The 144,179-nt window shown below is 40.6% G+C and overlaps 2 protein-coding genes across 8 annotated transcripts; one reads left to right on the top strand and one right to left on the bottom strand.

Moving 5' to 3' along the window:
* Positions 1–23,850: 23,850 nt before the first annotated feature.
* SFT2D3 (SFT2 domain containing 3) lies at positions 23,851–25,318 on the top strand. Its single transcript, XM_069576869.1, has one exon. The coding sequence runs from the start codon at positions 24,107–24,109 to the stop codon at positions 24,959–24,961; it is 855 nt and encodes a 284-aa protein (XP_069432970.1). The 5' UTR covers positions 23,851–24,106; the 3' UTR covers positions 24,962–25,318.
* A 3,834-nt stretch (positions 25,319–29,152) lies between these two features.
* On the bottom strand, positions 29,153–142,393 carry WDR33 (WD repeat domain 33). 7 transcript variants are annotated; one of them, XM_069576863.1, is made up of 22 exons: positions 142,188–142,393; positions 90,566–90,793; positions 89,376–89,444; positions 88,726–88,830; positions 86,395–86,490; positions 86,113–86,264; positions 84,319–84,416; positions 48,776–48,902; positions 47,536–47,690; positions 47,369–47,447; positions 46,837–46,947; positions 46,401–46,495; positions 46,113–46,199; positions 45,744–45,883; positions 44,945–45,097; positions 43,231–44,319; positions 40,372–40,480; positions 37,070–37,508; positions 32,881–33,044; positions 32,685–32,777; positions 31,586–31,801; positions 29,153–29,796 (listed from the first exon to the last, which is right to left on the bottom strand). In XM_069576863.1, the coding sequence occupies exons 2-22, from the start codon at positions 90,767–90,769 to the stop codon at positions 29,567–29,569; spliced, it is 4,011 nt and encodes a 1,336-aa protein (XP_069432964.1). In that variant the 5' UTR covers positions 90,770–90,793; positions 142,188–142,393; the 3' UTR covers positions 29,153–29,566. The 7 variants fall into 7 exon arrangements, 6 of the variants coding, with proteins under 6 accessions (XP_069432964.1, XP_069432965.1, XP_069432967.1 ...); XM_069576864.1 differs by lacking the exon at positions 37,070–37,508; XR_011254451.1 differs by lacking the exons at positions 29,153–29,796; positions 31,586–31,801; positions 32,685–32,777; ... (10 more) ...; positions 47,536–47,690; positions 48,776–48,902 and adding exons at positions 66,402–66,929; positions 77,608–77,774 and having other exon boundaries at positions 142,188–142,385.
* Between the last annotated feature and the right edge of the window lie 1,786 nt (positions 142,394–144,179).

The following is a 144,179-nucleotide window of genomic DNA, read 5'->3' as shown; positions in this document are numbered from 1 at the left end:
TCTACTGCATAAGATATAACAAATTAAAACTTTAACACTATGGAAGACAAAATGTGCTGGATAATTAAAGAGATGATTCTATTCAGCCTTTTGCAGTAAGGAAAAGGGTTCATTAATGAGGAACATCTCAACAAAGTAGAAGGGGGTCTGGGACTTTACAGAGGCAGATAAACAAGAGAGTCATGAGATAGGGTTGGGGGGGATCCAGCCTGCAAGCACAGGGTGGTCCTTCATAGTTACCTGACTCCTGGAACACTAGAGGGTCAGAAATTTCTCAATCATCACTGCTCTCCAGGAGGACAGATTTCAGATAAAGTTCAATATGGCTATTCCCTCAAATGTCAGAGGCAATCATAAACCTCCTGTGTAGGTGAAGAGGGGCCCAAGTGATTGTATCTCAGGCATTTGCTGGTGTCATTTTGTAAAACCAGTTGAACCATCTGTTGGAAGCTGGTGGCAAAGGTCAATTGTTTTGGGGTCCTAGAGATCAGACATCTTAAAAGAGGGAAGCCTAAATGCAAAAGGGGAATATTAATACAGAAACTGTATTAAAGAGATGCAAGTTGAACCTGAAAGTATCTAGTACAGTGGATTCCAAAAAAATCAGTGGAAGAAAATCTTTCAGCTATGCAGCAGCCCAGCTTATTGAGTTTCTTAAAATCCCCTTACTAGATGTCAATGTTCTTGGTGATGGTGTTGACAATCTTGGTTGCCTCCATGTAGGACATGTGTGACAGAAGCCTTTTGCCCACCTGTCCTGGGAAGTCCAGCTCATGAAGGGTCTCCTGCAGTGGTGAGTCCTTCCAGATTTGTAACATGTCATCAGGCTTCAGTGCACAGGATCTTTCCAGAACCTGGGGAGATGGTCAGGTGACCCAGAGATCCAACAGAGATCTGGCTGTTCAGGTTTTAGCATTGGTGATGTTAAGTCAGGCAGAAAAGAGGAAAACTGGAAACATTCGTTTGGAAGGTTGTGGCCAGATATTCATGCAAACTGAGAACACTGAAAATGTAGTAAGGTTTGACAGTTTGGGGAAGGAAGCAGGATCCAGTTCAGTGTGCAGGTAGGTGCCAAAACTGATTCTTTACAGTGTTGAGGTCAGTTAAATCTCTACCAGGTGAGGCCAGGTTGCACCTCCATCAGTTACCTGCAATTTACAAAGGAGGTGCAAAGTGGCTCAGAGCCAATGATCAGGGCTAGAATCTGAATACCTGGAAGAATGCACTGTGCATAGGTTTCTACTGATGCACATTTTTTTTCCATTCAGTCTCCAGTCTCAAAGATAGACTAATTTTGCCCGTGAAATAAGTCTAGTCTCATTAGATCTGGCCTGGTGTTTTCACAGGTGCAGCAAGACTGGTCACCTACCATAAGCCTTCCTAGGTTTATTGGAAGTTTTTGTACAGAATCTCAGATTACACTTTCAGGCCTTCTCTGGTCATGGTGAGCAGAGGCTTATGATGCATGGGTCCTGGCTGAGGTGGCTCCTCTTGCTGTGGAGCACGGCTCTAGGCACATGGGCGTCAGCAGATGTGCACACGTGCTTGGTAGCTGCCCACAGGCTCTACAGCACGGACTCAGTAGTTGTGGTGCGTGGGTTTCAGTTGCTCTGTGCCATGCGTCATCTTCAAGGACCAGAGATCGAACTTGTGTCCCCTGCACTGGCAGGTGGGTTCTCATCCATTGTGCCACCAGGACTGCACTTTTAAAAGCCTCTTGGGGCTAGAAATCCAAGCGAAGAATTTGCCACCTCACCTGCAGTACCTATAGACTTGGGTGAGTTCCTCTCTTCTCAAGGCTCCCAAGATATCTTTAAGTTTTCTGAGCCTTCCAGAAAGTGACCTTCCTTACTCACTGGTAAAGCTAGGGGACCTGTAAGCCAGGAACCAGCCTGGTGTTTCAAAGGTTTTATAAGTATTGGTTCCATAAAGTCAACCTTAGCTTCTTAAAAGTGTCTCATCATATCTGGTTAAATGATCATCATTCTCAAACATGATATTTCAAGCAACACTTTGGTTCTATAACCAATATTTCCAGCTATTTTGTATGAGGAAGACAGAATCTTATTGAATTTATAATAACTCACATTGCTATTAAAATAAGAGAACTCAGTAAGAGTTTCTGAATTCTGGAGGGGTCAGGTAGGAAGAATAAGATTATCATTTTATAAATTACATGTTTCTGCTTATTAAATAATAGTCCACTATACTGTTGTGAGTTACAGATAACTTAGAAGAACAGAGGAAGTAGTTCCTTATATATCAGATAATTTTCAAAAGTTAAAGACTGGATGAGAGTTCATTACCAGAACAGTGCAACTGACAAGGAAATCTGATAATTTCTGCAGCAACCAAAACAAGATAATTAAGTAAACTCCCCCCCCCCAATTTAGATAAAATAATTATACATATTATTAACTCTATTTCCGAAGAAGAATAAACAAAAACAAATGATTTGTGATTTTCCAGGTATCCTTGGAGAAATTCAAAGACAATTTTAGGTGTAAAAGATATCTTGAAGGAATGTCATTCTCAAATACAACATTCTCGGTGAGATCTTGGAATTTTGTAATTTTTATTTCATTATACATTTAGGATTCAATATTGAGAACATAAAACTCAAAGTTGTCAGATTTGAACACTTACGATAGGAATCAATCATGGGTGCCTGAGAAACAATGTTTGGCCATTCATTTCAAAGGTTTTATAAGTAAGACAAAAAAATAAACATAGATGGCAATATGATTGCAAAGAATCTTGCTCATGCTCAGTTGTGAAAGTGTCTCGACACTCTGTGACCCCATGGACTGTATAGTCCGCCAGATTCCTCTGTCCATGGGATTTTCCAGACAAGAATACTGGAGAGGGTTGCCATGTCCCCATCCAGGGGATGCTTCTGACCCAGGAATAGAATCTGCATCTCTTGTGTCTCCTGCCTTGGCAGGTGAATTCTTCACCTGGGAAGCCCTGCAAAGAATCTTAACCCATTCTTAAATGAGGAACTTTGGCTTCTAATTAATCAAAGACATGATAAATCAATACAAACCAAAGAGGGCTATTCTGGTAAGATACAGAATTTTTGTTGTTTAGATTAAATGACAGAATAAGTCATCCTTTAAGTTTTAGGTGAAGGTAATCAACAGTAAACTAAGGAAACAAGCCCATGAAATTGAGAAAGCTAAAATTTTAACTTTCTGGTATTATAAATCAAGGCAAATAAAATTCATTTCCAAACTTTTTCTTTCACTGAACTCTGATATTCTGGGACAAACGGGCTCTATACTCTAGACCGATCTCAAGATGTCCTAGCCCATTCAGGCTGCTATTACAAAATATCACAGACTTCATCACTTACCAACAACAGGAATGTATTTCTCACAGTTCTAGAGGCTGGAAATCCAAGATTTAAGTGCCAGTGTTGTGGGATGAGGACCTTTTTCCAGGCAGCAGACTTCTTATACATGTACGTAACTGAAGGGGGTCGGGAGATCCCTTGAGCCTCATTTTTCAAACAAATATTTATTTATTTGACCCCACTGGGTCTTAATTGCAGCACACAGGATCTTTAGTTGCAACATGCAGGATCCAATTCTATGACCAGGCATCTTACCCAGGTCCCCTGCACTGAGAATGCAGAGTCTTAGCCCCTGAACCAAGAAGGAAGTCCCTGAGTCCCTTTTATAAGAGCACTAATCAAAAGCCCTACCTGCTAACACCATCATCTCTAGAAGACAGGATTTCAACATATGTATTTTAGGGGTTGGATTTTCAGACCACAACACTGGGTATTCACATGGTCAGAACTAATTTCATAACATCACTAAGATATCATTAATGCGCAGTGTGTTCACTGCTGCTATCGTCAAATGAATCAATGAGTAAGCCTGTCAACATTTTTTCAATTTCCAAAACAGGAAATGTCAGTAGTTACAAGCACAGAGAAAGGTTTTGGGGTCCTCAATAGGCTTGAAAAGTGCAGAAAGGGGATGGAGACTTAAAAAAAAAAGACACAAATACTTCTTTAGGATAAAACTACTGTTTTCCTTGAAAAATAGATGTATGTACTCAGATGAGTTTCTCCAACTTGGTCTAAACTACATATTAATGATAGCTTTTACCAAAGCAACTAATTTCAGTTCAGAGATAGTACGGGGACAACTGTACACTGTCTGAGGCACACCAGCTGTCGCAGACAAGCAGAGCCCGCGAGGACACACAGCACAGCTCGTTGTGAGAGATGAGCGTGTGTGAGCACACTCACTACAGACACAAAGATAGCCCTCCGCAGTAAAGAGAAGCGAGAAGCAAAAGAATGGAAGATCTAGGCAGTTCCCTCTCAGTCCAGTGGTTAAGACACGGCTCTTTCCCCACTGGGGCCTGGGTTCAGTCTCTGCCCCAGGAACTAAGATCCTGCAAGCTGTGAGAGAAGGAAGGATGAGAGGAGTAGGCAATTTAAATTATGCTTAGTAACAATGTTTCAGTATGCTCTTATTAAGTGGTGATCTAGGTATTTTTGCTTAACTAATACAATATACTCTAAGTCCAAGGATTTAAGTCACCTAAACACCTTGGCAATTATCTTCAAGAAAAATAATTACTGTTGAAATAAAGTTTGTCAGTGTAATGATTTGGTTAAATACAAAAATGTGTTTTATAATCTTAAACAGTTAACATAAGTAATGCTAGCTTATTTGATCACTAAACTTATATAAATTTAAGAAATATATACCCAAGTAGAATAAAAACGTAAGCACTTAATGGTCAGAGAAGACACAGCTGTTTTTATTAAACCAAAAATATTAAACTAGTCTCATTGTCTAAATAGTGTGAACTTATTCTTAAAACATTTGAGTTAATTTCAGCAAGAATGCATTCTGCTCTTTGAAAGTATTAGAAGTTCAGTTTCCTTAACTTCTGGGAATTTTAAGAATATTGCATCTATAAGGTGCTTATTTATTTCCAAGTCAATCAAACTAGAGCTCCTTTAATTTAAGCAATTTCATTATATAACTTGGCAATACCACCCAGACAGGAAAACATTACACACAATGAGAATTCACAGCCTTTCTGAATGACAGACAGAGACTGAGAGCTTAGAGCTCTAACATCTCAGCCCTGGGCACCAATCATTACAGACTAACAGGAATCACCAGTCCACACCAAAGAGCTGTTCCCTTCCCAGCGGATATAAAACTTTAACTGATAAGCTCAAAGCAGATGAACAGAAAAGAGTAACAGACAAGACTCCCTGCCACCCTTCACCCAACAGAGACAAGATCTCCATATCCCAAACGGCCAGACCAGGCAATCAAATGAATCCAGCACCAGGAACCCGGTGAGCACTCAAAAAGAATCAGAATGGAAACCTCCCTGTGCTGGGGACGGACCCGAGTCCAGAGCACAGGAGCAGAAGGCAGACCCACGCTGATCCCAGATCTACAGTCAGGAGTGAAGAGGCTCCTCGTGACGGCGGAGGAAGCAGGGATCTGAACACAGGCTCGGCTCCTGAACAAGTCATGGCACCCAAACTCTCAAAGACAAAATGCACTGACATCTAAGGAGGTAGTTTTACTTGGGCTGTTGTGCTGGGGTAACTGTTCATTAATGAGGAACGTCTCAAAGAGGAAGGGGTCTGGGGTATTATAGAGGCAAGTGGTGGAGGAGGGGTCAATGGGGATGAGGGGTAGAGGGGCCTGTGTCTCAGACACAAAGACTGGATGTGAGACCTGGGTGCCAGGACCCAGCACGGGAGATCCCACTCATGACAAGGTCATGCGGAAGAGACCTGATGGGCAAGCTGGATCAGGACTCGAGGGACCCCCTGGACCTGCTCGAGCATCTGCCCCCAAAACCAGAACCTGTCTGTCCTACTATTTTATGCCTTTCACCAACTCTCCTGACATTAACGGGGGGCTATCCCCGACCACCTTTCTCCGAAGAAAATCACTTAGGGCTCTAGTTAATAAGTCTCCTGAGCATGAAAAGAGTGTCTCAACTCAAGCCTCTTTGCTGGCAGTCTAGCCTGCGTGGCAGGTTTGTCCATATTCTTGTGAACTAGCACACATGATTGTTTACAACTTTTCAACCATAAAAAGCACAGAGAGTTTAGAACATTCTGAAAGTCCTAGTTAACATAGAGGCTTTCTAAGGATAAAAAATTATAGTGGTGAAGGGTTTTATTGTTGAGTTAATGATTGCCACCAGGCCTCCATATCCTTTATCTTTTAGGCACCTGGGAATATATTAATCAATGCAGTTGGTATGTAGAGAAAGAAATATAGTAGCCTTGATATTAGCAATATTAGACTTTTGAGTTAATGAATTCTTTCTTTGTTATAAATCACTGTGCCCTTGCTATGTAAAAATCTAACTTTATCATTTTCTTAGGACAAAACAGATTTCAGAAAAAACATTTTAAGGGAAAACAAGTTTTCTGGTTGACTAACCTTTATCATGACCAACCTAGATAGCATATTCAAAAGCAGGGACATTACTTTGCCGACTAAGGTCCGTCTAGTCAAGGCTATGGCTTTTCCTGTGGTCATGTATGGATGTGAGAGTTGGACTGTGAAGAAGGCTGGGCACCAAAGAATTGATGCTTTTGAACTGTGGTGTTGGAGAAGACTCTTGAGAGTCCCTTGGACTTCAAGGAGATCCAACCAGTCCATTCTGAAGGAGATCAACCCTGGGATTTCTTTGGAAGGAATGATGCTGAAGCTGAAACTCCAGTACTTTGGCCACCTCACGCGAAGAGTTGACTCATTGGCAAAGACTCTGATGCTGGGAGGGATTGGGGGCAGGAGGAGAAGGGGCCGACAGAGGATGAGATGGCTGGATGGCATAACGGACTTGATGGACATGAGTCTGAGTGAACTCCGGGAGATGGTGATGAACAGGGAGGCCTGGCGTGCTGCGATTCATGGGGTCGCAAAGAGTCGGACACAACTGAGCAACTGAACTGAACTGAACTGAACCTTTATCAATATGGGGTCATAAAATGTTAACAGGCCTCTTGGCCAGAAGATGATGTAAATCACCTAAGACCTGTGTATACAGATAGGTATGCAGAAGGAAAGCCTGGTCTCGATAAGGGTCAAGGACTGCTGACCCTGCATGACTCTGCATCTTCCATTACTCTCTATGTACAACTTAAGGTATAAAAGCTCTCTGTGAAAATAAAGTTGTGGGCCTTGCTCACTGAAGCTTGGTCTCCCCGTGTCATTCTTTTCTTCCTTCTCTCGCTCTCCTTTTCTCTCGTTTTCTCTCCTTTTCAGGTTGATCCCCTGGAGCACAGAGGCCCTCTGAGTTCACTTTCCTGCCCAGGCTTCTAAGACCTTCTCAAGAAGGTGCTCTGCGCCTTTGCCACATCGAGGGGTGCCTGAGGCCTTCGTAAACAGAGCAAGTCCCATGTAGGGGCTTTATTGGCTTTCTGTGTAAACCAGGGGATATCAACCTCTTTTCTTTTTTCTCTCTCTCACTTCTCTGACACTGACACTGTTCATCTTGAGGGTATCCCTGGATCCTGCAGGGGCTGGACCCCGGTACCTGGGGATTTCTCAACCGTCACTGCTTCCAGGAGCACAGGGCCAAGACAACACTCAAACATTTTTAAAGCTGACTTCCCTTTTGGTTCAGTGGTTCTACCTGCCAGGATCCTCTATGACCCACCTCCCAGAGTAATGGAAATAAAAGCAAAAATAAACAAATGGGACCTAATTAAACTTAAAAGCTTTTGCACAACAAAGGAAACTCTAAGCAAGGTGAAAAAGCAGCCTTAAGAATGGAGACAAAAATAGCAAATGAAGCAACTGACCAAGAACTAATCTCAAAAATATACAAGCAGCTCATGCAGTTCAATACCAGAAAAATAAATGACCCAATCAAAAAAATAGGCCAAAGAACTAAGCAGACATTTCTCCAAAACAGACATACAGATGGCTATGGAGAACAGTGTGGTGATTCCTTAAAAAACTGGAAATAGAACTGCCATATGACCCAGCAATCCCACTGCTCAGCATACACACCGAGGAAACCAGAATTGAAAGAGACATGTGTACCCCAATGTTCATCACAGCACTGTTAATAATAGCCAGGACATGGATGCAACCTAGATGTCCATCAGGAGATGAATGGATAAGAAAGCTGTGGTACATATACACAGTGGAGTATTAGCCATTAAAAAGAATATACTTGAATCAGTTCTTATGAGGTGGATGAAACTGGAGCCTATTACACAGAGCGACGTAAGTCAGAAAGAAAAACACCAATACAGTATTATTAATGCATATATACAGAATTTAGAAAGATGGTAACAATGGCCCTATATGTGAGACAGCAAAAGAGACAAAGAAGCAAAGAACAGACTTTTGGACTCTGTGGGAAAGGGCGAGGGTGGGATGATTTGAGAGAATAGCACTGAAACATGTATATTATCATATGTGAAATAGATCACCGGTGCAGGTTCAATGCATGAGACAGGGTGCTCAGGGCTGGTGCACTGGGATGACCCAGAGGGATGGGATGGGGAGGGAGGTGGGAGGGGGGTTCAGGATGGGGAACACATGCACACCCATGGCTGATTCATGTCAGTGTGTGGCAAAAACAATACAATGTTGCAAAGTAATTAGCCTCCAATTAAAATGAATTTAAAAAAAAGAATCTGCTTGCCAATGCAGGAGACATGTGTTTGATTCCTAGTCCAGGAGGATCCCACATTCTTTGGAGCAACTAGGTCAGGATGCCACTACTGAGACTGTGCTCTAGAGCCCGTGAGCCACAACTGCTGAGTCCATGTGCTCCAACTACTGAAGCCTGCACACGCTAGAGCCTGTGCTCCACAGCAAGAGAAGCACCGCAATGAGAGGCCTACCCCGCAACTGCAGAGCAGCCCCTGCTTGCCACAGCTTGACAAAAGCCTGCACAGCAATGACGACCCAGCATGGCCAAAAATAAATAAAATTATTTTCTAAAAAATATTGCAAAATTAGTAAACAATTGGTAGGTGCTTGTTTTTTCTTTCCACTTAAGTTCAAGGGAAACATCGGGATTTCACAGACTGTTAAGTGGAAAATAATGAGATACAGAGACTGTGGCTGGTGTACCAGAAGAGACTCAGGAAGAGCGCAGCACGAATCCTGAGACAGAGCGCAGCACGGGTCCTGGGGCAGACAGAGCGCAGCGCAGGTCCTGGGACAGAGCGCACCTCCTGAGACAAACCGAGTCAACTGCCCTAAAGTCATACATTCACACATCAAAGTGCTCACCTTAGAAAATCCTAGAACACACACAAACGTCCCCTTTCCATGAGCCCCTTTCCTGGGAGATCTCCTGCGGTCCAGCAGCCTGCACCCTCCCCGGCCCCTGGCCCAGTCACTGGGTGCTCCACTGCTGCTGGCTGGGCCACACCTCGTCTGTCTCTGGGCCCTGGGCCTGTACCAGCCAGGCCACCCTGAGGCATGCTTGTCACCTCTTCAGCTCCCTCATCCTGTCAGTGGGGGTGACATTCTTGGTCCCTGGCACCCTATGCTCTCAGGTCCTGACACAGATCACCCTGCTTCCTCTGCACCCACCGGGTCTGAGGCGGGGGTGGGGGGGTGGGGGGGAGCTGTGGCCCCTTCCAGGGGTTCTGAGTGAGGAAGTAGCCAAGGTCTAGCTTGGGGATCAGTAGGTGGAGGGAGAAGTGAGAGGTGAGTCAGCACCCTGACCACCACCCCTCTGACCCCTCTGCTAGACTGCAGTCACACCAAGCTGCAAGTGACAAGTCGGAGGGCCTGAGAATCTTTTAACGACAAGAATTTGGCACACAAAGTCCGCACTGTCACGGTGTGGCCACAGAAGGGCATCAGTGCCCAGGGTGGCTGCCCAAGGCAGCAGCACGGGGATGTCTCAGGTTAAGCAAGCTGGACATACAAAGCCCTGCCCAATAGTGAGACACCCTATGATGGGCCCTCGTGCTGTATAGGAGCTCCTGTGTAAGTCCACCTGACCACCCAGGAAGCTTGAGGAGACAGCCCAGGGAAAGCACCCCAACTCGGGCAGCCCAGTGCTGGAGCAGCAGCGAGGTCTGCAGAGTCGAGCTGAGGAACCACGGTGTCCTCAGATCAGACTGCTCCACCAGAGCCCCCAGAGACGATCAGCCAACCCGGTCAAGACACCTGGGCTTTTATAAGTGCCTGACCCGACAGGCACCACGGAGCAAAGTGACTGGTGTCCCTGCTCATGTACACACACAAGTGCTGTGTGTGCGCTAAGTCCCTTCAGTTGTGTCTGACTCTTTGGGACGCTATGGACTATAGGCCACCAGGCTCTGTCCATGGGACTCTCCAGATAAGAATACTGCAGTGGGTTGCCATGCCCTCATTCACGGGGTCTTCCTGACCCAGGGATCAAACCCACATCTCATTACTACTAGCACCATCTGGGAAGCACCCCTCATCATGATGATACCAAATGCCCATGTTTCTAACATGCTCCAAGCACTCCAATATAGCAGCCATTGGCCACATGTGGCTCTCATGAATACGATTATATCAGTTCAGTTCAGTCGCTCAGCCATGTCTGACTCTTTGCGACCCCATGAATTGCAGCACGCCAGGCCTCCCTGTCCATCACCAACTCCCAGAGTTCACTCAAACTCACATCCATCAAGTCGGTGATGTCATCCAGCCATCTCATCCTCAGTCGTCCCCTTCTCCTCCCGCCCCCAATCCCTCCCAGCATCAGAGTCTTTTCCAATGAGTCAACTCTTCGCATGAGGTGGCCAAAGTACTGGAGTTTCAGCTTTAGCATCATTCCTTCCAAAGAAATCCCAGGGCTGATCTCCGATCTCCTTAAAATGGACTGGTTAGATCTCCTTGCAGTCCATGGGACTCTCAAGAATCTTCTCCAATACCACAGTTCAAAAGCATCAGTTCTTCGGCACTCAGCCTTCTTCACAGTCCAACTCTCACATCCATCCATACATGACCATAGCCTTGACTAGACGGACCTTTGTTGGCAGAGTAACGTCTCTGCTTTTGAATATGCTATCTAGGTTGGTCATAACTTTCTTTCCAAGGAGTAAGCATCTTTTAATTTTATGGCTGTAATCACCATCTGCAGTGATATGGAGCCCAAAGAAATAAAGTCTGACACTGTTTCCACTGTTTCCCTATCTGTTTCCCATGAAGTGATGGGACCAGATGCCATGATCTTAGTTTCCTGAATGTTGAGCTTTAAGCCAACTTTTTCACTCTCCTCTTTCACTTTCATCAAGAGGCTTTTTAGTTCCTCTTCACTTTCTGCCATAAGGGTGGTGTCATCTGCATATCTGAGGTTATTGATATTTCTCCCGGCAATCTTGATTCCAGCTTGTGCTTCTTTCAGCCCTGTGTTTCTCACGATGTACTCCGTATATAAGTTAAATAAGCAGGGTGACAATATACAGCCTTGACGTACTCCTTTTCCTCTTTGGAACCAATCTGTTATTCCATGTCCAGTTCTAACTGTTGCTTCTTGACCTGCATGTAGGTTTCTCAAGAGGCAGGTCAGGTAGTCTGGTATTCCCATCTCGTTCAGAATTTTCCACAGTTTGTTGTGATCCACATAGTCAAAGGCTTTGGCATAGTCAATAAAGCAGAAATAGATGTTTTTCTGGAACTCTCTTGCTTTTTCTGTGATCCAACATATGTTGGCAGTTTGATCTCTGGTTCCTCTGCCTTTTCTAAAACCAGCTTGAACATCAGGAAGTTCATAGTTCATGTACTGTTGAAGCCTGGCTTGGAGAATTTTGAGCATTTGCTAGCGTGTGAGATGAGTGCAATTGTGCAGTAGTTTGAGCATTCTTTGGCATTGCCTTTCTTTGGGATTGGAATGAAAACTGACCTTTTCCAGTCCTGTGGCCACTGCTGAGTTTTCCAAATTTGCTGGCATATTGAGTGCAGCACTTTCACAGCATCATCTTTCAGGATTTGAAACAGCTCAACTGGAATTCCATCCCCTCCACTAGCTTTGTTCGTAGTGATGCTTTCTAAGGCCCACCTGACTTCACATTCCAGGATGTCTGGCTCTAGATGAGTGATCACACCATCGTGATTATCTGGGTCGTGAAGATCTTTTTTGTACAGTTCTTCTGTGTATTCTTGCCACCTCTTCTTAATATCTTCTGCTTCTGTTAGGTCCATACCATTTCTGTCCTTTATCGAGCCCATCTTTGCATGAAATGTTCCCTTGGTATCTCTAATTTTCTTGAAGAGATCTCTAGTCTTTCCCATTCTGTTGTTTTCCTCTATTTCTTTGCATTGATCGCTGAAGAAGGCTTTCTTATCTCTTCTTGCTATTCTTGCCATTCTTTGGAACTCTGCATTCAGATGCTTATATCTTTCCTTTCCTCCTTTGCTTTTCACTTCTCTTCTTTTCACAGCTATTTGTAAGGCCTCCCCAGACAGCCATTTTGCTTTTTTGCATTTCTTTTCCATGGGGATGGTCTTGATCCCTGTCTCCTGTACAATGTCATGAACCTCCGTCCATAGTTCACTAGGCACTCTATCTATCAGATCTAGGCCCTTAAATCTATTTCTCACTTTCACTGTATAATCATAAGGGATTTGATTTAGGTCATACCTGAATGGTCTAGTGGTTTTCCCTACTTTCTTCAATTTAAGTCTGAATTTGGCAATAAGGAGTTCATGATCTGTGCCATAGTCAGCTCCCGGTCTTGTTTTTGCTGACTGTATAGAGCTTCTCCATCTTTTGCTGCAAAGAATACAATCAATATGAGTTCAGTGTTGACCATCTGGTGAAGTCCATGTGTAGAGTCTTCTCTTGTGTTGTTGGAAGAGGGTGTTTGGTATGACCAGTGTGTTCTCTTGGCAAAACTCAGCCTTTGCCCTACTTCATTCTGTATTCCAAGGCCAAATTTGCCCATTACTCCAGGTGTTTCTTGACCTTATATATGATTATATAATGATGTTATATAATAAATTATATTTTAAATATTATGTATGATAATATGTGTAAATTTTAGTATATTATAAATGCAATTCATTACAAATAATAACTTAATTAAAATTTTAAATGAGGTTCTTCTATCTCACCAGCCACCTGTCAGGCTATTCACAGCTACATGTGGCTAGTGGCTCCAGAACTGAACATTCACCAAGAATCTCTCCCCATTTTCAAGCCAGTGAACTTATTGCTGGACTCTGACTAGACTCCCTGCCCTATGCACTCCTTGCCCACAAATACAGCCCAAACCTAAAACGGACTCCCCTGTAGCTGCTACAGTTTGATTTTCCCCAAATGCAATTCCTCTGCTGTTCCTGAATAAGCTCAATTCCTAGTAATTTGAGCTTGCCTCAGTTTACCTCTTTATTTATATTAACACAAGTGAGATAACAAATTGCAATGTATTTTGAAAAAGCATACTGAAATGAAGCAAGATCTTTCCTGAAACAGACTTCCCCATGTCTCCTAGCTCTTATCTGTAGAAAAGCTTCAGGTGTTCCCCAAGTTTCAAAGAGCAAATATAATCAGAGAAATAAAAAAATGCAGAAACAAAGGAAAGGAATCAAGCAAGACAAAATAACAAATTTAACCATTAAAGAAGGTTGAGAACCTTTAGTTCTTCCTCAAGGGCTGTAGACAATACTCTGAGCCATATCCTTGAGTTGTTTTGCAAATACTAAGACCCCTACCAGGTGGAAGAAGTTAGCTGCATGCTCACCACCACCAAGACGACCCCAAACCAGTAGGAACCAGAAGGCTAACGAACCAGAAGTTACCAACATAAGAAAAAAAAGAAACAAAATACCACAATGTGAGAGCTGTAAGTTTTATTTGGGGCAAAGTAAGGACTACAGCCCGGGAAAAGTTTCTCAGAGGTATTGGATCTCAGAACTCTGAGGATCATTTATCTAGATAATCTCTAATTCCTGAGACTGGCAGGCTTGGGCAGCGGGGGGAGAGAGACATAGAAAAATCTTTCCAAGAGTTCTGGTCTCAAGGCACAGGAAGAGAAAATCAAGTTTTCCTGGTAGGACTTGTTTCCTCAGGGTCATCATTCTTAAGTTTTTTTCCTTCAAGCTAGCTTTCCCTACCATTTGGGAATTAAACGGAAGTTGGTTAACCTTCCACTGACATTGCGTACTTAATTGGTGCAACTGAAGGTTCATAATTTTCATAGATAAACCTTTTCCTTTCTTTTAAAAATTTTTTTATTCATTTATTTTTGGCTGCTCTGGGTCTTTGTTGCTGCGTGTGGGCTTTTTTGGGTTGAAAAAACATATTCCAAATGTTATTTACAACTAGTGAATTTACACTAGTGTTATTCACAACTAGTGAATTCACTAGTGTTATTTACAACTAGTGAATTCACTAGTGTTATTTACAACTAGTGAATTTACAACTAGTGTAAACATTGTGATATGTGATTCACAACAAACTTTAGAAAATGAGGCTATGAGAGCTCTCCTTGTGTTTGTCTATATGTTTATCTATGCATTCCTGGAGAAGGAAATGGCAACCCACTCCAGTATTCTTGCCTGGAGAATCCCATGGATGGAGGAGCCTGGTGGGCTACAGTCCACGGGGTTGCAAAGAGTCAGACATGACTGAGTGACTTCACTTTTACCTATGCATTATCTTTGCTTCCACTTGTGCATGGGATTATCAAAATTAATTCACAAGTGAGCTCTATTTAACTGGATTAAAGGAAATTAAGGGCTTATATAAATTCTAAAAAAAATAAATAACAGAGGAAATAACTGGCCACAATTAGCTTCAGGTTCACATAAACTGGGAAATATCCAGCATTAAATTAATACCTGGAATACAGACATGACTTTAGAGTCATCAACATTAAGTATAGTACTTTTATTGCACCTAGATGTAAGTTACATAGTCTTGTAATATCCATAGCAAATGTGCCAAGCAAAGAATGTAACTTGATGTGAAGAAACTTTTAAAGAAAGAAAATGTGAGATAACAGCTTTTAGATACTCTATTAAGAATAATTATTCTTTAGAAATGTTTAACTAATACAGTCTTTCCAGATTCTGGTGACTTGAAATTCTAGAGATGTGCTAAAATAAGTTAACTGATGGAAGCTTACTGAATATCCTAATGACTGATAGAGGCTTACATCATTTCCAAATAAAAGATACTGAAACATTGGTTACTGAATACTGGCTTCCTTTTACATAAAAACAAAAAGTATTTAGGACTATTAATGAGTATGTCTGGTGCCATGTTCTGTATAAGAAAGCAAATGTGTTTAGACATTATTGCTGGTATTTATGTTCTCAAAACTATAGAATGCTAATATAAATATCAGTTCATAGTTGCCTACTTCTTAGTTTTCACAAGAAATTGAGGTTTTTAGAGCTGAGGATTCTACCATAAGACCCAGCAATCCCACTACGGGGCATATACCCTGATAAAACCACAATTCCAAAGGACACCTGTACCCCCACTGTTCACTGCAGCGCTACTTACAATAGCCAGGACATGGAAGCAACCTAGACATCCAATGGCAGATGCATGGATACAGACGTGGTACATACACAATGGAGTAATACTCAGACACTGAAACAGACAAGAGCCATCATCTGCAGAGATGTGGATGGACCTAGAGTCTGTCTCAGAGTGAAGACAGGAATCCAAGTATCCTATATTAATGCATATGTGTGGAATCTAGAAAAGTGATACAGATGAACCTATTTTCCTGGCAAGAACAGAGACACAGAATAGAGAATGGACATGCGGACATGGGGTAGGAGGAAGAGGGGGGCGGGACAAATTGAGAGATGGGGACTGACGTATATACACTACCATGAGTAAATCAGCTGGCAGGAAGCTGCTATAAAGAACAGGGAGCTCAGCTCAGTGGTCTGTGATGACCTAGGTAGGTGGGATAGGGGTGGGGTGGGAGGAGGTCTAAGAGGTAATATAGATCAACACAGTAATAAACTTCACTGTACAGCAGAAACTAACACAACATTTTAAAGGAATTATATTCCAATCTAAGAAGAAAAAAAAAAAAGCGGAGGATTCTAATTTTGAAATGTAATTAAAGCTAATAGAAAAAATACTTTTGTATACAGTAGCAAAGTACAATGTATATTTTCAGTAAAGAAGGCATGAGGAATGAAATTGCATTTATTAAGGGACAAGTAAGTAGGTCTTAGAGCTGGCTGTTTCTGAATGGAAAAATAAAGTGATAGGTACAGAAAGCTTTATGGAATGCGGACCCCATGCAAAGAGTTCTGTGTATGGTCAGGACTAAGGTATAAATTCATTTGAGTAAATAAACTTCAAAACTGGGTGCTAAACTTGAATTTGGCTTAGCTTTTCTCTCTTGTTAAGAGGACAAGTTTTCTTAAGATGTTGAACTGCCTTGGATAATAGATTTTAAGCTTCTTTACCTTTTAAGTGATTTGTATTTGCCTTTGAAGTCTTTCGTTATTAATACTTTGGGAACTAAAAAGCCTCTTGATGAAAGTGAAAGTGGAGTGAAAAAGTTGGCTTAAAGCTCAACATTCAGAAAACAAACATCATAGGCATCTGGTCCCATCACTTCATGGGAAATAGATGGGGAAACAGTGTCAGACTTGATTTCTTTGGGCTCCAAAATCACTGCAGATGGTGATTGCAGCCATGAAATTAAAAGATGCTTACTCCTCGGAAGAAAAGTTATGACCAACCTAGAGAGCATATTCAAAAGCAGAGACACTTACTTTGCCAACAAAGGTCCATCTAGACAAGGCTATGGTTTTTCCAGTGGTCATGTATAGATGAGAGTTGGACTGTGAAAAAAGCTGAACACCGAAGAATTGATGCTTTTGAACTGTGGTGTTGGAGAAGACTCTTGAGAGTCCCTTGGACTGCAAGGAGATCCAACCAGTCCATTCTGAAGATCAGCCCCGGGATTTCTTTGGAAGGAATGATGCTAAAGCTAAAACTCCAGTACTTTGGCCACCTCACGTGAAGAGGACTCATTGGAGAAGACTCTGATGCTGGGAGGGATTGGTGGCAGGAGGAAAAGGGGACGACAGAGGATGAGATGGCTGATCCATCGAGTCGTCCATCACCGACTTGATGGACGTGAGTTTGGGTGAACTCTGGGAGATGGTGATGGACAGTGAGGCCTGGTGTGCTGCGATTCATGGGGTCGCAAAGTGTTGGACATGACTGAGAGACTGAAATGAACTGAACTGAATAACTATTGTTTCACAGTGAACTATGATCCTATCTGAGTGTTCTAAACCTTTTTGATATAGTTTTTTTTTTTGACCAAACTTTCTAAATCAAAGTTAAATGAAGTCCTTTGATCTCTAGCTAACTGTGGGATGCTTCAAAGGGCCCCTAACACATCCCAAAGAGATATATTAAACAGTTTCATTTAGTGTGCTAAATTACATAGGAAGCATTGTCAAATGCTTAATAAATCTTCTTATAGTGTATGGTGAATATTAATATAGGTATTCTAGAAACTATATGAATTCCTAAAATTGATATGTCCTATAAAATGTTGTTATAAATCTAGTTACTATCTTTAAGTGATGTATGTTACAACAGTAACCAATTTAGTCAATTGGACTGCATTGTAATCAGATTTTAAACATGTCTTAAACCTTCTGTCATAGACAGTTATGGTTTTATTCTGTTGCCTCTGCAAAAATGCTTCCTCCTCAGGAACATTTATAGAAAGGATTTTTGGATAAATAAAAGCTTCTGACTTTCAGACCATAATGCTGAACTTCATAAGAAATTAAAGAGTTTCAGTGAAAAATCTGATGGCTTCATAAAAAGTTAACAAAAGCACTGGGTGAATTGGTGAATAGGGTTATAATTTTTATGGTTTCTATCTGAAAAACTACAGGCTGGAATCTGTGTTTTCCAAGTGTAAAGAAAGCCTTCCCCTTTAATTATGACTTACAGTAATTTGGTAAATTATATCTTTGCAAGAAGAATTGAAACATTTAACTTATCTGATCCCTCCAGAGATTAGAAACTCTTAGGTTCCCAGCAGCTTTATCAAATAAATGAGGAAGGCTACCTCTCGAACAGTTACAGAAACCTCAAGGTATTTTGGGATCCTTGAAAAGGGAGGAATTCACCCAAATCTGGTAGGTGAAATCTGTGACAAGCCCTTGGTGTGACTTTCCTAACCCTAAGACGTCTTTTAAAAAGTTCAGTCCAAGAGTCCTTATAAAAGTTTCAGCAATCAAAATGTCTATCTGATCAAGCATTCTTATGTAAATCAGGCCAAGTTTACTGAGACCAGACTTATTTGGCAAACTAGCCTTAATTTGGTAAAAATGAGGGTAATTTTAGAGAGAAAGAGAGTATGTTTCAATGAATATTAAATTCCAATTTTGTTAATGGGGATCTATATTTACTAGACACACCTCCCAGATAGTTCCTTGCTGTTAAGTTATACTGATATAAAGTTAAATTGAATTATTAAAAGGACACCTTAAGTTTGTTACTAAAGCTTATCTCAATAATCTACCTTTGGATGAAGATCAGATGCCCCTGCAACCAGGGGATTATATACATTGGCAGATATATCATTTAAAGGATTCACTACAAGCCAGGTGGGAAGGTTCTTACCAGGCATTCAATTAGCTCATGTGCAGCAAAACGAAAGGGAACGGACTCTCGGATTCATATTTTTCACTTAAAAAGGGGCTCCACATTGGACTGGTCTATAGAGAGGACTGCTGACCTCAAGCTCACTTTAAAACAATATTCAAACAGAGGACAAACTACACTCATACCAAGACAAGAAGAGGACATCAGCAGATAGCTTACCCAAGACGCTGGACCTGATTCATATAACCATTTATGTCTTAACTTCTTGAACCTTTACATACAAATCAAATGTCTTCCTATCATGGGCATGATCCTATGCTAGTTTTCAAAATCAATCCAATTTGGGGGTTTGTTGCCAATTACCTGTGTCTAGTACTTCTTGGTTACCTTGGTGGATTTCTCACTTCCAAGGTGCTGACTGGCCAGCCCTTAGGAAATTGATTTTAGAAGAAAGTAAGCTCAGTCCTGCTCAGGCTCCTCTTGATATTACTAGATAGGATCCTCTCACCTGGCCAGTTAATAATACCTGCTCTGACCCTGGCCATATATATGAATTTTCTTTCAGGGTCACTCAAGCTCAGTCAGAACAACAAGCTAAGTTTCAATTAAAAGTTGTAACTTCCCATTTATTAGAAGGAAACCTCCCACAATTATGGGATTGATTTTTGTAGTTAACACTATGGCTATGGTCATTTAGTTTGAAAGTTCCTCTCTGGTGGGAGGATGATCATCCTTGTAACAGGAAATTTGGGTGGGTGCCTTATGAACAATGCCTACGTATTACTGCCCTTAGAGATGGTGACTGGTATGGAACCAAATGGGTCAGATGACCAGGGATTCACTGGGTTGTGCCTAATTGGATCTGTGATACTAGTCCATGGGCTTCCACTGGGATGGACAGGAAGATGAACACTAGGATTTCCTTGGACTCAGGGTCATATACGTAACAATTTAGAAATGACCCCAGCCGACCTACCATTAGCACTAGCCCAATAACAACCAATCTACCATTGGTATGAGCCTGATAAGTCAAGAAATCTGTATTTCACTGGTATGATTATATAGCAGCTATTTTTGTGCCTTCAGTATGTTACATGCTTCAACAGCACTGGAGAATGTAATCAGCCATACCAAAGCCTTAGTAAAACTCACTCAAGAGATTTTAAATGATAGTAGCCAAGCAAAGAATGTTCACACTGTTTCACAGTTGCACTCATCTCACACACTAGCAAAGTCATGCTCACAATTCTCCAAGCCAGGCTTCAACAGTATATGAACCATGAACTTCCAGATGTTCAAGCTGGATTTAGAAAAGGCAGAGGAACCAGAGACCAAATTGCCAACATCTATTGGATCATAGAAAAAAAGCAAGAGAGTTCCAGGAAAACATCTATTTCTGTTTTATTGACTACATCAAAGCCTCTGACTGTGTGGATCACACCAAACTGTTGAAAATTCTGAAAGAGATGGGAATACCAGACCACCTGACCTGCCTCGTGAGAAATCTGTAGGCAGGTCAAGAAGCGTTAGAACTGGACATGGAACAACAGACTGGTTCCAAATCAGGAAAGGGATACATCAAGGCTGTATACTGTCACGCTGCTTATTTAACTTATATGCAGAGTACATCATGAGAAACGCTGGGCTGGATGAAGCACAGGCTGGAATCAAGATTGCCAGAAGGAATATCAGTAACCTCAGATATGCAGATGACGCCACCCTTACGGCAGAAAGCGAAGAACTGAAGAGCCTCTTGATGAAAGTGAAAGAGGAGAGTGAAGTTGGCTTAAAGCTCAACATTCAGAAAACGAAGATCATGGTATCCAGTACCATCACTTCATGGCAAATAAATGGGGTAACAATGGAAATGGTGACAGACTTTATTTTTTGGGGGGGGAGGCTCCAAAATCACCACCGTGGTGACTACAGCCATGAAATTAGAAGACGCTTGCTCCTTGGAAAAAAAGCTATGACCAACCTAGACAGCATATTAAAAAGCAGAGACATTACTTTGCAAACAAAGGTCTGTCTAGTCAAAGCGATGGTTTTTCCAGTAGCCATGTGTGGATGTGAGAGTTGAACTATAAAGAAAGCTGAGTGGTGAAGAACTGATGCTTCTGAATGGTGATTTTGGATAAGACTCTTGAGAGTCCCTTGGACTGCAAGGAGATCAAACCAGTCCATCCTAAAAGAAATCAGTCCTGAATATTCATTGGAGGGACTCATGCTGAAGCTGAAACTCCAATGCCTTGGCCACCTGATGCAAAGAACTGACTCACTGGACGAGACCCTGATGCTAGGAAAGATTGAAGGCAGGAGCAGAAGGGGACGAAAGAGGATGAGATGGTTGGATGGCATCACCGACTCAATAGACATGACTTTAATTAAGCTCTGGGTTTGGTGATGGACAGGGAAGCCTGGTGTGCTGCAGTCCATGGCGCTGCAGAGTCAGACACGACTGAGTGACCAAACTGAAATGAACTGAACCAGGCTATTAGCCTACCGAATTCTGAGGTCTCTATGATGAGGAAAGTGCTAGAAAACCACATGACACTTGACATCCTTCAGCAGCTCAGGGAGGCACTTGTGCCGTAACTCAAACTGAACCCTGTACCTGACGAATCCTCTAACACATTTAATGAATGTGAGAAATCACATTTCTGCCTTAAGTGACCCACTTCCTAGTCTTGACAATCTCTTCAAAAACTGATTTGGCATGGGAAGCTCTTGGCTTAAATATTTACTTATAATTCTAATTAATGTATTAGCTATATTATTTGTATTTTGCCTATTTTACAAGATTATTGTTCCTTATATTACCAACTGTGTGACTGAGCTTCCAACAAATATAATGATGACTAGGCAACTTGAAGCAACTGATCAAATATATGGTTCTATATGAGATCAATTACTGTAATAGTGTGATTCTTGATACAGGAAGATGCTAAGAGGGAATTTTTTCCTGGACTATAACAGACTAGCCAGACAGATGGTCCAACATCACCTTTAGCTATTGTTTATAAGACCTAGTCCAGTAATAGCATATTGAATGGCCTTTCAGCAAAAGCTCTGCCGGACCTAGGAATAAGCCTTCCTAGCACTAGTGGACAAAATGGTCATAAAATGCCTCTCAAAGCATGAACAAATTTATTACCATGAGGGGGCCCTAACTACAAACTGGCACCTAACATTGGCACTTGCCATCCACCTCTACAAGGATTAAAGCAGGTGCTGCTGCAGCTGCTGATTTCCAACACTCCCTGAAAGGAGTTCAGGGTGGAGAGTAGAAATGAGGCAGGCTATTGCAGGACTGATGTTGAAGCTGAAACTCCAATACTTTGGCCACCTGATGTGGAGAGCTGACTCATTTGAAAAGACCCTGATGCTGGGAGGGATTGGGGGCAGGAGGAGAAGGGGCGACAGAGGATGAGATGGTTGGACGGCATCACCAACTCGATGGACATGGGTTTGGGTGAACTCCAGGAGTTGGTGATGGACAGGAAGGCCTGGCACGCTGCAGTCCATGGGGTCACAAAGAGTTGGACACGACTGAGCGAATGCACTGAACTGACGCTCTGGGAAAAACTGGCAGAACAGGTCTTCAGGTAGATATTTTCAGGAGCCAATTTTATGAGCCCAATTCTTGTGTCCTCTCATATCCAGAAAAGCACTCAAATAGTGACAACTGCTCATGACTAGCGGAAACCTTTTACAAAAAAAAAAATATATATATATGCTTATTTCCGTATTTCCCCTTCAGCAAAATCACATATATACTGACCTTCACCCTACCTCTTTGGAAGTTTCTCAGAGCTATCTGAGATACTCTCTTCCAGGCTATAGTCCTCACATTTCGCCCCAAATAAAACTTCATTCACAACTCTCACATTGTGTACTTTTTTTAAGTTGGCAGTTGAGATTCCCATATCACCCAGTTACCTCACCATCAACTAATCAACAATAATTGTGCATGAGCTCACCATGCACCCTGTGACTAGCTCCAGAAACCTGCCCCGGAAAGCCATTGGGGAGTTCAGGTCATGTGAGTAAGGTGCTTGGCACCCTACAATAAACACAATACTTTCCTCCACCACAATCCAGGGTCAGCAGATTGGCTTTGCTGCACATCGGGCAAGAGGAACCAAGTTTGCATGTTCAGTAACAACAGTCAGGATCCAACCAGGAAAACAAAGTATTAAAGGGAATAATTTAATGGGGGAAAACTGGTTACACAGGTAACAAGAAAACTGAAAAGTCAGACATGACAAGAGCAGGAACTCATTAATACTGATCTTGTCATAAAGGACTAAGGAGGCTCACCAGTCATCAGCTGGAGTTGTGCAGGGGAAGCCAGGACCAAGGGAGTGAGGGGAGCTAGTACAGACAAAAGAAACAGACACAGGGAGATACCCTCTCTTCTCCTGCAGTGCCTCCAAAGTCAGCGACAGAAGACAGCCTACCGCGCTCAGCCCTGCCTCCCATTCCCAGCGCTTCTGGGGCAAGTAAATCAAAGACCTGTACAAGAATACACTGCACTAGTACCTAACTGGGTTGCACTCTACATCCCAAACAGACTTCCATGCCATCGTATTTAAATTCACAAAAGACACTTTAAAAATGGGTTTTTCAACCGAAGGCTTCAACTTCTACAAAGGCTTTCAAGCACCTTTACTGCACTCAAATCCGACAGCTGTGTGAATCAGGTTAACGTCCGTTTGAGTGACTTTGCTGTAGCCTTCCAGGTCCAAAGAAAAGGAAGATGAGAGAGAACTTGTCCTCAAGCTGCTGGCACTGCCTTGAACAAACTTTCACAATTGGGATAGATAAGAACTCTGAGAAAGTGCACCTCAGTGAGAGATGTAAACAAGAGGTGCAGCTTACTCTGAATGTCTGAGAACAGGAATTAGCCAAGCAGAAACCAGAGAGCAGGGAAACCAGAAGTCCTAGCAGGCACCCAGATGGCTGTGACCTACATAACAAGCCAAGGAACTTCAAGGAGGTTCTGAAAAGAGAAAGATCAGAAATTAACCGAGCCGTGAACAAGCGCTTCAGAATTATCTGATGGGTCAGGAAACCTGTACCCAGAGGTGCATCAGGAGCACGACAATGTGGGCCAAAAATATACATATATGACCTGGGGCTTGAAACAATATTGCCAGACCTATGCTGAAACGGGTAAGAGAAGAGAAGCTCATCAGTGGGAATAGGCGGCTAACTCTGCTTCAGCTCTGTAGCATTACCAAAGAAACCACTTATGACCTGCAGCGTGAGCTTCTTAAAAAATTAAATTAAAAATTAAATTATAGATTAGCGTAGTTTAAGACCGTAAACCCTTTCCCCATTTCCCCTCAATGGCCAAATATTGGAAAACTACAGCACAGAATCACGACACTGATATCCATAAAGTCAAGACACACAAGTTTCTTTCATTTATAGCCACACGAGCACACTCCCCTCAACTAACTTCTAATGAGGTTATAATTCACCCAAACCCTGCCAGCGCCTACAGCGGACACCGAAGAAAGGTATCCTGATGCTACACGCAGGGACACAGCCGCGGTCTCAGCGCAAGTGCCAGTCGAGACCACGAAGGCAGCAGAACCACAAGCCCCGCCCCTTCCGTCCAGGAGGACTGACAGCCGCCCGAGGTCCGAGCAGTTTCCAAAGCCGAGCGAGTAGAGCCGGAAGTGGGCGGCAGCCGCAGGCCCCCCCCGCCGCCACCACTTCGCGGAAGCCTCCATCAAACATGGCGGACCTCAACCGCCAGCTGCAGGAATATCTGGCGCAGGGGAAAGCGGGCGGCCCGGCGGCCGCGGAGCCACTGCTCGCCGCGGGAGAGGCGAAGGAGCCCGCTGCGGAGGCCGGGGCGTGGCTGAGCCGCGCGGGCCTGCGCTGGACGTGGACACAGAGCCCCGCGGAGCCGGCGGCGGGACAGGCGTGCCTGCCCAGCGTGACGCGCACTCAGCGGCTGGCGGCGAGTGGCGTGTGCCTGCTGCTGGCTGCGCTCTGCTTCGGCCTGGCCGCACTCTACGCGCCTGTGCTGCTGCTGCGCGCCCGGAAGTTCGCGCTGCTGTGGTCGCTGGGCTCGGCGCTGGCACTAGCGGGAGGCACACTACTGCGCGGCGGCGCAGCGTGTGGACGCCTGCTGCGCGGCGAGGAGGCGCCCTCGCGGCCCGCGCTGCTCTACGTGGTCGCGCTAGGCGCGACGCTGTACGCCGCGCTGTGTCTGCGGAGTACGTTGCTCACAGCGCTGGGCGCCTGCGCACAAGTGGCCGCACTGCTGGCCGCGTTGCTGGGCGTGCTTCCCCGGGGCGCGGGCACCGCTCTGCGCATCACGCTCGGGCGCTTGGGCCCGGGCGCCGCCCTCGCCAAGGCGCTCCCCGTTTGAGGCCTGCGGCCCGCGCCGTCGGAAGGACGCAGAATCCGTCCCCAGGATGCGCCACCGAGAGGACACGGGCAACCGGCTCTAGGCCCAGAGCCAGCCAAACCAAGGACTGCGCCTGTCCGTTCCCAGACCGCCCTGGGTAGAAGCTGCTCCTTTACTGTGCCAGCGAACTGTAAACTGAGACACGAGCAGTTTGGGAAGCTCCTCGATTTCAGCATTTTGTGCTACACTCGGCAGGAAGTGCTGTGAAAACCAGATTTTGTTTTGAGTTGGTGATAACGCTATGAAACATTAGTGATAAATTGCTTTTGCGTTAACCGTGGTCTTAGATTACACAGTAAAACAAGAAAAAATAGCTTTTCCGTTTTGATTGACTGCCCTTATTTTCCCGGATTTCTTTCGCGTTTTGTCACCTAAGAAAATCCAGGGGTAGATCGCAGTAGCTTAGTGCCAGTAAACGTGCTTTCTTTAGCTCTTGGAAGTTTTTTCCCTTATTCTTCAACGTGAGTATCCACAGGAGTTAGCAGATTAAATGCTGACTTTAGCCACTGGAATTTTTTCAAGTGCTTTAGTTAATACGGTTTATCTCAGTTTTCTTATTTTAGTGAAATTGTTAACATGATGTCTTATAAAATTAAAGGACAGTTGTTTCTGCATTACATAAGGAAACCAGGGACCAAGAAGCATGGTATCCAGTAAGGTGCACGTAAATGCTCAGAGGTCCATGGACAGAACTCAGCTAAGGAAACACCTGGGAGACAGGAAGATAATTCCACATCCAGTTATCTACTGGATGGAAACCATGGATTTCTACAAGGTCTGGTTTTTCATTCCTAATTTTATGATGTGCTTTTGAACCCATAGTTTACACTTTATATTCTGATCTTAATGGAATGTAAGGTGCTTTTCATATCTAATTGCCAAATTTTCTTCTTTTAGATTTAGCACCTTGGTCTAGGACTTACCTTAATTTATTGCCAGAAAGAATGGGCTCAGTATTCTGGTTAAGTCCATAAATAAAACAACGTTTTGTCACTAGCTGCATATTAACTAGGAAGTAAACTGTATTTAGAAAGTTTTAATCCTATGCCAGTGCTTCTTAGTTCACTTGAGAGTTACTTGAGTCAAACTTCAGTTCAGTCAGAATCTCGTGGGTGGGGGGGGGGCGAGATTGGCATCAGTATTTTTTTTTTAAGCTTCCCAAATGATTCCTTTTTCTGCTAAGGTTGAGAACAACTTGAAAGTAATTGTTTCCTGGGACTGGATTAGCATTGCTTAAACAGGTGGTCAGGCAACAGAGTTTTGCCTCTTCCTCCAGCCTCAAAATTTATATTTATAGGTCTTGATCAGTGTCCAACAAGCCTTGCTCCAAGAGGTGGACGCTAAGGTAGACTTACTCCCACCCCGCCTATTTTGAAAGAAGGCTGCTTTTCAACCCTATTGATTACCTACCTCAAGAGGCACGACCACTGAGTGTTTGTAAAAGCAAATCCACTGTTTTGGGGGAGACTTATTTTTTTGACTAGAAAATGTACCACTGGCTGCTTTGTCTACCCCCTAGTTAAATCTGTATTTTAGTTCTAAATTTTAGACTGAAGATCTGACCACATTCAGCCCATTTTTAAATGCTATTTAATGCTATTTTAAAAAATTGTTTTTCCAGCATTTTCCCAAGAATTCACTGTTGGGAAATGTGTTTTTATAAAATTCAAAGCACAATATATTATATGTATTTTGACAGTGATGACTTAAAATGAAGATATATACATTAAGTAATAAATAATGTTGAGTTTTCAGTTTTCTCTAAATGAATTCTCAAAATGCGACCTGATTTTCTGCTTACTGAGGTAGTGTTTTTGAAGTTAAAGCCTTAAAATCTTATGATAAAGTTCTTACCACGAGTCTCAGAAAAAAAAAAGGAGCCTAATCTCTAGAAAAGGCAGAGGAACCAGAGATCAAATTGCCAACATCCATTGGATCATAGAAAAAACAAGGGAATTCCAAAAAAACATATATTTCTGCCTCATTGACTGCACTAAAGCCTTTACTGTGAGGATCACAACAAACCGAAAAACTCTTAAAGAGATGGGACTACCAGACCACCTTACCTGTCTCCTGAGAAACCTGTATGCAGGTCAAGAAGCAAGTTAGAACTGGACATGGAACAACGGACTGATTCAAAACTGAGAAAGGAGTTCATTAAGGCTGTATAGTGTTACCCTGATTATTTAACTTACATGCAGCATAGCATCATGTGAAATGTCAGACTGGTTGAATCACAGGTTGGAATCAAAATTGTCAGAAGAAGTAACAACCTCAGATATGCAGATAATACCACTCCAATAGCAGAAAGTGAAGAGGAGCTAAAGAGCCTCCTGATGTGGGTGAAACAGGAGTGTGAAAACCTGGTTTAAAACATTCAAAAAACACATCATGGCATCTGTCCCATCACTTCATGGCAAACAGATGGGAGAAAATTGGAAACAGTGACAGATTTTATTTTCTTAGGCTCCAAAAAGACACTTGCTGCTTGGAAGGAAGGCTGTGACAAACCCAGACAGTGTATTAAAAAGCTGAGACAGCAGTTTGCTGACAAAGGTCTGTATAGTCAAAGCTATAGTTTTTCCAGTAGTCATGTCTGGATGTGAGAGTTGAACCATAAAGAAGTTGAGTGCTGAAGAATTGATGCTTTTGAGTTGTGGGGCTGGAAAAGATTCTTGAGAGTCCCTTGGACTGCAAGATGAAACCAGTCAATCCTAAAGGAAATCAACCCTGAATTGGAAAAACTAATGCTGAAGCTGCAATACTTCGGCCATGTGATACGAAGAGCCAACGCACTGCACAAGACCCTGATGCTGGGAAAGAGGGCAGGAGGAGAAGCGGGCGACGGAGGATGAGATAACTGGGTGGCATCACTGATACAGTGGACACGAATTTGAACAAATTCCAGGAGACAGTGGAGGGCAGAGGAGCCTGATAAGCTACAGTCCATAGGATGGTAAGCAACTGAACAACGATAAACTATTATGGTTTTGCACTCTGGATCCCTTTTTATCCTCTTAGAATCTGATTACAACTTCTTTTTAAGCTATACCAGTAGAGGGCAAATAAAGAATATCCACAAACCTAAAGCAATCTTGAGCCTCCTAAAGGTGTGTTTAGAGGAAGGTGCTGATAAATAGGATGTTTTAAATTGCAAAGTAAAGAGAAAATCTCTTGAAGCCTCTAGGTTCTAACACCCTAAAAAAGGCAGTGTTTTATGTGTGGTGAACATTTTATCTGCAGAAGTAACTTGGCTTTTTGAGAACCAATTAGGAGTCTTTATATACTCCAACTATGTCAACATCCCTTTCCTAAGCAACTACTGACACTTTCCAGCACCACTAAATTTGTCAAATAAACCTGTCTCCAGTGCCCAACTGAAGTTGTCAAAATAGTGAGGGTGACCACAGGATGTCCTTTGAAGAATAAAAAAGCCTTTTTATAAAAACAAAGGGGTCAATACAGAAAGTATCCTGGGGTTATCTCAAACTGAACTTTTGGCTTCCAATTCAAAGTGGGCCAAATGTCCCATTCATTTAAAACTAAAAGAATCTGTTGTGGATGAGACCTTCCTGGCTTACTTTTAATTGAATAATCCTCCGCCTTAAACACTGGTGTTTCCATAGCTAGTGTGGAAGAGGAAGACATTATTTAAAATTTACAGAACTGTTTTAAGAAAGATTTTGATCCATTCCTTTTCAACTTAAAACCATTTTTGAAATGATTTACAGTATTTAAAAGGTATGTGTAGATGATTTCTAGCTTATGCTCCTCTAATCAGAAAAAAGCAACTCAAGTCTAAGGTGTAATTACTAGAAGATGCAGCCAAGGGAGACCTCTGCTTGGACATGCAGATTTTTTTTTCCTTCGGTGTATAGTTTTCCATTTGCCACAGCATGTCTAACTAATCAGGCTTTGAATCTAACTTCAAACCACATTTTGAAGTATTTTTCACTATGCTACAAAAGTAAGTGTGACAGAATGGCTAGGTAAGAATTTGTTTAAAAACAAAATTCACAGATGAGTTAATTTAGATGACTTAGAGATTCCCATCAAGGATGTTCACAAATGTAAGCAGTAGTTGTACACCCCTCAGCAGACCGGATGTGATGGAAACTAAAGGTTTCCTTAAGGCAAGCACTTGACGACTAGTTTTCTGTTAATTCTTGCGTAAATCACATTCTGTATTCATACAAAAACAACTTAATGTTTTTTCTCTGACAACTGTACATATAGAAACAAATTTTCGATTGGACATGAACTTAAATTTGTGGAGGTGCTCCATGTCGTGTGACACTTAAAAAAAAAAAGATTCCAGCTTTTATCTTCACAAACCCATGTGGGATTTCGGGCAGTGAGGGTGGACAGGACAAAACAAGGCCAGCTACTCTGGGCAGCCAGCAGCAGTCTCTTCATCTTGAAGACCTCAGTAGGGGGCTCCTGGGATTCAGCTGCCCAGAGAGTTCAGGGCTACGCGGCGCAGGTTTCCTTTTCTTTCTCTTGGAAAGTCCACAAGAAGTTCTTAAATACTGTCCAGAGAGGCCTAGGGGTTTTGAGCCCCAACTTCTACCGACCCCTCCCACCCCCCCTCGAAGCTCCTCGCCTTGGTGGGCCAGAGTTCATGTTACTCCCTCTACCCCAGTTACTGCCACTCCGGCCCCCTCTAGAAGGGGTACCACTGCCTGGAGGGCCCCCAAAAGGTTCATCTCTGTGGTATCCATCATGGTGGTCTCCATCCAAGGAGCTGGAACGTCCGGACTTAGGCACTCTCTGAGAAGGTCCTGGGCCCCCTCGGCCTGAAATGAAACAGTGGTTTTACATGTGACTTTTATTTCAACTTTTTAATAACTCCTGGTACAAACGTTTCCTCTATGATGACAGACAGTGGAACATTCCTGGTTTTGTGTGTTTTTAAACAGAGTTCTGAGAACAGTAGCATGGTACTCAGAGCAGGGGAAGCCATGCCTCCACTCTCCCTTTTCTCCTTCCTGTCCCGGCTCGTGGCTGTGCCCCTCAGCATCAGCGAGACACAGCATTCCCCATGGCTGAGATGGAGCCGCTGGGGAGCCCCTGCTGGAGGCCACAGACCGTGCTGGGCTGTGCCTACAGTCTATGACAAGTGTACCTTCACCTTCCTATGCCACCACAGCTGTTCTGGGGGAAGGTTTGAAAAGCACTGACTTAATATTAGAAGCAAGTAAGAAATACAAGCTGCTGATGATGTTAATTACAAGTGCTCTACAGAATAAGTATTTACTATGATTATCCTACAACTATATGGCATTTTTGATTTCTTGTTAAATAGCTAGATAAAATATTCCCTGAAAAACAAAAATACAAAAAGAGAAACACTAGCTTTTAGTGCTTCTCCCAGGGATAGTTTTAGTTGTTCCAGGATTAGACATACAAACCTCTAGGTATCATTACAATTCTAACTTAAAAAATTTTTTCCTGAGATGACAGCGTTTGGTCACATCTCCCATCGTGCACTATCAGAAAACTATTGCCAACTTTGTCTTAAATTTTTGAATGGAATCTGAATCCAGCTAAGACAAGGTGAGGAAAGATAGCCAAAGGAAGTTTGGCTTCTTTTCTTACACAGCTCAGCCTAGGCCCCCTCATGGTAGCCTGGCAGAGATGCTGTCAGTTAAGATGTCACTTCCACACTAGCCATGTGGCCTCAGCCTGGGACCTACAAAGTGTGTCCTGAGTGCCCACCCCAGCCAGCAACAAAATGTGCATGTGGGTGGGGACTTGTGACACGAAGTTATTTCTGAGAGCTTTGTACTTAGAAGAACCAAACTACCAAGAACAAAAGGCAGAACTCTGTAAAGCAGGGATTCAGCAGGAGGCAGGTGAACTGGAGTGGAGCACAGGCTGGGGCGCATGGGCACTCTTTCCAGCAGCCTCCAAGGTACACTGCTTGTCTATCAGCCCAGCCTCACCTGAGCCCACAGCTGTAGTTAGCATTCAATAGCTACCACTCCTGGCTCAAAGTCAGTGCTGCCTCTATAAAATGAAGATCCAGAGTTTCAAGTGGCAGAAATAATCCACTGCCCCCCTGAGAAGAAAACCGCTTCCAGACCATGTTCCCCAAAGTCATTGTGACTCTGGTCACAAGCAGAGCTCCTTCTGGGTCCAAACTAAAAACGAAGGCACAGAACCTGAGAGAAGACAATCCTCCCTGCCGCTGACAACAGCCCCGAGGGCTCAGAGCAGCCACTACCAGAGCACATCTGCCAATCAGAGCAAGAGTCTCACAGATCAGCAGAGAAAGAGCTCGGACGTCTGAAAAAGAGCCGGAGTGGAAAAGTGAACAAACCAGGCACTCCTGGAAGCAAGTGGAGGAGACCTGTGCAGAGACTGAGCTTGCAGCCACCCACTGGCTGTACCACAATTGGGAACACGTACCTCTGCAGTCTAAGCCCTGGAGGGTAAAGGACCCCTAGTAGCCCAGTGGGGGTGCCCCAGTAGGGACAGACACAACAGGCATACACTGGGATGGGGCTTCCGGTAACCCTGAAGCCTTCTTGGCAGGGCTGTAGCACCCGCAGCTCCCAAGCTGTAACCACAAGCCTCATTTACCTTTGCCTCCTCGATCCTCAGAAGGACCTCCTGGGGCATCCATTTCTCTGTGCTCAGAGGTTCCCGGCCCATCATGCCAGGGGCGCTTTCGGGGTGGTAAAGATGCCATGTCCATGCCTTGGAGAGAAGAGGACCGTTCTCTGCTAGCTGGGGAATGACCATCATGAGGGGGATGATCAGGGCGGGGAGCATCACGGAAATGTTCATGTCCTGGCCCTAAAATAGGAAGCACAGATCCACAAGGCTAAGAATCTGACAATCTCATTATATTTAAGTACATTCATGCATGCTCAGCTGCTCAGTCATGTCTCTTTGAGACCCCATGGACTGTAGCCCACCAGGCTCCTCTATCCATGGGATTCTCCAGGCAAGAGTACTGGAGTGGGTAGCCATAACCTTCTCCAGGGAATCTGCCCGACTCAGGGATCAACCCAGATCGCCTGCATTGCAGGTGGATTGTTTACCACTGAGCCACCAGGGAACCCCATATTAAAGTACCATATTAAAGTACAATGTGACCAAAAGAAGACAGAAATTATACTGTTAAGTAGCAACTTGAAAACAAATATTCATTCATGCAAGAAACATTTCCTAAATACCTGCCCTAGGCCAGTGACATCATTGAGTACACAGAAAGGTCAAGATTAGGAATCAACATACCCCCTTAAATAAGAGGAGTTGGAAGGTTCAGAAAAGTGGTTCTCAGATTTTTTAGTTTCAGAATGTCTTCACACTCTTAAAAATTATTGAAGACCCCAAAGAGATTTCATTTATGAGAGTTCTAACATCTGCTGTGTTAGAAATTAAGACTGAGAAAACTTTAGTTCATTTAACTATATTTTCCAAAAACAAAACTGTTCAGTGAAAAGAGTGGCATTTTGACAAATCTCTTTAATATCTGGCTCAGCAGGAGAAAGTCCCCACCTGCTCCTGCATTCAGTTCACACTGTGGGTTGAAGATATGAAGACAACCCAGCCTCCCAGGGAGAGGTGAGTTGCTGAAGAGAGAACCCAGTGGATCCCTGGGAGAGTCCTCAAACCACACTCTGAGAACTGTCGGTCAGAGGACCCTAAGGCACAAGCTGCTCTACTGCCTTACCTGGCTCTCTATTTCCATCCCACGAGTCTGGTTTCCGTCCTCCTTCAAAGCGAGGGAACTCATCAGGAGTGGGAAGCAAACCCTTCCTTCCTCCTACACAATGAATCAAAACACCACACTCACAGACTATTCCAGGTGTGCTCACAACCACCCAACTTCATCCCTGTCCTTCCCAGACCCACAGTTCTCAGCTTACCTCGTGGGGTACCCCGACCTCGACCTCTGAGATCTCTTCCTCGGGCTGTTTCATCAGAAGCATCAAAATTCTCCTCTGGTCCAAAGTCTTCAGGCCCAGGAAAGCCATCTCTTCCTCTGGGGGGAGCACGGCCCTCATGTCTTGGGGGTGCTCCTCTTCGGAAGCTGTTAGGAAAAAAAACCAGGATATCCAGCTAATGGAATACCTTGTAGGTCCAAGTTCATGTTTCAAAAAAGCCTAATTATGTGAGGAAATATGATACAATGTTGACTGAGAGAAAAAACAAAATTACGTATTTTTTAAAGTACCCATTTTATAATATGGCAGGTAAAAACGGGCAAGAGGGAAATGTACTAGAATGTGGGGTTATTTTAATTTTCGTTTAGGCTTTGAGGAATAACAGTGAGCATTTTTAAAGTGCTTATCTCATGCCAAGTGCTTTACAGTGGATTATTTCATTTGTTTTATCCTCACAACCACCTTATGAAAGTGACTCTATTCTACCCATGAGTATTTACACAGGACTCAGACAAGTTAAGTCACATGGTTAAGTGTTGGGATTTGAACTCAGCCAGTCTTGACACTCAGTGCAGGCTCTTTACCTCTGCCTCCCAAATATTCTTCATTTTACCATTCACATTTTTATATATAAACATGACTTACACAATCAGAAAAGAAAGGGGGAGGGACAGAGATCATTAGAGATCATGCCTACTCACTGTACTTGACTTGTTTGGGGGCATCTGTCCTGCCATCTGCCCTGGCCCACCTCTCTACTCAGGGGCAGGCATGGGGCCGTAACCTGCACCAACGGCCCCACCCACACCCGCCTGATGGACAGGAAGGCATCTGGTTTGTGGGTGGCTCACCACTGGCAAGCTGACAATCTCATGCCTGGGCTAGTGGACCATTTCACCACCTCTCAAGAATTCTGGAACTGGGGAACTAAGAGAGCCAGAAGTGCTACTGAAGCAGGGCCATTAATGAGGGGTGCCAGAGCTGCAGAAGCCTGTGAGGGAGCAGGAAGAGGGGCCCGCCGGTAGGAAAGGTGCATGAGCAACCAAGAGAGGCCACGGAAACTGGAGAAAGGGGCAGAGAGGGGCAAGGGCTTAGGGCCCACCAGGACTTCTGCTTTTTCCTGAGTTTCCATTTGTTTATCTTATACTCCAACATTTTGAAAAATTTCATACTGAGCAACAAGTGCCCATACATTCTTCACCACAATTCATTAATCGGTTCTTAAGATTCTGCCACACAAACCTTGTCTTTTCACCATCTATTTACTAATTCACTTTCTAAGCCTTTTCAAAACCAGCTGTGACATAATGCTTCACCTCTTCATCCTTCAGTAGATGTCTTCTAAGGACTTTCTCCTACATAACAACACTACTATCATTCTAAATAACATGGAATAGTATTTAATACACAATCCAATTTTAACTTCTCTGTCCTCAAAATGTCCTTTATGGCTATCTTTATAGTTTTCAATCATACACTGTTATTTAGTGGTCCCATCTCTTTGGTCTGCTTTAATCTAGAACAGTCCCCGTCTTGTGTTTTATCTTTTGTGACCTTGACTTCTTCATTTTTATTGGAATAGACCTTGACATTTTTAAAGGGTCCATACAGGGGTTTTACATAACATCCCACAATTTGAATTCTCCTGATTTTCCCATAATTAGATTCAGGTAAAACGTTTCTGGTAAAACTTCTTAGACCTTCACAGTGATGCCAGTCTGTCTCACTGTTTAGAATGTAAAAGTGATATGGCAACCAAATTTCATTGTTGTAAAGGTCTTCTTTCTCCTTTGCAATTAAGTAATCTGTGGAGTGATACCTGGGCAGTGTGAAAATATACTGATTCTCCACAATCCTTTTATATGATGGCTTTCTGCATCCGCTGAGGATCCTTCCCTGAATTAATTATGACACTGGTTGCCTACAATAAGTGATTTTCTAAGTCCACATCTGTAACTTGCTGTTTTACTGTAAAAAGAGCTTTCCTTGTTTCACTCCACCATCCCAGCTATCTAGGTGCGTTCTTAATACCTGTTCTGTAACTTAATGAGCCATGCTCCTGCAAGCCAAGGAGGGGTGCTCCAGGTGCTGGGAATTAACCACTTAGGGTGGGGGTGCAATTGACAAAGGGAGAGAAGTGGAGCAGGAGTGTCAGCAGAGGGCGCTCCTCCCCCGAGGCAGATTCAGGGAGGCGTCCCCACACAGGGCAGGACTCTTCCCTTGTCCAGGCATCCATTATACAACTGCCCTGACTACCAAAGGACAGAGGGAATCTCATCTGCCCTACTTAGAAAATAGCTCCTGTTACGGACTAAATGTTTTTGTCCCCTCCACAAAATTCACATGCTGAAGCTCCGTCCCCCAAAGTGACTTTGGAAATGGACCTCTGAGAGCTATTTAGGTTAGATGAGGCTCTGCAGGTGGGGCCTCATGATGGGATATATGCTCTAATAAGAACAGATATCACAAAGAGCTTGCTCAGTCCCTTTCCATCATGCAAGGACAAGGGGAGACGGTGCCTGTCTGCAAGCCAGGAAGAAAAATCTCATCAGAAACCTACACTGCTGGGCCTTGATCTGGGACTTCTAGCCTCCAGGACTGTGAGAAAAATCAATTTCTGTTGTTGAAACCCCTCAGTCCTATGTGTTAGCTGAGTAGTTATCTGCTAATGAGCTGACTCCTCTAAAATATATCTCCCTCTATAACAGATTCATGTATTCAACAGTCACTGGGCACCCACAGGGCATCACCACTACTGCGCTAGGCTCTGAGGACCTCCCTTCAGGAATATGCCATGCTTCTGGGAGATAAAAGTGATACACAGATAAATATATCACTTCATGTCGAGGACTGCTAAGTGCTCTGAGGAACATAAAGCAGAGGAAAGGGACAGGAGGAAAGATCCAAGTGCAAACACCTAGGAGACTGTATTCCTGGCAAAGGAAAAAGCAAGCACAACACGCGCAGGACCCGTCTGGCATGTCAGAAGAGGAGTACAAACTGTGGACAGCACGAGTGTCTAGGTGGGGGTCTCTCACTGACAGATGAAATAGAACACAAACTGAAACAGAGTAAACTCTGAAACTTGGCACAGACACAGAGATTCAAGAAGTCAGTGAAAGTTATGTTGGTGCCAAAGCCACTGGAAATGGGGCTCCTGCAGACATAAAAGGCCACTTCAAAGAGTGAATACTTGGATATCATTTAGTGAGCTCTTAAATCTTTTTATTAAAAATTCCCCTCCAAGAGCTGCTTCCCTTGACCCCTCCATTTTCCCCTCCCTGGACGTGTTATCAGCCACTTTTTTCTAACATGCCCCTGAGAATGGAGATTGCCAATCTTTACCTCAATTACCTACTAGCAACAACAACAGCGTGATGAGAAAAGACATGGGAGAGACGACTGTGGCAGGAGGACAGGGGTGCTGGGCAGCACAGCACGGCTCTGCAGCTGGATGGCCAGACCGGGAGCGGCTCTTACACGTACCATCCGTGGAACCTTCCAAAGTCAAGCAACTGCTCTCTCAGTGGCATCCCTCACCTCTACAGGCCGACAGTAACACCTAAGCTCACGACTCACTGCAGCAATTGAATGAACTAACATCTGGCACACAGTAAATGCTCAACTATTATCACTGATTATTTTGAGTCTCACTTGAGATTTCACCAATTATTGTTTTTTACTCCCTACTTCCTCTATTCATTTTTTTTTACCCCAAACAAGTCAAGTGTCCAAGTCTGACCTCAGCCTATTTGAACAGCAAGATTATTCTTCAGCTTGATTGGGTTTTGTTAAGATCTTTAAGCAATTACACAAAAACTATCTACTCAATAATTCCTTTATTTTCTGTCTAGATCTCTGTCTCATATTTCATCATTCTAACCAAGAGAACCTGGAGATTTCTATTCAAATCCAAGAAACTTTATAGTACACAGGCCTACCTATCTGATTAAAAGAACCAAGAAATAAGCAAAAAGGAAAAGATTTCTAAACTGCAGAGATAATAAAGAACCAAATAGACGTGAAAAGACATATTATATTAGGTCTAAACACAAAACCTAGAGAGGGGAGGGCACTCTCCCCCCAGTGAAGGAGGAAAGAGATCCATGTGGACAGAACAGATGGGAAGCTCCAGGGAGGAGGACATGGACCCATACAGTGTCTGGCCCACCTTTCTTCTCTGCGCCCTCGGAACCGCGGGTCCTCAGGGTCCCGGGGGAAGCGGTCGTCTCCAGGTCTGCGGCCTTCCCAGGCCCCTGGGGGGCCCCGGGCTGCACCCCGGGCATCCCCCTCACTGAACTCCCTGTGGTCAGGGGGGAACGGAGGCCCAGGGCCCCCACGCCTCCACTTCTCTTCTTGTGGTAAAGGGCCTCCTCGCCCCTCAAATTCTCGTAACCGGTGGCCAAAGCGCTTGTCGGGGTGGAAGTCGTCTGGTCTGCTGAAGTCGTCAGGGAATTCGGGGTGAGGGCCGCGCCTATCAGGGGGACCCCTGCAGTCCTGGCTGCCCCGGAAAGGCCCCCTCTCGGGACCGTGCTCAGGGCCGCTGCTCTGCTCGTGCCGCCTCTCTGACATTGGGCCCATGTGATGGTTTGGAGGGCCGCGCGAATCACCTAAAGGAAACAAAACTGATGTTTACCTTGTCTTCCAGGAGTCCTGTCAACACAGGTCTGATTTTCAGCATCTTAAAATTTCAGAATGCAGTCTTTTATTGAGAGTGTTTTCCCTCCTTGGTTCCCAGCGTACTTAGGAGACAAATGTCTCTAAGGCATCATATAATGAAAAGAACAAGGGTTTGGGGGTATAGATTTCAACTTCATCAATTCACTGGCTAAGCAACTCAACAGCTGCAGTGCAGGCTCATTTAGAACACAAGAACACCACAGGTGTAAGGATAAGCTCCCCTCCTGCCCCCATTCCTTCAGAGTGTTGCTGGGCCCACTGCTCCACAACTCCAGGGAACTCATGCTGAAGGTCGGCCAGGACGCCAAGTAGCCGGAATTCGTCTCTGCGCTTGTGACAGCCTGCAAAGCCCACCACAGGGCCCCTGGGCCCACGCTGCCCTGCGGTCTTTCCTGTAACTCCTAGTCCATCTAACTTGATTTGTTTACTGATGCTTTGACTCTTAACAAAATCCTCTGTAGCATGTGTGGAGGCATGGGCCTCTCTAATACCTGCTGGGTGACCAAACAGCCCTGCTGTACTTCAGTTTCAGGGTTTATATAAACACTTTTAATGCATTCTTCATCTACAGTATCATCACCATTCTTCACAGACAGTGTTTGGAAATTAAAGATTTTTTAAATAAATATTTTAATATATGCTGTATAGTTACTGAATAAAAATGCAAAGAGACCAATTACACTTAGTTTATCTCCTAACTGTAAAGGGGTTTGTTTTCCTGGCTACTGAATAATGATGACCACAGCCCACTGTAAATGTACCTCTCTTTTCTGTCAACATACAATTTAAATCAAATATTTAAGGTACACAGCAAAAGGGACACCGTTGCTTCTAACTTCTAAAAATGTCACCCCTGCACTTTTCCCAGCAATAAAGACAAACTTCCTTTCCTTACGTCACAGTCAGTCATAGTCCTTACCCTCCCAAAACCTTCCTCTTTCATTTTTATTCATTTCTCTTAGCCATTTCAATTCCTCATCATTCAACATGGGTAAAAAACTTGGAAATTTCAGTATAAAAACACACCATGAGAAGTGTTTTTCTTCTAAAAACACCGTTAGACAAGTCTCCTCTCTTTAGCTTTCTGCATCCCCTCTGCCTTCTTTCCTTCCATTAAGCCAGTCCTCCTATGCTGAGGAAAAGTGTCTTCTAAGCTGCCTTTTTGTTCAAATACCTCAAGGCTCACGTCTTCCTGGTAAACAGCCCCTCACTTCCCAGTGTGATCCTGCAGCTAATGGCTCATTCTCTGATTTCAGGTACTTCAGAGTGGTATGACCTCAGACACTGCAGACCTTTGACCTGAGGAAGCTGAACACATTCCATTTGGACTTACCCATGAATAACAATCCTCCCATTACCTCTACCTGCTTAAAAGTACCCTGGCTGCTCCAAGGAAAGAAACCCACCACTACAAATTAGAAGGGATGTGGCCGCCGGTGACGGGGCGGCAGCGCTGGTTAATCCAGTAGGGGATGGCAGGGCCACTTTCTCGGCTCCCCCTTCTCCCTTTGGTCCCTGGGAGGAGAAAGAGAGGAGGAAGAGGGAGTGGGGCGGGGGTTGGAGGGGAGTGAAGAGAAAAGGGGAAGAACAAGGAGGAAAGGGAAGTAGGTGGAGACAGACACAGGTAGGGGAGAGGGAGAGAGGCAGGCTCTCAGTGTGCTGATGGCTGTACCTTGTGGGTAACAGACTTCTTTTCTCAGGGTCCCCAGATCCAGAGATTGGCTCTTGATGCTTTCTTTTTCCCTGGTGGTCACCACTTCCACATGGTAAGACTAAAAAAAACATTCTCCTAATTCTTTTACCTCTACCTTCCTATTTCTAACAACTCGCATAAATTCACAACTAAGCTTTAAATTCCCAAAGTCCCACGCTGAATATGCTGACAAGGACCTTGCCTAACCTGATCAAATGGGGGCAGAACCCTCACATGTACTAAAAGGTGCTGTGGGCTTAGCCAATTACACCTGAAAAGGGGTCTCGTTCTCTGCAGTGATGCCTCCACGATATTCATGATTCTCTGGTGTGTTCCTCCATGAAAAGGCACACTGAACTCCATCCATCCACGTCCCTCCCAGCCCCACCCTTTAACTGCCTCCAGCCGCCGCCCCTCCCCACTGCACTCCTGCTCTTCCCACACTCCTGGGAGAGCTGAACACCAAACAAGCCGGTGGCTCCTGCACGTGCCCCCTCTTGATACTTAAGGTTGATTCTTAACTTCCACAGAGCCTGCACTGACAGTTCTTAACTCTGTGCTTCTCATAGTATCCGCAACCTGAGACACAACACACTGGAACACAGCTTTCTTCCTTTCAAAGGGTACAGAACAATGCAACCAGGAAACTCTGTACGATACAATTTGAGGGGGAGGTAGGGGGCGGTATTAGAAACACGGCTAGAACGTCTGAATTCTTTATCCCATCAAAAATTCAGAAACAGGTCAGTTTTCTGGCATGGTAAAAAGATACACTTGCATCGGATTAACACAGGAACCACTCCCATTCCCAGGAGGACAAGGCTGGCTTGCAGCACAGGCCCTGCTCCCAGTGGCTGTCCAAGCGGTTTCACCGCCCGCCTCTGGTAGTGAGGAGCGGTGCCCTCTGGACAGCTCAGGCTAACCAAAGCAAGTCGATGAAAACAGCATAAGGCAAAGCTATGACCTGAACTGACTATGCTCTTATTTTTCCTAGAGGTTCAAATGATCACATTCTGTCAATTACTTACCAGTAAAACTACTGAAAAATTTACCCAAAGGAGGTAGAATATAATCTCTTATTCAGCCGAGCAGATATTTACCTTTGTTAGGGCCAGGTCCTTGTCCAGGGTTAAGAGGGGGGATGCGACCTTGTGCTCCCTGCTGCCCTAGTCCTGGTATCAGGGGTGGGGGGCCTGCATTCTGTCCTTCCTGAAAAGATGTGTTTAAAGCAGGGGTGTGAAATCAAAGGCTTATGCTTCATGAACAGCAATTTTATCATAATGTGACAAGATAAAAACACTAGGTTGCCGCAAATCTTCCAGCAATACATAAACAGCTAGCAGAACTGTCCTTATATCAGGGGAAAGAAGATACTTCTCTGACCATAATAAAAGGAAACACATATTTTAAACCTGCTGATAGGTTTATTTAAAGCTAGATCTTTAGTTGTAATCCCAAGCCAAAACCTCAATGGAAAAGTCAGAAATCATAACATAAAAACAACACTCTGCACAGAGATGGAATTTCTGGCAAAAGTAAAGACCTGGAGACCTTCCAGGACAGGTAAACTCTGCTCTTGCATCCATGATCCCTTTCCAGCTACAGAAAATAATTCATCCTCTCAAAAGGTTATGACCAGGTTTTCAGGAGCAGGAGAGTAGGAGGGGCCCCTGCTGAGCAAGGCGCTCACTCACTGCTCTCCTTTCACTGCTTCTCTCCACTGTCTAACTCCCCTGAGCCCAGCACCCACTGCTGGCTCGTGGGCTCGTGGGCTCCGGGTTCTCACAGCTTCTGTCTGACATGTACTTGCTGCTCTGATCCTCATAACCGCCCTGCTCTGCAGCCCCAGAGCTCAACCCTAGCTTGTTCCTAGTCCTAATATTCTGCATTTTTACCTAGCCATTTCTAAATTCTGAATCCCCACACTGTCCAGTCATCTTGGATCTGGACTCCTGACAAACAAATAATCAAATACACATCTAGTCATTCCTTCATATAAAAAATGCATTAGTGACTGAACCTACCATCAACAGCCAAACTGCTTTCCCATTGCAAACTAGCTACAAGAGCAGCCCTGACAGGGCTCATTCACAGCTCTGCACCACGAACTCAGTACCAGGAACGCCCGCACTCCTTTGTTTCCTGTGCCTTTTACTGGAGGGCAGCTCTTTTTAACATCTTCCATGTTATTATCTTAACACTTGAAAGCAATTCCATCCAATTTAACCAATTAGAGTGATTGATTTAAGCAACTGACTGGTCCAAGTGAAGAAAGTCAGATAACAGCATAAGAAATGTAAGCAAAGCTCTTCATCAGACAACTTCTGAGATGTGAAATGCCCTCTAATGTATTAATCCTCCATTTTCACTCCAGTATTTCTACAGGTAAATTAAATTTTAGAGCCATTTTGCTTTTCATGCCTAAAATCTTCTACCATACAATACAATAAAAACATTAAATTGTTCCCACAGACCTGTCCTCTGGAATCCGACATGTTTATATAATTTCAGTCACAAAGTGATAGCTAAAGTTCATCATATTTTTAGCCTACAAAATGAAAACTGTTCATTCACTAACATAAGGTTAGGTAGGTAAATATTATAAATATTTATAATATAAATATAATATAAAAACTCCGGGAGTTGGTGATGGACAGGGAGGCTTGGTGTGCTGCAGTCCATGGGGTCGTAAAGAGTCGGACACGACTGAGCAACTTAACTGAACTGAATATAAAAAACACACACAAATATACACTGTATTAATAAAATATAAAATATTTTTAAGTTTTAGGACAGTTCTGGATGGTAAACTTAGATTTATTAAACATCCTAAGTTCTGAAATGTGCCCAATAAATTCTGGAAATAGAGTCAAATGCCATCAAATTCTTCATTGCTATGCCACTTTTAACTTCTGGAAGATGTGCCGAAGAGGAACATGATCTAGTTTTTAATTCGGTGAATCCACTGGTCACCTTCACATTACAGACACACAGAGGTGGTGTATGTTTTACACACAGCATCCACAGCAGGCCCTCTTCCGCGGGAATCAAGTGCTTTTCAAAAGGTGCAGACTCAGGGAATCAACAGTGGTTCATTCACTCACTTTGGCCCATGACTGACTTCAAGGACACAAACCAAGTTGTTCTTACCCAAATAATTCTTTCAGACTATGAAATTCAGTAAAACATAAAACCCCACAGAGCCAAACAGTGTTCAATCCACTCATGCCCATGCATTCTTCTGTAATTTGGCCCAAGAAAACTGAACTTCCACTACCTCTCAAGCACAGCTAAGCACATGGGTTTAAAAAAACTTGGCTGACAATAACAGAATTCTCTAAAGAGGGCCAAGAAAATTTCTGCAAAAATACTTCTTCTTGAAAATATTCTTATATGTGAACTAAAAACAATTTGAATAGAGTTTCATCCAAAGGGTCACCGTTTGAAAACATGCAATTCTGAACTTGTGTCTCTAAAAGTAGTCAATGAAATGCAAATAGTGAGGACACAGTCTACAGTATCCTCAAGAGGTGAACATCCCAGAGCATCTTAGAAGTAGAGCTGCAGGCACATCACCAAGTGGCTCAGTTGTCTGGAAGCCCATGAAACACCTATGAAGTCAAGGGCCCAGAAAAGGGAGCAGAATAGACCTGGAGCCCTCATGCTCCCTCCTCAGCACCACAGCTCTTTTAGAGCCCTGGGACAAATACGAACTGTATTCAATCGGGCGTCCATCTTTTCTGGAAGAGGCTGAGTAAAGATTCTGTTGCAATATATTTAATGATCTACTTAATTACTCTTATTTCTTTCTTCAGCCATGATGCTATTCTCAAGCCACAGTCGCTACTTGAGATGTCTACACCAGCTGTTCCTTCCTTTCACAGCATTTTGAAGTGCCGCCTCAGTGCGGAGTATATTTTCCCAAAGTGTAACGCCTACAAGTTGGAAATAAGTAATACCTGGTTGAAGGGGGCCCGGGGCCCGTCACCTAGCAGAGCTGTTTTCTGCTGCTGGAAGGGTACTGGCCCTTGAGATGGATGTGGCCCTCTTGCCGGGTTCTGCTGTCCCTGAGGTCCAGGGGGCCCTTGCATGCCACCCTGGGGTGGAGGTCCCAAAGAGCCCTGGGGCGGCCCCTGCTGACCTTGTGAGCCTGGAGGCCCCCTCAATTCCTGGGGAGGGCCCAGCATCGATCCTTGGGGTGGAGGGCCCTGCATGCCTCGCATCTCCTGAGGACCTCGCATCTCCTGAGGGCCATGTCCCAGCAGTCCACTTGGAGGATGAGGTCCTCTCATCTCTTGAGGTGGGTGACCCAGCATCATCCCTTGGGGAGCAGGACCCTGGTTCTCTCGGGGACCTGGAGGACCCTGCATTCCTCTTGGATTCAATCCCATCAGAGGTCCCTGAGACACAGGACCTTGGATCCCTTGAGACCCTGGCCCGCCTTGCATCCCGTGAGGATGGGGAGGTCCTTGCATTCCTCTGGGACCAGGTGGTCCCTGCATACCTTGAGTACCAGGAGGTCCCTGAGGGCCCAAGTGACCCTGGGGACCAGGTGGGCCTTGGGGGCCTATGTGACCTTGTGGGCCAGGTGGGCCCTGAGGACCCATATGACCCTGAGGACCAGCATTACCCTGGGGTCCAGGTGGTCCTTGAGGTCCCAGAGGGCCATGAGGTCCAGGATGCCTTTGTATTCCCTGGGGCCCATGCATGTCCTGAGGCCTTGGCAACCCCTGGGGCGGTCCCTGGGGCCCTTGTGGTCCCATGAATCCTTGCGGCCCCCCACCTCCCTGATGCAGTGGAGGGCCTTGTGGTCCCATTTGTCCCTGTGGTCCAGGGGGTCTAAACTGTCCCTGTGGACCTGGAGGCCCCATTTGAGCCATGTTCATTGACAGCTGCTGAGATGGATGAGGCTGTTGAAAACCTTGAGGAATCTGAGACATTGGACCTTGTCCTGGAAAGGGCTGGGGTCCCAGGAGAGGGGTGCCAGATGAAGGAGGAGGCTGAATCTGCTCAGCCTGTTTCTGTGCAAGTCTTTCAATTTTAAGTTGCTAGAAAGAAAGAGAGAAAAGGCATGCTAATAAATATGACATTATTACTATCACTTATTTTGTTTGGGGAATCTCAAAACAAACATAAGACATTATTGATTGACCTCTTAATACCCCAACAATAACTAGAATCCATATGATATTCAGATGTTCTGAAGGTACTCTGGCTTCCAGACTCTAAAATGCTTCTTTCCAGGTGCTGGGAAACAGCAGCCAGGACTATTTATATCCATCTTGATCACGGAAAGCCCAGCAGTTTACTAGTGTTTTATCATTCTAAGTAGCTGCCAAGGTAGGAAAAATAAGAACAAACCACCTGCTCTAAAGCTAACAGAAAATTCTTTTCATCTACGGATAAATATGTGACTCCAAATTAAAACTGTTGGTTTTACCTTGTCTATTAAAAATGTATGTTCAACTGAGGTCTACTCATTGCTTGACTGGTCTGGTTTTAACAGTCTTAGAAACAGGATTCTGCTAGAAACTAGCTTCCTAATGTAGCAATTACTGCTCTTCTGACCCATGTAAGAGTTCCTTTCCTTCTCCTCAAGAGCAGATCAATAAAAAAAAAAACATTAACCACTACTTTCTTAGACCATCCTGAATTCCCTCAAGGGTCACACACCTCCAAAAGTTGTGGGTTGGTGTACTGTAACGTGGCCATCTCTTGTTCGATTTCTGCTTGTGTTTTTTTCTTCTCTTCCAATTTAATGTCTTCTTTTCTGTCATTCAATACCTCGTTTGGGGCAGGAATTGGAACTTTATTTTGCATCCATGCCTTGGGAATGAAGAGAACATTAAAGTATATCCTAAGTGTGTAAATTATAACAGAATGTAAAAACCATTCTATAATATCACTAGCTCATTCCAACCTGGTGAATACAAGTTCGTGCAGCTGGTGAATTATCTTCATTTCTAACTCTAATTCTCTAATTCTTAGTGACACAGGAATAGAGTTAGGCAAAGCACATTACTAGGTAGAAACTGCCAAGTTGAAAAAGCTGCAAGATTTCACAAGCTATTAAGATGCAAAGCCTGCCCGCCTCTTCAAAAGGGCATGTACACTTCTGCACATTGTGTGAGGGACAAACAGAGAGGAAGACAGAAATAAACATGTTGAAGAGGGTCCACATACTCTTTCCACTCCAAGTCTCTTTTCTTCTTCCAATAGCTTGGATAATAACAAGGGGGTGAGAATGAAAGAATATCCAGAGAAGATTCATGACAAACTCAGCACTAACTGCAAAGCGGCAGATGGAGGCTATGTCTAATAATGCCTGAAATACGTGAAGAAAGCTCCAGAAAGTCTATAGTACAGACAGACATACCTTTGGCAGATGAGATAATACAAGGGAGACTCACCAGTCCCCCAGCGCATGAGGAGGGCACGGGGAGGGGATGAGGGTGCCCTCGGAGTTGCTCACCTGCTGGAACTGAGCAGGGATAGGTTTTGCGTACGGAACCTTCTTCTGAGGCACTTTTTTCTGATCCTTCTGCATCACCTCCTCCATTCCCCAATCTAAACCTGGAATTGTCATTTCAATTTCATTTGATTCATCTTTCCCTGCAACCAAGAAGAGAAGCGGTTAGCCAAGGAAATGAAAGAAAGTGGCCACTTCATCAGTGAATGTATTTTGGAAAGAACAAATTCTAAATATTATACAGTTTATATCACTTTTATCAATGTTTCTCAACATACATCATTTTGACATTTTCAAAATAACAATGTCACAATTACAGGAAATAGGTAAAATTACAGAAAAAGTTAAATTTATAGGTACAACTTCTCTTACCCATCTGTTCTTGTTCCATAGCTAATTTTAGTTGTTCTGGTATTCCCATCCCTGGAATTACTGCCAGACTGTTAGGCTCAAGGTCATCTATAAATAGGAATATGGCCATTGTCAATAGCGATTTCATAAATGTAGTGGGCCATTACAATTAACACTTTATAAAAATCCTTAGACATTCATAAATCAATCAACTATAAAACTAAAATTCATTTTACATAATCTTCTCAATACTTAACACTTTTATTACAGAATATCATACTTCAAAGAACACACATGCGAGAACCTCACCATATTCCACTCCATCTTCAGACATTCCAGGTAATAGGTTGAGGTTGTATCGATCTCGCATTTTATCACCTGGTCGGTTTCGGGTCCAAAATTTGCTGTCAAAATAAAAGTATTTGGAGGGAGGAGGAGAGAAGCAGAGTTTCAGTGTATCTCTGGGCACTTAACAGTAGTACTAAGTAGTCTTCTGGCAAAAACAACAGAGTTTTAAAATGCCTTATTCTAAAAATGTTTAATGTAGAAAGATTCAAATAACAAAGTCATACTCAATACTCAATCTCCTTGTAATATACGTATTTATAAACCACTGCGAACATGTCGTTAAAAGTAAGTTAGAAGATAAATAAATACATTCATGTATGAATGAACTAAATACGCATTTATCTCCAGCTGCTCCATAAACACAGCAATTCCTTGTTACTTTTGATGTAAAGCTTACCTAGTATGGTCATTTGAGCCTGAGCAGAGAATATGTCCAAGGGGATGCCAAGCCAGACTCCAGATCATTCCTTCATGGGCCATCTCCATTCCACCCACTTCTTTCTCTACTCTGTAAGGGCGCCACAGAAAGCAGTCTTTTTCACAAAAGTTATTCAGTTTCTCCTTCGCCAAAGAAGGTACTTTCTTTTAGAGTAATACAAAGCTACCAAACTTGGTAACTTTGAATCTGGTCAATTCCACATGTTTCAGAGGTACCAAGTTGTGATCAGTAACATCTTTCCAAAGAGCAGCTCAGAGGGGAAATGCCTTAGAAATTACCTTATCACAGGAAACAAGGAAGTTGGTCTTCCTCTCCCTTTATGACTTCCACAGCCAGAAAGAGAGGTGCTATGTTTTCTATTCCAAACGGGGTTTACAGATACAGGACATATGAACATTCAGAAAAAAATACACCACACTCTCATTTTTTTCACTTTTGGGTGCAGTCTTCATAAAACTTACAACTTCTTTACGTAGTGAGTGCCACATACCCAACATGCCAAAATAACAAAGAGCCATCAGACCCTCCACTGGCAAAAAGTCCTTCATGAACAGGATGCCAGGCCACAGCTGTAAACAAGAACATAGAGAAAGACAAAATTATTAGGATGTCAGAATTCTACAGTAATGGAATGAGAAGCATATCATAGCCACTGACCTGTAGCTTCTTTCTTATGACCTCGGAAGACTTGAAGCTCTTCTTTCAGATTTCGGATGTCGAAAAGTTTACAGAGGTGGTCACGTGATGCTGTGAGTAGCCAGTTGCCATTGAGATTTAATTTCACTTCCATTACTGTGTTTTTATGGGCATGACTAGAAACAAAGTACCAAGAAAATAATCCTTGGTCAGAATTCAAAACAAGTGTAAACCAATGGTCATTTTTCTTGAAAAGCACATGGTAGTCAAGATGGCAAGAAGTTTGGCCTAGAAGTAATAACGCATGTGACATTACAGGACTACAGTTAAAATATACGTGGAAGAAATAGGTCAAAGACAGAAATAATGTCCATTATCTAAGCAGTTTTTACTGACCAATTTAAAACAGCAGTAGAACTTCAACTGGGTAGAAAACTTTATCTGTGAAGCAAGGAAAGCACTTGGACACATCAATTAATATTCAATAAAGCTCATTAAATTTTATAAATTCGATAAACTGCTCTTATTAAGTCAAACATTTAAAAAGAACCTTGAGACAGTTTGAGGGTTAATTTGAACTAAAGACTCTGCAACTACTGAGGCCAGGACAACACACGTCTCCTAGGAGCACCATTAACAAGGTGTTCTATTTGCTTGTGGCCACTGGAGCTGTGCAACAAGGCAGCCTTGCTGCCAACCAGCTCACTCTGGACATGGCTCAGTTCTCAATCAGAGGGACTAGGAGACAGCTGCTTAGTCAGAAAAAAAAAATCAGCAACATATTAAATGAACTGTGAATATTCACAGATGAGTCAAAGAGAAAATTTTACAATGTGGCTGCATTGTAACTAAACACCTCAGACAAAAAAAAAGAGAACTGATTTAAAAACAGAGGGAAACCTCTCTCTGCGGAGCTGTAGGGAGAAGGAGAAAGGTGGGCTGGCTAACACATGGCACACATACCAGCTCCATACAGTGCCAAGTGCACCAATGTTATGAGTAATCTAGAGTGGTAGCAATAACCACCTCCTCCCTACCCCTCACCCCCCGATACCCAAATTAGATTTACATCAAGCCTCACTTGCTGAGGAATTTAGAGAGAAACCACATTTAATAAACAAAAGGCCTATACATAAGAGTCCATCTACTGTCTACACTACTTTTTCAGGAATACCTGAGAGGAAAGAAGGCTAATAGTTAATAATTCAGTCAGCTATGCTCCCCTTTTTTGAAGGATCAAGGTGGGGTTCCTATCACTTACAGTGTTGCAAGACTCTGCCCAGTCTTGGGATCCCAGAACTTGATTGGCTGTTGACTATCTTTACTTCCTGAAACAACTAACCCTTTTGTTGGATGCCAGTCTACACACTTCACATCAGCACCGTGCCCTGTCGGAAACAAGTTAAGATAAAAACCTAATCAGCACAGATATTTAAAACAGGACTCCATTCTCATTTAAACCAAAGTAGAGAAATCTATTAAACGTCTTGATCCTAGTGCTTAGTCTTCTTAAACTTTAAAATGCAACCTCCCCTTCTATGCCACAATGCACAGGAACCATTTCTCCTCTAGATCTATTCTCACCTACTTGCTGATAGGCCAGTCAAGACTTTGTGGAAGCTTTACCTCTCAGGCCCCTGTATGTAAAGCTTTTCAAACTTTTCATGATCTTCTATGTATTATCCTAAGTATTAGAAACAACTCTTGTTCACTTTAGCTTTCCTACTTTGCAGTAGACCCTACAGATTGAAAGTTATAAATCCAGACATCACTTTCTAGACGTGACAATAAGAAAAGCATTCCATCTCTCTGATACCATTTCGTGAAATATGGAATGAGAAAAATCATCCCTGCTTCACTCACACTTATGTCAGATGAGATGATAATAAAAGCTAGACAATCAAGTGCTCACTGTATGATAGGCAGTGTATGAAGCACTTACAAGTATCACCTCTTTAAATCCTCACAAAATCCTGAGGAAAGCTGTTCTCCTCAACAAGAACAGGAGCTGAAACCTGAACCCAGTCTCCTGGATTAGGGATTGTATTTCTCTTAACCACTGTGGTTACTTCACACGCGTAACAGACTAAGCTTACTAAAAATCACTAAAGCAAAAAACAGAATTTACAAAACTGAAAAAAAAAAGAGCATGATTTTCGAAAACTTGGTTGCTATACAAGAAGAGCCTCAAGAGTATTTTATATAGCAAATGCACTAAGAAGCAAGTGGAGAAAGGTAAATAGCATTTGAAATAGCTCCATCTCTAACCTGGATCAAATCCAGCTTCTATGAAGTGGGAAGGAGGAAGGATACAGAAGAACAGAAAAATCGGGAAGGAAGGAAGAAGAGATGGTTCTAGAGGCACTGGAGAGTGAACATGCACCATGCAGAAAGGGAATTCACATCTCAAATAGGCAAGGACTTAACTAGAGACCATCCCTGTGCTAGTAAGCACTCGGAAGACGCCAACTATCTGGAGAGCAGTTTGGCAATGTGTATGAAAAAGCATGAAAAAAAAAAGAGTCTGTCCTACAACCCAATAACTCCATGTCTCAGAAATGATCATAAGGATATAATGTGTGTCCATAAAATTTGATTTGTGAGGATATTTACTGATATCGTTTATTTTTAAATGCTCTTGAGTAGAAAATATACTACAAATTAAATTTCAGTATGGCATATGTGCTCAATGGAATATGATACATCTATTATAAATGATTTCATAGATAACAGCATGATTAAAATGATCATGATACTAAGTTTATTTTTTAAAAAACTGTGTATAGCGTTCCTGATGCCATCACGGTAGAAGGCAAACAAATTAATAACATGAGGGACTGTGTGCACAGCTACATACAGAAAAAAGGCAAGACGCCTAGATACCAAGCTGTTACAATATTAAACTGAACAGTAATTTCAAGGTAATTATTTCTCTGCCTTCTGCTTTTATATTTCCTATAATAAATATATATTATTTTGTAACCAACAAAGGGAAAGGGGAAAGAGGTTTTGTTGTTCCCTTAATTTTTTTTATTAAGAACTGAGGATGGAAAAATTGGATAGAAATATAAATCAAGCTCCCAGCCCCTTGTTTGCCTTAAGAACTTTAAATGTCATTAATAATTTTATCCTTAAAACATATGGCTATAGAATTTTAAAACTTTATGGGTCACTATCACCTAAAATTATATATTATATAGACATGTATTTTTACCAAATTTGAGTAGAAAGCACGAGAAAGTATTTTTTTTAATGTGATACACTATGCAAAAAAAGTTCATATTCTCAGCAGTCACCTCTACCTCACTTTCTCTGAGACACTTTTACTACATAAAGTAAGTGTATCTGTTTAAAAACATATGTGCAAAAACAACCCCCCCAAAAAAACCCTATCAACCCATAAAAAAGGAACAACAAAGTATATTTTAGTTGCTTTACTTTTGTTTTTGGAAGTTTTCTAAAATATTTAAATAGAATTCAAACAAGTGAGAAATCCCATTATCCCTTTTTGTTAAATGAACTTGAAAAGAAAGTGAAAGTGAAGTCGCTCAGGCATGTCCGACCCTCTGCAACCCCATGGCCTGTAGCCTATCAGGCTTCTCGTTCCGTGGATTTTCCAGGAAAGAATACTGGATTGGGTTACCATTTCCTTCTCCAGGAGATCTTCCCGACCCAGGGATTGAACCCGGGTCTCCCGCATTGTATGCAGACGCTTTACCGTCTGAGCCACCATATTCATATATATATCACTGCTGCTGCTGCTACTAAGTCACTTCAGTCGTGTCCAACTCTGTGCAACCCCATAGACGGCAGCCTACCAGGCTCCCCGAAGTTAAATTGATCTGGATTGAGTCTTGAATATTATTTTATTGGCCACTGTCCCTAATAATAAAAATAATACCACTAGCAAACACATATACTCATGTGTACTACTCTAAGCTGAGTACGTATACTGAGCCATAATTTCACATCTGATTACAAAGCACAGATAGGCTAACTAACTTGCCCAGAATTATACACTTGATATGTGGCAGAGCAGATATATGAATTCAGCAAGCTGGCCCCCGAGCCACTGCTCGTCATCTATTCCCTACTGCCTTATTACACGTGAAAGGTCAGTTTGAGAGTTACAGAGGAAAACAAAAATATGTACCCTCCTATCGAATATTTCCTTTTCTATGCATAAAGACTCACCAAAGGATGGTACATTTCAGACAGGGTACCGGAATACAAGTGGGACTATGCAAATCTTTACATTATTTTATCTTTGAAAAACGTACATATATTATCTACTTAAAAAAATAAATACAAATAATCTAAGAATTTACAAAAAGTACGTGTAGCTTGCTAACCTTTGTGGCTTAAACAGAGAGAGACGCACACACACACACAGAGGACACGTGCATCTGCTCACGAATGCAGACGACGTGTCTGAAAGGACGTGCAAGAATGTGGCAATATTGACTGCCACAAGAGTGAGAGCTGGGCACGGAGAGGGCAAGGGCAAGGACAGCTCACTGCGACTCATTTGGTAACTTTAAAATACTGAAAACAAATGATCTTCAGAGAAAAAACTTCAGTTAAAAATTTAATTTACTTAATGGATTGATTACCTTTCTGAAATCTTTACAAGTAGCATAAATCATTTTCATAATTTTTCAAGAAAAAGAAGAAAATAAATAGATTGAGCGGGCATAGAAGGAAACTAATATGCAACTAATGCCTTCCCCAGGAAAACAAGTTACTGAATTCCCAATGAAGAGACAAAAACTACTTCAAATGATGAAATTCTACCCTCTCCTGTCAATATGACACATTTAGATCCAGAAGAATCAAACAAGTAGAAATTTATCCTAAGAAAACAATTTTAAAGATTTTTAAAACTTATTTTCAAAGCATGGTATTCGAAGCCTTGTTCATAATAGTAAAAAAGTATAAAACAGTTTAGAAGTGGAATGACTGAATCAACTGTGCCACAGTCCAAAACAGAAGAAACACACAGCTACTGCAATGAAGCTTCTGGGAACAAAGAAAAATGCTCATGAAATACAGTGGACTTTTAAAAAGCACACAGTACATGCACAAACCATGCATGTGCCGTAAGGACGATTGTGGAAATGCACATAATTACACAAATGTGCACACAGATAAGCAGGAAAGGAAAATTACAGAAACTGTGAGAATAGAGGTAAGATTTTTCTATCCACGTTTCCTAAAATATTGTGGGTTTAGTCGTAAATAACATGGGTAGATACTGTGTGTATGAACTTTCTGATGTGCTCTAAAAATGAGGAAAAAATGCAAGCTACTTTGCTAGGTAATATCTTATCCATCAAATTGGCAAAAATTAATTTTGGTGACACAGTGTTAAGACAGTTGTTCAGTCACGAAGTTGCGTTCGATTCTTTTGCAATCCCATGGACTAGCTCTCCAGGCTCCTCTGTCCATGGCACTTCCCAGGGAAGAATACGAGTGAGTTGCCATCTCCTTCTCCAAGGGATCTTCCTCACCCAGGGGTCGAACCCATGTCTCCTGCACTGGCAGGCGGATTCTGTTAATGAGTTATAGACATTTTATACACAACTGGTTGAAAAGGAAATTAGGACAACCTTCCGGGGGCTTTCGGCCCGATCAAAATGTTATATGCTTACAGCCTTTAATTCTGTAATCCCTCTGGTCAGAATCTACCATATGATTGCAGCTGTAAAAAGCACACCAAGATTTATATTTAAAGGTATTTATTGGACCTTATTTGAATTCTAAAACTGGAAACAATCTATATCAATAAGGGGCTATTTAGAAAAATTTAGGTACATCAATATAATTGAATACAATACAGCTATTAAAATTGAGGTTGGAACTGAAAGAGGAAATGTTTTGGAGTGATAGACTTTATAACTTAATTATGGTGGTGGTTACAAAAATGAAGCAGTGGGAAGGAACTTTTTGGAGGGACAAAAATGTTATGTATCTTGATTATCATGCATATATTTGTTAAAATTCATAGAACTGTACACCTAAACAGGGTAAATGTTACCATGCTACTGCTAAGTCGCTTCAGTCGTGTCCGACTCTGTGTGGCCCCATAGATGGCAGCCCACCAGGCTCCCCATCCCTGGGATTCCCCAGGCAAGAACAGTGGAGTGGGTTGCCATTTCCTTCTACAATGCATGAAAGTGAAAAGTGAAAGGGAAGTCGCTCAGTCGAGTCCGACTCTTTGTGACCCCATGGACTGCAGCCCACCAGGCTCCTCCATCCATGGGACTTTCCAGGCAAGAGTACTGGAGTGGGGTGCCATCGCCTTCTCCAAAATGTTACCATAAGTAATTTATATCTCAATAAACCTGATTTCTAAAATCTTAAGCAGAAAAGCAAGGTGTAATTTAGCTCCATTTGTAAAGAAGAAAACATAAGCTGTTAACAGTTTAGGGAGAAGAAACAGTATGGGTTTAAGAAGCAATTTACTCTTCTATACTGATTGAAATTTCCAACATGCGCTTTTATTACTATAAAGGCAACTGCCTCTGGTTTCCTTCTAGCCAAACTCAAGGGACTGACTGACACCAGTTAGCACCTGTGTTTGTCAGTACGGAACTAACCAATGCTTAGGGTCCCAGGGAGATACACTTCAGAGCCTCGGTGGGAATGCAAGTTTTCATTGAAAGCTTTTGGACTTGGTATGACTGAATTAAGTTCCAAGATATTAAAGGTCTTGTGACCTGGCATGCCATATATAAAAACTTAACCTTATATAAATTATTATCTCATGGAAAAATGACTTGAGTCCCAAACACATGGCTTATCAATTTCAACCATTATTCCTACAGAACGCCTTTACGATAATTTTTATCATTTCAAAGATACAGAATTTCAAGACAGAATCACTCAAAGTGCTTTGTTATCCGCAAACATGGAGATTTTAAGAATGCAGTATTTTTAATGCTAAAGCAATTAATACATCCACATGACAACTTTTATTGGCCTAGTGACCTAGATATTTTAGTAGTAAAAATACCTTGCTAATGGCTCAAGATTTGAGGACTAAAAACTTTTTGACAATGAAAGACTAAGTATTTTTTAAAGCGACATTTAAATGTTTCAGGTTTAAGCTTATAAAAAATACAAAGATAAAACTCTCAGCACCACCAAACCTGCTCCAGATACTATAAAGGAACAATGTGTAGACCTGTAGGGGACTGAGAGGAGTCTACAGGTAGACTGTAGCAAACACATACAATCATCATTAGGATGGCAGAGCTGTAAGAAGCCAGTGATGCTCTAGGATCCCTGAGAAAGGTAACAAGTATCTCGGTTGTAGTAGCAGTAGTAGGGTTAGTTGCTCAGTCGTATCCACCTTTTTGTGACCACAAAGACCACACACAGACAGAGTAGCCTGCCAGGCTTCTCGGTTCAGGAACTCTCCAGTCAAGAATACTGGAGTGGGTAGCCGTTCCCTCCTCCAGGGTATCTTCCTGATCCAGGGATTGAACTCAGGTCTCCCGCATTATAGGCAGATTCTTTCCTCTCTGAGACACCAAGGAAGCCCAGCTTGGCTGTATTTGACAGCAACTAGAAATGGAGGCTGTGCTTGAAGAAAGATTTCAATATTGATACTTGGAGGTACAACTGCCAAATTCTAATACATCCCAGTTGCAACTCATCAAATGAAAAATAAGACTGTCATGATAAATCTACATGTGAGACTCCCTTTGAATGCTTATAAATACCTACGAATTTAACCTGCACTGTTCAACATAGTAGCTATTAGCCACATGTGCCTATTTAAATGTTTTAATAGGTGCCTCAGTCACACTACCAACATTTCAAGTGCTCAACAGCCCCATGTGACTAATGACTAGCATATTGGAAGCATAAATATAGAATATTTCCATCACCACATGAAGTCCTATTGGACAACACTGATTTAGAGAGTCATTAAAAAAAAAAAAACTTTCTTCTTAAATCTCCATAATCACATTATTTTTATTTACTATCTCAGTTATAAAATGAACAGCAACAACAAAAAATTATCTTCAATCAATACTTGAGCTAGTGAAGACCTGCAAAGTTATAGCCTTGTAAAAGTTTTACAAGAGAAAGCTGAGGCCTATTGGGGTTAGTCTACTGACCACTGGTAGCCAGGACTGCCTCCTTCCCATGTCCAATCTTCCCTTCACCTCACTAAATATAAAACATCCATATAAAAGGGCAAAGAGTTTCTTTTATCAAACTTGCTTGCACAAGTGTAAATGAGAAGGGTGCAGAAGGAAAACTTCTAAGTATCTTTCCATCTTGAAAATATGGAAATAATTTAGGGGTGAAACCTAAACACAAAGATAAGAATTACTTTTACCTGAGAAGTAATCACATTGACCTTGAAGAGCAAGGTCCTGTTAAATGTGGCAACCATGACTCAACTCCACCCAAAGAAACTCCAAATTAATCTAATCATACTGGGTTACTCTCAAAACTTAAGTTTTGAGGGCAGTGAGTTCTGCATTTCTTTGGTAGCTAAACATTCCTTCAGGATCCTCGCTAAATGAATAGTGACAGAATTAGCATCTCTGGGAGACAGGTGGCATTTGCTTTGTGGGTTAACCAGTGTCTGACATCCAGAATTGTTTAGCTTATTACTTCATAATACCTGTTTGCAGAAAGAAGCCATTAATTGCGCATTAGAATTTATACTGAATGGGGAGATTAACAATAATTTTACTTATTCCACCTGATTATTCTTTCACACATTCATCTATCTTTCACTTGTTCACTAATTCAAAATAAAGGTGTTCAACAGTACTTATTGGGCTCCTACTAGAGGTGCTCAGTCTCTAAAGTAGGTGATCAGCAAACGAAACAGAATTGAACTCTGGGGAAGTATCTGTGGAACCACAAAGTCCAGGCACAAAAGCTTTCAAAAGTTAATGCTTAAAAAAGTTTTCTGAATATAGATGGAAATTAAGCCAGCAAAAATTAATACAGGTGATTTAGAGATAGCTGTCCACAAAACAAACAAAAAACCTTTTAAAATAAGTGTTACATAACTATCTTGAAATAAGGTGTAGAATGCAGGAAAAAAAAATTTTCCTAATGATGAAATGTTTAGATCTTATTGTTTTTAAAGGCTATCCTAGAAATAGAATGCAGAGACTCCTTAATAAATCCTAAAATTTTAGGAATAACAGGATAGATGTCCTTAGCTATTTGGTGAACAGCTCTAGGCTTAATTTTTGTAGAAACTGGAGCCTTCCTGTTTATTAATAATTTCCTATCCCAGAATCATAAAGTATAGTGCAGTGAAGGCTAGAAGCCACCAAGGGAACAAGGTCTGTTTTTGGATCTTCCCTTACAGGATGTTCCCTGGCCTCTGTGAAACTGTATGTGAACTTAGTGCCCCTGTGCATTTTTCAAGAACCTCATCTCTCCTTCACAGCCTCACCAGACCCTAAGGGACCTATCAGCCCACATGGGTAAACAGCCCTGCCTTAAGACAGTGCATATGTCCCATGGCTTGGCGAACAGTCTGAAAAGCCAGATACAGAATTTTATTTGAAGGTCAGAAATAGTGTCCATTTCCCCATTTTATTTTTCCTGAATCAGATCATTATGAGAACAAATCTTAAGAAAGTTTTCTTTCATACATAGCTTACGAAACACCAAGATTTTCTAATACAGGAAGGAAAAAAAGCAAACAAAATTCAAGTACCACTTTGCACAATATTGACAGTTGAAGAACTGCATTCAAGAAAGTGTGTCAAACATTAACAACAAACTCAAGCTAGTTTCAGCCACAAGAACAGAAAATATAACAGATCAGTTTAAGGCAAAAGGAATATGTAGTCATGGTCCATAGCCAGACATTTCAGAAGATCAGCAGAATTAAGAATTTTAAAAATTAAGGAACATAAAGTTACTTGTACATTGGTCAATGAATATGCAATTTATTAGCACTTTTACCTTCCTTTTTTGTAGAATGATTTTAAACTTGATCCAACACTGAACATCAATTGGGAGTAATTACTATCTTTGTCATTTAAATCCAGAAAGGTATGTTAGTTAAAAAAAACTATAAAATTGAATGGAAAATACATTTTGGAAAGAGTACACCTCTAGGCAGTGCTTACACAAAGCATCTTCTAAGCAACAACAGTGCCCAGAATCATGGGTGAAGGGTTTCTCTGGTCAAACAGCTGGGCAATGCTGAACTGTGAAGACTGACAAGTTTCTCTCCATGTCTGAGGGCCTTACAAGGCTGTCAATGTATATGACACATCTGTAGGTGAGCAGCTGACCATGAGTCTTTCTTCCTCAGAATACTTCCAAGTCCCTCAAAAGACCAATCTGCAAAATTCTGAAATGCTAGCTGAAAGGATGAATGTAAATTCAGGTCAGCAGACAGTTTTGGAGCAGGAGAGGAACAAGTAAAAGGCCCTTTAACCATATCTGTAATGTGTACTTCTTTTTAAAATTCATAAATATGTAAGACAAAAGGTAAGGGTTTGACAGAGCTGAGAGGTAACACAAAAGTGTTTTTCAGGTTATAAAAAACTGTGGAAGATATAGTGTCAGAAGAGCATAGAGTATACGAACAGAAAAACTCATATGGAATAGAAGTAGATACATCATAAATTCAGAGAAGGCAATGGCACCCCACTCCAGTACTCTTGCCTGGAAAATCCCATGGATGGAGGAGCCTGGTGGGCTGCAGTCCATGGGGTCACTAAGAGTCAGACAGGACCGAGCAACTTCACTTTCACTTTTCACTTTCATGCATTGGAGAAGGAAATGGCAACCCACTCCAGTGTTCTTGCCTGGAGAATTCCAGGGACAGGGGAGCCTGGTGGGCTGTCGTCTCTGGGGTCGCACAGAGTCGGACACGACTGAAGCAACTTAGCAGCAGCACATCATAAATTTGCCAACCTTCTGCTTAACTTACATATTTAATTTGCATATGCAAGGAAAATGGTTTCTGTATGTTTGTACCATGTGTTTGTACCAGTACATAGTACTGACAAAAGCTGACCTAAAAGAAATTGTCAAGTACATTAAAAATTGAAATCAAACATACATAAAATTAATGCCATGTAACTACTTCTGAAAAAATGAAAAAAAAAAAAAGAATATATGACTAAGTGCGTAATTTGAGTCCAATTAAAATTTTGAAGTATTCAAAAAATACAAGGCTATTTTGGAGAATATTTATCAAAGAAGATTAAAGGGAAGGAATGCAACAACCAAATATTCTTTCGGCCTCATTGCTGATATACTCCCCCACTGGTGAATGTTAACAATAAATATTACAAAGCACTTCAGCCATTCATTTGTTTAAGATGGGAGATTACCGGTGTCTCATACAGTGCAAAAACCAGCAGCAAAGTCCTTTATAAGAAAGGGTACACTGGTGTGTTTCTGTGTCTGTGTGTAATTAGCTAGTCAAAGGTTCTCTAGTAAACGTTTCTTACGCACATACATAATTCAACAGTAATATACAGATGGTACAATATTCTTTTAAAGGGTCAAGAAAAACGCATATAGTCATTGCTTGAAAAATTAGAAAAGAAAATGTAAAAGAAAGAAAAAAAACACTTTTTAAAAGAATCAATAGGACTACCAGAAAGAGCAGTCCTGTGCAACATTAATAATAAAGCTATTAGTGCCAGAAGATACCTTGGCCAAGAATGAAGAGAACTCCTAATTGAAGCTCCTAATGAAGAAGAAAAAACAAAACCATTTACAATGATACTTTTGGGTACTTCAAAGGTAAGCTTTCCTTCTGAAAACAGGTGAAAAGTATGATTCACCCAGCTGGACATATAAAAGAGACCATTTTTTTTAAGTTGAAAGTTTAGATAGATAAAAGCAACACATAATACAGGTCAAAGTACAGTTTATTAACCCCAGGGCAATCATAGCCATGCACAGTATCAACTGTACTCTGAATCTCTTGAGTTTTGCCAGAATCTTTTTGGGAATATTTGCACACTTTTGGTAAATGTGGTTCCCTATATAATTCTGCCCATCTACTACTACTCATGCCTTGGAAGAAAGGAAGGTAACAATGGCAAAGTTAAAGAAATTTATCTATGTCAGAACAGAAAGGTTATGTGAACCCCTAAATACTGCTGGGTAAGTGTATATCACATGAGTCCCTGCAGGCTGTGTAATTTCTAACTGTAAGAATTTTTTCTACAAAATAATATTTAGATACAGCTGTACACTCCAATTGGATCTTTGTCATTATTTTCATTTCTATTCCAAAGCAGAAATAGACAATGGAGAAAACCTCAACTGGAAGCTTGGTCATGTTACCTAGTTTCCATCATAATGAAAACATATTCCAATAAAATAAATATCCATTAGTTCATACTGATATAAATAAGAGGAGGAGAGCAGCTGAATCACTCATACATGAACATTCCAAACAACTTAGGTTTACCCTCAAGGATGTGGAGCCTAATTCCCAGTGCTTTAGGTGTGGGCTGTGCTTCATGACTTCCTTTCAGAGAGAACTGTATGGAGAAGGGGGAAAGAAGTCACCTTACACTGGAGAACTCTGACAAACACTGCTCCAACATGGTGATCAAGGTCAACATCAAGTCATGCCGAGAGCATGCACCTCATCTTCTGCTGTGACAGAAGCAGCACTTTACCTCCACGACCTCCCTCCCCGAACTCCAGACCACCACACCAGAGCCAGTCATGAGGAAACACCAGATAAACCCCAACTGAGCGCCGTTCCACAGCTACAATAAAGCTTCCCATCAAAACACTGGCAGCGGAAGACACAGAAACAAAACCTTGCTAGTGCTAAAACGGGGTGGGGGGATAGCTTGGAATCCAGGATTCTGTATCTAGCCAAAGACTCATTATAAATGAAGACATATAACAAATTTTCAGAATTTTACTCATAGATCTCAGAAAAAAAAACAAAACAAAACAAAACACAAAACTATTCCAGAAATGTGGAAACCAAGTAATGCTTATTAGGAAATGTGAACATCCAAAACAGCTCAAATTAAATGTAACATATTATAAAGAACACCATGATTTCCTCATGGGGGTGTTTAAAATTTGCCATCTTCTTGTACTTTGTTGAATGAATGATGAAAAGCCCAGAGTTCAAAAACAAACAAAACAAAACAAACAAAAACAAACAAAAACAAAAGAGTGTTCTTGGGAAAAACAACAGATCAATGTTTCATTTTGCCTCCCTCTCTGAGCAGTGTCAAGAAAGAATCATACAGATTCTCAACTTCACATGCAATAGTGTCAGGAGAGTTTCATTTGGAATCAAGGATATATTAAATATAATTTAATTTATGTAGGTACTATGTTTAGTGTTCATGTGCTATACAATGGTTAATAGTGAAAAGATCTGTAGTAAACCATCTGTTTAAACCTCCGATGTCATTTACCAGTTCTGGCCTTACGTAATTTACATAACCCTTGCTAAACCTTAATATTTTCATGTGTAAAATGGATTACTCAATTACTGGGGGCAGTTTCAAGAATGAAACGAAATGTATGAAGCACTTAGCACCATGCCTAGCACATATTCTGAATAGTCAAATTATAAAAGTTCTTATTTTGATCCAATCTCTGCCTAGAAAAAGCTCCACCACAAGGACAGATTTTCACGTAGAGTTAGTTGTTCAGCAAGAGCTGTCACTACCATGGACAGAGTATGGGAAATCAGAAAATGGTCCATTTGAAAGTACTTCCCAAAAGTCAGACTTCTTAAGATTTTCCTAAATTTCAGTCTTCAAATAACCCATGAGTTCTAATTACCAATACCCAACCTAAATATTAGACTTGATCTAATGCCATTATTCTCTCAGAACTGGAAGACCTACAAAATTGAAGTCATCATTGCTTTTATTATATTATGACTGTATTTTAATTAACTAAGAAAAACAGGTAAGACGTTTGACAACTTAGAATAAGTAAAATGTACACAAGCTCCTTCCTAAATTACTTAAAAAAAATTTACAGCAGATGAACTTATTCCAAGACTGTCACTGACCACAAACTTTATGAAAATTTCAAAAAACTTCAACTTAAATGCTGACATGCTCCAAAAATAGATGGGTTTAGTGATGAATAAACCAGAGCAGAAAATAAAACCCATAATACATAATGGGTTGTTGGCGCCTTAAAAAAAAAAAAAAGAAAAGGCTCTAGGCTCTGGGACAGCTCAGTGGCAAAGGCTGTGCTACTATAATGAGGGTAATTACAGAATTCTCCATAGAGCAACTTGTCCAGGCCTCTCCTCCTGCCTTCCCATTTGTATAGAACAGCTGCATTCAACTAAAGCCAGACAATGGCTTTCTAAACGAAGCAGAAGGTAGTCCAGGAAGAAATCCCAGACAGGACTTCAAGTTGGAGAGGAAAGCACAAAGCTTGTGCCAGCGCCACACTGTGACCCTGGAGAGAGGAAAAAAGAAAGGAGAAGTGAAAAAAGAAAGAAAGCGGAGGGGAGATTAGATAGGAGAGGAGGAGGAAAGCGGAGGGAGAAGAGCGGAGGCCCATCCAACCAAGAGTGAAATCAACTGAGGACTCCATCTCAGAACACAACACTCTTATCTGGCAATTGTGGTAGCTGCCTGTTTACGCCAAGACTGTTCTTCCCCATTCAGCTCACTACCCACAAACATACACCCATGAGTGTGGCGCACACAGTCTATAGTGAGGCCTCCTATGGACAGAGAGTGTTTGGGCAAGTCAACTTACTCAACTGCAAAATAAGTAAGACTGTGACTTATACTAACCAACATAAATTTTCATTTAAATATTTGGCCAACCAAGGATCACTGGACATTTGATAAAAATCAAACAGGAAGAAAGACCAGGAAAAAAAACCAAACTTAAGTGATTCTAGGGAAAACACAGGAAGAACAGACCCAATCAAACTAAACACACATATACACACACCTCAATTACTATGCAAAGAGTTGTAAAGGGTACATGCATTTAAATAAACAGCAAAGCAGACTACCACTAAACATGGAAAGACCAGAGAGCCAGCGGGAGGCCTTGGAAACTGAGCATGCAGTGGACAGAATAAAAGTCTCACCAGAAGTGCTGAGTATCAGACTGGGCAAGAATGAAGACTGTATTCTGGAAGATAAGACAGAAGAAATCCCCCAATTCTTAGAGCAAAGGACAGAAACAGAAAATATGAACGGAAAGGTAATACAAGGCAGATAGCTCCAAGAGGTGAACACTGAGACCCCTAAGACAGCAGAGATAATGGGAAATGATGATCAAAGAAAAGACAAAAACCGTTTGAATGGAACAGATTTGAGATTGCACATCAAAGTGAGCGAAAGAAATGAAATTTAAATTTAAAAAGTCCACAGAGAAAAAGAGATGATTTTAAAAACATTCAGAAGGGAAAGCCAGGTTACATACAAAATAATGAGAACTGGAATAGCATATGACTTCTCATCAGCAGAACTGAGAGAAGGTAGTGGAAGCCTTTAAAATTCTGAGGGAAAAGGATTTCAAATTCACAATTCGAAACCCAAACTATGAGTCAAGTATGATGGCAAATTATAGACCTCTCCAGACATAAGAAATTTGCTATTTACCTCTCAAGCACTGTTTGAAGGTGGTGAGCAGAGTATATCTTTAACCAAGCTGGGAGGCGGGGAATGGACTTAATAAGGAAAGGCAAAGAAATCCCAGTGTGTGCAGTTGCAGGCACAGAAGACGATCAGTCCAACTTAGAGCAAGTCAGAGAAACAGGTGAAAAGTATCTTCAAAAACCAAATATTTACTGTCATCGCAGAATTTAAAAACATCCTATGATAAAGGCTTTTAGTGCCATTAAGAGAGAAATTAGAAATTTTAAGAAAAACTAAATTATGATATTTTAACAGTTTATAAGACAATGGTTAAGATCTCACTTGATCTTGACATTCAAGTACGACAACTCTTAACTGCCCACAGAGTTTATCATAAATCTGATAACACTGTCTGTTTCTGAGATCAGTAGGATCATTCACAGTCACAATTGTACTTACTGGTTTCTTTTTTTAAGAATGTTCAGTAGTTAAAAATCCTTGGGAGTGTTTTTGTGTGTGTGTGTGTGTGTTTATTTTTAAATAAAGACAGATAAAAAGAAAAAAAGACAGACACTGAGGGCATAGATTTCATTAGGTAACAAATGGTGAGTTAAGGCATGTTGTCTAAAGGCGACGGCCCCCCAAAATAAAGAACTAAGAAAATTTAAAGCTATACAAGAAACTATCAAAGCAACCATAATTCATAACAAAGACATGACTGGTGGCGTCAGTACTTGAAATTCTTCACCTTTCATGAGAGCAAGTAAACAGGTACCGTGTCAGGCATTATTACCAAGAAATGCATTATTTTAAATTCTGATGGTAACTACAGGAATAAACAGTTTAAAAGGACTGTCCAAATTCCACCCCTCTATGGTGCTGGAGAAAATTTTACATGTGCATTTTATTTATAGATTTTTAAAATAAGGTTAGGAGTTTCCCTGGTAGTCCCCTGGTTAAGAGTCTGAGTTTGCACTACAGGGCGAGTGAGTTTTATCCTTGGTCAGGGAATGAATTAAGAAACCACCTGTCTCAAGGCACGGTAAAAAAGAACTCCCGAAATAAATGTAAATAAAATAAAATTACATTTTTTAATGGTAGAAATTTTCTAAAATGTTAAGCCTACAGAGTCTATAATTTTTGGCTGGACCATAGTAACATTCTTAACCATTAATGACTCCAAGACGGTGAGGAATCTCAGAAGTATCTTTCAAAAGAAAGTTTGAATTTTCATACTCTGATCCATTAAGTTTACTGTTAGGATTCTATCATAAAGGAAAATTTACATAAGTGGGAACCACCATAAAGGTACAGAAAGCTTGTTGTACAACTATGTGAAAACTTCTTGCAATTCCTAAATGTCTATCAATGTTAATGGTGAAATAAGCTATGATAGATACATGCTATGAAATGTTATAGAGCAGTTACCTGAGAAGACTGGAATAGTAGCAACATGAAAAGATGATCATGATATACTGTGTTGTGAGGAAAGCAAATAGCCAAACAATACATGTAGTATACTCTCATTTTAGTTGGTTTTCTTCAACGTCTTTTTATAAAGGCATAAGAGTTGCAGAAACATTCACACCAAACTATGAATGAAATAGTGACTACCTCTCGAGGAGGGGGAGGACACTGACTTTTTACTTCTAAGTGCTTGAATTTTTTATGAACTTTTATTACCTTTGTAAAAGGTAGAAAATTCTAAAGAAAAGTTTCAAATTAATCCCACCCAATTCTTTCCTTACCTTTCCACCCCTCCCTTCCCCCAACACTGATGTATCATAGATCTCAGCCTTCCATGCAGCACAGGGTGGGAATGTGTGAATCCAGACTTTACAATTCTCTCCAAAGCTCACCTCCATGTGTTACACAGAATATACTTGTTGCCATAAATGACTGATGGAAAAAAAATGCATCTTAATGTTGCATGTGGTCTTCAGCCTGGTTGGTTAGGGAATGGTGCTGCTAACGAAGCCAAGGTTGCAAATGAGATCCACATGAAGGTTCAGTAAGTGTTATGAAGTCAGCCTGAATTTGTATTCATCATTTGTAATCTTTCTGATGACAGGACAAGATGTGGAAAAGTCAACATAAACCCATTTTAACTAGTGACCGACACCTCTTAAAAGGTAAATACTGACAGTGGGCTTCAGTCTCGATTGTATTTTGAACACATTTGTGTATATGCATAACCGCAGTTTATGTATTTCTTTGCCAGTCAACCACACTAAGTTGTGTCATCAGTTGTTTCCCAGAGAGAAAACGTAGGTCAGCCAGGTATTTGCAGCAACACTGCCTGTCTGTGGGACCAGTGTGATGGTGAGGAGTGTGGGACCACGCAGTTCTCAGCTTCTGGTATTTAATTCTCATCTTCAGCCATCACACCAAACACAAATAAAAGTAATGTGGCAGAGTGAAGGTTTCTCAGCCTTACTGTGCTTGAAGAATGATTTTTCATTTACTACTAATTTTCAGAAAAGGCAAAAATAAGAGGAGAAAATCAAAGACTGAAGAAAAATAGAGTAAGGACTTATAATGTGACCACACTGATAGTTATTATTATAATTATCTCTAAAACTGGAGAATGTGATTTTGATCTAAAGTAAAACGTCTGTTTAAAATGCTCAAATAACTCACACCACAGAGATATATCACTTTTTTGGCCTTTATATTTTTTCAAGGTATTATAAACCTAGTAGTAATAAGGTTGAGAAAGAACATTCTGCTGTATCTACGGAATATCTCAGTATATTTTATATATTCACCAAGTATAAATTTACCTAACCAGAACTCAAAAAACCAGCTAGTGATTCGTGCCTGACTCTTTGCAACCCCATGGACTATACAGTCCATGGAATTCTCTAGGCCAGAATACTGGAGTGGGTAGCTGGTCCCTTCTCCAGGAGATCTTCCCAACCCAGGGATAGAACCCAGGTCTCCTGCATTGCAGGAGGATTCTTTACCAGCTGAGCCACCAGAGAAGCCCAAGAATACTGGAGTGGGTGGGTGGCCTATCCCTTTTCCAAGGGATCTTTCTGACACAGGAATCAAACCGGCGTCTCCTGCATTACAGGCGGATTCTTTATCAGCTGAGCTACCAGGGAAGCCTAGTGATTCTCATCAAAGATTCAAATATAGTATCTATTCAAAAGCCAAACAAGCAACCAAAAAAAGGAAAAGAACAGAATTTTGGAGACAGTGCATGGGGAATAATGGAAGTGAACAACTGCCTTAAGGTAGTGCTGTGGTTCTAAGATGACAGTGGAAATAAAGTATGAGGACTTATATAAATAAAGCTTCAAAAAATAAGTCATACTTCCATTTCAGTAGAATGTTATTTATTTAAATATGGCTTACAATACAATTAATTTTATCAATGACACTTCTAAACCTAAGAATCACTACCAAAATAGGATAATCTTATATAACCCATCCCAACTCTTGATCTAGTAATCGCCTCATAAATAAACCCTTTATAATATCTTTCCTAATCAATTTCAACCTCCTCTTAAATCAAATTAACTGTTACGTTCTTTATACCCTCCATGCTTTCCCCATCTTTCCTAGCACATATATGATTAAAGCAACAAACATTTGCTTCAAGCCTACAACATGAGAAGCGCCTCTGTGTGCTTCTGGGACCCTCACAACAACCCTGTGAGGTAGGTGTCATCAGCCCCACTTTACAGAGGAGGAAGCGCATCCAGAAGAGACTGACTTGCCCAGGCGCGGAGCTGGGGTTCAAAGCCAGACCTGCTGCTCTCAAGGGAGTGATGTTTAAGGCACTCTGGAGGAAAAACAAAGACTGCCCACGTAGGAACTGTAACTGTGCCCAGAACTGTGGAACAGCTAGAAGGAGGTTCAGTAACATTAATGATTTCTTCTTCCTTGTCCCTTAACCACTGGAGATAGCAATTACACTATATTCTCCGATATTTTAAAGGTAACAATACACAAAGCAGAGAATTTACCCCTCTGTTTTTTTATAGAAAAAAATGACATTACAAATAAGATTTGCACACATCATTGACTATGAAAAGACATAGTGCACTTGTACTATTCTGGTACTTCTGGTAAGTGGATAGCTACAAAGAAAACATAAATGTACATCTACTGGTTACAGCAAATAACAGAAGAGTCAACTTTGCGGGGATCATGAAAGTGGGATGCTGCCCAGATAAATTATAAAACCTTTAAATCAAGGTTACTTTAAACCAAGAGAACATATCATATAACCTTTGTGCCTAAATTATAAGGAGATATATGCTGGCATCTACATGTAACTTACACACAGATTACAAATGGTACCATAGTAAGTTCCCTATCAATCTTGAAATCTGTGATAACTCTGAAATACTCTTTCCCATGCAAAAATATTTATTGTACTTATTAAATAAAATCTAAATAATAGTTCATTATAGAGTGTTTAAAACCACAATTAAACACTTTTTAAAAATACATTTTTTCATGTTTAATGATCTTTAAAAAAAAACCTTATTTTGAAAAGTTATCATCCTTAGTTTGGTCCAAATCAACCATATTTTTAATGCTACTACTGCTCTACTAAAAGCATCAAGATGTCAAAAGTTTTGCAATCTAAATTCTTTCTTAAAGGTTTTTGGGATTCTCATAAACTTTCAAAGCTAGCATGAAGATTTTAATGACAAAATATGATTATATTCTTTGTATCTATAGGAAAATTCTATACACCAATGGCAGAACTAGTAATATCACATAAAGAGACTAGTTTACCTACAGTGTCTTGCTTGTCTAATGGAGCTAAACATTTTGAATTCTATCATGTGACACTATCCAAATGTGCTCTATGCTTTTAATAAAGTTACAAACCTAACTTTTCCAGTATTAAAACTTACTAAACTGTTATCAAATGATAAAAAGATTCAGTGTTAAGGCAAATACTTAGTTTATTGTTCAAGGTAAAATACAACAGAAAAAGCCTGTTCTGCAGTTTCCTAGGAGGCAAATTTTGTTCTAAAGACCTTCAAATTTTAAAAAGATTATCTCTAGACTTGCATGAGCAGATGTTTTAAAATATCTGATTTTTAAAAGTTACCACTTTTAAAATTACAAACCTGTAAGAACTACCTCATGAATTAGAGTGCTACTTTTTTATGCACTATAATAATGCAGTGCTTACAGGGAACTCAAACAGGGACTCTGCAACAATCTAGAAGTGTATGGGGGGGAGATGGGAGCAAGGTTCAGGACGGAGAGGACACGGGTGTACCTATGGCTGATTCTTGTGGATGTTTAACAGAAAACAATAAAATTCTGTAAAGCAATTATCCTTCAATAAAAAAATATATTTAAAAAAAGACTTGGAAGAGGAAAAAAATAATGCAGTGCTTACTTTAGATTATAAATGAAGATATTAAAATAGATGCTTTTAAACCAAAAATCTCCAGCTATCACTTGTATTGCTCATGAAAACAGAAATGAATAAATGAATAAATATAAATTTCTTTTCAGTGACCTTCGATGAATATGACTAGAGTGGAGTTATGAAAAACATGGTCCTTTTATTTTTGCCTTGAGAGTTCATAAAGAATTTTACAATTATTTTAATTATTAATTGTAAGGTTCCAAACAGTGTTCTTAAGTCTTAAAAACCTTTACAATCCCTTTGATGTATATGGCTATGTATTAACACAGACAATACAGAAAACAGACAGTTGACTCTTCCCAGATGTAAAGAAAGAACTCCTGAAGTACAAAAAGCTAATCCTGAGATGCTAAATTTAGTAGAGTAAACCCTTAGGATTCCCAGAGAGATTAATAAAAGTTTATTCATCTTATTTCTTAAAAAGAACATGTTTTTACCCACTACAGGTAAAAAAAAAAAAGTTCACTTTACACCGCTTCACTTTTATGAAAGACCTACATTAGTACAGGCATACCTCAGAGATGTTGTGGGTTTGATTTTAGAACACCACAATAAAGCAAACTACACGAACCTCTGGTGTCCCAATGCTTATGCTCACACACGCTGTGGCCTATTAAGTGTATAAGAGCAGTGTACCTAAAAACACAGTGTACATACCTTAATTAAAAACTGATGCTGTTGGAAAACGGCATGATAGGGCTTGTGCAACACAGGGTTAGAAACAGACCCTCAACGTGTGAAAAACGCTGACAGAAGGAAATCCAAAGAGGATTTCTGCTTTTACAAAAAAGGCAAAAGCATTCAAGCTTTGCAGCAAAGCCAATATAGAAGAGTGGTGTCCCTGAACAACGCAAGTGGTGCCGTCAAGCTCCTTCCTTAGCAACTACACTCAGCATCTCTGCATCAACAGGGCAGCTGTGCACTGCAACCGTGAGCATCCATGCTTTGTCTCGATTTATCTTGTGCATCTGTTCCTAAGCTGTGTCCTACTTTAGGATAGTGGGGGAAACCTAGAACTACTTATAACCAGCTGAAAACTGGCAAGCTTCCCAGTTGCTGTTTTATAAAAATATCCCTGTCAATATCATCGCAGCTTATTCAATATGTCACTGCTATTAAATCTTGGCCTCCCCCAGCTGGTTCCTACATAATCAAAGGCCACTTGGACTTAAAAGCTTTCAGGGGTGGGGGGCAGGCGGGCAGAGCAGTCACTTCCTCTGAGAACTAATCTGATGCTCACAACTAAGCCTCAATGTCATTACAAACTGATCTGACAATTACAGCTAAACCATTCTGTTCTGTTGGACAATCTCACTAAACATCTATTAAATTAAGTCATTCTGAGATCATGATAAGGTGAGACAAAAATAAGGTCCTGCACAAACCACAAAATACCAAACGTCCCTCTTATGCTAAAAGAATGACAGCCCTCACGTCCTTAAACCCTCGTCCCAATAACCCAGTCCAAAGCCTATAATATGATCTTTACAAGATCCTCTTACTAAGACACCTCAAATTCCCTAAGGCCTATGTTCTTTGCTGTGAAGAGTAATAAATAAACTTGTTAAACTACAGGTATGTTTCTGGTGGTCTCTGACTGCAGGTATACTTGTCAATATTAACTGCAGAATAAAAACAGACTAAGTCTTCTAGGGTTACAAGATGACTCTAAAACATGGGTATTAAACACTCTAAAACATGAGTATTAATACTCATTTCATTATTCATAAGGAAGGCCACTTTGGATGATTTTGGTGTAAGATTTCTTCCATGTTGCTTTTAATGTCAAAACCATGCTAAAATGTGTTGAAGAATTCAGATAAAAAGCATTACTGCTAGTCATACTGAGAAGGCATAGAAGAAACCAGTCTAGCCAAGCTGATTAGCAGAATGAGCAGGAGTTTATCAAGAGTCATTTCAAGTGGAGGCATACCCAAGTGTCTGGGTACATCCAGATTCAAAAGTAGTTTAAAACCTAAGATCCCATGGGAATACACACCAATAATAAAACCAAAGGTATATAAGGAAAAGGTGAAAGAAAATAACTCTTGCTTGCTTTTTTTAAAACAACAGTGCTCACCATAACTACTGGAAAAACCTGGATAACAGGTTAGCTATGAGAAGAAAATGAAGATTTTAATATGTACTTTCAAACTGAAAGGTTTTTTTAAATGTGTGAAAAACTCTCACTTCGCAGCTGAATGTTATTTTCGTAAGAATTAATCTGCCAATTTAGAACAAGCAAGTTTCTATAATAGAAACAAATCTACTACAGACACTAAAATGAGAATTCTGTCAAAAAATATTTTAAAGTTAATCTATTCATAACTGTATGTTTAACACAGAAGTTAAAAACTATTAAGTCTTGAAGAACCTGAGGATAATAATAATAATAAAAAAGAAGTTTCTGAACCAAAGAAAAAAACAGAAAATATCTTTTAATTTGTCAATTATAAAATCTGCTTTTCAAAAAAATAGCCATATATACCGAAACAAACAAAAAAAATCAGGCATTACTTACTTTCCAGATAAAACTGGAAGATTATCATGTCTAGGGTTGGGGACAGAGGTGAGTGCATGTGGTTCCCCAGGCGTCTACTGTGTCCTCCCTGGCAGCAGAAGACGCGCCAGGGACCTCAGTCGTGAGGCCTCAAACACGGAAGTCGCTGTCTGCAAAGGCACGTCATTCCGTAGGGACGTGCACTGTGCAGGCATTCTGATCGAGAAGAAACTCTTTCACCACCACTGCCGCCTATCTGTGTGCCATACACGCTACAATCTGATTCCCCTTGTCAGATTTACTTCTTGCAGGCCATGAAAACTCAGTTACTCGACAAGCAGGACAAGCAATGATTTACACTTATCTGAGGGGATCATGCAGTTAAAAACACAACTTCTATATATCAATAAAAAATGTTCAAAAGCATGTAATGCCAGTGTAACTTACAGTAGGAAAAGGAAGCTTGTGGTCTCCCTTGGTCCACATGGTAAATGAGTCCACAATGTTTAGAGAATATTGGTAAATACTCATGTTACATTTTATTTAGTTTTATATCCTTTCACCAACATTTGTACCAGAGTATTAGAAGTAATCCAAGAAGGCTGACTGTTCCACTAAATCCAATCTCCTCTGTAAATCTCTTCTACATTTCTTTCAAGAAATGTGGATTAATCACCCATTGGATTTTAACACATTTATTCAAATGTGACTGTAAAATGATGATGAAGGAAACATCACGATACTGATTACTATTCTTTTTACAGTCTAGACCTTAACAATAGTGCCAAGCCTTGTCCCTTTCAAGCATTACAGTCCTTGGCGAGCCTCCACCAGGACTAAAATTCTCCTCTAACATAGTGAGTTTGTTAATACCCATCATACCACAGGCTTCAATCTCTAATATCCAATTCCCAAAATCAGAACTGTATCATCGTATTTCCTCACGGTGGGAGGACAGAAAATTTTTCTTTTTAAAAATATGGTCTAAAACATAAAGGGAAAAACTACATTTAAAACACTTAATTGAAAAGGTTAATTAGAGTAACATTTATGTAACATTTAATGATGTTTCTGCTAGAATTTAATAAACCAAATAACTTGCCTAGCATATACTCTTGAATGTTTGTTTTAATAAACATTTTTATTTTTACCCAGAACACCCTTGGTGATTTATATTTGTATGATATATTAAAACATAAAATCTGTAAAACTAAAAATATCCTCAAAAATTAGATTGACAAGCCACTTGAAAACCATGTAAACCAAACAGTTTCCATAAATCTCTGAGAACTAAATAAAATGACCTGATTTGACCATTACAAAAAATATGTAAAATATTAAAAACACCAAACTTTTGGTTGAAGTATTTCAAAACATTCAGGGCCTACTATCCAGCATCAGTGGCTCCGTCACGTCTGACTTATTGCAACCCATTAACTGTAGCCTACCAGACTCCTTGTTCCATGGGATTTTCCAGGCAAGAATACTGGAATGGGTTGCCATTTCCTTCTTCAGGGGATCTTCCCAAACCAGGGATCAAATCAAACTCCCCCAATGCAGACAGACTCTACTGTCTGAGTCACTAGGGAAGGCCCAAAGTACAGGCATTAGCTGGGAGAGAACACTACAGGCAGGGCCTACAGAGAATATTACAAGTGAGCACTGTACAAGTGAGCACCTCAAGAGAGAAGCAGGGTTTACATTCATAAATCATGGAACTTACAATGCTCTTTAACTTCTAATATGTCCTATAACATCATCCTGTTTGCTCACTTTACCAGCTGGGCCCATATCTGCTCTACCTTATGTAAAGATTTAGCTCCTACCCAGCAAACAAGCCTTACCCCAGCCAGTCTGTTGTCACCTGCCAAGTTGGACTGGACAGGAACAGAGCATGATCAGGAAGCCCAAACAGATGATATTAATTTCTGTGTTTAAGTCTTGTCTATTGTGACAAAAAAAAATATGTGGAATATTCCTTCCCCAAGACTTCTAACTTACTGCTGGTGACATTACTCATCAAAGATGACCAAAAAATGACACTTTACTAGGGCTATCACTAGCTCGCCCAACTTTATTACATTGCTAAATGGAGTCTGAAGTTTAAAACTGTGATCAATTTGGTCATTACGTAAAATACCTGTTCTTTCCCCAGAGAAAAATAGATGCTGTCTTGATGAAGCTGTCTAGACACCAATTACCAGTCTACTGCAATGTGATAAACAGTGAAGACTGAATAACTTCAGTTATTTTTCAGTTATTCAGCACTCTGAATTGGTTCACCATGGGACCAGGCCAATTTACAAAATGTCTGAAAAAAATAAAAGAACTAGGGAAATGTTGAAAATGCAGCTTAAGTGTAAAGATCATGACGTGTACCCGCAGAAGAATCAAGCACAGAATCTTGAACAGTGGGCAGTCATTAGACACTCAGTTCATCTACTAGAAACAGAACCTTGAAGTGTTTCCATGTGTTCGTGCTCAGTTGCATCTGACTCTGTGATGCCACAGACTGTACCTCACCAGGCTCCTCTGTCCATGGGATTCTTCTGGAAATAATACTGAAGCGGGAAGATCTCCTCCAGGGGATCTTCCTTGACCCAGGGACTGAACCTGAGTCTTCTGTGTCTCCTTCACTGGCAGGCAGATTCTTTACCACTGAGCCCCCTAGGAACCCCTTGAATGTTTCCATATGAGATCCTGAAAAACCCAATTCTAAGTGCTGAGTTTTTTATACCTGATAACATTGGAAAATCATGACAACTGTGTTTAAACAAGTACGTCTATTTATGGATGACCTGTAAATAAAACCTGTACTACTGAAACACCAATGACAATGCTTGGAAAACATTTAACAAGAAAAGTAAAATACACTTCTGAAACAACCATTTTTGTGCTTAACTAGGCAGAGCTAGGAAAACAGATTCTGAAATTGGCTTTGAAACTGACAGATAGCATTCACTGAACACTTGTTATGGCACTAGTGCTTCTTCTGAATTAACCCATTTAATTCTCACCACTTAGTAAGGTCGGCACTATTATTAATCCCCATTATACACACGAGGATACCAAAGCAATGTGACTCACACAGCTGCTAACAGCGAAAACTGTGACCAACATTTAGATTCCAGAGCCTGTGATTTTGGTAATACATAATACTATCTCTTTATGAACTAAGTTTTGTTATGTAACAGGAAACTAGTAAATGAAAAATCAGTAAAAATGAAAAACTAGTAAAATCAGAAAAAGTAAACAGACATTTTCAAAAGGCTACAGAAACAAAACGAGGAAAAGAAATTAAGAAAGCTTAACACAAGAGAAGGTGAGATGACAGAAACTACAAATCAACAAAATAAAGAACAGTGGGGGAAAAAGAAAAATAATTGAATGAAAATACCTTAGTCTAAACTACTTAATAAAAGGCTTAGGTGGAAAAGAAGCATGAAGGAATCATTAGAATGCTGAAAATACTCTGTACCTTGATCTAAGAGGTAGTTACAGATGAATGTTTAAGTATGTAAAAATACCTCATACTGTAAACTTAAGATCTGTATACTTTATACACGCATGTATAATGATTTAAGAGTATAAATACTTCTAAATATCTCTAAAAACATGAGGTGGTTTTGAGGCTCTATTTACTACTGCAAACAATAGGGCTAATTAAATGATCTACCGTCTTACCAAAAGTATTTTTAGAGCAAAGTGGCAGTATCTCGGCATGGGACTTACCCTACCCATTTTAACCCTTGATAATGAATGTATCTACATGCTTGATTTTCAGGCTTTTGGGTCTGCCTTTAAACAAGAAACTACAGGAAACAGACAATCTAATCCAGGTTAATTATTTTCAAATAGAACCATCCACCTGAAAAAGCAGTGCCTTCTAAAATCTCCCTAACAGCTGGCAAAGCTAAAAATGGCAAAATTTCAGCAAAGGAAAGCCTAATAGTTCACATAATAGCCCATTATCTTATCTTTCTTTTAAAAAAAAAAAAAGCTTCCATAATTAACTCCAAATATGAAGTCCTAGGGCTTCCCAAGTGACACTACTGATTAAAAAACAGCCTGCCAATGCAAGAGATGTAAGAGATCCAAGTTCAATCCCTGGGGTTCGGAAGATTCCCTGGAGGAGGGCATGGCAACCCACTCCAGTATACTTGCCTAGAGAATCCTATGGACAGAGGAGCCTAGAGGGCTGCAAAGCGTCGTTAGGGTTGCAAAGAGTTGGATACTTCTGAAGTGACTTAGTACACATGATGATGTCCTAATTTTTTTCCCTATCTCCTTTATAGAGCTATATACAATAAATCGAATCCTCAGTTCAGTTCAGTCGCTCAGTCGTGTCCGACTCTTTGCAACCCCATGAATCACAGCACGCCAGGCCTCCCTGTCCATCACCAACTCCCGGAGTTCACTCAAACTCATGTCCATCGAGTCAGTGATGCCATCCACCCATCTCATCCTCGGTCGTCCCCTTCTCCTCCTGCCCCCAATCCCTCCCAGCATCAGAGTCTTTTCCAATGAGTCAACCCTTTGCATGAGGTGGCCAAAGTACTGGAGCTTCAGCTTTAGTATCATTCCTTCCAAAGAACACCCAGGGCTGATCTCCTTTAGAATGGACTGGTTGAATCTCCTTGCAGTCCAAGGGACTCTCAGGAGTCTTCTCCAATACCACAGTTCAAAAGCATCAATTTTTTGGCGCTCAGCTTTCTTCACAGTCCAACTCTCATATCTATACATGACCACTGGAAAAACCATAGCCTTGACTAGATGGACCTTTGTTGGCAAAGTAATGTCTCTGCTTTTCAATATACTATCTAGGTTGGTCATAACTTTTCTTCCAAGGAGTAAGCATCTTTTAATTTCATGGCTGCAGTCACCATCTGCAGCGATTTTGGAGCCCAAAAAAAGAAAGTCTGACACTGTTTCCCCATCTATTTGCCATGAAGTGATGGGACCAGATGCCATGATCTTCATTTTCTGAATGTTGAGATTTAAGCCAACTTTTTCACTCTCCACTTTCAATTTCATCAAGAGGCTTTTTAGTTCCTCTTCACTTTCTGCCATAAGGGTGGTGTCATCTGCATATCTGAGGTTATTGATATTTCTCCCGGCAATCTTGATTCCAGCTTGTGCTTCTTCCAGCCCAGCGTTTCTCATGATGTACTCTGCATATAAGTTAAATAAGCAGGGTGACAATATACAGCCTTGACATACTCCTTTCCCTGTTTGGAACCAGTCTGTTGTTCCATGTCCAGTTTTAACTGTTGCTTCCTGACGTGCATACAGGTTTCTCAGGAGGCAGATCAAGTGGTCTGCTACTCCCATCTCTTTCAGAATTTTCCACAGTTTATTGTGATCCACACAGTCAAATCCAATCCTACTCCCATACAAAAGCCTTTAAATATTTGAAGATGACAAAAACTTTTCTTCAGATTATCTTATCCAAGCTGAATACTAAACTTCCCTGTACTTTCCTGCATGATTTCCAGACCCTTCTCCATCTAATCATCTCCCATGATAACTATGGCCCATCATTCTGAAGGACTTCACTGGTGACTCAGTCATAAAATCTAACTACAATGCCTGCAGTGCAGGAGACATGGGTTTGATTCCTGTGGGTCAGGAAGATACCCTAAGGAAGGAAAGGGCAACTCACTCCAGTATTCTTGCCTGGGAAATCCCTTGGACAGAGAAGCCTGGTGGGCTCTAGTCCATGTGGTCACAAAAAGGTTGCACACGACTTAAGAGACTGAACACACACACACACACACACACACACGTATCATTCTGAAACATACATTTTTTTACAAGTGAGGGATGGCATGACACCTCAAGAATTCACACCTATCAGCTAAAACCCATGGTTATTTTTACATGAACTCTCATATACCAATCTAGTAAACTCCAGAATTGAGACAGAAAACCTAAATACAGAAATTTACATTTATCTCTATTTAAAATTTTATACAATAATATTCTATTCACTAGGTTTAAGATGACACTATCTGTTCTCTCTAGATGAGAATTGCTGCCTATAGTTGTGAATCACCTGTTAACTTGCAAAAGCTATCTTTAATAAAAAGTATTAAACAGGAGAGAGGCCAATTAAAGGATCTTGCAGCGCTTTCTGCATACATGCCTCACAGATAACAAACATCCAATGAACTTTTCTGGAAATAATAGTTAGTCCTACAGGTTAATTCAAAAGACTGACTATGGTTTGAAAAAATTCCTTTATCTCCCCCTTTGGTAATTCTATAAAACTAGGTTTGTTTTAGCATGACCCATTTCTATTCCAAACCACTGGTTTTCAATGGAAACAGTAATGTCCCTTAATAAGCATTCTGTAAAGACTTTTCTTCTCAGAGTCTGTTTGGATATGCACTGGTACCTTTTTTAAAAAAAGTTTTATATGTATGGATTATTATCAATAAATTTCATTTCAGAAAAGTAAAACTATTTATTTTTAAAAAGCAATTAGTAGGCTTTACAGGACTAAGACCAACTACTCTAACCTTTGGTGACTCCTGGTATCACAAATTACTTTTGTTTTATATAAGAAGTTTCTGTTGCAGATAAAATATTGAGCTCCCAGGTATGATGTCTCTTGGACTCACCTTAGTACTCTTCGGGCTTCCCTGACAGCTCAGTTGGTAAAGAATCCACCTGCAATGCAGGAGATCCTGGTTCAATTCCTGGGTCAGGGAGATCCGCTGGAGAAGGGATAGGCCACCCACTCCAGTATCCTTGGGCTTCCCTGTGGCTCAGCTGGTAAAGAATCCACCTGCAATGCGGGAGACCTGGGTTTGATCCCTGGGTTGGGAGGATCCCCTGGAGAAGGGAAAGGCTACCCACTGCAGCATCCTGGCCTGGAGAATTCCACGGACTGTAGAGTCCATGGGGTAGCAACGAGTCGGACATGACTGAGCACCTTCCACTTTAGTACTCTTCGGTCTGCATTCATCTCGATTTCCCTCAGTACTTCCTGTTTTAACGTGGCAGAATACTTCTGATTTAAACAGCGGCAACTTAGCCACTTTTAAAGTTATCTAACCTAAACTGGATCTCAGCACCGTATCTGTACCTTTGCCTGTTCAGAACTGCGAAGGGGCATGCACAGTGAGGACAGGGCTATCACACAGCAGCACACTGGGCTGCACGCTGGCACAGAAGCTCTGCCAGTCCCTGCGCAAAGGCACCTTGTGGTGGCTGGGCCCTTCTTGGGGCTCCCTAGAAACCAATTCAATACTTAGAAACATCAAATTAAAGCAGATACACTTCATTAGGATAACGCAAGTAACATGACATTCTAAAACCAGGCTAAGAAGGTAAAGTTCTCTCAGAGAGAACTATATTAAAATATATTCACTGGAAAAGAAAAAAAAAAGCCTCAGCAGATTGATTTTGAGTCATAATCATGTGTTTTGGACAAATTAAGACTATTTTATGACACAATCTGTAAAAAAAAAAAAAAGGATAAATGATCAAGAAACTAACATTTCTTCCTTTAAATAGAAATTCTTAGTCTCTTTTAACTAAAGAGATCACAGCACTGTAGGTGCTTCTTAGAAATTCCCAAGATCTGATTTAAATCAAATTTTAAGATGGATTTCAGATATATAATAAAAGTGAGTAAAGGAAGAAAGTGACTATGAAAAAACAGTATTTGTTTTTGTACTTGGACCAGGGAGTAACCTCATTCACTGTCAAACAACTTACTTGTGGTGATACCATATTTTAATTATACTATTTTTATTAAAGGATCTACCCACTGAAAATGAAGATGCCAAAAGCATATTATATCTTTACTTTTATCAGCTCTTTCCAGTGTCCTGAATTTTAATTTAAAAAACTATAAAAATCTTGATCATCCGAGCTCTAGAGGGTAACTAATTCACTGGCAAACAGAAACTTAAGCCTCAGTCAAACTGAAGCAGACAATTACAGAGTATTTACTAAATGCAAAGATAAAAACTGACCGCCTAGATGACAAGTCATAGTGATTTGTTGCTGTCAAAAAACTGGAATCTCTATACACAGAAGAATGTCTGGAAATTACTCTCAATTAAAATACAGAATGACTGTAACAGTGTGCAGCCCTTGCATCCCAAGAAAGCCAAGATCTATTTTCAACAAGTTTTTGGAACATATGTGCAATTTTTTAAATAAGTACAGAGTTAGAACAAAGCTCAGTATAAAAACCTAAAACAACACTGTAAAACATGAATGGACCACAGTAAATGAATATTTCAGGATTCTACTACACTAATTTCTTCAAATAATTTGCTTTAGACATACATATTAAGTCTTCTTCCCTCTCATGATATACCCAGATAATTATTTATGTAGGAAAACATACCATGATCCAGTCTGTTCAGGGGAGCAGGGGGAAAAGAGCCTTCAATAAACGCATCCTCAAAATAAGGAAACACAGGGAAAACAGGTATCAACCAACATATTTATGGGCCTACATGAGTGACTGGATGATTATACAAGATGTGCCCGAAGTTCTTTTAATATTAAAACATGCTATGTTCGTGAAAGGAGTTATTCTGCTACAGGCTTTTTTTTTTTTTTTTTTTGCTACAGGCTATTTTAAAGGAAGCTGAGTATTTGCTTTTCATCTTGGGGAGAACACAAAGGATTCTGTGGAATGTTTTGTACAAATACATAAAGGTCCCTTAATTGCAAACTTCATGGTTTGCCAATTTTAAATAAAACATTACCAATAAAAAAGCATCAGAAACTTTTTTGAACACTCAAGACTTTGTAAATATGTCTTTACACAGTTCAGAAACACACTGCCAAACCAAAAGATCTTCACAGAGGGGCTTATCTCATTAAAGAACCAGTCACATGCAGTCAGGCAGAGATACACAGAGACTTACCAAAAATGCTAACAGTATTCTTTTCTTATGCTGTGTGTACTCAGGGGTTCATTTTCTCTCCATGAATGGTGTATTTTAAAACTGAAAACAGATCTTACCTCCTGAGTAAGCCTCAGTATAACTCCTTATGTCCATGTTTATTTATTTAACCCAGTGATATGGCTTGTAACTCGTTTGCAGTTTGAACTATCCATTGTGATTGAAAACTTATACCCTATATGGACAGCTTTAAAGTAGAATGGCAAAATAAAATTGAGAATCTATAGTTCTCTCTACCCAATACTTCTCTTCTTTCCCTGCAAAAGCCTTTATTCTACAATTTGATCATCACAACTCAGGAAGACATTACATCCATGCCGATGATACTTTTAAAACATAAAAGAGGCAGTTTAACATAACGCTTCAGAGTATGAACTCTAGAGTTGAGGTAAGAGGGGTTCAAATCTGAGACTCACCTCTTACAAGTTATATGACCTTGGGGAAGTTCCCTTTTTTTGAAAACATGGAACAAACTATTCTTATCTCATAGGAGTATTGGTAAGATTAAATGAACTACTTAGAATAAGTGTAATGTGTCAGTTACTGTTGCTAAAATCAAGAAGGTAAAACAGTTCATACTAAAGCTAGTAAACTAGATTCTTTTTAATAGTATATATTATGCTGGCAGACTAGTCCATGGGGTCACTAAGAGTCAGATACAACTAAGCACAAAAAAAATAAAATTTCACCTCTCATTAAAATTAGCTACAGTATTCTTATTGATTCTGTATCTCCAATCTTTCTCCTTTTCACTTTAGTCACAAATGATCTGTTTCTAACTTTATATTTATGAAAGCACACTTCTAAGACTCTGACTCTCACTGACTCTTTCCCCCAATACCCAACATTCTAAGTCTGTGAAAATAAACTTTAAGCAGCATGAGGGTAGGAAGACATCACACTTTATTTTTTAAAAATGTGTCCTACCTATGACAGCATGAATACAATATATGCTCACTAATAAATGGATTTTAATGCCTCTATTTCACTTGAAGTCAAGTGCATGAACACCTAGAGGCTCATTTATGTATTCTTGGTGCTTAAAGGTTATTTTAATCCCAGTCCCTAAATTGAGTGCTGTTATTCATACTAGAGAAGAAAGATAAATGTGTGTAAATTATGCTGATTTGCATGTGCTTTGGAAATGAGTGGGTATACACATGGTATTTCTCAATGCTGCAATATATTCAACTTCACAAGTGTTTCCTTTTCCCCTCTATGGAACAAATATGACAACCTCAAAGCAGCAAATGTGACAATAGATCGATGCTCATTTAAACATTAAAAATACTGATTATTTTCTCTTGCGTAACGTCTTCTTTAACCAAGAAGCGTAAGAACAATCTCAGTAAGGACACTCACTAAAAGAGCAACTGTAAATTCTGTACTCAAAAGTACCATATAATGGCCTCTGCCACACACAGGGATCCTGTAAGCTTACAGCTACAAGACATTAGGAAGATATGAGAGCTGTCTTCAGATACTTGAAGGGCTGCCATGTAGAAGAGTTCAGATTTAATTTTTTGTGCTCCAGAAGGCAGGACAAGTTATAAGAAAGCAGGCTTCTGATTTAAAGAAGACCTTTCTGAAAACTGGAGCTCTTTTGAGAGGTTCATGAGAGGTAGTGAATATTGTACGGGCTTCTCTGGTGGCTCAGTGGTGAAAAATCTGCCTGCCAATGCAAGACACTTGGGTTCAATCCCTAGGTAAGGAAGATCCTCTGGAGGAGGAAATGGCTACCCACTCCAGTATTCTTGCATGAGAAACCCCAAGGGCAAAGGAGCCTGGTGAGCTACAGTCCATAGGGTCACAAAGAGTCGGACACAACTGAGCGACTAACCACGCACATAGGAAATACTGTATCACTAAAAATGTTTTGTGGGTAGAAAAATGGTTTGGGGGAATCATGTGGGAAAGTATTCGATAAACAGCTGGACTATGTGCTCACAAATATCCCCTTCAATCAAAATGTTGTTGGATTTTCTTAACTTAGTGCCAAGTGATGGATGGTCTGATGCACAGCACTAACATGCCATGGAGTGTGCTTACCTGCCTGACATCATAGAGCCTGTCGTACCTTTATAAAGGGCAAGAGACCTTTTAAAAGCCTCCTATTTGCTTAACTTGCGGATTCAATTTTCTATGACTAGAACTAAATTAAATTCACTTCATTTTTTTAAGAATTTCACCTCATCCCTTGAGACAACTTGAGTTCCACAGTCCCCTGATCCCCAACCCACCAAGTGAATAGGAAAATTATGACAACACTGGTTTCGTTACTTTATAATCATGTCTAAAATTCAGAAAATTTAGAAAAATGAGGAATGATAGTTTTCTGTCAGATAATTAGAACCTAACAGCCCATCCACTACACCAGGTCCACTATCAGAAGTGCCCCTTAGGTGGTATAATTAACTTGGTTGACTGTATTTCTATTTCTCATGTACTCACTAAGGTACTAAGAGAAAAGTCATGACCATAAAGCAAATATAACACTGTTTACAGGAAGACCCCAAAACAAGTAAGCTAGAATACAGGTCCTAGAAGCACATGGAGGTTCACTGCACTTTTGTTCATTTTTAAATATTCATAGTAAAAACTTAAAAGAATATCCACATAAAATATACAGTTCAACTCTCAATTAATAGACATGATACTGGTGTGTTTTTTAAGCTATATGAAGAACAGGTAATGATTCAGCATTCACGGAATTTTATCCAAATTCACCTGGACTCAAATCTGAAAATATTTAACTGCTTAATTAATACCTAACTTACACTCTAAATCTCAGAAGAATCAAGTTCTTAAGCACTGTTTAGAAACAGTTTCATTAATAAAACTGAGTAACACTTCATTGGCACTTGAGGTTAAAAACACTATCTTATATTAGTTTTTCTTCTTTATTTAATACAAGATGCACAGTGGTATTATATCAGACTTCATGGTTATTATAGTCTAGGCCATTGTAAAAGTAATGGTTTTGATCCTTTAGAATTATACCAATACATAAAATTATTTGGTCTCCTCTGTATTTATTAGGACTTTCAAAGTCTAGAAAAAGCTATCACTGTTCACCAGCTAAGACTTCTCATAGTAGAATTAGGATAGGCGTCAAGTGATAGGAAGCTAGTCCTGGCTCTGAACTTATTTAACCTTGACTATTTCACTTAATCTCCTGGGTCTTGGTGCTCATCCATAAAAGAACGCAGATTAGATGATTTCAAAGGCTCCATCTAGTTTCTGAAGTTGTCAATATTATGACCTCATCATGAGTATACCCCTTCAATAGGATAGGTACAATATCCTTATTCTAGCTATCACGATACATTACTGTGGATAAAACCCACAAAATGTGCAAAGCCAGGAATGTTTACAAATTCTGATTAAAAAAATATACTGGCTTGAAATATGGGTTAAATATCAAGAACACTAAACTTCTTGTCTAGAAAGCATCAACTCTATATGCTGTAAATAAAACTCTGAAAAGGTGTGAGAAACAAGTCAAGCAAGATAACTCACTCCACCAACTCTTGAACAAAAAAGGGCAATCTCTGAATAGTAATTTCTTGACACCCAATGTCTGTGGCACCCATTCTCTCACTATGCATGTATGTGTCAGAGGAAGATGATACTTTTATGGCATAATGGAATCAAGAGTATGGAAGACAATGTACTCTTCGTTAATACCTGAGGAAACTACCTTCCTAGAATAATAAACCAAGATGTACGTAAATGTTTCTTGTGTCAATATTTATACTGAACATATAAAACACACAGTTAATTCCTTAACTCTAAGACTATTAAATTCACATCAATAGTGCTGATGTACTACTGTGAGTTATTTCAACAACTCCACCTTAGAAAACTAAGTTAATCCAAGTGAAAATATGGATTTCTTTTCTAGGATAGAGTAATTCACAGATGTTAGTTTATAACTATGAAATCAATAAAAGTAAATAAAAATCCCTTCAATACATAGTAACAAATGAGCCATGTAGTATAAATGTGGTATGCTGAAAAACCACCTCCTTTCAGAAATACCAATATTGAGAAGTGTAGCTACTGAGACTTTGGTTAATGCCTATTTAAAAAGGAATGTCAGAAGAATGTGGGTTATATAAATAAAATTATAGTGTCAATATGTTGGAGAAAGCCATCCTGGGTACAAGGCAGGAGATGTGTGTGTATTTAATTTATAGCTCAAAATATTAACAGTAAAAATAGACAAAAAGTGATTGTGAACCAGGAAGAGTTCAGGTTTCTTTGAAGAGCCTGGTTGAGATGGTGTGTATGTGAAACAACTGAAAGAAGATGTAAGCTGGTATTGTGGTACTGCGATGATTTAAACCACAAATGCCTTCCCTATTTAAATATTCCAATCAGTACTGTTAGGACACGTACCTCGGAGAATTCTTTCCTCATGGCAACGAAGAAAGTCCCAGATTCTAACAGTGCCGTCATCAGAGCATGTAGCAAATTTATTATCCGTGGGTGAGAAACTGTTACGTGAAGACACACAGCAGGGGAAAGAAGTCAGCATTTCACAGGTTATCTGCGCATCTCAGACAGGGAAAAATAAAACACTGCGCTGCGCAATAAACAGGAGAGGGAAGCATCCAACAGTGAAGGGCCTTAAAGAGAGTGCTGTTAGCTAACATAACCTATCTCAACAAAAGAATAATTCACAGTAGCTGCTTCTTAGTTTCCAATCATCGATATTCAGAGAATTTAATGAGGGTATTATTAGTACTAATGCTATCCAGACTCCCCACAGTACAGTATTTCCTATGATATCCATAGAAAACATAGAGCTGATTAAGTATATAACTAAACAAATTCTCTTTGCAATATTCCTATGAAGTCTTTTAAAATCACATAGGAATACTGCTCAAAAAAAACTAGCATCAGCTTCTGCTTTGAACTTCATATAATGATAAACTAAAAAGTTTCAGGCAGGCTGTTTTAAGACTAGTTGTTAAAACACTCCTTCACTTGATGTTTCTCACTTATGTAAAAGGTTTGCAGAAAATGTTCACACCTTCTTTCACAGAAGTTATCCCATATATGTTACGCTTTTGGAGAAAACTAACATGGGGATATTCCAACTGTTTAAAGCCAAAGAATATGCTGCAAAGGAGGGATCCATTTCTTCCTCCCTGCAAAAGCCCATCAAGTTTCTCATTTAACTCTAAGAACTCCCCTGAACTTCTGAACCTTATGCTTAAGAAAGGACCACTTTTGAAAACTCAATGTATAGTCAGGAGAATAAGGCACAGTCTTTGCAGATGTGTGTTTATCCAGTAAGTCTTTGTTAAGATTCTGAAAGTAGAAACAAGTGACTACAGTGGACGATGTTTCTATAAAGATGTCAACCTCCTCCCTCGTGTGGGTAGCACACCATAAAGACTGCTGCTTAGCTTTCTTCTGAAGCTGCAGCATTTCTTCAAGCTTGTTTTTGAAACTTTTTCTTTTCCACTTCTACTATACATATCTCACTGATATGTAAAAATATACAACTTAATGAAAATATTTTAAACTCCCATTTATCATACATTTGCATTACTGATGTCATCAACAGTGAATCAGAAGGAAAGTCCTACAGTCTTCTTGACAATGGTCTGCTTACAGCTCCAAAGCTTGAAAGAACCCGCTCATTAATCCATTAATGTTTGCCACATCCAGAGTTACTTGGAGAGTTTTTAGCCCTACTATACTTTCCTTTTGAAGTCGTGGCATAACCAAGCCAACCAGGTCTTCACTTAAGCCTTTTTTTTTTCTTGTATTTTGTGAGAACTCTGAAGGTGTTTTCTGTAGGCTTTAGATTTTATTCAGTTGTATAATTAAAGACTGAATTCTTTATTTGGAATGAAATATTCTTGTCTTACATAGTAGGTAATAAAAATGAATAACGTATACACATTATTAACCATAAATGAAAAGAGAAAACCAGTGCAAAATGCGGCAGACAATACATCTCTAACATATTGCAAAGGCTCATATCGGGACAACACTACTTCAGGAAAGTGCCAGCAAAATGGTGAATGTGTGAAAACAAAGAAAAATATTGTGTTTATAGGGTGCAAAAAGTTTCCCAGAATCTGACAGAACCCATGCATCTCTGCACCCAGAATACACTTAGAGAATAATTTAACCATGACAATAGGGACTACAGAAAATGGTATATTGTGTATAAACCTGGCCTCTCTAATCGCCTCCTTATGTGCCTGGAACATCTTGACGTTGTTCATGTTCGACTGCCAATATTTCACATATCCTCCGTGGTCTGCTGTCAACATCCACATGTCATTATGTGACCAAGTCATGGCTCTCACTGGGCTATCATGAGCCTGTGAAAACAAAAAACATTTATAAACGTCATATCAAAGACTATACGATGGAAGGCAACGATCTGTCCAATTTTAAGTTTTAAAAGGCCAATAACACAGAATGATGCTACCATCTGATGATTACTGTTACCTGTAATATTGTTTCAAAATTGAAAGTGAGTCCATTCCACAAGGTGAACTCCCCACTAGAAGCTCCAGTGACCAACCTTCTTCCTTCTGGAGTCCACTGGGAAAGAAAAAGACATTATACAAGGTCACAAATCCACAACCTTAATTCACTTTTAAAACACTCAGAAAGTCTTTATAAAATATCTAACAATTGGCATTAAGTGGACAATACTTTCACTTCAGAATATGGCTCAGATTCATAAGCAAATACTTAGCCAGAAAAGAAATTAACACAGTCCAACAAAAGCTCTAGCACTTAGTTCATTAAGTAAATTAAAAAGAGTAAATGCATTACAATTACCTGTTAAGTTACACACACCTAGGCACCCTAAAGAGCATTTCAAAACAGAATATCTGAAGATCTACTTTTTCTAGAATACATGGAAGATCAACGTATTATTTATTAATAACATCATCAGTCACCAGAAAAACTCAAGAGACTGAATGAGTGAAAGATTGGGTTTATTACAGCTGCTAGTGGACCATTCAGGCAGACAAGTTACCAGTGTTTTATGAAAATAACAAAACAGAACAGTATAACAATAAATATCAATTTAAGGAAATCAAGGCTATCAAATTTTTCCTGGAAACTAAATGAATAATACATATAAAGTTCTCCTTCATTCACAATATCAAGCAGTGACAAGTCTCATGCTAATCTAGTATCAAACAAAAAAAAAGCAATACAACAGAGGCATGACTAACAGTACCCCAGTATTTCAAGTCACCATCTGCATTCTGAAGGAATCTGTGGCATATGCTTATCAACTCAAAACGGAACGTACTTTTTCTTTTATTTTGAAGTTTCTATGACAGATTACATACATTTTCCATAGATGTAAACACAAGAAATATCAATACAACAATCCTACATTCCCCTGTAAAAAGTGTGACACAGGGCTGAAAAATACAAGGGTGCTTATAGGATGAGACATACGAAATCAAGTTTATTTGGTAAATTACACGGATACACATGACAAGTCAGCCTTTTACTGCTTACCTGAAGATCACGATTTTGATGATGATTTAAAAAAAAAAAAACCCTTCTACTTTCCTAGTTTCTGTTATCTGCTATGGATCCCAACTCGGTAAAGACTACAGGCTACCACACTGTAGACGCAGGACCCACAGTCTTTATGTCTTTAACACCTGTAATCTGGACTTCCCTCCACTATGTGCAAATTTCCTAAGACCTTATAGCTTGATTCCCAAATGAGCAATTTACCCATCTAACGAGATACACGGAATGCTCAGATTCTATTCACCTCAAAAAGGTTTTCTCTGTTATGCTAACAAGAAATTAAAATTAGCTGCACATCATACTCCTTTTACCAAATCCTCTGCCATACAAAAAATTACACTACAAATTGGTTGGCTCTACTAACACAAAAGCCATTCAAATCACGTTCCTTTTCTAATGTTTTCTACTGTAATAGGCCTCTGAAACAAAGAGGAGGCCTGACTGTCACATCTGTATGGAGCTGAAGCCAGCATCTCTTCCAGCCCTCTCAGTTCGCTGGGCTGTCTATCACACCTCTTTAATAAGAAGACCTGCTTATTTTGCTCATTTGCCACAAATGTCTTTCCTCTGTCCCATTATTTTTTCAATTCTTATTCGCTCAAGTTTGCCTATTAACTATCTTACATTTCTGGACTTGATATACTGCTAACCAACAAATACTTTCTTACTAGCAAAACACATACACAAAAAGATGATACTATTATCTATAGGAATATTAGCTGGATGCCTGGCAGAGATGGGAAGACTTCCTTATTACAAACCCTTCAAATTTTAATAATCTGAACCACGTCAATGTACTGTTTATTTTAATACTATATTTTAAAAATTTTAGCAAAAATGTATTGAGTACCCACAATGTACCTTCACTGATGACAACTATGGTCCAACACTGGACTTCAGCTCTTCTTGGGTGTTTCCCTTCCTAGTAACCCTAAGAGTTTTGATTCACCCTGAGATGCTGTTCTCTAAACTGCAACAGAACATTTCTATTCAACAGCAAGTCAGACACCTGCTGCAATATATATCCATGGCCAGCTCAGAGAGAATTCTACAGAAATTGCAACATAAAAGCAATCCAAAAGTACTACCTTACTAAACTTGGATATAATAAATAAACTGGACATTCCAAAATAAAAATAGAAGCAATACACTGATTTTTATCCCAGTTATAAATTTTAAACAATGCTTCATTTTCTTTGTCCTATTAAATATATTTGCAGGCTAATTTTTCAAAATTAACTTTTCCAAAAAGTATCGAAATAGAATACTTACCCTGACAACAAATACTGGACATTTTACTTTATTTGTTGACGTTCGGACAAACTTTGTTGTTACTGCATTCATAGGATTATTCAACATCCCAATAGGTGGAACCAGCTACAAAAAAAGAAAATTATATTTAAAGAGCTTTTGACATGGTACGGTAATTATTTCAACATTTAAAGACAAATTCAGGACCATACAGGACAGTATTGTAATATATTAGTCTATAGTAATCAAATGAAGAAAATGAAAGTACAGGAAAGTTAAATGCCTATTATTTATTACTAAATAAACAATAAAATCAAGTGCCAGATTTCCCAAATTACTTCTCTAAGTCAACACACTTAAACATATTCATAAAAAGCAAGGTTTAAAATGAACTTCTCTGTTATAAAGACTCTTAGGCAGTGCAACCTTTTGCTGGACATTGCTTTAAGCCCCAAATCAAAAGTTCATCCATTATCAAATTAAAAGAAAAATTTAAATGCATGTTAAAAAAAAAAACATGGTTTATGCAGATACACTATCCTTTCAGGAATGTTTTAATTATTAAAAAAAAATGTAAAAAGAAAAGTCTATATTTAAATTAGAGATCTCGTAGTTCCTAGGTCTAAGCAAAGAGGTTTATATTAAGCTAATATGACATATCTTATACTTACATCATTATAATAACCTGCATCAGGCTGAATTGCTCGCATATCTCTCTGGTCTCTTTGCCATATTCTATTCTGTTAAAAATCAATCAATCAATCAATCATCAATCAATTAATCAATATATAGTCTAATTATACTCAACTAGAAACTTACAAAATGTAAGCTGTCATCAAATGGGGAGAAAGAAGAATAAAACTTCTTCACCATGTTCTAAAACATAGATAATAGTGTGTATCTTAAGAGATTTCCCCCTTTTCCTACTGACATTGCTTAGAATTTCCTCTCTTTGCTCATATTATGCCCAACCAATCATCCAAGATGCTGTTGACCCCAACACATTCTCAGAGACAGACATTCCCAATTCCTTCAAATTCCTCAGCACAAAACAATTCCTCTTATCCTGGTCTTGGTTTTCTTAACTCCTCCCAAACTCTCTTAGTCTAGTTTTTCAACTGAAACATCTGAAAAAGCCTAAGTCTACCTTTACCTCAGAATGAGTATTTTTCTGCTAAGTCCCTGCAACACAGTAAGCAATCTGTCTCAGGTAATGAAAAGCAGACAAATTTTCTTCATAGGAAGCAAAACAGACCAAAACCCAATTACAGTGGAGATGGTAATAAAAAGCAAGTCAGAGACTTAAAAAAGGTTAAGATAAATAAAGAACTCACAGGGCAGATCTGTCAAGCTGACCCAGGCTTAGGTAGACCCCTACTCTGCCTTCACATGCTGTATTAGAGTTTCACCCGAGAAGACTGTAGCAACCCTCTAAGTAAACAGAGGCCCTTTCCTTGAGGGCCTTGGAGAGCCCAGCGTACTGGACATGCACATCACTATTCTGAACACATGTTCTCGCACAAATATCCTTATGCTGGTAATCTCGACATTTTATATGCACACAAGTTTAATAACTGAAACAAAAGTACTCTCTTCTGATATATGTTGTGAACCTTTAGAACAAAGTGTATTTTTAAACTAGAGTCTTTAAAATTTTTTGAGATTATTCGTGCATTCAGAGGGAAAAAAAAAAAACCCACCCAGTACTCTATTTAATTGAGGTTACTGGCCTCATTTGAAATGTTATTTCATCCTCCTAACGAAAAAAAACACAGGTATACTCATTACCCTACATTTTAAAACTTTTCTTCTTTTTAAAAAACCAAAGTTTGGTCATCTAAAGCCCATTAACTGAACTTACCTCCAAATACTTAATTACAGATGGATTATAGTCTATGGTTTTTCGGTTTACTGCTTTTCTCATTCGTTTTCCATCAAAGGTAAGCTGCTGCATTGCTTGCTGCTGTGCAAAATCTGGTCGCTTATAGAACAGTTGTCGAGGTGCCTGGTGTTGGAACCTTGGCATATGGAAAAACCGCGGAGGAGAACCAATTTCTGTAGCCATGGCGATATTTTCGTTCTATGACACCTGGGAAAGGAAAAAATACTTTCACTACAAATATGTCAGCACTATAACACTACCAGAAAACATTTTTAAATGAACGTTTTTTTTACATTCCTGTACCTTTTTCTAATATGCACCATTTCTAGCTTTTAGTCAACCTATTTACAAAATGAACTATTCGACCTAATGGCAGAAACCAGTTACAATTTGAAAAAAGGTCAATTCACAGATTAAGTGCTAGTATTTGTTGTAGGGGTTTCCCTGGTGGTCCAGTGGCTAAGAATCCACTTGCGATGCAGGGCACACTGGCTCAATCCCTGGTCCAGGAAAATGTCATATACCATGGGACCACTAAGCCCGTGAGCCACAACTACTGAGCCCACGCTCGAGCCCAAGGACCGTGCCTACTGAGCCCACGTGCTGCAATCACCGAGACCCACGCACCCTAGAGCTGTTCTGCAGCCAGAAGCCTGAGTGCAGCAACGAGGAGAGCCCTGCAGGCCCCAGCTAGAGACAGGGCCTGCAGAGCGACGGGGACTCAGCTCAGCTCCCCAGACAGGGGTGGACAGACGGTTTATTGAGTGTTTGCTGTGAAATTTAGCCTGGTGGAAGGAAACGTCTATTTTTAAGAGTTTGGGGCAAGTGTATTTTGTACGTGTAGGGTGGCTAAACTGCAGGGGGAAGGTAGGTATAATCATTGAGAACTGTCCACATTTTAAAAATGAAGTTTTCATCACGTTTGATAATAAAACAGATCATTTTAAGTTTATTGTAAGATCCTCATTTTATACAACAGTCATTAAAAAACAACTTAAGCTTCATTTCTATCCTCTTAAATTTCTTAGGACGAGTATAAAAAGTAGAATAAACTATCTTATTTTATATGAATACTAAAAGTATGTCTATCTAATTTTAGGCTCAAAATAATAACCACAGAAACGTTATTTCTCAGTATGTACATCTACATTTCCATACAAGTAATATTAGGCTAACATCTGAAGAAAAAAACGTTAGGGGCTTAGTTTTTTAACTTTAGAGCTCTCCAATTAAATTTACATTCCAATAATTCAAATGTGCATGAATTAAAAACACATTTCAAGCACAAAATCAATCACATCTGATTTTAAAAATCAGATCATGAAAAATACATAAAGGGTATTAGCATTTCTGCATTTTTATTACAAAAAGAGCAATGACTATTTTTCTATATTCTTACATTTGCCTTTCTTAATTCAAGACACTAAATTAAGGACCTGAAAATAAATTTGTGATTTCCTCTGGATGAAAATCAGTACTGCTTAACCATCTGATAATGGTAACAGAAAGGACATGGAGGAAGAAAGGTGGGAGTGGGGAGATTAAGTACTGACTCTCACGATACCAAAAATGAATAGGAACTTCCCTGGAGGTCCAGTCATGTAAGGGACTTGGGTTTACTCCCTGGTCGGGGAACTAAGATCCCATATGTCTTGGGGCAACCAAGCCCATGTGCAGGAATAAGATATGCCCATGTGTCGAAACGAAGACTCAGCACTGACAGACAAACTTTTGAAATTAAATGAATTTTTCTTAATTTGAGAAATAAAACATGTTGTTGTGGTTGTTGTTTTTCAGTTGCTAAGTCATGTCCAACTCTTTTCAACTCCATGGACTGCAGCATATGAGGCTTCCCTATCCTTCACTACATTCCAGAGTTTGCTCAAACTCGTCCATTGAGTCGGTGATGCCATCCAACCATATTATCCTCTGCTGCCCCTTCTCTTCCGGCCCTCAGTCTTTCCCAGCATCAGGGTCATTTCCAGTGAGCTGGCTCTTGAAGTTTTGGAGCTTCAGCATCAGTCTCTCCAAAGAATATCAGGGTTGATTTCTTTTAGGGTTGACTGGTTAGATCTCCTTGCAGTCAGTCCAAAGGACTCTCAAGAGTCTTCTCTAGCACCACAGTTCAAAAGCATCAATTCTTCAGAATTCAGCCTTCTTTATGGTCCAACTCTCACATCCATACATGACTACTCGAAAAATGATAGCTTTGACTATATACACTTTTGTCAGCAAAGTGATTCCTTTGCTTTCTAATTTGCTGTCTAGGTTTGTCATAGCTTTCCTTCTAAGGAGCAAACGTCTTTTAATTTAATTGATGCAGTCATCGTCCACAGTGATTTTTCAAGCCCACGAAAATAAAATTTGTCACTGCTTCCACTTTTTCCCCTTCTACCTGCCATGAAGTGATGGGACCAGATGCCATGATCTTAGTTTTTTGAATGCTGAGTTTTAAACCAGCATTCTCTCTTTCCTCTTTCAACCTCATCAAGAGGCTCTTCAGTTCCTCTTCACTTTATGCCATTAGAGTTGTCGGGAGAAACAGCAACAGCCTCAGACATGCAGATAATACCACTCTAAATATGAGGCTGCTGGTATTTCTCCCGGCAATCTTGATTCCAGCTTGAAGTCATCCAGCCTGGCATTTTGCATGCCTGTACTCTTCAGAGAAATTAAATAAACAGGGTGACAATACACAGCCTTCACATACTCCTTTCCCAGTCTTGAACCAGTTCATTGTTCCATGTCCAGTTTTAACTGTTGCTTCTTGACTGGCATACAGGTTTCTCAGGAGATAGGTACAGTGGTCTGATATTCCAATTTCTTTGGAATTTTCCAAAGATTGTTGTGTTCCACAAAGTCAAAAGCTCTAGTGTAGTTAATGAAACAGAAGTCAATATTTTTCTGGAATTCTCTTGCTTTCTCTATGATCCAACGAATGTAGGCAATTTGAACTCTGGCTCCTCTGACTTTTCTAAACCCAGTTTGCACACCTTAAGTTCTTGGTTCAGGTACTGCTAAGGCCTAGCTTGAAGGCTTTTGAGCATTACCTTGCTAGCACGTGAAATGAGTGCAACTGTACGGTTGTCTGAACATTCTTTGGCACTGTCTTTCTTTGGGACTGAAATGCGAACTGATCTTTTCCAGTTCTGTGGCCACTGCTGAGTTTTCCAAATCTGCTGGCATATTGAGTGCAGCACTTTAACAGCAAACCTTTGAGGATTTTAATTAAACAGCTCAGCTGGAATTCCATCATCTCCACTAGCTTTGTTCATAGCAAAATAATAAAACATAAATGTAGTATTATTTCCACTACTCTAGAACAATTCCAGAAGACCCTAACAAATGTTAATTTGTAATGAGCTGAGACAGGGCTTCCCTGGTGGCTCAATGGTAAAAAATTCGCCTCTAAATGCAAGAGATGAGGGTTGGATTCTCTGAATTGGGAAGATCCCCTGGAGAAGGAAATGGCAACCCACTCCAGTATTTTTACCTGAGAAATCCCAAGGAAAGAGGAGCCTGGTGCACTATAACCCATGGGGTCACAAAGAGTCAGACACAACTTAGCAACTAAAGACAACAGTGCAATGAGTACCATTCTGTCTCTCGTTTCAAGCTGTGTATGTATGAATTAAACAGACTGCAACTGCCTCAATAGAGCTGGTGAGGGAATCTGTTTATTCAGCTATCCCATGAATCCAATTAAGTTTCAGCATCCAGACTTCAACTGAAGGCTTTAATTTTGATGCCTCTGTCAATAATTCTAAAAGAATGCAGCTTTGGTAAGTATACTTTTAAATTACTATTTTTTCACTTTATAATCATCAAATTTCTAATTTTATTAAAATAAAATTATCTTAATATTCTAGTTTCTATTATTTCTAGCACATGAGAATAAAGATTTTTACACAGATGAAAAGAGGCTTAATTATTCAATCAAAAAAACAAGGGAATGAAGTGCTGACATATGCAACAACATGGATGACTCTCAAAACCACTACATAAACAAAAGAAGCCAAAGATAAAAGGTCATATAATATATGCCTTCAGTTCAGTTCAGTCGCTCAGTTGTGTCCAACTCTTTGCGACCCCATGAATCGCAGCACGCCAGGCCTCCCTGTCCATCACCAACTCCCGGAGTTCACTCAGACTCATGTCCATCGAGTCAGTGATGCCATCCAGCCATCTCATCCTCTGTCGTCCCCTTCTCCTCCTGTCCCCAATCCCTCCCAGCATCAGAGTCTTTTCCAATGAGTCAACTCTTCGCATGAGGTGGCCAAAGTACTGGAGTTTTAGCTTTAGCATCATTCCTTCCAAAGAAATCCCAGGGTTGATCTCCTTCAGAATGGACTGGTTGGATCTCCTTGCAGTCGAAGGGACTCTCAAGAGTCTTCTCCAACACCACAGTTCAGAAGCATCAATTCTTCGGTGCTCAGCCTTCTTCACAGTCCAACTCTCACATCCATACATGACTACTGGAAAAACCATAGCCTTGACTAGACGGACCTTAGTTGGCAAAGTAATGGCTCTGCTTTTGAATATGCTATCTAGGTTGGTCATAACTTTTCTTCCAAGGAGTAAGCGTTTTTTAATTTCATGGCTGCAATCACCATCTGCAGTGATTTTGGAGCCCAAAAGAAGAAAGTCTGGCACTGTTTCCACTGTTTCCCCATCTATTTCCCATGAAGTGATGGGACTGGATGCCATGATCTTCGTTTTCTGAATGTTGAGCTTTAGGCCAACTTTTTCACTCTCCACTTTCACTTTCATCAAGAGGCTTTTTAGCTCCTCTTCACTTTCTGCCATAAGGGTGCTGTCATCTGCATGTCTAAGGTTACTGATATTTCCCCCAGCAATATATGCCTTCATGTATACTCAAATCGAGAAAAGGTTAACACACAGTGACAAAAGCGCATTAGTGGTTGGCAGGCAAAGGGAAGAATGGGAATGGAGCTTCCTTTGATGATGATGGAAATATCTGGAACTAGGCAGAGGTGGCAGTTGCACAACACTGAGAAAACACTGAGTAGCACTGAATTGGACACTACAACGGTTAGGACAGTGAATTTTATGCTATATGACTTTTACCTCACTTAAAAAATAGGGGTTTAGTCCACTGGAAAAAAATTTCATATGGAGTAAAGGGAACACTGGCAGGCTACAGACCATGGAGTCACAGGAGTCAGATCCGGCTTCGTGGCTAAAGCACCGCCACAGATGAAGCGGCTACAGGAAGCTGACGGTATTAAGGTGGGTGATGGGCACACGGATACAAAGCACTAACCAAGAGCCAAACCTACGATCTGCTGTACAAAGATGAGAAAATATTTGAATCAATGCTGAAGTCAAATGCAAGCCAAACCTAGGATCTACTGTACCAATATGAGAAAATTTTGAAGTCAATGCTGAAGTCAAATGCAAGCCAATCAATATGTTGTTACTAACACTTTTAAATAATTCACTTGTTAAAGCTAGAAAAAAAAATATTACTCTTTCATTTAAGACATCACAGGTACTTCCTGGCAGTCCAGTGGTTAAGATCCATGCTTCCAATTCAGGGGGCCCAGGTTCCATACTTCGCTGGGGAACTAAGACCCCACATGCCACGAGGTATGTCAAAAACAAGACTAAACTAAACACAGTTCAGCTCACTCAGTTGTGTTCAATTCTTTGCGAATCCATGGACAAATAGATATAAAGCTTTCAAAAAGATTTTACAGAGGGTGGGAGAAAATATATTTCCATTTACTGATCTGTTGATAAAACTTGTTCAGAAAAAAAAGGCCTTGGAGAAGGTAATGGCAACCCACTCCAGTACTCTTGCCTGGAAAATCCCACGGAGGGAGGAGCCTGGTAGGCTACAGTCCATGGGGTCGCAAAGAGTCGGACACGACTGAGCGACTTCAGTTTCACCCACACTTTAAAAAAAAAAAGAAAAGAGAAAAAAAAGGCCTTTCACTTTTCCGTGAATGGTCAAGTACCACTTGTGTTCTAGAAATAAAGGTCCAGCATGAAGAAAGAGAGAAAAAAAAAAGTATATTCCAAATCAAAATCCAGCCCTAAAATAAAACATAAACAAACCTCCTGACAATAATCAATCTTCATAAATGTCTTAACACACATCAGCATCACTTCATGCAAACCACTATAACTTGTCCAAAGTCAAAAACAAAGCCATTCAGTGGTTGCTACGAGCTGAGGTGTGTCCTTCACAAATTCCTATGTGAAGTCCTAACCTCCAATACCTCAGAATATGACTGTATTTGGAGATAAAGCTCTGATCCTTATGACTAGCACCCTAATCAGAAGAGGAGATTATGATACAGACATGCACAGAAGAAGAGCCATGTGAAAACAAAGGAAGACAACAGCCATCTACAAGTCAAGAAGAGAGGTCTCAGGAGAAACTAACCCCCTGCTCACATCTTAATCTTAGACTTCTAACTTGCAAAACTGTGTGAAAATTGTTTTCTGTTTAAGCCACCCAGTCTATGGCACTTTGTCCTGGCAACCCAAGCAGATTAACACAGAGGCAGAGCAAAGCACCTAGACCTCCTGATTCTCCTTCAACATGGGTTGCCAAAAGATGCCTACAATAATGATATAACAGCTCTCTTTGATTGCAACAGCAGAAAACATGATACATGAGGTTAACACTGAGTGGCCCAGATAGAAAGAACCATCAATCAAATCACTGAAACTATGCTTTCCAAGCTTCACTCAGGAGACTGTAATTCAAGGAACCATATAAATAACAAAATACAAAGAAAGAAGAGCTTTACCTTTCATAAAAATAATTACTGTAATTTCTACTCATTGCATTATTCACATTTGAGCTACACTAACAGAAACAACAAATTTAAACTAGTAGTCAGGGTCGTCCCCAAAGCGTATTTATCACATATCTGAGGTGGAGCATGAGGGAGAGATAGAGGAAATGGGGTAGGGGGAAGGAGGTTGCAGGCAAGACAGAAACTGAGGTAGAATGAGAACAAGAAATTTGTGTATGATTATTAAATACATACTAACAATAGAACCAAACTGCTTAGGAAAAAAAACACTCCACCTGAAACACTGAATTCCTCATCTTTCTCATACAGACTAACCTTCAACATTTCAAGGAATCGGCACAATTTTACCAAGTGCCTACTTTTTATTGTACCTTGCATCAGGTACAACGTATTGTTCTGATTCAACGAATATCACTAAGTTCACAGAACAGATTTCATACTTTGTGGTGTCTGGTCCCCACCTCTATTTTTGGCAAATACAAAGACTCCTGAATCCACAAAAGTAAGCAGCTTCAAGCTTTCTCCAAAATTAGGCAAGTCATGCAACTTCTCTGCATCTGTTTTCTCAACCTGGACAACAAGTTTAACGCAGATAACTCCAAAGATACTTTTTGCTCAAAGATATTATTCTGTATGAAATATATTATTCCTTTAGCCAATGTACTGATTAGTCTGTGAACAAACTGGAATACCCAGACTTAGTTCTCAAATGCTTGTGCATGCAAATCCATACAAGCATTCTAATTCTGCTTCTTGTCCCAACTATTACAGAATAACCTCTTTTTTAGTCTTAGTCATCTGATATCACCAAGATTACAGATGAAGATAGGGAAAACAAACAAACGCCCCTTTTTTTGGCCACACTGCACAGCATGTAGGATCGTAGTTCCCTGACCAGTGACTGAACCATGCCTCTTTCACTGGAAGGCAAAGTGTTAACCACTGGACTGCCAAGGAAGTCCCTACACAAATGCTTTTCTTAAAGAAGTCATTACAAGTTTCACTCTGAACTGTGCGAAACAATAACTCATTTCACTGAGACTAACGTCTGATTAAAGTAATAAAAACTATAAAAAATGTAAAAATAGAAACTGTATAAACAAAAACATGATCTGAAAGGATACATGCACCCCAATGTTCATTACAGCACTGTTTACAACAGCCAAGACGTGGTAGCAACCTAAATATCCATCAACAGAGAAATGGATAAAGAAAACGTGCCATACAGACAATGGAGTATTACTCAGCCATTATAAAGAGTGAAATAATGTCATTTGCAGCAACATGGATGGTCAAGTGGGCCTTAGGAAGCATCACTATGAACGAAGCTCATGGAGGTGATGGAATTCCAGTTGAGCTATTTCAAATCCAAAAAGATGATGCTGTGAAAGTGCTGCACTAGACATGCCAGCAAATTTAGAAAACTCAGCAGTGGCCACAGGACTGGCCCCCATCCACCCCCAAAGAAAGGCAATGACAAAGAAGGCTCAAACTACCACACAACTGCACTCATTTCACACGCTAGTAAAGTGTGCTCAAAATTCCCCAAGCCAGGCTTCAACAGTATGTGAACCGAGAACTTCCAGATATCCAAGCTGGATTTAGAAAAGGCAGAAGAACCAGATGTGAAATTACCAACATCCATTGGATCATTGAAAAAGCAAGAGAGTTTCAGAAAAACATCTGCTTCACTGACTACACCAAAGCCTTTGACTGTTATTTATTGTTATTATTCCACAATAAACCATGGAAAATTCTTCAAGAGATGGGAATGAATACCAGACCACCTGACCTGCCTCTTGAGAAATCTGTATGCAGGTGAAGAAGCAACTGTTAGAACTGGACATGGAAGAACAGAGTGGTTCCAAATCAGGAAAGGAGTATGTCAAAGCTGCATATCGTCACCCTGCTTATCTAACTTATGTGCAGAGTACATCATGAGAAATGATGGACTGGATGAAGCACAAGCTGAAATCAAGCTTGCCGGGAGAAATATCAATAACCTCAGATATGCAGATGACACTACCCTTATGGCAAAAAACAATGAACTAAAGAGCCTCTTGATGAAAGTGAAAGAGGAGAGTGAAAAAGTTGGCTTAAAACTCAACATTCAGAAAACTAAGGTCATGGCATCTGGTCCTATCACTTCATGGGAAATAGATGGGGAAACAGTGGCTGACTTTATTTTGGGGGGCTCCAAAATCACTGCACATGGTGACTGAAGCCATGAAATTAAAAGATGCTTGCTCCTTGGAAGGAAAGTTATGACCAACCTAGACAGCTTATTAAAGAGCAGAGACATTTCTTTGCCAACAAAAGTCCATCTAGTCAAAGCTATGGTTTTTCCTGTGGTCATGTATGGATGTGAGAGCTGGACTATAAAGAAAACTGAGCACCAAAGAACTGATGCTTTTGAACTGTGGTGTTGGAGAAGACTTGAGAGTCCCCTGGACTGCAAGGAGATCCAACCAGTCCATCCTAAAGGAGATCAGTCCTGAATATTTATTGGAAGGACCGAGGCTGAAGCTGAAACTCGTATACTTTGGCCACCTGATGAGAAGAACTGACTCATTTGAAAAGACCCTGATGCTGGGAAAGATTGAAGGCAAAAGAAGGGGATGATAGAGGATAAGATGGTTGGATGGCATCACTGACTAAATAGGCATGAGTTTGAGTAAACTCCAGGAGTTGGTGATGGACAGGGAAGCCCGGCGTGCAGCAGTCCATGGGGTCGCAGAGAGTCAGACACGACTGAGCAACTAAACTGAGCGACTAAACTGAACTGAACTGTCACAGAACTTGGGAGTTTTCTACAGCGGTTAAAAAAAAAAAAAAAAGACCAATAACAAAACGAACATTGTATTCTCTCTTGGATGTCCAATCATTGATAAATATGAATCCTGAACAAGTCAGGAGACATTATACTGAGACCATTCCATTAAAATAAAACAAACAAGAAGGAAACTGTTTAAGTAGTTTATAAAAGTTCACATGATTCTGGACTTGTGGACACAGTGGGGAAGGGACAGAGTGGGACAAAAAGAGAAAGCAACATCAACATATATACACTATTAGCTGTAAGATGGATGGCTGATGAGAACGTGCTGCGTAGCACACAGAGCCCAGTCTGGCGCTCTGTGATGACCTGTAGAGATAAGATGAGGGGAAGGAAGGGAAGCTATGGGAGGAGGAGAGGTATGTACAATTATTGCTGATTTGCGTCGTCATACGGCAGAAACCAACACAACACTGTTAACATTTTAAAAATATATTTACATTTAAAAATGGGGAAAAAAATAAAATCAACTCTCCATTAGAAAAAAACTTCACATGACTGTATCTTGTTGGTAACTAAACATGACATTAAAAATCAATTTCAGTTAATCCTCAGTGTAGGAGTTTTCCAACTTTTATTGCTTTCAGCCTCAGATTTAACTGCACAATACTGTGTACTTACTTGGGGTAAGCAGCTTTGGTTGTATACCTAGGTACAAGGTTACTGAGACATTTTAGTGGATATTGCACTGGATCAGCTTAATGAATGTTTCCTGATACTGTATTTGGGCTTTTGCATTCAGTTTTCTGTGCCATTTTAAAGGCACAAAAATATTAAAAATAACTTTAATGCATATGACCACAAATCTGTCTACTTAATTAGACAGTACAACTTAGTATTTCAAAAGTGTGATTCTGGGATAAGGAACCTGTACCATCAACTGTTTTCAATGGAGATAAAGTCAGTGGTTATTGGATGTGTTTTTCCCCCCTTGTCATTACCACAGAAAGAGGGTTTTCCCATTATTAGTTTTTAAAACTGAATTATACATTATCAACTGTTCAAATCAATAAAAACTAAGCAAACAAATTCTTACTGGATTATTGAATCATCTTTGCACAAGTAAACAAAACCTACGCCTCAGCTAAGGTAACCATAAAGTGACCTCCCAAATTAAATTAAAGACAAAGAATTCAAACATTCAAGGATGAGCTGAAGTCAGCAGTTCCTAAGGTTAGACTTTAAGGCTCTCAACTTCATTCTGATTTGATAGTATGGGATATGAACAGCTGAGAGTTTTAAAAACTTCTAAGTGATACTTTAGTGTGGCAAAGTTTGGGAACCACGGAACAAAATAACTTAGATAGCCTAGTTATAAAACAGCTGCTTTGCTTTTTTAAAAAAAAACCCATTCTCAGCATCTTGCGGGATGTTCGTTCCACAACAGGAATTAAATCCAGGTCACAGCAGTGAAAATGCCAAGTACTAACCAATAGACTGCCATAGAATTCTCTGAAAGAGTTTCTTCACAGTAGCAAATTCTTATTTCAGGGCTCCTTTACTCTTAAAAATTGAGGCTTCCTTCCCACCCAATTTTTGTTTATTGTGGTATTTATAACTGTAGATACTTACCATATTAGAAATTAAAGAAATTAAAATTTAAAAATTAGAAAAATTCAAAGTATTTAACCTATTTTAGAACAAACATAAACTCATAATAACTATTTTCCCTTCACCAAAAACAACCAGTGAGAGACGCATTGTGTTTACATTTCTGCAAATCTCTTTAGTGTCTAGCTTAACTGAAAACAGCTGAAATCTCATGTCTTTTTCTTTAAGTTGGACCTTTTTAAAAAAAATTATTTATTTTATTTTGGCTGCACTGGGTTTTTGTGAGGGCCTTTTGGAGGGCTTTCTCTAGCTGCGGTGTGTAGGCTCTGGAGCATGGGGTCTGTGGTTGTGGCGCACGAGCTTACTCGTTGCTTCGAGGCATGTGGAATGCTCCCGGGACCAGGAGACAAACCTGTGTCCCCTGAACCGGCACGTGGATTCTCATCAAGTGCACCACCACAGAAGTCCTCTTGTCAGCTTTTGTATTCAATCTGTTACAGTACGTTACTTAAAGTACAGGGAAAATGTCTGGGCACACAGAGATATATATTAGGAAACAGGAAGAAAATTATAGGTACTCTTTGATATTCCAACAAAACTTGACGAGTGATAGTTTCTTAAATATTAACTATAGTGCAACATCAATAAGCTTTTTGTACTGTTATGTTAAAATACACTGGTTTATTTTTGCACTTTGAAACTTTAAACCATGGGTGATTTTACAACATCATTCACTGATCACTTGGAAAGCAATGGTTCCACAAAATTCGATTATTTCATCTGTCACACTTCTTATAAAATATATGTAATTTTTATTACAATCATCACTGACCTCATCATTAAAACTACTAACTACTGGGAAAGTCAACCTCACAGACACAAGTTTTCCAAAACTGTAATTCTTGCTTGAAAACTAAATTTTTATCACTGGCAACAAATACTAACAGTTGTTTTCCCTGAAGCAACAGTCTACTTACATTCATCATCAAGAAAAATATTTAACATATACTCAAGAAGTCTGAATGCCACAGCTCATTACCCTTTCCATTTAAATTTAATACTCTATATACCTTTTAAAATTATAGTTGATTTACAATGTTGTGCTAATTTCTGCTATACAGCAAAGTGACTCAGTTATACATATACATATATACATGCTTTTTAATATTCTTTTCCGTTATAGCTTATCACAAGATACTGAATACAGTTCGCTGTGTGATACAGCAGGAACTTGTTCATACAGTCTATATATAATAGTCTAGTCTGCATCTACTAACCCCACACTCCCATTCCATCCCTCCCTCTCCCTCGGCAACCGCCAAGTCTGTACTCTCTGCCTGTGAGTCTGTTTCGTAGGCAAGTGCATGTGAGTCATAAGTTAGAGTCCACAGAAGATACATGTGGTATTTGTCTTTCTCCTTCTGCCTTAGCTTCACTTGGTATGGCAATCTCTGGACCCAGCCATATTGCTGCAAACAACAGTCCTTTTTATGAAGAAAGAGCATTCCACGCTATACACGCACCCATCTTTATGCACTCATCTGCCTATGGGCATTTAGGTTGTTTCCATGTCTTGATTACTGTAATGTATGAACACAGGGGCTGCAGGTACTTTTTGAATTATAATTTTATCCAGATAATACGCCCAGGAGTGGAATTGCTGGATCTATGGCAACTCTATTTATAGCTTTTTGAGGAAGCTCCATACCATTTTCCCAGAGTAGCTGCACTAGTTTTTATTCCCACCAACAGCGTAGGAGGGTTCCCTTTTCCCCACACCCTCTCTGGCATTTTTTAATTTGTTCAGTTCAGTCACTCAGTTGTGTCCGACTCTTTGTGACCCCATGGACTGCAGCACGCCAGGCCTCCCTGTCCATCATCAACTCCCAGAGTTTACTCAAACTCATGTCCATTGAGTCAGTGATGCCATCGAACCATCTCATCCTGTCATCCCCTTCTCCTCCCGCCTTCAATCTTTCCCAGCATCAGGGTCTTTTCAAATGAGTCAGTTCTTCACATCAAGTGGCCAAAGTACTGGAGTATCAGCTTCAGCACTGGTCCATCCAATGAATATTCAGGACTGATCTCCTTTAGGATGGACTGGTTGGATCTCCTTGCAGTCCAAGGGACTCTCAGGAGTCTTCTCCAACACCACATTTCAAAAGCATCAATTCTTCGGCGCTCAGCTTTCTTTATAGTCCAACTCTCACATCCATACATGACTACTGGAAAAACCATAGCCTTGACTAAACAGACCTTTGTTGGCAAAGTAATGTCTCTGCTTTTTAATATGCTATCTAGGTTGGTCATAACTTTCTTTCCAAGGAGTAAGCATCTTTTAATTTCATGGCTGCAGTCACCATCTGCAGTGATTTCGGAGCCCCAAAAAGTAAAGTTTGACACTGTTTTCAACTGTTTCCCCATCTATTTCCCATGAAGTGATGGGACCAGATGCCATGATTTTAGCTTTATGAATGTTGAGTTTTAAGCCAACTTTTTCACTCTCCTCTTTCACATTCATCAAGAGGCTCTTTAGTTCTTCTTCACTTTCTGCCATAAGGGTAGTGTCATCTGCATATCTGAGGTTATTGCTATTTCTCCTGGCAAGCTTGTGCCTCGTCCAGCCCAGTGTTTCTCATGATGTACTCTGCATGTAAGTTAAATAAGCAGGGTGACAATACACAGCCTTGACATACTCCTTTCCTGATTTGGAACCAGTCTGTTCTTCCATGTCCAGTTCTAACTGCTGTTTCTTTACCTGCATACATATTTCTCAGGAGGCAGGTCAGGTGGTCTGGTATTCCCATCTCTTGAAGAATTTTCCACAGTTTGTTGTGATCCCCACAGTCAAAGGTTTTGGCATAGTCAATGAAGCAGATGTTTTTGTGAAACTCTTGCGTTTTCAATGATCCAATGGATGGTTGGCAATTTCATCTCTGGTTCTTCTGCCTTTTCTAAATCCAGCTTCAACATCTGGAAGTTCACGATCCATGTACTGCTGCGAAGCCTGGGTTGGAGAATTTTGAGTAGATTTTTTAATGAAGGCCAGCCATTCTGACCAGTGTGAGGTGATACCTCATTGTGGTTTTGATTTACATTTCTCTAGTAATTAGCAATGCTGAGCATCTTTTCACATGCTTATTGGCCACCTATGTTTTCTTCAGAGAAATGTCTATTTAAATCTTCTGCCCATTTTTTTGACAGGGTTTTTTAAAACATAACTTTATTTTACAAATTAATCCCTTGTTGGCCACATCATTTACAAATATTTCCTTCCATTTCATAGGTTGTCTTTCATCTTGTTTATGGTTTCCTTTGCTATGTAAAAATTTGTAAGTTTGAATAGGTCACATTTGTTAATTTTTGCTTTTATTTCTACTGCCTTGGGTGACTGACCTAAGAAAACATTGGTACAATTTACATCAATGAATGTTTTGCCTATGTTCTCTTCTAGGAGTTTCACAGTGTAGTCTCTCATACGTAGTCTAAGACATTTTAAGTTTTTGTGTGTGATGTGAGGGTATGTTCTAACTTTATTTATATGAAGCTGTCCAACCTTCCCGACACCATTTGCTGAAAAGACTATCTTATTCCCACTGTATAGTCTTGCCTCCTTTGTCAAAAATTAACTGACTGTAGGTGTGGGGGGGGGGCTGTTTCTGGGCTCTCTGTTTTATTGATCCATATATGCTTTTGTGCCAGTATCATGCATGCTGTTTTGATTACTATAGCTTTGTAGTATTGTCTGAAGTCTGGAGGGTGATTTCTCCTGCTTGGTTCTTTTCCCTCATGATTGCTTTGGCAATCCCGGGTCTTTTATGGTTCCATGTAAACTTTAGAATTCTTTGTTCTAGTTGTGTGAAAAACATAATGGGTGATATGACAGGGATCATATTAAATCTGCAGATTGCTTTAGGCAGTATGGCGATTTTAACAATATTAATTCTTCCAATATAAGAGCATGGGATACCTTTTCATATCTCTGAATCATCTTCAATTTTTTAGTTTTCAGCATATTAAGCCTTTCACCTTCCTTTTTTCTTTAAAGCAGTTTTTAGCTCCACAGCAAGTTAGCAGAAAGCACAGAATTCCTAGACACACAGACACACAGTGCCCCTCCCCCACAATATTCAGCATCAGAGTGAAAGTTAAAACCAGTGCACCAACATTAATGCCTCACTGTCTCTCAAAGCCCGAAGTTTCTATGAGGGTTCATTCTCAGTACTGTACACCCTATGAGTTTTGAAAGACGTATTCAGATTGGCTTCCTTCACGTGGAAATATGTATTGAAACCCCTCTAGGTCTTTTCCACAATAGGTTAGCTGTTTCCTTTCAGTACTAACATTCCATTGTCTGGATGGATCACATTTATCCACTTACCTATCAAGTATAGCTTGGTTACGTAAGTTTTGGCAATTATGAATAAAGTTACTGTAAATATTCATATGGAGGTCTTTTCTATGCACTTAAATATTTTTAACTCATTTGGTTAAACTCCAAGGAGTGTGATTACTGGGTCCACTGATAAAGCGTCTAATTTCTTTTGTAAAACAACTAACAAACTGTCCAGAGTGGCTGCACCATTTTGCATTCCCACCAGCAGTGAATGCAACTTCGTGTTGCTCCATATCCTCACCAGCTGTTACTTTTTTGCTATGAACATTCACAGTAGTTTCTGTGTGAACATAAATTCTCATTTGTCTTGAGTAAATATCTAGGATTGAAACTACTGGGTCACGTAAGTTTAACTTTATGGGAAACAAACTGTTACCCAAAGTGGTTGTACCATTTCTGCATTCCCAACAGCAATGTGTAAAAGTTTCAGTTGCTCTCTGCTGTGTGCTCAGTAGCTCAGTCCTAGCTACATCCTCACTAACACTTGGTATATAGTCGGCTAAGTGGAGGACAAGGTTGTCTTGCTTCTTAATCATTCCAAAAGTTGAGAAGTAGTAAAAGACACACACACGGGCTTCTCAGGTGGTTCAGGGGTAAACACACCCACACCCACCCACACCCACCCACACTCACACCCATGGGCTTCTCAGGTGGTTCAGGGGTAAAGAAAACACCTGCCAACGCAGCAGACGGGGGTTTCACTCCTGGTCGGAAGATCCCCTAGAGAAGGAACTGAAAACCCACTCCAGTCTTGCCTGGAAAATCCCACGGACAGAGGAGCCTGGTGGACTACAGTCCATAGGGGTGCAAAGACGCAAACATGACTTAGCAACTAAGCAGGCATATGAATAAAGCTAGGTCTATGACTTCGGTTGCTTCTGGTCGTGCTGGTCTTCACTGCTATGCAAGCTTCTCTGTAGTCACGGTGAGCAGGGCTACGCTGTGGCTCGCAGGCTTCTCACTGCAGTGGCTTCTCCTGTTGTGGAGCACTGATTCTCGGGTACATGGACCACCTGGGGAGTTGCAGCTCCCAAGCTCCAGAGCACAGCCTCAAGAGTTGTGCTTGGCCTTAGTTGCTCTGCTGCATATGGGATCTTTCAGGACCAGGGATCGAACCCATGTATCTCCTGCATTGTCAAGAAGATTCTTTACCACTGGGCCACCAGGGAAGTCCCAAGAAGTAGCATCTTGCTGAGGTTTAATTTGCATTTCCCTAGAGACTAATGATGTAGAAGTCTTTTCAGGTACTTACTTGTCACTCAAATCTTTTCAGCAGAGCTTCTGTTCAAATCTTTTGCCTACTACTGTTAAAGTGGATTGTTTTCTTTCCTTCTTTTATTTTTTGGCCCCACTTGATGGCTTGTGGGATCTTAGTTCCTCAACCAGGGATTTAACCCAGGCCCTTGGCACTGAGAGCAGGGAGCCATAATCACTGGACTTCAGTGGGACTCCCTGGGGCTGTTTTCTTAGTGCTGAGTTTCTAGAGAGTTCTTTCAACAATCTACAAACAAAATCTTTATCAGATATGTGATCTGCAAGTATTTTCTGTCAATCTAACACTTTTCATTCTCTCCATTTCTTTCAGAGTAGAAGTTTCCATGTTAACTAAATCAAATTTACCAATTGATTCTGTGCTTTTGATTATATCTAATAAGTCTCTATCTAAGTCAAGGCTACAAAGATTTTTCTGTTTGCTCCTGTGTCAATTTTATTGTTTTACATTTCTCAATTATTCTGTAACCAATTACAAAAAAAGACTCTTTTTTCTACTCAACAGCCTTTTGCATTTTCCAGAGGTGTACCTTGACACCCTGATTACTCTAACTGTAAAAAACGCCTTGAAATTAGCTAAATTTCATATCAGACTCTCCAACGATGTTGTTCTTTAGCAAAAGCCTTTTAGCAATCTGTGTTTCTTTGTCATTCTATGATTTTCTAAAAGCAGCTTATCATTATCTACAAAAAATGTTTCTGAGATTCTGATCCGGTGGATCAATCTGAGGAGAAATTACATCTTAATGTTTAGTCTTCAAAACCACAAACAGGTAAATTCTCTATAATTGGACCTTCTTTAATTTCTTTCATCAGTGTTTTATACTTTTCAGCTCAGAGATCCTGTACACACTTTGCCAAACTTACATCTATTTTTTTGATGCTACTTAAATGTTAACCAGTTTTGACATAATTTCATTGCTGGTATACAGAAACATAACTAATTGTATAAATTGTCTACATATGCTGAATTCTTACTAAACTCACTAGTTCTAGAAGCTTTCCTGCAGATGTCTTGGGGATTTCTGCAAAGACAATCAAGTCATTTGCAAACAGAGGCAATTTTATTTCTTCTTTTCTGTTCTGAAAGTTCTCTGTACTTTTTTCTTTCCTGTCTTATTGCATTGTTCTAAATTTTAAGGGCAAAAGCACTGTCTTTCACCACTAAAGTATGTACCATTAAATATGACATTGTGTTATGACACTCAGTTGTGTCCGACTCTTCATGACTCCACGGATTGTAGCCCTACCTGGCTCCTTGGTACATGGGATTTGCCAGGCAAGAATACTGGAGTAGACTGCCATTTCCTTCTCCAGGGACCTTCCTGACCTAGGGATTGAACACAGGTCTCCTGCACTGCAGGCAGATTATTTACTGTCTGAGCCACCAGGGAAGCCCAAATATGACCTTAGTCATAAACTTTTACAGTTGCCGCTCATGGGTGAATGACGCTTCCAAGGTGGTGCCAGTGGTTAAGAATCCACCTACCAATGCACAAGATGCAAGAGACAGGAGTTTGATTCCTGGGTCGGGACGATCTCCTGAAGGAAATGGCAACCCACTCCAGTATTCCTGCCTGGAAAATCCCATGGACAGAGGAGCCTGGTGGGCTACAGTCCATGGGGTTGCAAAGAGTTGGACACGACTGAGCATGCACACATTTCAAGGTAAGAGAAAATCCCTTCCATTCCTTCCATGGCATGCCAGAATGCAGTTTCTAAGAATTTTTAGCAGGAAAGTATGAAAAACTATATCAAATGACTAACCTCTACAAAGACTAGCCTATTAATACGATAAATTACCCCTAACTGATTTTCAAATGTTGAGCAGCCTTTCATTTCCAGAATAAATCCCATTTAGTCATGACTTACTATAATTGGCTATATGTGAATCACTAATATTTTGTGACTTTTGCATCTGTGTTTGCAAGGTGTACTGATATATTTTACTTTCTTGTATTTGGTTTTGTATTTGGTTTTTATTAAGCCTTATATACTGAGGTGGAAAGCGTTTCTTCTAACATTTCCTGGAAAAGACTATAAAACCTGTATCATTTCCTCTTTTTTTTTTTTTAAAAATTGGTTGCTGGCATGCCAGATCTTAGTTCCCCAACCAGTGATTAAGCCCATGCCCTCTGCAGTGCAAGGGCAGTCTTAATCACTGGACCACCAGTAAAGTCTATTATATCCTCCTTAAATGTTTCATGAACTTCACCTGTAAAACCATCTGAATCTCAAGTTTCCTTTTTTGAAAGGATTTTTAACCAAGAAAAATATGTGTTTCTTTCAAACATATGGGCTACTCAGGTTATTTATTTCTTCTTGAGTAGGTTTTAGTAGTTTGTCACTGGAATTGATCATTTTCACTCAAGCTATCAAATTTTAGGGCACAGAGTTTTCCTAGTGTTCCCTCACTGTCACTCAATGTCTGTAAACTCTGCAGTGATAGCCCCTCTTTCATTCCTGATAGTTCATTTAGGCCCCTGCCCTCTATACTTGCCACACTTCTCTATGAACAGCCTGTCATTCTTTCATGTAAAAAATGGGTTCCATGGGAAAAAGTGAGTATCATCATTACATAACTTGCCATCAAGAGAAATGCCATACTTTCCTAAGTGGGAAAAACTGCTTTATCCATACTTCTCCTTTCATTACACAGTACGTATCTGTCTGCTCAGGCTGCCGTAACTACCACAGACTGAAAGACTTACACAACAGAAATTCACTTTCCCACAGTTACGGAGCTGGAAATCTGAAAGCAGGGTACGAGCACCGTCCAAGTCCCAGGGAGGGTTCCCTTCTGGCTTGCCGGCAGCCACCTTCCTCCTGCTTCCTCATGGGGCACAGAAGAGACAGGAAGCTCTCTGATGTCTCTTCCTGTAAAGACACTAATCCCACTACAAAGGCTCTACCTTCACGATTTCATCTAAACCTAAGGATCTCCCAAAGGCCCTATCTCCAAATGTCATTACACTGTTTCAACATATGAATTTCACAGGGACACAATTCTGTCCACAGTACACTACACGGTATTTAAAAACCAACATTCAACAACTAACATTTAAATAAATGATTTTTACTGCTTGCCAATGCCATACTTAAAGCTTTCTTCACTTTAGCTACCAGTGTAAGGAGACAGTAAATATAAACTGACTACTAACACAGCTGGCGCCACTGCCTTGAATCATGTTAAGGAGTCAGCATTTTTACCCATTACTGCCTGTTATACCAGAATTGCATACGCCAATATAGAAAAAAAGCCTGGTAATATCTTGTGTGCTAAGTTGCTTCAGTCGTGTCCAACTCTTTGCATCCCCACGGGCTGCACCCCACCAGGCTCCTCTGTCCGTGGGATTTTCCAGGCAGGAATACTGGAGTGGGGGTGCCACATTCTCCCCTCCAGGGGATCTTCCCGACCCAGGGATCGAACCAGAATCTCTTATACCTAACCTGCATTGGCAGGGGGGTTCTTTACCACTAGAACCTGAGAAGCATTAGTAGTTCTGACTTCTAAGAACTCACCATTGCCTTACAGAGCTGAGTTCAAATAACTAGCATAGAAAAAAATTTTATAAACTGCAAAAATTATTAGGAATTTACAGTATTCACATAGTACTCACAGCAGACAACTAATACTAAAAAACGGATCCATTCCTAATTCCATTTTCAAATTCACTGATGAAAATGATCAAGTTACACTTTCATCCGATGAAATAAACCTTAGAAGGAAACAGAAAGTCCTATAGGATCTAAAAAAGAAAAAAAAAACTAAACTTGGTTGTGATAAAACAAAAAATAAAGAAAGCCGGCTGTTTTATACTATAAGTGCACTCGTCTTTTTATAGGATTATATCACTTACAGACAAATACACCAGAAATATTATCAGTGATGACCTCGGGGAGGGAATTAGATAACTCGGGATAAGAAATTTAGACTATGCTCCCTCTAAGTTTTATAGGGTCACGTCTTGTATTTAGAGCTTACATTTTGAGTTTATTTGCATATATGTGAGGGAATGTTCTGATTTCATTGTTTCACACACAGGTGTCCAGCTTTCCCAACACCAAGTGAAGAGACTGGCTTTTCTCCAATGTATATTCTTATCTCCTTTGCTGTAGATAATAATTAACTGTAGATGCATGGGTTTATTTCTTGGCTCGCTATTCACTCCCACAGATCTATCTTGTATGTGTTTTTGGGCCAGTAGAATACTGTTCCGACTACTGCAGCTCTATAGTAGTCTTAAGTCTGGAAAGGGTACACCTCCAAGCTTTGTTCTTTTTCCTCAGGATGGCTTTGGCAATTTGGGGTCTTTTGTGGTCCCATAAACTTTAGGATTATTTATTCTCAATCACTTCAGTTCAGTCGCTCAGTCGCGTCTGACTCTGCGACCCCATGAATCGCAGCACGCCAGGCCTCCCTGTCTATCACCATCTCCCGGAGTTTACTCAAACTCACGTCCATTGAGTCAGTAATGCCGTCCAGCCATCTCATCCTCTGTCATCCCCTTTTCCTCCTGCCCCCAATCCCTCCCAGCATCAGGGTCTTTTCCAATGAGTCAATTCTTCGCATGAGGTGGCCAAAGTACTGGAGTTTCAGCTTTAGCACTAGTCCTTCCAAGGAACATCCAGGACTGATCTTTAGGATGGACTGGTTGGATCTCCTTGCAGTCCAAGAGACTCTCAAGAGTCTTCTCCAACACCACAGTTCAAAAGCATCAATTCTTTGGTGCTCAGCTTTCTTCACAGTCCAACTCTCACATCCATACATGACCACAGGAAAAACCATAGCCTTGACTAGATGGATCTTTGTTGGCAAAGTAATGTCTCTGCTTTTCAATATGCTATGATGGTCATAACTTTCCTTCCAAGAAGTAAGTGTCTTTTAATTTCATGGCTGCAGTCACCATCTGCAGTGATTTTGGAGCCCAAAAAGATAAAGTCTGCCACTATTTCCACTCTTTCCCCATCTATTTCCCATGAAGTGATGGGACCACATGCCATGATCTTCGTTTTCTGAATGTTGAGCTTTAAGTCAACTTTTTCACTTTCCTCTTTCACTTTCATCAAGAGGCTTTTTCGTTTCTCTTCACTTTCTGCCATAAGGGTGGTGTTGTCTGTGTATCTGAGGTTATTGATATTTCTCCCGGCCATCTTGATTCCAGCTTGTGCTTCTTCCAGCATTCTAGTTCTGTGGAAAACATCACCGGTGTTTTGGTAGGGATTACACTCAATCTGTAGATTGCTTTGGGTACTATGGCCATTTCAACAATATTAAGTTTCCAATTCAAGAGCATAGAATATCTTTCCAATTCTTTGAATCATCTTCAATTTCTGTCCTTAGGGTTTATAGTTTTTGGCACATAGGTCTTCCAGCTCCTTCATTATATCTTTTCCTAGGTATTTAAGTTTTCTGATGCAACTTTAACCAGGATTTTTTTCCTGGCAGTTCATTATTAGTGTATAGACGTTCAACAGATTTCAGTGTATTAGTCTTAAATCCCATTACCTTGCTGAAATCATTTATTAGTTCTAATACAGTTTTTCATGTGGAGACTTTAGGATTCTGTATATATAGAGCATCATGACATCTGCAAATACTGACAGTTTCACTTCCTCCCTTCCAATTTGGATACCTTTTATTTCTTTTTCTTATCTGATTGCTGTGGCTAGGACTTCCAACACTATGCTAAATAGAGGTGGTAAGAATGAGCATCCTTTTCTTGTTCTGAATTTATCAGGAAGACTAAACTCTTAGAAAAAAACATAGGCAGAACATTCTTTGACACAAATCATAATAATGTTTTCTCAGATCAGTCTCCCACAGCAAAAGAAACAAAAGCAAAAATTAGAAAAAAAAAACGGACTCTAATCAAACTTAAAGGTTTTGCACAGCAAAGGAAATCATAAAGCAAAAAGACAACCTAGGAATGGGAAAAAAGATTTACAACTGATGCGACTAACAAGGGATTAATTTCCAAACAGCTTATACAACTCAGTATCAAACAAGCCACCCCATCCAAATACTGAGCAGAAGATCTAAACAGACACTTCTCCAAAGAAGATGTATATGGTCAACAGGCACTTGAAAAGATGCTCAACATCAGCAATTATTAGAGAAATACAAATCAAAACCACAATGAGGTATCACCTCATACCATTAAGAATGGCCAACATCAAAAAGTCTACAAATAAAAATTGCTGGAGAGTGTGTGGAGAAAAGGGATCCCTCATACACACACCGCTGGTGGGAATGTAAACTGGTTGCGGTGACTGTAGAAAACAGTTTGGAGATTCCTTTAAAAACTAAAGACATAGTTACCATATGATCTAGCAATTCCACTCTTGGGTATATATACATCTGGGAAAAATAAAAATTCTAAAGATTTGAAAAGATACATGCACCCCAACATTCACAGCAGCACTGCAGCCAAGACATGGACTCAACTCAAGTGCCCATCAACAGACAACTGGCTTAAGAACATGAGACAGATTACCCAATCATAAAAAAAGAAGGGAATACTGCCATTTGTAGCAACATGGACAGACCTGGAAAATATCAGCCTTAGTGAAATAAGTCAGACAGAAAGACAAATTCTATATGATAAACTTCTATGTGCAGTCTAAAAAATAATACAAGTGAATCTATATAAAAAATGGAAACATGTAAAAATCAAACTTATAGTTATCAAAGGGAAGGGGGAAGGGACAAATTAAGAGTACAGGATTAACAAATCCAAACTACTACACAGGACTCCCCGGATGATCCCATGGTAAAAAAAAAAAATCCACCTGCCAATGCAGGGAACACAGGTTCAATACCTGGTCTGGGAAGATTCCACATGCTGCTGGGCAACTAAGCCCATACAGCACAACTACAGAAGCCCACATGCCCAAGAGCACATGCTCTGTGGCAAGAAAAGCCACCACAGTGAGAAGTCCAAACACTGCACCTAGAGAAAGCCCAAGTGCAGCAGCAAAGGCTCATCTCAGCCAAAAACAACTTAAAAAAAAATTTTTAAGAACTGCTGTACAGAAAGTAGATAAGCAAAAAGGATTACTCTAAAGCTCAGGGAATTATACCCAGGATCTTGTAATAACCTATAATGGAATACAATCTAAGGAAAAAAATTGAATCACCATGCTGTGTATCTGAAATTAACACAATATTATAAATCAAATTTTTAGAAAAAAAGAAATTCAGTTAACACCTTTTGAATTTTAGACTATATATAAAGCAAATGAAATTTCTTTCATAGTTAATATACACTGATTTGGTACATGAAAACTTCAATTTAAGGGCTTCCCTGGTGGTAAGAATCTGCCTTGTAATGCAAGGGACATCAGTTTGAGCCCTGGCCCTGGAAGATTCCATATATTAAGGAGCCACAAAGCCCACGCACCGCAACTACTGAGCCTGTGCTGTAGAGCCTATGCACCACGACCACCGAGCCCACGTACTGCAGCTATTGCTGCCCATGCACCTGGAGTCTGTGCTCAGCGAGAAGCCACCACAACACAGCAACAAACAGGAGCACCGCAACTACAGAGAGCCCACGTGCAGCAGCAAAGATCCCCCACAGCCAAAAAGTAGACACGGACGTCTGTTTTTAATTCCATCCTCTCACTCAACTTGGGAAATAGAAGACAGAATTCACTTTTATTTTTTCAAAAAAATTTTTCCATTCCAGTGTATGGTATGTATGTCACCGACTCAATGGACATGCGTTAGAGCAAACTCCAGGAGACAGTGAAGGACAGGGGAGCCGAGTGTGCTGCAGTCCATAGAGTCGAACAGAGTTGGACATGACTTAGCAATTGAACAACAACATAATCTTTTTAAAACAAAAGGAGTCTAACTAAATCTGCTTTAACGACTGGATGGTATCAATTTATGTGACAGAAATATAAATTCAGTTGTGAACTCTCTGTTGGATTGAATTTTCAATAAAAAGCCTGAGATAGTTCTTAGCCAGAAGCTCTGTAAGACTGGAAAACAACATGCATGCCATATACGGAACCAGTCCCTCCAAATGAACTCCATCCAATATACGATTCCTAGAGAACTGGCAATCAGCTTCATTACAACATTATTTTAAATGAATAAGGCACAAGTCTAATATCTAGAGTTTACCTGAAAGATTTTTAACCAAAAGTAACTTAAAACAGGAAGTACAACTTTCAAAACAGTTGTCCTTTCCTATGTGCTTAAGCAATACTTTCTATTCCCAAACTGTAAGCTACTAATAATATAAAAGCCTCTGGAGATTGATGATTATCACTACAAGTTAAGTAAGCTATAAAATGGTGTGGAGGTTCCCCCCAAAATTAAAAACAGAACTACCATAGGATCCAGAAATCCCACTTCTGGGTATTTACCCAAAGAAAACAAAAATATTAACTGAGAAAAATATATGCACCCTCATTAACTGCAACATTATTTATTATAACCAGATATAGAAACAATATGTCTATAGACACATACACATATGTATCACAATGTTATTCACAATCACTGAAAAAAATGAAATCTTGCCACTTGTGACCATGGATGAACCTTCAGGGCATCATGCTAAGTGAAATAAGTCAGACAAAGACAAATCACGTATGATCTCACTTTTATGTACAATCTAAAACACAAACAAAAAACAGAACTCATGCAGAAAATATTGGTAGTTGCCAGAGGCAGGGAGTGCAAAGTAGGTGAAACGAGCGAGAGAGGCCGAAAGGTGCAAACTCTCAGTTGTCAATGTCATGGAACGTCATGAACAACGCTGCGGCGGCAGTTAATAATCCTATATTGCATACTTGAAAGTTTCTGAGAGAACAGACCTTACAATTTCTCATCAAAAGAAAAATAACATGATAAATAAGGTGACAGATGTTAATCAGACTTATCGTGGTGATAACTCTGCACTGTAAACATATATGAAATCATTATGTTGTACACCTGAAAATAATAAAATGCTGTGTCAATTATACTTCAGTTTCTTAAGTGCCAAACAGTTATATAAGATAATTTATTCAACCAATACAATTCAATTAGGCAAATTTGGTAAACAGACCTTATTAGTTAAATTAGAGTAAGAATTAGATAATGAGGTAATTATTGCTAATTTTTTGTCTGATAACACCATTATAATCATTTAAGAAAATTTCTTTATTCCTACAGATGATGAACACTGAAATTTTAAAAGTCTGTATCTTTCAGAGTTCAGGAAAAAAGAAAAAGTAAACAAATAAATGAAAACCATGCTGCAATACGTAGCACAATTTAAATTCTCCCTATGGGAAATAGATGGGGAAAGAGTGGAAACAGTGTCAGACTTTATTTTGGGGGCTCCAAAATCACTGCAGATGGTGACTGCAGCCATGAAATTAAAAGACGCTTACTCCTTGGAAGGAAAGTTATGACCAACATAGATAGCATATTCAAAAGCAGAGACATTACTTTGCCGACTAAGGTCCGTCTAGTCAAGGCTATGGTTTTTCCAGTAGTCATGTATGGATGTGAGAGTTGGACTGTGAAGAAAGCTGAGCACCAAAGAACTGATGCTTTTGAATTGTGGTGTTGGAGAAGATTCTTGAGAGTCCCTTGGACTGCAAGGAGATCCAACCAGTCCATTCTGAAGGAGACTAGTCCTGGGTGTACATTGGAAGGACTGGTGCTGAGGCTGAAACTCCAGTACTTTGGCCACCTCATGCGAAGAACTGACTCATTGGAAAAGACCCTGATGCTGGGAGGGATCGGGGGCAGGAGGAGAAGGGGATGACAGAGGATGAGATGGCTGGATGGCATCACGAACTCGATGGACGTGAATCTGAGTGAACTCCGGGAGATGGTGATGGACAGGGAGGCCTGGCGTGCTGCAATTCATGGGGTCGCAAAGAGTCGGACGCGACTGAGGGACAATTGAACTGAACTGAATGACTATTAGAAGGCACTTGAAGATCCTGTTTCATCTTAGTGCAAATTAATATGGACACTAATGATATTGTAACCCAAACCTGCACTGAAAGTGGAAGTCACTCAGTCGTGTCCAACTCTTTGCGACCCCATGGACTGTACAGTCCATGGAATTCTCCAGGCCAGAATACTGGAGTGGGTAGCCTTTCACTTCTCCAGGGGATCTTCCCAACCTAGGGATCAAATCCAGGTTCGGGTTTGAGTGGGGGAGCATTGCAGGCAGATTCTTTACCAGCTGAGCCACAAGGGAAGCCCAACTCAAATCTGCATTGCTTATCAACAATTTACATATTTTTAAACCTTGATCCACTGTGAAACAATATATGGTGATGATAGAAATCTGGGAGAAAAGGAGAAAGTAAGGAGAGAGGAAGTAAATCCGTAAGTTCTACACTCCCAGATTCAACCAAGTGCGGATGAGGAAAAAATTTTTTTAATTCTTGCAAGTTTAAAAAAACTTGAAATTGCCACATAGTAGTAACTATTTCCAAAGCATTGTTCTTGCATTTACAACTATTCATATACCATTTACATTTTGTATAAGAAATCTAGGGATGATTTAAGTATACGGGAGGATGTCTGTAGGTTATGCAAACACTATGCCATTTTATACTAGGGACCAATCCCTCAAACCAATCCCTCACAGAGACTTAGAGACAACTATATAGCCCCACTGATACTTGTTAATTGTACGTAAATCATGGATTATACCTAAATTACTTACTTTTTCCCCCTTAATAATTACAGATTAACAGTTTTCCATATTACAGAAGGCTTTACAATTGTTTTTAACAACTTCCTAAATGTTCCATTAACTATGACATGATTTACTTAAGATAGTAAAAATGTAGAAAAAGACCAAGCTGGTTTTTTGGGTACCATTTTTAAAGCAGTTCAAATCTAAGCTTAGAAGAGAAGTTTGGCATTAAGTACTTTACCTTCATGGATAAGTTGCAGCTTGCTCTTGCCAAGAGAAGAGTGTCTGAGCTGGAGAAGGCATAATTAGTTTGAATTTGCCACATAGTAGTAACTTCAGCTTTTCTGCAAGCTTCAGAGTTTTTGTAAATTTCAAAATAGGGCTTGATATATAAATGACTATTGTGAGATGATGCTGCCTCTGTATCTACAACCATTTCACCTGGACTATCTAATCAGTCCTATGAATGTATCCCTAAATGTGGTTTTTGAAAACCAAATTGCTGTCTCATGACAATTAAGTATGACAAATTAAGTATTTATGGAGGAAAATACATTAAATTTTGAATTGAGTGTGCAAGCTCCCTAGTCAATGACTCTAACCTTAACCCCATGGGACTGCAGCATGCCAGGCCTCCCTGTCCATCACCAACTCCCAGAGTTCACTCAAACTCACGTCCATTGAGTCAGTGCCATCCAACAATCTCATCCTCTGTCATCCCCGTCTCCTCCGATCTTCAATTTTTCTCAGCATCAGATTCTTTCCAACTGAGTCAGTTCTTCACATCAGGTGGCCAAAGTATATGAGTTTCAGCTTCAGCCTCGGTCCTTCCAATGAATATTCAGGGCTGATCTCCTTTGGGATGGACTGGTTGGATCTCATTGCAGTCCAAGAGACTCTTAACAGTTTTCTCCAACACCAGAGTTCAAAACCATCAATTCTTCGGTGCTCAGCTTTCTTTGCGGTCCAACTCTCACATCCATACATACTGGAAAAACTATAGCTTTGACTAGGCAGACCTTGGTTGGCAAAGAAATATCTCTGCTTTTGAATATGCTGTCTAGGTTGCTCATAACTTTTCTTCCAAGGAGCAAGCATCTTTTAGTTTCATGGCTGCAGTCACCATGTGCAGTGATTCTGGAGCCCCCCAAAATTAAGTCTGTTTCCCTATCTATTTCCCATGAACTGATGGGACCAGATGCCATGACCTTAGTTTTCTGAATGTTAAGCTTTAAGCCAACTTTTTCACTCTCCTCTTTCACTTTCATCAAGAGGCTCTTCAGATTTTCTTTGCTTTCTGCCATAAGGGTGGTCTCATCTGCTTATCTGAAGTTATTGATATTTCTCTCAAAACGCTTGATTCCAGCTTGTACTTCATCCAGCCCAGCATTTCTCATGATGTACTCTGCATATAAATTAAATAAGCAGGGTGACAATATACAGTCTTGATGTACTCCTTTCCCGATTTGGAACCAGTCTATTCTTCCATGTCCAGCTCTAACAGTTGCTTCTTGACCTGCATACAGATTTCTCAAGAGCCAGGTCAGGTGGTCTCGTATTCCCATCTCTTGAAGAACTTTCCACAGTTTATTGCGATCCACACCGTCAAAGGCTTTGGTGTAGTCAATGAAGCAGAAGTAGATGTTTTTCTGGAACTCACTTGTTTTTCAATAATCCAGCGGATGTTGGCAATTTGATCTCTGGTTCTTCTGCCTTTTCTAAATCCAGCTTGAATGTCTGGAAGTTCACGGTTCATGTACTGCTGAAGCCTGGCTTGGAGAACGTTGAGCATCACTTTGCTAGCGTGTGGCATGTGTGCAATTGTTTGGATGTTTGAGCATTCTTTGGCATTGCCTTTCTTTGGGACTGGAATGAAAACTGACCTTTTCCAGTCCTGTGGCCATTACTGAGTTTTCCAAATTTGCTGGCATATTGAGTGCAGCACTTTCACAGCATCATCTCTTAGGATTTGAAAGAGCTCAACTGTAATTCCGTCACCTTCACTAGTTTTGCTCCTAGTGATGCTTCCTAAGGCCCACTTGACTTTCCATCCCAAGATGTCTGGCTCTTGGTGAGTGACTGCACCATCATGATTGTCTGGGACATGAAGCTCTTCTTTGTGCAGTTCTTCTCTATATTCTTGCCACCTCTTCTTACTATCTTCTGCTTCTGTTAGGTCCATACCATTTCTGTCCTTTATTGTGCTAATGTCTGCATGAAAAATTCCCTTGGTATCTCTAATTTTCTTGAAGAGATCTCTAGTCTCGCATTCTATCGTTTTCCTCTATTTCTTTGCATTGATCACTGAGGAAGGCTTTCTTATCTCTCCGTGCCATTCTCTGAAACTCTGCATTCAGATGGGTATACCTTTCCTTTTCTCCTTTGCCTTTTGCTTCTCTTCTTTTCATAGCTATTTGTAAGGCTTCCTCAGACAACCATTTTCACTTTTTGCATTTCTTTTTCTTGGGGATGGTCTTGATCACTGCCTCCTGTACAGTGTCATTGAACCTCCATCCACAGTTCTTCAGGCACCCTTGTTTATCAGCTCTAGTCCCTTGAATCTATTTCTCACTTCCACTGTATAACCATAAGGGATTTGATTTAGGTCATACCTGAATAGTCTAGTGGTTTTCCCTACTTTCTTCAATTTAAGTCTGAATTTGGCAATAAGGAGTTCATGATCTGAGCCACAGTCAGCTCCCAGTCTTGTTTTTGCTGACTGTATAGAGCTTCTCCATCTTCAGCTGCAAAGAATATAACCAATCGGATTTCGGTATTGACCATCTGGTAATGTCCATGTGTTGACTCTTCTCTTGTGTTGTTAGAAGAGGGTGTTGGCTATGACCAGTGCATTCTCTTGGCAAAACTCTGTTAGCCTTTGCCCTGCTTCATTCTTTACTGCAAGGCCAAATTTGCCTGTTATTCCAGGTATCTCTTGACTTCCTACTTTTGCATTTCAGTCCCCTATAATAAAAAGGACATCTTTTTTGGGTGTTAGTTCTAGGTTAGTTGTAGGTCTTCATAGAACCATTCAACTTCAGCTTCTTCAGCATTACTGGTCAGGGCATAGACTTGGATTACTATGATACTGAACAGTTTGCCTTGGAAGCAAACAGATCATTCTGTTGTTTTTGAGAATGCATCCAAGTACTGCATTTCAGACTCTTGCTGACTATGATGGCTACTCCATTTCTTCTAACGGATTCTTGCCCTTAGTAGTGGATATAAAGGTCATCTGAGTTAAATTCACCCATTCCACTCCATTTTAGTTCACTGATTCCTAAAATGTTGATGTTCACTCTTGCCATCTCCTGTTTGACCACTTTCAATTTGCCTCGATTCCTGGATCTAACATTCCAGGTTCCTATGCAATATTGCTCTTTACAGCAATATTGCTCTTTACAGCGCACCACTGGAGTGACTGTGAGGAGATATCCCACCTCCAAGGGCAGAGAAGCCCCAGCAAGATGGTAGGAGCTGGAACAACTTTTTGGAGATACCCCACATCCAAGGGCAAAGAAGCCCCAGCAAGATGGTAGGAGGGGCAAAATCACGTTTAACCTCAAACCCAATATCCCCCAGAGATGCTCAGAGGGCTCAAACAAACCGTGTGTGCACCAGGACTGAGACAGAACTGTGTTTGGGTGTCTCCTGTGGAGGTGCGGGTCAGCGGTGGGCTGCTGCAGGGGCCGGGACTCTGGGTAAAGTAGACCTGGGTATGGCATAAGCCCTCTTGGAGGAGGCCGCCATTAACCCCACCACAGAGCCACCAGAACTCACACAGGACTGGGGAAACAGACTCTTGGAGAGCACAAACAGAACCTTGTATGCACCAAGATCCAGGAGAAAGGAGCAGTGACCCCACAAGAGACTGACCCAGACTTGCCAGTGCTATGAATACCGAGAATCAGCTGGAGTTGGCAGCACTTACTGTTCACAAGTGACAAACAGAAGACTGAATAAGACAAAGAATTCAAAGATGTTCTTAAGGACGTTCTCATTATCTTTTTCTCTCCAAGATCTGAACCTGGCCCCTCAGCAGTGAAAGCACAGAATCCTAATCACTGGATCACCAGGAAATTCTCATTTTTTATAAAACTCCTTCAACTGTAGAACTCTTTCTTCAAACTACATCTCAGAAGTAAGTTCAAGGACTTCCCTGATAGTCCAGTGATTAACAATCTGCCTTCCAAGGCAGGGGACACGTAGGTTCAATTCCTAAATGGGGAACTAAGATCTCACGTGCTGCAGGGCAATTAAGCCCAAAAGTGTCACAACTAGGGTCCATGAGCCTGAATGAAAGACCCAATATGACAGCTACTGAGCCAATGCACAGCAACTACTGAAACCCACACACCCTGAAGCCTGTGCTCGGCAACAAGAGAATCCACCGCGATGAGAAGCGTGCACTCCACAACCAGAGCAGCCTCCACTCGCTAGAACTAGAGAAAACCCACACACAGCAACAAAGACCCAGCACAGCCAAAAATAAGCAAATGAGTTTTTTTAAAAAATATACAGCAAAGTTGTACCACTGTAACGCTATTCACAACTCCTCCACAGAACCCCTAAGCCTTGAGGGAAGGGCATACTGTATCATTAGAGTGCAAACAACCAAGTGGGGAAGATAGGACTCTATTTAAGGCTCTCTTACCCTGAAGAAATTTGTGATACTTCTGGGTTTTTCCCTTAATTTTGAAAATTAAGGAACAGGGTTAAGAACCATTAATATCACCCAACAGTTAAAATTTGTAAAGCACAGAGTGACATATCTTCTATCTGAAATTTAAGAAAGCTTCTGCAATTTTTAAACCATGTTGCACCTGGCTGTGCCAGGAGTACCTTTATATATTTATAAATTTCAGAGAACCATTCTATGATTTAATAGGGATTCACGTAGTCAACTAAAAAATTCTGTTTTACAACAAAGTTTTTCAGTTCAGTTCACAAGCATAGTAAGCAACCAGAGTTATCAATACTTCTGCATATCTATGTTATGCAACTTTAGATAACCATTAAAATGCTTGACATATTTTTTAAAAATTGCACGTGATCTAATATTGTGGAAAAATCAGACTGTGAAACAATTACAATTATTTTAAAAGAACTGCACACTTTTCCTCAAAAGCCAAAAAATGAGAAGGAACACATAATGAAGATAACAGAGCATGGACTCATGGTAAAATTTTGTTGTCTTCTTTACACCTTGAGTTTTTCCAAGCTGTCCACAATGGACAAGGAGATCTATATAACCAGCTAGGGGTGGAGCTTTTTCCTTTCACTTTTGTTTTTCAATGCTATTCTGAAATCTCTAAGTCTGCCAAATACTCTCACATCCTCTGCTGGTGTATTTCTATACCAGTGTTCTCAATTACTTTTGTAAAGTTATGCTTATTTATTACACTTAAATTTATTCAGCAGTCTGCATTTCCAAAGTATATTATGCCATAATCATGGAAAAGCATATATTATACTGGTAAAAACTATATGTCTGCCTATTTAAAATATAAATTCCTTTTAGGCAAGAACTGAATGTTTTTTAATCTCTGTATTCCAGTGTCTTGCATATAGCCTGGCACACTAAAAATGGTAATAAATATTGGGCTGGCCAAGAAACTCATTCAGTTTTTTTCATAAGCTATCTCTAGAATCATTTAGCTGTCTTTAACTTCATTGAAAACAGTCTTGTTAGATTGTATTGTGACAGCTGTCATATCAACTTGCATTTAAAAAAATCAACACTGGTGAATTTTTGTGTAGCTATTTTAATATTGAAGATGAAAGAAAAAAGCAACATTTTAAATGTGCATTTAAAAAATCAAAATTGGTGCATTTTTGTGTAGCTATTTTAAAACTGAATATGAAAGAAAAAAGCAACATTTTTGGCATGTTATACTAGTAAGGCAATTCTCCAAGCCAGGCTTCAGCAGTACATGAACAAAAACAGTATATTTACACAGTTTCAAAGTATTTCTTCCAAGACACTTATTAACACAAAAAAATATATTATACAGTGGAGAGTTCAGCAAACACAGCAAGTATTTGCTCATAAAACAGACCACAGGTGATGAGCTAAGAGAATGTTTATCCAATAAAAAGGGCCTATTTGCAACAGTCTAATTTAGAATGCAGAAAATGTAGCATTTTCGAGGTGACACAATAACTCTTGAGACGTACAAAGATAAAGTCCATTCTCCACAACAACTTAAGAGATACAATGTAACAGTCCTATAAACTGTCCATCAAGAGACACGCCTTCTGTATTAAGACTCTCGGACAGAGAAAGCAAATGAAGGCTTCAACTAGTCAATCAGGTTGGCAGGGTATAGATGCTTGATTTGCAAATGTGATACTTCTGTTAAGTCTTGGGGAAAAAAAAAAAATATATGTATGAGAAACAAAAAAGCAATAGGACTGCTGTAGTTAAACAAGTCCAATGAGACAACCAAATGACTGCCGGCTTTGGGGGGGAAAGCAGCTATTGAAAGCTGTTTGAATGGACCAGATATTACATAATATTAGGGAATTACGGCTGATTTTCTTAGATGTATTACTGCATGCTGAAGCATCATTTGTCATGATACCCACGATTACTCTCAAAGGGTTAAAAGGTATGCATATATGCATACAGAGCTAGAGTGTTACTGGTTGCATTACATTCCCTCAAAATTCATATGGTGAAGTCTTCACCACCACCGCCACCACCGCACCTACCCCCCTGTATCACTGCAGATGTCATTAGTTAAGATGGAATGATACATGAGCAGAATGGGTCAATAATTCAATATGATTAGTGTTTTTATAAAAAGGGGAAATTTAGAACACATGCTGGCACAGGCCAAGGAACTGCCAGAAACCAAGCAGGAAAGCACTGGAGCTGATCTGTCCCTAGCACCTTCAGAGGGACCAGAGCCCTGCTGCACCCTCATCTCAGACACCAAACCTCCACAACTGGAAGGTAGTAAATGTCTGTTTGTTGAAGTCTTTGGTTCAGAAGAGGCAAGGAGTACATCAAGGCTATATACTGTCACCCTGCTTATTTAACTTATACGCACAGTACGTCATGTGAAACGCCAGGCTGGATGAATCACAAGCTGGAATTAAGATTGCCAGGAGAAATATCAACAATCTAAGCTATGCAGATGACACTACCCGGATGTGAAGAGGAACTAAAAGAGCCTCATAATGAAGGTGAAAGAGCATAGTAAAAAAAAAAAAAAAAAAAAAACTGGCTTAAAACTCAACATTAAAAAAACTAAGATCATGGCATCCGGTCTCAGCACTGCATAAAAAACAGATGGGGAAAAATTGGAAAGTGACAGATTTTATCTTATTGGGCTCCAAAAATCACTGGACAGTGACTGCAGCCCTGAAATTAGAAGATGTTTGCTCCTTGCAAGAAAAGCTACAACAAACCTAGATAGCGTATTAAAAAGCTGAGACATCACTTTGCCAACAAAGGTCCATCGAGTCAAAGCTTTCCAGCAGTTATGTACGGATGTGCGAAGTTGGACCATAAAGAAGGCTGAGCACCAAAGACTTGATGCTTTTGCACTATGGTGCTGGAGAAGACACTTCAGAGTTCCCTGGACAGCAAGGAAACAAATCAGTCAATCCTAAAGGAAACCAACCCAGAATATTTATTGGAAAGACTGATGCTGAAGCTCCAATACTTTGGCCACTTGATGTAAAGAGCCAACTCATTGGAAAAGAGCCCTGATGCTGGGAAAGACTGAGGGCAGGAGAAGGGGAAAACAAAGGATGAAATGGTTGGATGGTATTATTGACTCAATGGACATGAGTTTGAGCAACTCCAAGGACAGTAAAGGACAGGGCAGTCCAGCGTGCTGTAGTCCATGGAGTCGCAAAGGTCAGACATGACTTAGCGACTGAACAGACAAGACTTTAGTGATTGAACTTACATTTTGATATATCAGCCCTAACAAGAAAATACAGAAAATCATAACTGTTGAATTTAAGAGGCAAATGTGTGGAATTAACTTCTTTCTTCAATCTCCCTGGATATCTAAAATGTTTAACACCACAGGATAAAGCCTTAGAATTCTGTGAATATTCCGTTCTATAGTAACCAGTCATTTAACAGGCACTGATGATACTATCCAGTAGATAAGGAGCTTTGTTTATCAACATCGAAAAAATAACTTGCAGGGATTTTGACTGGGATCATATTGAATCTATAAATTAAGCTGAGAAGAACTGACCACTTGACAATATTGAATTGTCCTAACCTACTATGTCACTTCAGTTGTGTCTGACTCTTTGCAACCCCATGGACCTTAGCCCACCAAGCTCCTGTCCATGGGGTTCTTCAGGCAAGAATACTGGAGTGGGTTGCCATCTCCTTCTCCTATCCAGGTATTAAATATTTTGCTGTGAGACAGAATGCCATGGGAAGACATATGGGGGAGCACATGGGAAGACACAGTGGGGGAGCACAAACGTGAAACAAAGTTTCAGATGAACATATATGGTGAATTTAAAAAAGAATACACCAAGGGGAGAAAGGGAGTGGGGTAATTCCAAGCAGAGGGAAGAGCAAGTAAAGAGAGAACTACTGAGTTTTTCCTTTTTTGTTTTGAAATATAACTGATACAACATTGCATTAGTTTTAGGTGTACTCGATTTTAAGCAGTTTAGTTTTTTAATGGTTCAAAGACAGGGTACTGAGCAGAGGGAGAGGTCGAGGAAGAAGCTGGAAACCTAACTCACATACTGGAGCTAGATTCTGAAATGTTGATTATGCCAACCTAGACAGACACAACAGTTTATATGCATCGATCAAATAAAGCAGGAAGCTTTAACTGGGTCCTATGGATACATAAATGGGCATCAGTTCCAGTTCAGTCGCTCAGTCGTGTCCAACTCTTTGCAACCCCCTAAACAGCAGCACACCAGGCCTCCCTATCTATCACTGGCTCCCGGAGTTCACCCAAACTCATGTCCATTGAGTCAATGATGCCATTCAACCATCTCATCCTCTGTCATCCCCTTCTCCTCCCACCTTCAACCTTTCCCAGCATCAGGGTCTTTTCAACTGAGTCAGCTCTTCACATCAGGTGGCCAAAGTATTGGAGTTTCAGCTTCAACATCAGCCCTTCCAATGAACACCCAGGACTGATCTCCTTTAGGATGGACAGATTGGATCTCCTTGCAGTCCAAGGGACTCTCAAGAGTCTTCTCTAACACCACAGTTCAGAAGCATCAATTGCTCAGTGCTCAGCTTTCTTTACAGTCCAACTCTCACATCCATACATGACTACTGGAAAAACCATAGCCTTGACTAGACGGACCTTAGTTGGCAAAGTAATGTCTCTGCTTTTGAATATGTTTCTAGGTTGGCCATAACTGTCTTCCAAGGAGTAAGCGTCTTTTAATTTCATGGCTGCAGTCACCATCTGCAGTGATTTTGGAGCCCAAAATAATAAAGTCTGACACTGTTTCCACTGTTTCCCATCTATTTGCCATGAAGTGATGGGACCAGATGCCATGATCTTTGTTTTCTGAATGTTGAGCTTTAAGCCAACTTTTTCACTCTCCTCTTTCACTTTCACCAAGACACTCTTTAGTTCTTCTTCACTTTCTGGCATAAGGGTGGTATCATAAACACTGCTGTATTTAAAACGGATAACCAACAAAAGCCTATTGTATAGCACATGGTGTTCAGTCACTTCAACCATGTCACCCCATGGACTCGCCAGGCTCCTCTGTCCATGGGATTCTCCAGGCAAGAATACTGGAGTGGGCTGTCATTTCCTTCTCTACTCAATCTTATGTGCCATCCTGGATGGCAGGGAGGTTTGGGGGAGAATGGATACATGTATATGTACGGCTGAATCACTTCACTGTTCTCCTGAAACTATCACAACACTGTTAATCAGCTATGATGACACCACCCCTTATGACAGAAGTGAAGAACTGAAGAGCGTCTTGATGAAAGCGAAAAGAGGAGAGTGAAAGACTTGGCTTAAAGCTCAACATTCAGAAAACTAAGATCATGGCATCCAGTCCTATCACTTCATGGCAAATAGATGGGCAAACAGTGGAACAGTGGCTGACTTTATTTTTGGGGGCTCCAAAATCACTGCAGATGGTGACTGCAGCCACGAAATTAAAAGACTCATACTCCTTGGAAGAAAAGTTATGACCAACCTAGAAGCATATTCAAAAGCAGAGAGACATTACTTTGCCGACAAAGGTCCGTCTAGTCAAGGCTCTGGTTATTCCAGTGGTCATATATGGATGAGAGAGTTGGACTGTGAAGAAAGCTGAGCACTGAGCAATTGATGCTTTTGAACTGTGCTGTTGGAGAAGACTCTTGAGAGTCCCTTGGACTGCAAGGAGATCCAACCAGTCCATCCTAAAGGAGATCAGTCCTGGGTGTTCATTGGAAGGCCTGATGCTGAGGCTCAAACTCCAATACTTTGGCCACCTGATGCAAAGAGCTGACTCATTTGAAAGACCCTGATGCTGGGAAAGATTGAGGGCAGGAGGAGAAGGGGATGACAAAGGATAAGATGGCTGGATGGCATCACCAACTCAATGGACACGGGTTTGGGTAGACTCCAGGAGTTGGTGATGGACAGGGAGGCCTGGCGTGCTGCAGTTCATGGGGTCACAAAGAGTCGGACACGACTGAGTGACTGAACTGGAACTGAACCCCAACACAAAATGATTTGGGTGTTAAAAAAATTAAATTTAAGAAAAAAAGGATTTCAGTGACCCTCCCACCTCATAATCACAGGTACAATTCTAATATGGATATTCACTTTTTTTTCTAGGAAGAAATATATAACTTTTATCAGATTCCTATGGGGTCCAAAAAGTATAGAAAGCACTACTGTAGGTAATGATAAATCATCCCAGGAACGTATATCACATGAAAATTATCAGAAAGGGACAAATCAGTGATTTTAAATTCCCCTTGTTATTCATGCTAAAAATGACTCATCATTTACTAGGAGTAGGCTGCAGTCCATGGGATCACTCAGAGTCGGATATAACTGAGCGACTTCACTTTCACTTTTTAGTTTCACACACTGGAGAAGGAAATGGCAATCCACTCCAGTGTTCTTGCCTGAGAATCCCAGTGACAAGGGAGCCTGGTGGGCTGCCGTCTATGGGGTCGCACAGAGTCGGACACGACTGAAGCAACTTAGCAGCAGCAGCAACATCATTCAAGAAAGCAGAAACTATAATAGAAGTGATAGTCTGGTATGAGAAAAACAACCATATTCACACACTGACAGTATACATTCTTTGACCAAGCACTTCCATTCCATGAATTTATCCGTACGTGTGTTCACACATGCACAAACACACATCCGTAAGGTTATTCAATAGAGCACTGTTTTTAATAACAAAAGACTGGAAACTACCCACGTCTATTAATTAGAGAACTAGTTAACATGAAATACCCATATAATACATATTAGGCAACTATTATAAAGAAGGTAGTTCTATTTAGAAACTCCAAGATGTATTAAGTGAAAAGAAGTACAAAACAGTGTACAGACTGCTACCGCGGATGTGAAAAGCAACAAAAAAGGAACACACACACATCTGTAGTAAATACATTTGCTATGTGCTGTGCTTAGTCCCTCAGTCAGGTCTGACTCTGTGATCCGTAGCCCCCAGGCTCCTCTGTCCATGGGGATTCTCCAGGCAAGAATACTAGAGTCGGTTGCTATGCCCTCCTCCAGGGGATCTTCCCAACCGGATCAAAGCCAAGACTCCCACACTGCAGACGGCCTCCTTACCACCTGAGCCACCAAAGAAGCCCATGGGTATTGAAGTGGGAGGCCTACTCCTTCTCCAGGGGATCTTCCCAACCAAGGAACCAAACCAGGGTCTTCTGCATTCCAGGCGGTTTCTTTACCAGCTGAGCTACCAGAGAAGCCCCACATTCTCTCTATATATATAACACAAATTATCTCTGGAAAAAAATCACAACAAACTGATAACTATAGTTACTGGATAGATGAAAGAGGCTTGGAGGACAGCCACAGGGAAGAGACAGATCACTGTATATCCTCTTATATTCGTCACTGTTTTTGGTAATGAGGCTAGTGGTAAAGGACCCACCTGCCAATGCAAGAGACGTAAGAGATGTGGGTTTGATCCCTGCGTTGGGAAGATCCCCTGGAGAAGGACATGGCAACCCACTCCAGTATTCTTGCCTGGAGAATCCCACAGACATAGGAGCGTGGCAGACTGCAGGCCACAGGTTCACCAAGAGTCAGACATGACTGAAGCGACTTAGCACGCATGCAGTATAAAAGTAAATGTATGAATGAACAAATGCATAAAGTAACGTATAAAAGCAATTACTAAGCAGGGCTATGAACACAGGCAATGAACTGGAAATGAAGATTCTGGGCACAGAATGTTATAAAAAACATAGCTACAAATGAGCAATGTGGGTGGAAAAAAGAAAAACTCCTTCATATGATAAACTATAGCTTGAGAACAGGACATGTAGGAGGAAGAGCCTAGCTACTCCTTTGGGATGCGGCCTGTTTGGATACAAAGTATCTACCATGAGGGAATCCCCAGCAGTCCAGTGGTGAGGACTCTAGGCTCCTACTGCAGAGGCCTCCGGTTCAGTGCCTGGTCAGGAAACTAAGATCCCACATGCTTCACAGCACTTCACCAAATAACTGCATTAATTTCTAAAATATCTACCAAAAAATATTCTGTCAAACACTAGATTTAAAAGTTGAAATCACTTACTAAAATAGAAGTACACCAAAGCCGAAGGTGGTAATCAATTTTGAACAAAGCTAGATATAACAACTTCAAGACCACAGAATAATATGATCACTTATTTCCTAATGGAAGATCTTCCTATTTTAGACTTTTCTGGCTATGTAAACTGATAATTTTAGCTCTCTCACGAAGACAGTGAACAAAAACGCTCTTCAAAGTTACACTGAAATGTAGATGGATTTTGGGGGTTTTTTTAAGGTGGAGAAAAGAACACTACACAGGTATTCAAGTGACCTGTATTCTTCCACTGTGTGACTTCAAACAAATTTAATGTCTTCAATCCTGCTTTTTTAAGAGTCTAGATATTATGGCCTCTAAAGTTAAAATAATTCTAAAGTTTCAAGATTATACAGAGAGCAGGTGAGAATTTTCCAGTTCCTTTTCAACTCATTTTTAAATTTAGCTTAACAACTGAATGTAAAAACATTTAACAAAATACACAATCATTGCCAAAGGCAGAATCCTAAGCAGATGGTCCTGAATATTTCAAATTTGTCAACAGCAAGGTAAAATGAAAAGCTTAAGGTTTGGGGTGCCTCCTGATTTTGGCACAGTGACTCTGCTTCTTTTATTAACCACATTGGCCGACAAGCCTAACTAGTTCCTCAGTCAGCAGCATTTGTGGTGTCTTTACCCTATGACACATACTGTCTTAGTTTGGTCTTTCCCTTCAAACAAATCAGTCAAAATTTCAAAAATACAGTGGTTATTAAGGATGAAATTACTGAGTTAAAAAGTAAAGTTTAAAAAAATTTCACCAATGAAACATATGTCCTTTATTTTTTATGTGAATCTCCCCTTTATAAAGGTTCAGTATAGTTACATAAAATTGCTTTTATTACAGCTATAAGTAAAGCTTATTAATTTCTAACTGTTAGGTAGTTAGAACAGGGAAAAGGAGTCCAAAATGGCAGTGGCTAAAAGACAAGGAAGAGAAAAGCCTGTGAAAACAGAACAGAGGAAGGTCAAAGGAAGGTCCAGGACCAGAGTGAGGACTTCAGATAGAACAGCACTCCAGACTAAGCCCAATTTGCACGGGGCAGGCCCAGGGGGAAGAAAAACACATATAAAAACAGGAGCCAAAGGGCCCCCAGCGCGCGGGGGCGCTCTTCTCTTCACTTCTTTGGATCGACGTGCCCTCGCGCCTTTAAGATGGATTTTCCTGCTATCTTCTAAATAAAATAGAGCTGTAACACTGAGCTGTAACACTGATTTGTCTGAGAGCAATAACACAGTCCGTTCGAGACCTGAGAGCTATAACACAGTCTGTCCAAAACCCGAGAGCTGTGACACGCTGAGGGAGCTTTAATGTCCGTCACTCCAAATCTTTGTTATGGCGAGACAAAAACCAAGGAGCATACACTCTCGTGACATAACCACAGAGGCAAACTCACTAGAGCTTCCTAAACAGTCATTTTCTTAGGCATACTCATGGACAACAATCTACATTTTTTGTTGGGAAAATCAACTGCTTGACCAATTACTAACTGCACTAAATACAGCAAATACATATATTTGTGACTCAAGTTAGGTGAAGCCTTTTTAAGATAAAACACCAAAAGCATAATAAACCCAAGAAAAAATGGACCAACTGGACATCATCAAAATTACAACGTTTTTGTGCTTCAGTAAAACCATCTTTAACGTAAAAAGACAGGGCTTCCTTGGTGGCTCAGTGGTAAAGAATCTGCCTCCCAAAGCAGGAGCCACGGGTTTGATCCCTGATTCAGAGGATCACACAGGCGACGGAGCAACTAACCTCATCCACCCCCAACTGCTGAGCCTGCGCTCTAGAGCCCGGGAGCCGCGACTGCTGGCCCCAGGGCACTCTAGAGCCTGTGCTGCACAACAGAAGGCACCGCAACGAGAAACCCGAGCACAGCCACCAGAGCCTCCCCCACCCCCGCTTTCTGCACCTAGAGAAAGCCATCTCAGCACCCAAGACCCATAACAGCCAAAAATAAGCAGAGTATTCCAAGAAAAAAAGAAAATGAAAAGATAATCCACATCATTAGAAAAAAATTTGACAAATCATGTATCTGATGAGGGACTGGCGTTTAGATTATATAAAAAGCTCTCACAGCTCAATGTTAAAAACACAACTGATATTTTAAATAGACAATAGCTACTTCTCTACAGATAACAAATGGTTAATAATCACATGAACAGACGCTAAGCATCATTTGGAAAATGCAAATCAAAACACAAAGGAAAAACACTTCATACCCACTAAGGTGACTATAGTCAAAAAGAAGAAAATGACAAGGGTTGGTGAGAATGTGGACAAACTGGAATCCTCACATACTGTTGGGAGGAATGAATAAAAAATAGTGCAGCCTCTTAGGAAACCAGTTCAGAATTTCCCTAAATTCTAAGGATATAATTACCATAATACCCAGCAATTCTAATCCTAGGTACATTCCAAGAGAACCAAAAGCATTATATCCACACAAAAACTTGTACACGAATGTTCATAGTAGTGTTATTTGCTATAATCAAGAAGTGAACACAACCAAACATTTTACTTACTAGGTTACCTCTTTAGTATAAACAACAGAAATCAGAAAAAGTCGGTATAAGAGATGCACAAGGAAATGTACGGAGGAAGGGTCTCAGAGTTCTCAGAGCCCACCAATCTTCTTGAGAATCTTCATGTGGTCACCAATCCGGAAGCTCTCCGAACCATGAGCCATGTTCTTTCAGAGTATTTATGAAGGTTTCCTAATCTGGGCATGTTTGACTAAATAACTGGCAATTAATTCAACCGCCAGCCCCCTTCCTCTCCTAGAGGGTGGAACTGAAAGTTCTAATCCTCTCAACATGTTTGGTTTCCCTAGGTACTTTCCAAAAGTCACCTCATTAACATAAACTCAGGAGTTGATTTCAGGGGTTTGTCATGAATATCAAAACACCTTTATCACTCTAATCACTTAGAAAATTCCAAGAGTTGTAGGGGTTCTATGCCAGAAACCTGACAAAGACCAAATACACGCTTCTTACTATAAATCACATGGGGGCTGGGGGAGCACTGAACTGATATAGCATGATTTCCTGGATACACTGTTAGGAAAAAATAAGGGTCTCACACACACAAATGAGAATATAATCAACCTTGAGAACTTGTGTGCAGCAAAGGACACAATCAACAGAGTGAAAAGGCAACCTACAGAATGGAAGAAAGCATCTGCAAATCTGATGGGGGCTAATACTCAGAATAAATGAAGAACCTCCCACAGCTCAACAGCAAAAGTCAAATCGCCCAAGCTTCCCTGGCGGCTCAGTGGTAAAGAATCCGCCTGCCGATGCAGAAGACACAAGTTCGATCCCTGGTCTGGGACGATCCTGCTGCCACGACTACTGAGCCCGTGCTCTAGAGCCGTCGCACTAATGCCCGCAAGCCTTAGACGACTGGGCAACAAGAGCAGCCACCGCAACGGCAAGCCCACGCGCTACAACCAGAAAGCAGCGCCGGAAGGCCGCGACTGAAGACAAGACCCAGGACAGCCAATCAATAAATGAAATCACTTTTAAAAAAACAAGGTTCACAAGTCTTTTATAGCATGCCTCTTTTGTACGGAAGAGAAAATAAGAATGCAGACATAAACACACCATACTTTGGATGGGTGAAAAAGGAATAGACAGCTTAGAAACAGAAGCAAGATTTATATACTCTTTCAATATTGTATCAAGTTTTAAGCCATGTAAATATTTACTATGTTAAAAAGTAAAGAAAAAAACACACCCAATCATGAAAAGCAAAAAGTCTGACTTGATAGTCAAAACTAATCAAATGGATCAAATAAACAAAAAAGTGTCATTTCAAGCAACTTTTGAACACAGTTCTTTTGGGGGGGTGGGGAGTGGCTGTGCTGGGTCTCTGCTCCTGCAGGCAGGCTTTCTTTAGTCGCAGTGACAGGGGCAGTGGTGGGCTACTCTGCAGCTGGGGTGCGCAGGCTTCTCACTGCAGTGGCTTCTCTTGTTGCTGAGCCCAGGCTCTGGATCACATGGACTTAGCTGCCCACAGCATGTGGGATCTTTCCAGCCCAGGGACTGAGCCAGTGTCCCCAGTACTGGCAGAAGGACTCTCAACCACTGGCCTACCAGGGAACGTCCCATAACTGCTCATTTTTAGTGGAATACAGTCTAAGGAAAAAGGACTAAAAAGAATCAACTGCACTCAGTTGAATCTGCTTTCTTTGTAACAAATCCCAATAATAATGTTCACTTTAAACTACCTGTGGAGAATTCATGTCAACGTATGGCAAAACCAATACAATACTGTAAAGTAATTAGCCTCCAATTAAATAAATTTATATAAAAAAACAAAATAAATAATAAGTTGGAATTTAAAATACTAATATAAACAGATGGTTTCTGAAAACATTTTCTAGCTCTGTCCAATGAAGGAAGCCTAGAACACAGATATTCTAATAAGTGTATATATTACCAAGCACCCACATCTTAAATTTATAAATATCATTTTCTATCAAAAGAAAATAAGACTTTTTGGAAAAATAGAAAAATATAAAAAAGGAAAACACAGAAAGACACGGGTTATTTTGTTTTGCTAAAAAAAAAAAAAAAAAAAAAAACAAGAAAAAAGCTCTCAAAGATTAATTCCGTTCAGCGAGAAGGAACACAAGAGCGAACTCCCTGGGGGACACAGAGCTCCCACTGCAGGGGGCATGGGTTCTATCCCCATCTTGGAAGAAGTCACGTGGCATGACAAAAAAACACCACGGGTTGGGCTAGGGATACAAGAACCAGCTTAAAGAGGGACTCACACTAGCCAAGTCTGCAACAACTTAAGCATGGAAAACAGTAACAACTACAACACATCAGAGGAAAAAAAAAGGTAATACTCCAAAAATCAGGAGAAAACAAAACTAGCAGACTAGACTCTTAAAGAAAAGTTAGTCATTAAAGAAAAAAAGGCCACAGAAACAACTGAACAATCACAGACTAGAGAGGGCTTCGCTGGCGGCTCAGTGGTCAGGAAATCTGCCCGCCAGTGCAAGGGACGCAGACTGACCCCTGATCTGGGGAGACCCCAGAGGTCTCAGAGCGACTAAGTCCGTGTGCCCCAACTACTGAGCCTGCGCTCTAGAGCCTGGGAGCCGCAACTAGAACAAAGCTCACTCAGCAATGAAGACCCAGCAGAGTCAAAAAGGAATAAATTTTTTTAAGTTTAAAAAAAATTATAAAGACTAAAGAAATGTGACAATTAAATACAACATTCAATTCTAGACTGGAACCTAAATTACAGAAGAGAAAACTCTGTAAGGGATGTGGCTGAGACAACTGGAGAAACTGGAATAAGAAATCTGAATATCAAATCTTGTACCTACATTAAGTCCGTTAGTTCCGTTCAGTTGCTCAGTCATGCCCGACTCTTTGTGACCCCATGGACTGCAGAACGCCAGGCTTCCCTGTCGATCCCCAATTCCCAGAGCTTGCTCAAAACTCAAGTCTGCAGAATCTATTAATATCCTGGGTATTTAAGGGAATGGTGTTCTTACGGGAAAGATGCACGCTGGCTATCAAGGACTCCAGACGTTTCAGGAAAAAACAAGGGAATAGGCGGGATTCCCTGCCAGTCAGCTGAAACTACTGAGCCCAAGGGCTGCAACTACGGACGCCCGCACGCCTAGAGCCTGTGCTATGCAAGAAGAAAAGCCGCCGCAATGAGAAGCCACTGCACCACCACCAGAAAGCAGGCCCTGCTCGCCACAACTAGAGAGAGTCCACCCACTGCAACAAAGACCCAGAGCATCAAAACCATAAGTAAATAAAACTTGAAAAACTAGAAAGGAGGGGGAAGCACTTTTTTTTTAAAACAGAAAACAGCCAAGAAATAACAGAGCCGTGAGGAGAGTTTTTGTAGAAAGTTCACTTACTCAATTTCTGTAACTCCAAATTAAATGACTGGGCCATCATCAACCGCTAGGTGACAGGGGAAATGTACCTTTCCAGTGAAGAAATTCAACGGGCCCCACACTCACCAAGTAAATTCAGCACTGCAAACAGGGGCAAACATCTGGAAATCCTCACCAACTTATTAATAGACCACTAGAAACAAAAGAACCAGAATTCTGTCTTTCCTGATGCAATGCAAATTACACACTACCAACTAGGAAGTATTTGTGCCAAAAATACTGACCCAAATTTAATTAAACCTCTCTAGATCTAACTTTCAATTTATAGGAAATTTAAAAATAGAAAAACAAGTTAAATGACATTTTAAGCATTCAGTCAGAAAATCCCAAATATGGGATATTCTTTAAAAAGTCCACGCCAGAGAGAATATTAACTGAAAGTGAAAGTGAAGTCGCTCAGGTGTCCAACTCTTTGCGACTCCAGGGACACCAGGCTCCTCCGTCCATGGGATTCTCCAGGCAAGAATACTGGAGTGGGCTGCCATTTCCTTCTCCAGGGGATCTTCCCGACCCAGGGTTAACGTTAACTGACTAAAGCATAATAAAGGGAATTGTTTTTATACAGTTTCAGCCGGAGGCTAGTTTGCAATAAAAATAAAGTGTAGAAAAATGGCATTAAAGAGGTATTTAGGGAACAAATGGCTTTCCTGGTGGCTCAGAGGTTAAAGCATCTGCCTGCAATGCGGGAGACCCGGGTTCGATCCCTGAGTCAGGAAGATCCCCTGGAGAAGGTAATGGCAACCCACTCTAGTACTCTTGCCTGGAGAATGCCATGGAGGGAGGAGCCTGGTAGGCTACAGTCCATGGGGTCGCAAAAAGTCGGACACGACTGAGCGACAAACTACTAGGGAACAAATAGCATGATATCAGCATTTACTTTCAACTGGTTGTTGAGGGGAGAGGTATGCTGAGAGTTAAAGCAAAATGGACAAAATGTTGGTAACAGATAAATCTAAATGAAAGGCAATAGGCGTCCACTGCGTTCTTCTTTCAGCTTTTCTGAATGTTTGCAATTTATCCTAACACACAAAGGAAAAAAGTTACCAGAATATCCTACACACAAATAAAGGGAAACTGCTCCTTAAGCGTATCTTACTAAGTGGGGACGGTAAACAGCAGGTGGCGATATAACAAAGTCAGCCTTAAAGCACAGCCCACCCAGGGACCCGCTCAAAACGGAAGGCATAGTGTCAGGGGCTAAAGTAACAGAAGGTGGTCACACAGACCTTAGGTTAACCAGAGGCACAGCTGAAAATAAATATTCACTGAAGACCTCACTAACGGGACAAGACGTAGCTGGACTTTGAAAAATGGACAGGATATGCAGTATGAAAGGAGGAGGATGGGGAAACAGGTCACCAGTAACGGCAAAGGAGCAGAAATAAACCCAGTCTGTGTGAAATACAGATCTCAGGAGAGTCACGATGAGAAGTTTTGTACAAAAATCATTCACTCAATTTTTATAATGCTTTAGGCTTTTTGAGCACAAAAAATATATAAGGCACTACAGCATCTGCCTTCTAAGAGCTGACAAAGTAGTGGAGAAGCTACGCTCCAATCAAAATACACTGAACAGGACTTCCCTGGTGGGCCAGTGGTTGGGACTCCGCCTGCCAGTTCAGGGGACCCGGTTCCATCCCTCGTCCCGGAAGATGCTACACGCCATGAGACAACGGAGCCCTGCGCCACAACCGAAGGCTGCAACCTAGAGCCAGGGCTCTGCAAACCACAACTGAAGAAAACCCACATGCTCAGAGGAGCCAAAAATAATCAAATAAAATTAAATCTAAAAAATACATTAAGAAGAGATACACACAAAACTCTTAAATAACACAGGGAAGGGAGTATTTACTTTACCAGAGGAATGAGGCTGATCCAGTCTTTGTTTCCAACAAAGACAATTGAGTTAATTTTTTTAAAGTGAAAATGGGGAAGGTAGAAATGGACAAAATGGATGAGGGGGTCAAAAGATAAAAACTTCCAATTCTAAAGTAAGTTAAACATAGCAACTACAGTTAACACTATATTGCATATTTAAATTTTCTAAATGAGTAGATCTTAGAAGTTCTCATAACGAAAGGAAATTATAACTGTGTGGTGATTATTCTGCAATATATACTAATAGTGAAGCATTATCCTACATATGTACAACTGAAACTAACATCGCAATTTAAAAAAAAAAGGACTTCATCAAATTCAAGTCACAAAAGAAAAATGCCAAAATTTGCTGAATGCTTACTAGGTACTAGACACTTTTTTTTTTTTTTTACCTTTGAGACAAGTACTATAACTAACATTTTTAAACTGAAGTTCAGCATGTAAGTGACCTAATGTAAAAAAGCTAGGTAGTGGCGAGACTAACCAGTAGAAAGACCTTCAAACCTAGGTCTAACTACTGCTAAAACCCATAGCCTTTCCAATACTACCTAGATCTTAGAAAATAACAAGCACTCAAATTATGATTATAAGGTACAACACAAACATTATAGTCAGTCACTACCAGAAAATACTAAAACGTTCTAAGGCCAGAAAGGATGAGAGTAAGGTAAAGATTTTCCAATACTATGCCTTATATGAATCTCAGAGAAACTTTCACTAATCGAAAAGAAAAAAATCTCTTACAAGCGAAAGTTACAACACAAATAAAATCCTGGAATAATGTTTGGCAGGAAACTAGGACAATTTGGAGTCTTAAAAAACAAGTCTGGAATACTTAAACAACTGGTGAGCTGGACAACTAAATATACTTTGATAATGAAGATTTCTAATCTTCAGGCTCTAATTAATACTATTTTATCTAAAAGTCCTATTTTTTTGCTAAGCAACCTCAAAAGGATTACATAAACACATTCTTAGGTGAAAAGCTTTCACAAATATCTTTGTCAAAATATTTGTGACAGTTATAAAACTTTCTTTGCCTTACTTTCTTCATTCTTATTCTGAAATATGGAACAGTTTCAGCAACAACCAATTAACATTTTTCCCTATGTAGTGAGGGTCGGACATGACTGAGCAACTTCATTTTCACTTTTCACTTTCATGCACTGGAAAGGGAAACAGCAACCCACTCTAGTGTTCTTGCCTGGAGAATCGCAGGGACGTGGGAGCCTGGTGGGCTGCCATCTCTGGGGTCGCACAGAGTCGGACATGACTAAAGCGACTTGGCAGCAGCAGCAGCAGTGTGAAAAGTATACAGAACTTGTTACTTAGCATGCAGAGCTCTGAATAGCACCTTAAACGGTTACTAAAAGTGTAATTAAAGCCTTCAGTTCAGTTCACTTGCTCAGTCGTGTCCGACTCTGCGACCCCATGAATCCCAGCACACCAGGCCTCCCTGTCCATCACCAACTCCCGGAGTTCACTCAGACTCACGTCCATCGAGTCAGTGATGCCATCCAGCCATCTCATCCTCGGTCGTCCCCTTCTCCTCCTGCCCCCGATCCCTCCCAGCATCAGAGTCTTTTCCAATGAGTCAACTCTTCGCATGAGGTGGCCAAAGTATTGGAGTTTAAGCTTCAACGTCAGTCCTTCCAATGAACACCCAGGGCTGATCTCCTTGCTGTCCAAGGGACTCTCAAGAGTCTTCAACACCACAGTTCAGAAGCATCAATTCTGCTACGCTCAGCTTTCTTCACAGTCCAACTCTCACATCCATACATGACCACTGGAAAAACTATAGCCTTGACTAGACGGACCTTTGTTGGCAAAGTAATGTCTCTGCTTTTGAATATGCTATCTAGGTTGGTCATAACTTTTCTTCCAAGGAGTAAGTGTATTTTAATTTCATGGTGCAATCACCATCTGCAGTGATTTTGAAGCCCCCCAAAATAAAAGTCTGACACTGTTTCCACTGTTTCCCCATCCATTTCCCATGAAGTGATGGGACCAGATGCCATGATCTTCGTTTTCTGAATGTTGAGCTTTCAGCCAACTTTTTCACTCTCCTCTTATGTCAGGGTAAAATTGATGGCAAAATCTGCGTTTTGATATTTTTCACCAACCAAAGAATGCAAGTTAAGCCATCAACTTCAGAGATAAGGATTTATCTTTTTCCTAAAGCAGTGTGATTTAAGGCCAACTTTCTACAAAAAATTCTTCCCCTAAATACCAAAAGTTAAAAATTTTCTCTAAACTTCAAGAAAAAGGGCCAAATACAGAAAGTAAGGCCTCAACATAAATACAAATCGATAGAGTATTTTGTCTTCTTCTAGGCAAGGAAACCAATTAAAAAGTGCAAAAGTACTTTAAGGTAATAAGAGAGGCCAAATGCAATTAAGATTAGCGGGGGGAAAAAATACCATCGGGGAACAATGAACACGCTTCTGTTTAACTAAAAAGTTTTTGTTTGAATTAAATAGGTCTATCTCTGCATCACATTCACAGGCCAAAATACGGCGTGCGCTAGATCTCCAGAGGGTACTTAAAAGTCCACGCAGGCTTCGTAAGAGGTATTCCTTTTACACAGGCTTTTTGTTCATATTCTAGTCTTCCAAAGTTCCCGGAACACTCAACATAATGTTATCTGAGTAGAAAATACTTCAAATCATTCATGACAGGTTTTCTAGAAATAATCCATGCATTTCTGATTTGATTTAAACAGGTCCAATTACCGAATTCCCTATCGACCCGCCTCCTTCTTTCTCCGGAAGGACCACCAATTACAAGGGTTTACATGCACGTATCAACAGTTTTTATATTTCCTCAAAAAAAAAAAAGAATGCCTTCTATGATCCTAAGTATCTAACTGCCAGAACTCAAAATCAGAAATGTGCAGGGAGTTACTAACGGCCACTTGCAGAGAGCACGATCTAAACCAAACAAAACAGTAATAAAGCTATTCCAAAGGAGCAGGAGCAGGGGTTTTTTGCCAATCTAGCTGTGGACTTATACCTGTTAAAATTACAGACTTCAGGTCACGATAAAAACGAGGCTAACTAAACCTTCACCGTTTTACAGGTTTCGTATTAACTAACTTCCCATGACCTCTTCAACCAACCACTCAAACCATTCAACTCTCGGCCCAACCCCTTCCACTCCCGCCCCCAATTTCAGTTTTAAGGCGCTTCACTCCTCCAAACTTCAGTGTTTTCCGCGGCCTACCCTACCTACGTCTTCGCGTCGCCACAGGTCTCAAGTCAGGGCCTTAGCCTTACTATGTCCGCCATTCCCGGTATGCCTCAAGCTGCTAGCCCCCTCCCGTAAGGCCCAAACCCGCCTCAAAGAGCCCTCGGGAGGTCGATCCTCCCAGCTCTTCCAACTCGTCCACAGGCACCCCTAAGGTCCCCAAAGCACGCAACGGCCGAGCATGAAAATGGCGGAGTGCGGCCGCCTGCTGCAGGTGAGCGGTCCCATGCCGCCGCCGCACTCACCCTCGGGCGCTGATCAGAGGTCCTAACGACTGGCGAGCGATATGTTCGTCTTCACAGTCAGGAATGTCTCTCCCGTCGGGCCCCCTCCCTCCTCCCCTCTCAATCCCACTCCTCCAAAAGAGCAGCCGCCATCTTCCCTATGAGCCACCGAGCGCACGTCCGTGTGTCATCACGCACCGGCGTACGCTTCTACGTCACGCGCGCCTGGGCCGAAGGGCTCCGTAGGGCTAACTCTGCGCATGTGCGTAGCTGAGAGGCGGGTCCTGGCCGGAACCTCACGCGGCCTTTCGGAGCGACTTCTTTGTTCCGGCTGAGAGGAGGTCTGCACTCCTTGGGGAGAAGGAACTAGGGAGGTTGTGCCGCTTTACTTTTTTCATCCTGTGCGCTAACCCCAGTGCCCTTAGGAATAACTCTTTTTGGAAAATTTGACTGAGAAATTTTGTTCGTGGGCGGTACTGCAGTTGCTCATATGCTTGTTCATCCGTGAAATTAGGGGGTCTGGCTGACAATATTTTTAAGAATTTGAAGAAGCGCAGCGAGCTGAGTCAAGCACGTTTGTGTCGTTTGCGCATTCCCAGTGTCTCTTAAAGTATCTCCTTTCTAAATGAGAGTGGATACTGAGTTATAAAACTTGAGCCCTAGGGTACAACCAGTTTAGAAAACTGTTCCCGCAGTGTCTATTAAAGCTAAGCATACACTCACCCTAAAACGCAGCAGTTGCCCTGCAAGAGAACCGAGTGCACGTGTCCACCAAAGGTTTATTACATGAGAATGTTCATAGGAGCTCTGTAATAGGGCTTTCCTGGTGATTCAGACAGTAGAGAATCCGCCTGCATGCAGGAGGCCTGAGTTCAATCCCTGGGTCTGGAAGATCCCCTGGAAAAGGAAATGGGTACTTGTCCCAGTAGTCTTGCCTGTGGACAGAGGAACCTGTGTACCAGTAAATAAATTGTGGTGTGGTCATGCCATTGACAGGGACAGAGTAAAGGGACAAGTGTGCTCGGTCACTCAGTGGTATGGGGCTTTGCATTCCCAAGGACAATAGCCGGACTGGCTCCTTTGTCAGCGGAATTTTAACAGAAAGGTGGAGTAGGTTGCCATTTCCATTTCCTTTCCCAGGGGATCTTACCCAGGGATTGAACCCTTGTCTCTTGCCTCTCCTGCATTGGCAGGTGGATTCTTTGCCACTGTGTAACCATGTAGGTGATTAAATAGTTAATCCCACTAGAGAATTTTAAGTAGAAAAAATAGGCGAGACCCCTGTTAGTTAATGATTATTAAAGAGAGTTGGTGGGAGACAGGCCTGAAAGCAATAAAACAATGGTGGCGTGAGACCCACATCCTACCTAGTGAGCTCAGTAAGTTAATGATCTCTAGGACATGCTCTCTGCACGGACAGAAAACAATCTGTGGACCTAGCTTGCCATGTAGGGATAAGAAAACCCATGCCCAGCTGGTAGAAGGAGCGGATAATGAAAGCATGACTTCTACTCAAGACAAAGTTCTTCTCCCCCTCCCCCCTTTTCCTCTGATTATGAAACTGTAGCCCACTAAGTTCTCAGGGCACGGCATCCCCTTGCCCGCCTGTTGTAAACCTCAGGAGCATCCTGTTCTAATCAAGTCACTTCTCATCTACCACTTTGCCTCTTGCTGAATTCTTTCTGTTCTGAGACATAAAGAACTGTGGTACCAGAGCACTTCAGAGCCCCTGAAACAACACCTAACAGTTTGAAAAGCAATTAACCAAGCTGACGCCAGTGATGTTCAGTGCTTGATTTAGATATTTTGAGTATTTTGGCTGTCTTTCTCATGGTATGATGTTAATGGTTCTCAATTACTGCAACTGGTCTACCTGACCCTGAAGCATCATGCAGCAAGAAAAAATCTCCAGCATGAAACTTGGCCAACCACTTTGACATGTTTGATCAGTCACAGCACCTTCACCATACATTGCACAAATCCTTTTTTTTTTTTTTTTTGGCATTTCAGTTG

Source organism: Ovis canadensis, chromosome 2 (assembly GCF_042477335.2).
Source record: "Ovis canadensis isolate MfBH-ARS-UI-01 breed Bighorn chromosome 2, ARS-UI_OviCan_v2, whole genome shotgun sequence".
Lineage (NCBI taxonomy): Eukaryota > Metazoa > Chordata > Mammalia > Artiodactyla > Bovidae > Ovis > Ovis canadensis.
Note: the sequence above shows the minus strand (reverse complement) of the source record. Positions and strands in the feature narration are given on the sequence as shown.

Bases quoted from the DNA above. Each gene is read 5' to 3' on its own strand.
- SFT2D3 (XM_069576869.1), top strand. From the start codon at position 24,107: ATGCTACACGCAGGGACACAGCCGCGGTCTCAGCGCAAGTGCCAGTCG.
- WDR33 (XM_069576863.1), bottom strand. From the start codon at position 90,769: ATGGCTACAGAAATTGGTTCTCCTCCGCGGTTTTTCCATATGCCAAGG. The intron at 46,200-46,400 runs GTGAGGTTCTCG...TCCTATTTATAG, and splicing joins TGAAGATGGAGTGGAATATG to ATGACCTTGAGCCTAACAGT. The intron at 40,481-43,230 runs GTATTACTTATT...ACATCTTTTCAG, and splicing joins CCCGGGCCCCCTTCAACCAG to GAAGGACAGAATGCAGGCCC.